Source organism: Poecilia reticulata, chromosome 5 (genome assembly GCF_904066995.2).
Source record: "Poecilia reticulata chromosome 5, P_reticulata-male-v2, whole genome shotgun sequence".
Classification (NCBI taxonomy): domain Eukaryota; kingdom Metazoa; phylum Chordata; class Actinopteri; order Cyprinodontiformes; family Poeciliidae; genus Poecilia; species Poecilia reticulata.
This window is the reverse complement of record NC_088834.1, coordinates 26,020,667-26,155,505: the sequence shown is the minus strand read 5'-3', so window position 1 is coordinate 26,155,505 and position 134,839 is coordinate 26,020,667. Positions and strand designations below refer to the sequence as shown.

At 40.1% G+C, this 134,839-nt stretch overlaps 4 protein-coding genes, 1 long non-coding RNA gene and 4 other non-coding genes across 21 annotated transcripts; 2 read left to right on the top strand and 7 right to left on the bottom strand.

Annotated features, from left to right (window-relative positions):
* Nucleotides 1-50,547: 50,547 nt before the first annotated feature.
* Nucleotides 50,548-55,667, bottom strand: LOC108166274 (uncharacterized). Its single transcript, XR_001776581.2, has 5 exons — nt 55,131-55,667; nt 52,327-52,356; nt 52,179-52,223; nt 51,111-51,487; nt 50,548-51,015 (listed from the first exon to the last, which is right to left on the bottom strand). It is a non-coding gene; the product is annotated as an uncharacterized LOC108166274 (long non-coding RNA).
* A 1,103-nt stretch (nt 55,668-56,770) lies between these two features.
* Nucleotides 56,771-70,314, bottom strand: itih3a.1 (inter-alpha-trypsin inhibitor heavy chain 3a, tandem duplicate 1). 5 transcript variants are annotated; one of them, XM_081607370.1, is made up of 23 exons: nt 70,020-70,314; nt 67,061-67,341; nt 66,807-66,836; nt 66,469-66,492; nt 64,704-64,858; nt 64,149-64,253; nt 63,851-64,013; nt 63,649-63,759; nt 63,416-63,544; nt 63,207-63,323; nt 62,442-62,610; nt 62,219-62,344; nt 61,171-61,352; nt 60,876-61,061; nt 60,646-60,785; nt 59,889-60,049; nt 59,681-59,716; nt 59,506-59,574; nt 58,844-58,957; nt 58,557-58,758; nt 57,984-58,156; nt 57,561-57,672; nt 56,771-57,485 (listed from the first exon to the last, which is right to left on the bottom strand). In XM_081607370.1, exons 2-23 carry the CDS (start codon nt 67,169-67,171, stop codon nt 57,347-57,349), a joined length of 2,754 nt encoding a protein of 917 aa, XP_081463496.1. In that variant the 5' UTR covers nt 67,172-67,341; nt 70,020-70,314; the 3' UTR covers nt 56,771-57,346. The 5 variants fall into 5 exon arrangements, with proteins under 5 accessions (XP_081463496.1, XP_081463495.1, XP_008407818.2 ...); XM_081607369.1 differs by having other exon boundaries at nt 67,061-67,312; XM_008409596.3 differs by having other exon boundaries at nt 67,061-67,210.
* Nucleotides 70,315-71,009: 695 nt separating this feature from the next.
* stimate (STIM activating enhance) lies at nt 71,010-83,241 on the bottom strand. 5 transcript variants are annotated; one of them, XM_017305025.2, is made up of 11 exons: nt 83,037-83,190; nt 82,308-82,704; nt 80,756-80,804; nt 80,587-80,682; nt 80,356-80,477; nt 80,001-80,113; nt 79,553-79,630; nt 79,322-79,465; nt 75,632-75,739; nt 71,897-72,020; nt 71,010-71,323 (listed from the first exon to the last, which is right to left on the bottom strand). In XM_017305025.2, exons 2-11 carry the CDS (start codon nt 82,492-82,494, stop codon nt 71,208-71,210), a joined length of 1,137 nt encoding a protein of 378 aa, XP_017160514.2. In that variant the 5' UTR covers nt 82,495-82,704; nt 83,037-83,190; the 3' UTR covers nt 71,010-71,207. The 5 variants fall into 5 exon arrangements, with proteins under 5 accessions (XP_017160514.2, XP_017160515.1, XP_008407815.1 ...); XM_008409593.3 differs by lacking the exons at nt 71,010-71,323; nt 71,897-72,020 and having other exon boundaries at nt 73,821-75,739; nt 82,308-82,700; nt 83,037-83,241; XM_008409592.2 differs by lacking the exons at nt 71,010-71,323; nt 71,897-72,020; nt 83,037-83,190 and adding an exon at nt 82,864-83,030 and having other exon boundaries at nt 73,821-75,739.
* trnae-cuc (transfer RNA glutamic acid (anticodon CUC)) lies at nt 71,473-71,544 on the top strand. Its single transcript has one exon. It is a non-coding gene; the product is annotated as a tRNA-Glu (tRNA).
* trnar-acg (transfer RNA arginine (anticodon ACG)) lies at nt 78,370-78,442 on the bottom strand. The gene has a single exon. It is a non-coding gene; the product is annotated as a tRNA-Arg (tRNA).
* trnar-acg (transfer RNA arginine (anticodon ACG)) lies at nt 78,786-78,858 on the bottom strand. The gene has a single exon. It is a non-coding gene; the product is annotated as a tRNA-Arg (tRNA).
* Nucleotides 83,242-84,361: 1,120 nt separating the features above from the next.
* On the bottom strand, nt 84,362-110,183 carry sfmbt1 (Scm like with four mbt domains 1). 5 transcript variants are annotated; one of them, XM_008409590.3, is made up of 21 exons: nt 109,819-110,183; nt 102,485-102,615; nt 102,282-102,376; nt 101,354-101,597; nt 100,068-100,156; nt 98,771-99,023; nt 95,968-96,065; nt 95,730-95,831; nt 95,129-95,288; nt 94,944-95,026; nt 91,530-91,656; nt 90,553-90,666; nt 90,385-90,424; nt 90,240-90,307; nt 90,001-90,140; nt 89,010-89,119; nt 88,459-88,634; nt 87,006-87,184; nt 86,698-86,922; nt 85,977-86,105; nt 84,362-85,836 (listed from the first exon to the last, which is right to left on the bottom strand). In XM_008409590.3, exons 1-21 carry the CDS (start codon nt 109,962-109,964, stop codon nt 85,696-85,698), a joined length of 2,850 nt encoding a protein of 949 aa, XP_008407812.1. In that variant the 5' UTR covers nt 109,965-110,183; the 3' UTR covers nt 84,362-85,695. The 5 variants fall into 5 exon arrangements, with proteins under 5 accessions (XP_008407812.1, XP_008407810.1, XP_008407809.1 ...); XM_008409588.3 differs by having other exon boundaries at nt 90,385-90,427; nt 109,819-110,182; XM_008409587.3 differs by having other exon boundaries at nt 90,240-90,310; nt 109,819-110,182.
* A 3,254-nt stretch (nt 110,184-113,437) lies between these two features.
* Nucleotides 113,438-133,219, bottom strand: prkcdb (protein kinase C, delta b). The gene is made up of 17 exons (XM_008409585.3): nt 132,988-133,219; nt 121,676-121,806; nt 121,315-121,587; nt 119,482-119,644; nt 118,758-118,789; nt 118,555-118,640; nt 118,207-118,336; nt 118,019-118,119; nt 117,846-117,921; nt 117,546-117,691; nt 117,278-117,451; nt 116,453-116,544; nt 116,302-116,364; nt 116,068-116,206; nt 115,753-115,941; nt 115,533-115,661; nt 113,438-114,904 (listed from the first exon to the last, which is right to left on the bottom strand). Exons 2-17 carry the CDS (start codon nt 121,782-121,784, stop codon nt 114,746-114,748), a joined length of 2,061 nt encoding a protein of 686 aa, XP_008407807.1. The 5' UTR covers nt 121,785-121,806; nt 132,988-133,219; the 3' UTR covers nt 113,438-114,745.
* Nucleotides 121,007-121,078, top strand: trnae-cuc (transfer RNA glutamic acid (anticodon CUC)). The gene has a single exon. It is a non-coding gene; the product is annotated as a tRNA-Glu (tRNA).
* Nucleotides 133,220-134,839: the final 1,620 nt, after the last annotated feature.

Sequence of the window (134,839 nt, the reverse complement as noted above, 5' to 3'; positions counted from 1 at the left end):
TGTAATTAAACTTTGTTTAATGGAATCTAGCTTTTGTACCCTAAAAATGATCCAGAGTAATGTACCTGAGGCCTCAGACATTTTACCACAGACACAAGCAGAAGGCCAAGTAATTTCAACACCAAAGAGCAAAAATTACCTGATTTTGTTTTGAACTTTGTAATTCTTCTATGAAGTTTTGGGAAATGTTTTTGTCCTTTTTACCCACAGAAGTAGAATCCTCTGCCTCAATTCACTAAATGCTAAGCTACTTAATGCTTAGCCTGACATATTCAATGATCTGGTTTGTCTGTTTAACTTATTAGCTTGTAAAATTCTCAGGGAGATAAAATAATAAACTATGCTTTTTTACTGTTTCTCTAATTGCCTAAGTTGTAAAAGGCAGCACAACTTAAAACAGACCTTTAAAATAAAAGTGTTAAGGGAAATATAACCTATTTTAAAGCTGATAATTACGAGTTGATGTAAATAGCTAAATAGCTTACAGAATCGTCTCCAAACTTAAAAACACAGCAGTCTGAATATTAAGTGCTCAGTCTTTAGTTAATAAAAAGCAGATATTAACTCTGGTAATCAAGACTTGTAAAAACATTAAAAACGGTTTTAGTGCAATGGGGGATGCTTGGCAGAAACATTAGTTTCACATTAACATTTTATTATGCATCATTTGTTCAATTAAGTCTCTCCAACAATTAAGACATAATTTGTGCAAACCCTTTCTTATGGGGGCCCCAGGATTATTTAAACTGAATTACATTTAAAAAATACTAGTTTTCCTAATCTATAAGTTATATTGTTGATTTATTTTTAATTTTCCATTTAATTATACAGGTAATTACTGAATACAGGGTCTGTATCTCAAGACAAAAGAAATTTGTATTTAAAAATAAGACAGTTTGTGCGTGATGGTTCAATATCTGCAAACATTAATATTATAATCACCACAACTACTGCTAGTAATAACTCCTGCTTTCAAGAGTAATTGTACAAGATGCTAAGATGCTAATAAAAATTTATTGTTAAGCTTGTATTAAGACTAAAGCATATATTTTAAACATATTTTAACAAAATATTCACAGTGGTTCCAGTGATGAATCTGCAAGCAAACACTCATATAATCCAGATAGGAAGATGTTTATATCGTTGCATCCTTAAAGGACTCAGGAACTTTCTCACTGTAAAAATGTTAAGAAAAAGCCACTAAAGCAACAAGTTTTTCAAAGAAATGAGCAAGAAGAGGAAAGAGCAGGATGAACATTTGTTCTCAAAATGATTTATAAAAAGGGAAAGTCCTTCCTGAGCTGAGGTGTTTCTCTCTACACTGTGATTTACCCGCACGACCGCGATGGATGATAACTGCAGCGGCAAATGGAGCGTGAAGCTGTGAACCTGAAAGAACAATATGGGCCCTGAGAATGGTCCTATCTGATGGAGCAACGCGGCTTGTTTTCACTTCACATTTCCAATAATTTGTTTACATTTTACTCCACAGAAACGCGTCAAGCTCAGATGTGGCGCCGGAGCACCTGACACGTTTTCTTTCAGGGATCTGACAGAAACGAGTCGTGCGGACCATTTGAGTCATTTAGATCCAGTCATTTTAGGCTCTGGGAATATTTTCTGCTTTTCTCTGTGTACCAATGAGACAGCACCATCAATCATTTCAATACAGTCATTGTAAAAACAAAGTGCAGCCCCATTTAAATTCTCAGAAATTTCAGAACTAATGGTTTTAGAGAAAAATGTGTTTAAACTGTATTGTAACTGTACACAAAATATCATTGTGGCATGGACAGCATAGTCACCCGTTTTCTCCATGAGCGCATTATTTTATTTAATGTTTTGTTTTGGTCACATAGTGAGGAACAGAATGACACACTCTGATATTACATAAAAACTCTCCTGGTTTTTGCAAGAGATGTGATCATATCATTGACATTAAAACAATCATTTGCCTGAGGAGTTTATAAAACATTATTAATATCTTATTTATTATTAATTAGCTGAGACTTACAATTATGACCCAGAAACATCTGCCTCCACCCGCCTACAGTCTGCTTAACACTTGGAAATCTTACAAGTAAATCTTTCTGTGTCTTATGTTTATCAGTTTGTAACTAAAGAGAGGAATTACAGTATTTACATTTAAGCACAACTGCTTATTGTTAAAAACAGAAAATTAAACACTTTTTTCTTTAAAGCAGAAGAAAATACAACACACAGGCGTTTGAAAAAAGCCTCATTGCTTCCTGCCACGTTTTCGAGTTAGACTCAGTTATGTTCCCAATTTGATCAGAAATGCGGAAACCCTCTTATGAAGGTAAATCATAAATTATTTCCTACATCTGCTGGATCGTTAGAAGCAGTCAAGTGATTTCTTCTTGTTGCCTCATTAACTTTTGAATGAACACCAAACAATATATCAAAATAAAAATTTCCTTCACATAATTAATGAGTGCTACATTGCAATCACAAGGACAGTTAGGCAGTAATATTTCAAAGGCATTAAATATTTAGCTGCTTGGAGGGATTTTCATTATCCGTTATCACCAAAACTGATTTTGGCAAACAAAGTCAGAAAGATTTGTGATGATAGACGTACATATGTGTTAGTTATAAATAATATTGTCTTAAAATAAAACAGTAATATCTGTTTTTCCTTACAATGTGCAGCCCTGTCTTATATGTAGAGTTAAACTAAGATTTAATTAACCACAAAAATTTAGTATCAGCAAAAAGAAATAATTCAAATGACCACAATATTTTTTTGTCTTTGGCTATTTTATCTTCCAAGTCTGTGTTGAGTTCAATACAATTTGTTTCAACTTACAAGAATTATTTTGTTTTGTAACACAAATCCTCTTTTTTAATTTTAAATCAGTAAAATTAAAAACAGGCTGATGGTTTTGGCAATGCCAAGAGATTGCCATGGTTTCAGTTATTTTGTGTCACATCAATGACTGCCTAAGGATAGTTAGAAAATAAAATATGATACTTAAAAAATAAATGTTTTCAAACTTCAATCGCACAGAAATACACTTTAGCTTTGAATATTTTAAAGTATAAGAATGTTAAAGTGTTAAAATTCACTTTCAACTTATTTTTTTGAGGATTAACATATTTTTTTAAATAATACTGTAATATTTTTCAAAAATAAAACTTTATGGCTCATTTTAAGTTCAAAAATCACAAAGGCATTGCTTAAAAACAGGCTCCAGCATGGAACCGAGCACACTTGATGTTCTGCCAGGCTTAGCACAGAAAGGTTTCATCCCACATCCTCTCACGCTGCTGATAAACAAAACAAAAAAAAACACATCCAGATGGTGTTTGATTGTAGCAACCTGGAAACTGATTAGCAAGGTGTCAAAACCTCCCATATTTAGAGGGAAATCCCATATCATGTAACAAAGCATCTAAAGCTAGAAGCAAATTGCAGATGTTTCTAAGCAACAACCGTACAAAGGTCTACATAATTGGTTCATCCAGCTTATATTCAAGAGTTCAGTGGCATTCAATGCTATCTATAGCAAAAGTGGTAATGTCAACATAATGTCTGATGCTAGCTTGTAGTCATGCTGGCACATAAGATGCTATTAGCCTAAAGGCTAGCTGCTTTCACTTCACACATTTCAGCTTATTTTAACACCATTCCACACTAACTTTTGCTACTTGATACTAGAGGATGTGGTCGAGTATTTCTTCAAAACGCTTTGCTTTTCTAATATTTTTGTTAATTACTTTCTTCTTGTTTACATTACAGTTCGGCTTCTTCAGCAGATCAGCTAAATAACTCATCCAACAGGACACACTTTTTTTTTTCAGAGAAATTTTATCCAGTTTTTTCTTGGTAATTCTAATTTTTGTCAAATCGGTAAGAACTTGAGAATACTTGATAATTCAACCCTCTCCCTGAACTTCATGTTCCTTTATGTGATTTATTATGTCGAACAACAGAACGAAGAGACTGTGTGGAGGTATGCAGGGTGTGGCTGTTTTCTTGTCATCTCTGGTCAGGAAAAAGGGTTATATATTGTTTTCGCTTAAATCTCTAAATCCTTGATATATTTTATTCACAAAGAATATTAAAACCCTACAACAGTACGTAGAGGGCAAAATGAAAATAAGTGCAGGGAAAGCAAATGGTGAAAACGCAGTTCTATCGTTGACGCTAAAGGGTGAATATGTGGAGACATGGATACCGTATACACATCCCTCCACACGTATATTAACACCGCCTAATTCTTTCTCAGGGGTGGGACTGTGGGAACCATGCTGTCACTTCCTGTGCCCGCAGGCCTCAGCCAATCCCCATCAGATAAGAACCACAACTCTGCCAATGAGAGCTGGTCTTCGGCTTCACATGATGGGACCGAGGCAGCGATAAGGACATAACTTGCCAGGGAAAATGTCTTGATCTCAATCGTACTCCCTCTTCCCCACAATCCCCCCTTCCCACCAAAATAGTTGTTTGGAGACAAGGTTTCTTTTTGTCTTTTGCCCATAATTACGCTCCCTTTCATCTGCCCCCCTGTTCCCCTTGACCCCTACTCTGGGGTCAGTGGCCAGGATATCCCACTCTCTTCGGTCCAATAATGTGCCTTTTAGGGTGGATGAAGAGGGGCATTCATGCCAGGGCAGACAGGAGAGCAGCAAGGAGAGTAATCACTCCATCACACTCTGCCCCCGTCTGTCCCAGCTCCTGCCCAAACACCCAAACAGCTTGCCTCACTCCTCACATCAAAGACCTGGAGCTGGACTGCAGCCTCAGCTTCAGCCCCACTCGGCACAGAGGGGGACTGTGTCACCACCGGGCATGGATGAGCACCGACTCGCACACACAGATCACCAAGGAAAACCCCCTAAAAGATTTCCCAGTGATGATACAGTGAGGCAGATTACTCAGAACTGAACCTTCACAATAGATGTCATGGATGCACACCACGGTATGCACACAGAAAGACTTACCTGGAGATCAGCACGGGTCATGAAAACAGAAACAGGATGCTCGAACCTGAACCCCAGTCTGTGGCAGCTGCAGCTCAGCAGAAAGAGCGGGTAATGGCTAATGTGAACACAAGTGGCTGAGGGTGCATTCACACCAGCCCTGTTTGGTCCACTTTAATTGAACTCTAGTTCGTTTGCCTAGAAAGTCTGGCTTGTTCGGAGAGTTGTGAACGCACAATAGAACGGACCAACACAGTGAACTCTGGCCCACCTAAAGACCAGTGGTGGGAAGTAAGTACTTAAGTACAATTTTCGTGTATCTGTACTTTACTTAAGTAGATTTAATAATGGATACTTTCTACTTTTACTCCACTACATTTTACAGTACTTTCTACTTCACTACATTTCTACAAAAGTGTCGTGTTACTCGTTACATCCAAGTCGCGTTGCTCTTTTTTTCCGTTAAAATGTGAAGCTCAGGGACTTAAGATGGTGCTGTAAAATCTGAGCAATAACGTGACTTAGTGTCTGTTGTTACCCATTGCCTCCCCCTTTACTCGCACGCGAAGCTCCAAGACATGCGCAGTGGTTTCCTCTGAGTGGGAGAAGATGTCTGTCTAATCGTCATTAATATAATAGCGCTACATAAATTGATATGGGGACATGTAAAATCAGCAGCGCTACGCTTTCACAGACGGTGGGGACTTCGTCCAACTTTTAGCGTCACTTGGAAGGAAAGCTTAGAGAAAGGTAAGCTCCGTGTTAGCTAGCTGTACAGAGACACATGTAGCATCTGCGATGAAAAAAGTTGTCACTCATGCGCTGAATTATTGTGTGGAGGTGTTGACTGAGGTGTCGCATATATGGGACAACGCTGCAATATAGTGACATTCAGGAACGATCCGATTCTTCTGGACGGATCTTTACTGATTAAATTCATTTAAGCTGTAAGGATTTAATATCTAGTTTTTTTTAATGTGAATGTGTATCTTTCAGATCAATTTGAGAAGCAATTTTGATAAGTAAAAGTAAATGTTTTTTGTGTCATGTAGCGCGGGGTGCTTGTCTTGACTTGGTCTTGGGGGTGACTTGACTACAACTCTGCTACTGGCTCCTTGGTTGCCTGTCCTCCCCCACCCACCATCTTTCCATCCCCTTTCTGTTGGATTTCTTTAAAAATAAATGTCACTAGTGGCAAAAAAAGTGAAGTTCATGTTATGTTAGGACAGGAGACCAGATGTTTCCATCCCTGAAATTATGATGCATAGAATCACATATCCAAGTCTAAACTATGTTACAGAGAATAAACACAATAAAAACATGCTTTATCTGTGGCATTGTTCATTAAAATGACACATTTCTAATGTATTAAAAATTAAATACGATTGGTAGACTTAATGATATTAGCGATTAGGTAGCAAGTATTTTTACTTTTAATACTTAAGTATTTTTAAAAGCCAGTACTTTTTTACTTTTACTTAAGTACAAATGTTAATGTGGTAGTTTTACTTTTACTTGAGTACATTTTTGGCTGTGTATTTGTACTTTTACTTAAGTACATTTTTTTGAGGTACTTTCTCCACCACTGCTAAAGAGGTATCGGTTTGGTTGAAGTGATCTCTGCTGCAGTTTGAATGCAAGCAGACCTGAGATCGCTCCAAAAGCAGGAAGTGGACTATGGCACAGGGCTTTGTGGGTAAAACAAACGCATTAATCTAGCGCTACCGGCAGAAAAAGCGTGTGGTGTTTAGCCGTAGACCAAAAAGAAATCCTACAACCACTAAACTCTGATGCTACTCATATTTATTTATATTTTGTGAAGGGAGGTGTGTTGGTCTTCTTCTGAGGATTTCGTTTTGTTTCTTTTGGTGTTTCTTGGTGCAGCACCACCACGAGTTGAACAGGTTTTTCAAAATGGTTTGAATGCATTGACAAGGTACAGTGTAAATGTGAACCTTGTAAGCTTAAAATGCCACAAATGCTGCAATCTTGGTCCCCAATCAAACCGAGTCTACCGGACTATAAGGCGTGAAAACACCCAAAGTCTCTGGTTTCTCAAAAGACTTTTTGATAAGTGACAAACACACAATTTATTTTAATTTGTTCACATTTTCACAAGAAAATTAAAGTATTGTATGCTTTTGTTTTCAAACCCCTTTACTTTGATATCCTAAATGCATTCAGAACTCAGCCAATTTGTAAGTAGAGTCCAGCTGTGTGTAATTTAATCTCAGCTGATCTATGAAGGCCACAGAGGCGTTTCTGAGAATATTAATGAGCAAATAGCATCACCAAGAAGCAGAACAGAAAAGGAAGAGGAAAAGTTCAAATTTGCAAGAGAAGATGATAGAAACAGTGAAGCAGTGCGAGGATTGGTAGCAGCGTAGAAATGCTGTGAGCTGTCTTCCAGACCACAGCCGTATAAATGCAGGCTACCTGGGGGATTGTTTCATGCGCTAAAACTTCAGCAGCACAGATGTAACATATCACTGTCACAGAAGGTGGTCCGGTTTCTGGGTTGGTCCCTTGATGCTTTCGAAGCTGCACAAACTAGCCGGGGTGTGTAAACAGTGTGAATATATTTTAACACAGAGTGGGCCAAAAGAGTATTGGAAAATCTGCCTGGTTTTAGATCATCAGAAAATGTTGGAGGGTCTTTATTACCCTGCATGAAAAGAACAATAAGCAGTTTGGGTCAGGATCTTAAAAAAGGCTCATAAAGCGTTGAAGAATGACTGGAATCCTGCCAGAATAGTCCAGTCTGCTGAAAGCATTTCTAATACGGAGAGCAATAAGATCAAGCAAGTACTTTGTTTTGCTCAGCTTTACAGACCATATTAATTTGGGGAATCTTGCAGTGACTTGTATGAGTATTCAGACCATTTGAACTTTTACACATTTGTAAACTTTTATACCAGCTTTGCACAAAGAGAGATGGAACATTTTGGCCATTCTGCCACAAATTCAGTCATACTGGACTGGGACTGTTGTATTTATTAATAAGAATCTAATATTACGAGTCCTCTCAAACACTTACTTAATGAAATAACGTATGTCTCTTTTTGACGGCTGTTTCGTCCAATAAGGAGATTTATCATCATCAATCAGTCGATTAAAACATTGTCGCTTCATTATAAAGAGCATAGATATTGAGATATTATTGAGAGCTTTAAACTTCTCCTCCGTCACCCTGACTTGTCTGCTGTGTTCTTTGGTCTTCATGATGCTGATGCTCTCTAACAAACTTCACAGAACAGCTGTATTAAATCATAATGAGATTAAATCGCACACCTACAATAATCTGGCAAAGACAAATTAGTGTCTGTGTAAAGGGGGTTGAATACAAATCGGAACGACATTTTTAAAATTTTTATATATAAAAATTATTGAAAACAATCCATCATTTTCTTACACTTACTAATACATATACAATCCTTTAAAAAATACATTATTTTATCATAAACTTTCGACAATAAAGTTTATGATAAAAAAACTATTTACTGCTTATTTTTCATGTAACTGTATGGCTGCATGGCACAGAATTCATAGCACCACAAACACAAATATTATTTCCATTTGAAACGGGCTTCCTCAGGATGACACTTACTTAAAAAAGTGTGATTTATTTCAGTAAACTGCACACATTAACATTATTTTCAGATTTACTAATATTTATCAATGCTCTCGTGGAAAACACAGTGGAAAAAATATTAATAAAATTAACAATCATACTGTTAGTTTTTTTTATTTACTATCAATAACTTAAATCCATCACGACACCAATAAATCAAAAATTTTCACAATAATTGATAAGCGATAAATGTATTTCATAGAGATTTTTAATTCCGGTGTATCCTGACAAAATGTGAAAAAGTTTATATGAATACTTTTGTGAGGATCTGTGTGTGTAATTTGAGTGAGAGCAGATGTCTAAGAGAACTAACTACACTACGTTACGTTACAGGTGAGGCACGGCGCTCATCAGCAGTGCGACCTCGTACGCCCACCGGACTAAACAGTCCTCAACCCGCCCGCCTGCAGCCTTCCAGCCTTTAAAGTTTTACTGTGATCAATAGCAGGATTAATTGCTGAAAGGACAAGGGGAGGAGGAGGAGGAGGTGGAGAGAAGGAGGAGGTCTTCGGAGCCCCAGGCGAGGGAGGGTTTTCAGAAGGTGGGGGGGTTAAGATGCCGCTGACAGCTAGGGAAAGCTGAAGGGATTTAAAAGGCGAGTGGAGGGGAGCTGGACTTGGAGCTGCAAAGGCTCAAGAGGGGGAACTTCTACCTCCCCTCCCATCCATCCTACCCCACCCCAGGTCACCTGGCGGCGCGCGGGGTGGCGGGCCATCAGATTAGGATCTGAGAGGAGGAGATAACGAGTTTATTGCCCCCTGGACGGGACTGCTGGAGCCAGGGAAGGAGGAGGGCAGGCCAAGCAGGCCTGGCTGGGAGGCTGAATGGTGCTGGGCGTTTTGTGTTTGTTTTAACCTGGGGAGATAGATGCAGTCAGGCAGGGTCTTCATGAAAGATCACCCCGGCAGGGCAGTAAAAGAGGCAGGCAGCATGGTTAGAATACCAGTAAAATCGCCCCACCAGCAACTGCAGCAGCCCATCCGTCACAGTGACAATGGATATTTGCATATACTTGTTTGCTCACAGGCAAACAGGCTCAGACAGTCCAATAAACACAGTGAAAGCATTCTTTTTCCTTCTTCTTTTGCTCAGTGGATTAAAAAAAAAATAGCTGAAATTTCATGATTGCAACATAAGTGATGCTGCTAATTACACCAGTTCAGCCACCGGTCCAATTCAAGCGTTGAGTAACATCTAAGGCCCTGAATAGAACTCCATCCCTCCATTGATCCACAGCATTTACTTTCATGTCATCTCCTGAGTTATTGGAAATGGGATAAGGCCAATCCTATTACAAGCAAACACAGAGTAACGTATGAAATCTATACGTATTTCACAGCGCCGTAATCTTCGGTCACTGGATTCTGCACACGTATTGGGAGCCCGTATTAGCTTTGCGTGTCTGGCCCCAACACTGGAGGAGAGATAAGGCGAGCGGATATGAGAAATATGAAAAATAGCTCTGTGATAGGATGATCAGTGAGAATGAGCAATACGGGGGCGGCGGTGACAAATGGGACAGGGCGTCACGGAGGAGAGCAATGCAAAAACGGCATTAGAGCCAAGGACACAGTGATTTTCCAGGAGGAGTGGAGGTACTTTGTTAGAACGAACAGGTCAATAAGAAATTCATAATATCAGTCATTTAGTTATTTTCTTTCCTTTCACATAATTCAGTTTGAAGGTATTTGGGGAAATCCTATTAACAACAAAGAAGAGGCAGACATGCTGCAATTTCACTTCCAGAGAATGAGAAATTTAGTGCTTTTCATGCTACAAACACAACCTTCAAAGCATTTTCTAGGAGTTTTTATGGGGGAGACCAACACAAGGTACTGCATAATTGTAAGATAGAAGGGAAATGGTACCTTTTCAAACATTCTTGAAGGGAAAAAAATCCTTTGCAACCAATTGATACTAGAAGTCACACAATTTGTAGAAACCAGTCTTGAGTGTAAGTGTGTGTAATTTAATCCCAGTACAAATCCAGCAGCTCTGAAGGCCTCAGAGGTTTGCTGAGGCGTTTTCACACCTACATGAAATTGTAACGTTTGTTACATTTTCAGCTGCTATGGTTTGCTTTCACACTGTACTGAGTTAGATGATCCAAACCCTTTGAAACCTGTCCTCCCCCTTCCTCACCTGTGGTGGTGCTGCACCAGGAATCACTGAAGAACATGACACGAAAACCAATGAAGAAGATATGAGCACAACTTCCTTCTTCACGAAATGTAATATCAGGTATTAGAGGTTGGTCTGTACCAAAACACCACAACACATTCCTAACTCTAGCGTTAGACTTTTGCGTTTGTTTTGGTTGTTTTTACCCAGAATGCACTGTGCTATAGATCGCTTTCTGCTCTGGTCTACTTGCATCCAAAGATGCACCAGAATTTACTTCAACTGAACTGAAATCAAGGATTTTAGGAGGACCAGAGTTCACCTTTTTTCCACATCAGTTTGACTGCGCATTCATACCAAACCAAACGATCTGGACTTTCTAGGCAAAAGAGTTCGATTAAAGTGGACTAGACAGGGCTGGTGTGAATGAACATTAGTGAACAACCATCATCATAAAGACTGACGAACCCAGTACACAGGTCAGGATGAGGCGTGTCTTTTCTCCACCAGGGACAACATTACCAAATGCAGTTAAATACACAAAAAGAAAACCTTAACGTGGCAAAAAGCTTGCAAACTGGGAGGGAGATTCACTTTCCAGGAAGAGAATGACCCCAAACATGCGACCAGGACTGGAATGTGTTAAAGCCTTATTAAAAATCCAGGCCTAAAGCAAAGTTCTACCAAAACCTTTAAATTGTTGTTGACAGAAACTCTCCTTAAAATCTAACGGAACCTGAGCAATCTAGTAGAGGAACGGCAGAACTTCCTGTCTGTGGATGTGCGCAGCAGGCACAGACCAAGACTTGCAGCTCGGGTTGCAACAAAGGTGACTGGCTCTACAAATTGTTGTCTCACTGAGGCTGAATGCAAATGTAGGCCGCATTTTTAAAATTTGTATTAGAAAAAAAAGCAAACCATTTTTCCACTTCCTTTTGTTTCACAAGTATGCATCACTGGGTTGGTGCATCTTCTAAGACCTTCAATAACACTGAGGTTTGTGGCTTTAACGTGACAAAATGTGAAAATGTTCAGTGGGTACGAATGCTTTTGCAAGACTCTGTGTACCTCCATTAGCACAATGAACTGATAAAAGGTGATAAAAACATGCCACACAATGGAGTGATCTGGAAAAACAATCCAACAGGACAATTGAAAACGGACAGACATCGGCCGCGTTGAGAAACAGGATGAATGGCAACAGCTATCCTCAACCCTCACACACTCGTTCGCACACTCGGAGGGATTTTGGGGGCCCTGCCGAGCGGCACGTGAGCAGCCCTCTGTCAGCTGTGTTTGCGTTGGGGCAAGCGAGGGGCGCCCCGCACCTTGGAAAGAAAGTAGCGACCCAGTGGCAAAGGGAGAGAGGAGGGGTTGCTCCATGGAAAGGCCAAGGCCCGAAGAAGAGAGAAAAGAGCAGCCACAAAACAGCTTTCCTCCAAAAAGAGAGAGACACACACACACGCCCACACACACACAGAGAGAGAGAGAGAGGGAAAGGATGAGGAGGGGGCTGCTGGAACAATGCCCCTTCGTCTGCAGGTGCAATGGCTATAAGGCGGCGTGTGAGTGTGTGCGTAGACACCACTTTCTTTTTTGTGTTAATTGAGCTGATCTGTTGTCTTTTCTCTGCTGCAAGTTCAACTCACAGCTGATTAACATGTGGCCTTTCGGAGCTCCTGTGTGTGCAGAGAGTGTGTGCAGACACACAGAACGAGCCCCGGGTAAACGACACAGGCGCGGGGTGTGTAGACAGAGAGCGCTAACTCGATTTGCACTTGTATGGAGCGCGGCGCAATGGTTAACACATCTGAATACAGGCTTTATGCGCCGCATGTCATACAATTGGAAGTGCACAGAGGCGTCACCCAGCCACTAGATTAAATAGCATACTCAGAGGATTAGAGGATTTTTACCTAAGAAAAGCGATGCGGCGCATAAAGCCCGCATTCAGCTCACCTACAGTAATTACTGCCACAGTGTTATGTTCCTATTATGAAACTCTATCGGCTCTCCTCATGCACTTCAAAAGCCAGAACAGGAGACGCTACTGTGATCGCGCCAGGTTAAACAAAAAGAGAACTTTAATATTGTTGAGTTTGACATGAAAACATTTTGGGCGACTGAGCCTAAATCAGGCCCGGCGAGTTGACGCCGCGACAGCCGCCCCCATGGTGGGCCATCGTGATATTCAGACCCCACCAGACTCGGAGAGCCTGTTTGGACAACTGGTTCCTATCCTAAAACTCACACAGAGTATCGCAGCCCGAGGCCAGGCCGGGGCCTCGGCAGAGAGGTGCCATCGCGCCGCCCGCCAGCTTCAGACACCGTCTTCGCTTGTGCAGAGCGGACACGAAACACGTTGCGAGAGAAACCCTCGGGCCATCGACGGAGGAATGAGGCACAGAAACATGTGTAAGGCCTCAGAGAAGACACTAAACTTCACAGAGGAGCGTGTCCTCCCCCCCTACCACCATCATCATCCTACACCTTGGCCCGTCCCTTTCATAGGAGATTACAGGGAGAGCGAGGAGCAGAGGGTAAAGATGGGGAACTGCGATACGGAAAGTGAGCGAGCGAGGACGTCGAAGGCAGAAACAAGGAGATTTTGCTCTCCACTCCTCTCTGCAGATATTACTGCTTAATTAAAAGGGCAGCATGTGCTAAGTATTATTCCAGCTGAGATCTCTATCTCGGGCCTATGTAATAAGATCTTCGGCGGGCTTACAGCTAAATTTTCGAGCAAATTTCCTTCCTATTCTTTACCCTTATTTTGCCTTTTTGCTCTGTTTTCTGCTGTCACTGCAATCCTTTTTTTCTTGCTTGCAGGGGCGCAGGCGCGATTGCATGTGCAGAGCGTGACTGTTTTGCATGTTAATTAATGTAATATTTTGTACACCTCTCGGGAGCTTGTAAGTGTTCTCTTGAATGTGTTCCAATTAAGAAACATCCCCTCGGGCGCAAATGTCTTTGGACACACTGAAATTGTTCCCCGTATTTTTTTTTTTGTTCGCGTTTTTTCGGGAGACCGTGACGTTCGTGAAGAAAATGCAAAGTTTCATGTAGAAGATGTGGGTAAATGTGCTCGTTGTTGTGTGCAGCCTCGCCCGCTGAGCCGCCTCGTTCTCCTTAACTGTCAGTCTCAAAGCCGTTCCCGCTCGTCTCCATCTGCTCGCCGCGGATCCCGATGATGATTCATGTCTGCCGCTAATGCTGCAAATCCAGAGATGGCGCCTGGCTCGGGTGTCAGGCTGTCGTCTTTTAAAAGCAGCAATCTCCAAGCCCTTAACAGTGAGACTGCATCTTAAAAGCAATTTGAAAAAAATATATATAAATGTGCAGAATTAGATGAAATATACATCTGGAATTCACTCGGAAGTCGTGTGTAATTTCTCAGGAGTAACTTGCTCCAGGTTTATGTACGTCCACCAGGATCTGAGCGTGACTGCCAAGTCATTCATGTATCATGGCTACTGGAGACTGCGGAGGGGGGTGACCATCGGTCCCTTTTTGCATTTTTTCCAAAAGAGTGGCTTTGGACTCACATTCAATCATCTGGTAAATTAGTTTAATCCTGCAGCAAATCTGTCGCTCTCCTGGGACGTTTCCAGAGGTGTCAACCAGAGATAAGGACTATGTGACAATAAAGCCACTAAAACCCACCAGGAGCGGGGGGAGACGCGGAGAAGGGGGGCGGGCACAGGTTTTAACTCCTCCATATATTTGATGCTATTTGATTTATGAGAGCAGGAAGAAGCACTGCAGCCTACTGCAGTTCATAGGAAGCAAAATGATGATGAGCGACGATGTGAAGAGTGCTAGACGAGGAGAGAAGAGCCATCTGTGGCAAAACTATATGAAGTGGAATAAGTGTTATGTGCTAGGGAGAAGCGCACCGTGAATCAGGCGCGATGTTTTTCAAGAAAAATATAAAGTTACTCTTATTTAAAAAAGAAAAGAACCTACAGCTCATACTGCTCTAAATGTTATGTAGCATACAGACTATCAGTTGTAGTAATGTCATCAATTGTGAAACAAAAATCCAAATCTGACGTTTTAAAACGCTACCGCTAAAGCGAAGCCACTGACGAGTGGCACTGACCAAAAATTTGTCCAAACAACCTAATTTGTCGTTCTCGAATGCGAGGGAATAGTGTAACAGTCTCATTTCAGCCAGCTGACCGGTAGTGTGCAGCAACAGGTGGGGGAGGAGTAGTTCTGCGTCACTTTGAAGCTTCGTAAAGTCAGAAAAAAACGACTCTAATCTGGGAGAACGACAAGAAAAAAAAGTTCTGAAAGTGAAACTTTTAAAAATCTTGGTACGACCTGAAACTCTAAAACACGCCAGTGTCTCTAATTCAAACATTTTCTAGCAGTCAATTTCTGCTAAAATATCCATTTTGAAAAATTACACCATAAACAATAACTCTAAAGTAATGTGAAGTAACAGAACTCATCATGGTCCATTTATCATGTTTATTGCTCTTTTTCCTCCACTGGACATCTTTTTTTTTTTCTTCATCTCAACGATACTCCACAAGGGTCTATTAAAACCCGACCACCCGGAGCAGCTGGATCAGTGTTATCCAGAGGTTTGTTAAAGGCATAAACAAGCAAACAGGAATAGAGACGGGCAGATGAGCACAAAATGGCCCAATGACAGGAATCGCCACACAACAGCAGACTGTATGTCTCTGTTTACTCTCACACACAAGCCGATGTGGATCACTTCTGCCCTCTATTGACTATGAAGAGGACTGCGGCTGACGGGGCGTGGAGTTGCTCGTTGCACTTAACTGAGATGCTAGAATAAAATTTCACTGGTTGCATGTGCAGAAAGTACAACAATGCGGAGCAGGAAAAGGAAAAGGTTGTCAGATTGATTTATGGCATTAACACATATTACTGGAACTCATTTTACTTTTATGTAAGTCACAGTCTTACCCCAAAATGAGAGCAAATCTTCTACTCCTGATACGAGATCTTGATACAAGAAAGATATATTAGAACATCTACAAAAATTTCAATAAATATAATTTTGAATAATACATAAAATGTGCAGAAAATCCAAACAAGCAGCATTATTTCATTTTTTAGAAGAACGAAAATCTAATCCCATCAAGTATTTTTGACAAATCTGTTCATAAGTAAGGAAACCATGAATGGCACCGACTGAAGTGTTTTTAGACCAATAAAAGTTCCCAGATGTGAGTTAACTCTCTGGACGTCCAGAAGTTTCTGAAAGCAAAAAGAAACAATGGGAAAAGTGAGCTGAAAGTTAATGCGCCGCAGAGTGGCAGTACAGCAAGTGGGAGACAGAGGAAACAAAATGTGCAAAAGAGGAAAGAAAACTTCAAAAATTCTCTTTGAGGAAAAATAAGATCACAGGCCGCAATTATATAATTCTCGTCAAGCGATGGTGACGATAGGCGAGCAGGAATGTGAACATGCACACACACAAATGTAACCCAGTGGGAGAATAGCCTTTCTGCCTGCATTTCTAAATGTTGAAAACTTATGGGGGTCACACGAGGGTCAGGTACAGGATGAGCGTGTGTGTGTGTGAGGAGTGGGCCCCTGATAAAAGCACTTCTTCTAATTTCCTCCCTTTTCTTCCTTTGTGTCCATTTGGTACCACTCTTTCTAGTTATGATGAAAGTCAAAAAGTCAAACGTTTCCAAGTGCCCTGATGCCAAGAGCAGATTGGAGAGGGGAGCAGGACTTGTGAAGTGTGTTGTTGCGTCCAGCGCTGTGCTCGCATGCTTTTTTTTTTTTTGCATGATTGTGGCAGTGTGCTACGCTCTCTCAGGGCTTTGAGAACAATCAGCAGCAATGTGGTGCGCTGCTTCCAGATGAGCAGAGAAAACAAACAGGGCGTTTATGCTGTGGATTGGTGCAGCACATCCCCAACTAACTTCCTCTGTTTGCGAAAAAACGTTCACAATGAAGTGAAAGAAACAAGTCGAAGGCCTTGTTACGCGTCCCCCCCCCCCACACGCTAGCATGCATATACTGTAATCACACAGAGCCACACACGCGCACACACACGCACACGCAAACATACACACGCAGACTGGTCGTGGGGCCAAGGGGTCTGTTGCGAGGTTCCCAGAGAGCCTCAGCGGTCTGATGGAGGCACTTTGTCTGAAGCCGGTGCAGACTGCAGCAGACTCCAGAAGAGATGCTATCAGCTGCTAGCTATGCTACGGCCGGGAGGAGAGTGGGAGGGAGAGAATCAGTGAAAATGAGGGCGCACAATAACAGAAGGCAAAAAATTCAGCTTTTGAAATCAGGTTATAAAAATAGGTAATTTAAACACAGAAAAACAGAGACTCTGATTGGCCACACCAGCCTGAGTTGTGTTAGCCACATTGCCATGGCTGCTCAAAAGGGTTGTTTGGATTTATTATTTTTTTTGTCTCTACTGAGTTTCTTTGGAATTATAGTTTCCTGTCACTGAGTTTACTGCAAAGTGAAGAAAGTACTCAGGAAAGCTAACAGGTAGTTACACAAGTTTTTAGCTTGCTAGTTTAGCTAACATTAGCTGATTTTTGCAGCTTAAAACACATCAAACTCAAAAAGTTGAAATCCATGGAATACAAAGCAAAACAAACAAATCAGAGCCTGAAATTTAATGTAAAAAATCTTTTTAATTGTCTCTTTGTACCTTCCTAGTTGTTATTTTAGGGGCTCTCTCTTGTCTCTTTAGCCGTTTGGCTTCTTTATGTCTTCCACTTAATAGCACGATGTTAATGGAAGAAAACATTTGTAACCATGGAAAACTATTCAGGAAGAAATGGTACTACATGTGAAATTTTGGTTTAATTACTGTTCTTTTTAATGTTCTCCCATATTTGTTACCATAGTAGCTCTCTCTCGTCTTTTGCTTTCCACTTCCTGTTCTGTTCCTTCTCAGCTACATTTCTCTCCATAGTAACAACTTTGTTGAAATAAATTGCTCACATGACCTCTATGCTGGGCTGGCATAAGAGATAATCTAAACTATTTACATTGCTATAATTCGTTCCCTCTTTCTCCAACTCTTTGGGTTGCATCAGTAATCCTCTTGGTGCCTCCTTCTTCTCTCTTGCCTCCACCTCTTCTTTCCTCTGTTTCCTGAATATATTTTTAGCATTAAATGTTTCTGCAGTAAATTAGCCAGCTTTTAGAAGCGTTTTTGTTTCCTATTCATGCTGCGTCTGTGTGTCTTCAGTGGCTTTTAATATCTTGCTGAATCTACCTCAAGTTTTCCTTTCACTGCTGCTGTTTGAGAAACATCATCCAAGTTTTGGCACAAGGTTGAAAGTTTGCAGCATCGACTTGTAAAAGCCGAAGCAAATGGAGCAGATAACTTCATCATTGTTGTTTAAGTCACATATATATTCTGAAACAGATCAGATTTCACTAGCTCATCAGCTGAGCCTTCACATCTGTCCAATTAAAGCGGACTATCCAAGGCACCGAACTTTGCTCCATTTAAGAAGGAACAAGCAAATCTGGAGTGAAAGTGCAATAAATGTCTACACTTTCACAAGAGACAGTTTGTAGGTTTGTTCCTACAAGCAACATGTTACTGTACTTAAGTTACTTTGGCTAATGCTACTAGATGTATCAATTTTCCTCTCCCGCCGTTTCCCAGTGCAAACTAGAAACAACCAATCAGAGCCAGGAGGCGGGTCTTAGTGCTGTCAATCACCCATCTGCAGCTGGCAGTAGGAGCAGTGGGAGGAGCTCAAACTTCTCACAGATTATCTGTCTCATATTGTAGCAACATAGTGAGAGTTTCAACAAACATGTAAAAGTTTTTGACATACTGCAGCTTTAAGCACGGAAGAACAATTAGCAAAGTCACAAAAGTCTGTGTGGTCGTCCAATCTAGTTCAACAAATGGCTCAAGATCAAGAACCCAACATCTTTTCCCAGTGACAAATCTGTGCACATTACACACAAAAAGCTGCAGAAAGCAGTGAGAGTGAACGCCTGGGGCAAGTGTTGGCAGGCAGAGTGATGTATAGTGAAGCTGTGGAGGGGTCAGGCCCGACACAGACAAAAGTTCAACAAGGAGCAAGACCTCTCCAGGTGTGGCCTCCTTCCTCAGCTACAAAGCAGTAGGCTCCTGTAATCACTTTCTCCTGCTTTCTTTTTTTTTAATCTTACAATATTCCCCTATGGCAGGTCTTAAAATTATAAGGAATTTACAGAGAAAGATGCTGAGCAATGACGTGAGCCACAAAAAGTGGATGCCAAGATGAATGTTTTTCATTTTTTCTGTTTTTTTTTCTTCTTTAATCTCTGATTACAAAGGCAATGTGGCGTTATGGATTGGCTGGGGCGAGCTGACGTAGCAGTAGACAGATCTAATGTGTGCTGTCTGCTGCATGGCGACTCCTTCGTTAGAGCGTGAGGGTGAAGGGGAGGATGACAAGGGGTAGGCATGAGGGACTCGCACCGTGACCCAAGGATTTCCATGGCCTCTGTCAGCGGAAAATTAGATTACAACAGCCCGACCAGGGGGGCGACCGAGGAGGGGGCGTCAAGAAGTCTAAATATGGAGGGCCCAGTATGTCTATAATCACTTTATACAAGTTAAATGAACTAAGAGACTTATCTCCTCCTCGCTGTCCAGATTGCCCATGTTGTGTCAAGCAAATGCGTGGTGCTTGGCTCTCTGTGGCGTAACCGTGCAAAGGACAGAGAATAGTGAAGCATAAATATTAGCGATATGTCCAGACGGACGGCTTTGACGCGGGATCAGACTATATGGACCAATTTAGCTGGTGCCATTCAAAATGAAGCGTCGTAGGAAACAAGCATAATACGATAAGCAGCATGTCTGCTTGGATTATACCATTCAGCATAATGAAATTAATAACCCAAGGTGGAAAATTGATTTTGTGTTTTATTTTTTTCTTTTTGGAAATCTCAAGAAAAGAAGCACAAAATGTCTTTTTTGTTTTTTTTCCCCCACCAGTCAAACGATTGAATCCAACTAGCTTCAGGGCTGGTTACAAAAAGATAGATTATCAACAACATTTTAATGAAGAGCTGATCATTTCAGAAAGAACATTTAAGGCGACAAAAGTAAAACGAGAAGGACAAAGTCTGGAGGACAGAGGACAGCAGCTGAGGATGAACGGCGACGCAGGGAAAAAAAAAACAAAAAACAAAAGGCGAGACGGGGTGACGGACAGAGACAAAGCAGAAAACAAAAGTACGTGTAACATGACACAAATGGACAAAAAGTATTTAGCTAATGATTTATTATTAAGCAGTGCAGGCTGCCTTCCCCTGCCCAATCCTTGAGCCCAGCCCCAGTCCCATTGTAGGGAGATGGAGAGCCAGATAAGCGAGGCTGTAATGGTAGTCAGATGGCAGGTGGGCTGGCTGAATCCGGGGTTAATCACTGCTAAGTGCTGTGGAGAGGGGAGGACAGGGAGATGACTGAAACACTGTATCCTACGGGTGGTGGAGGTGGTGGCGGCGGCGTGTTTGGCCGTAGGTAAGTCAGCCCAGGTAACTCAGCCCAACAGCTCACGGAGACAGCTGGACCCTCTGTGCCGGGTGGATAATGGTGTTAACTCAGAAGAGTCGCCACAATGATGCGTTACATCAACACAGTCCCCTCCTTCTCGCTGCCCGGCCTGCACTTTCAAACCACGTTAGGCTCTTTTGTATGAGCTCCATCCTGCCTTATTGCTTGGAGCATTTCCGAGTAACACAAGTGATTTAATCTGTCTGAGAGGAAGAGGAGAGCGCTGCATAATGCGACAGGGAGGCCCAGGGACCCCAACGTGGCACTCTTCTGGAATCAAATACAGCTACTACAGATGCGCTGATCAAAAAGTTTGGGACTGGTTTCCAACTGTCTTCTCACCAGCTGACTGCAGTTCAACATCAAGAACTATCGAAAAGTGAAGTTTTAATAAGATGTTCAAAATAATAGGAAAAGACCTAAATTAGAGTTTCTTTTCTCTCTGCATCACTGTGACTTTATTGCAACAAGTCATTGCAATAGTTTGCCAAATGAAATGATCACATCTTCTAGTTATAAAATGTTAGCATATTTTCCAAAAATACGGTTGCTAAATAAGCAGATTGTACTCATCATTGATGAAGTCAAACATATTGTTTCATGAATCGTCCATCGGTTTGCACTATGATTGGTTTGCTCGGTTTTAGTGAGAATGAAACCAATGAATTATCAGACATGCGTGCAGTTAACTATTATTCTGGCTTTTCACCAAATTATTATCTGTTAAATCAAACATGATTACATCAAATTGTCCAGGTGCTGCAAACTGGAAATTGATTTTTATTTTTGTTACAACCTGGTCCATGAACCTCTCCCACTAAAAGAATAATGAAATGTACGCTGTATCAGTGTAAATAACAAACTGTATGAATATAGTAAAAATCCTTCATATTTTAATAAAATGGACATTGAGACAATGTAGGGCTCACCAATCATTTTTTTGAGTTGCTCAAAATATAGAAGTGGATCATATTACAATATTTGACTTTTTTTCTTTTCAAGGCGCTGATTTACTGCAATGTGGTAGATTGTTAAATTCTTTATTTATTTATTATAACTTTATGAGAACATCAAAAATCCTCTCTGTTATCAATAATTTGTCTTTTATATTGGTAAAAGCGTCTGGTTTTACACAGCTCTGCAGATACATGACTGTGAACTAAATGATTATAGAGTTGACATTTTAAATCATCTTCCACACATTGTTCCACTTCCTCAGACTCAATTTATTTTTACAAACACCTCAATGATTAAAAAAATAACTAAGTGGTCTTCTCTCAGTAATAACTTTGGCACAGAAGAGTGTTATTGTAGGTGTGACCTGGCAGGGCTTCTTTCCTGTGATGGGAAAATGATTGGATTTCTTAATTAGTCAACATTCGAGCTTAACCTCTATTAATTCTAAGCACTAAATGGTTTCTTCTTCCTCTGGACCCAGACGTCCAGAGGAAACTTACACTTATCCAGAAATCCAGAAAAACTACCTTAGCAACTACGCTTTAGACTCCTGTTCTTCCAACCCAGAAAAGGAATTAGACCAGAGGATACTTACTTATACTTACCTACCAACTCTGAATAGGAGTATATAGTTTATCTAGTTTATATACTTTGGATCAATATTATTAGACTACTAAATTACCTTTACCTTTTTACCTTTGATGCATTTGTGGTACTGACTTTGTAGGATCAGCTATAAGAGTAAATTTAGATCCCATAAAATCAGCTGATTCACCGGCCAGACTCAAAAAGCAACTTTCAAATGGTTTAATATTTACTTTTAACCACTCTCGATCAACAAGGCTAAATGTAGTTACTTTATAGCCAATTTGCAGTAAGGACTTTAACTTAAATTGGTGATGGTCTTTATACTGACGTCTGACTTCAAACAGGCTGTCTTGACGCACCGTGAAATGCAACCCAAAGTGCATCTGAGCAGCAGATGACATAGTCATAATACAAAGTAATCTGATCAATTACGAATTCCACTGTGTACTTTCTGTTCTTTCGTCCTTCCCAGCATCAGATCCCTCTCGTTCCCAAATGTCAGGCAAATCAAAACAAAACACCAGGAAGAAAACACAAGCGTACTGAGCAGCGACTGCTGATGGGCTGTTTCTGCCGGAGCCTGCCGTCTGCGCAGAGGTGGGCTTTCCTCGGCCTTTAACATGAAACAGGTTGAAACTCGGACTCGCTACGGAGAGCTGGAGTCGTTCACGGTTTCAGGGCATGAGCACTGTTCATTTTTGGGATGTTTGAGATAGATTATATGACTATAGATTATATGAAAATCATATAATTATATGATTATATGGATTCTATGACTTCAAGAGGAAGGAACATTAAATTAGTATATTAATATAATTATTTAAAATAAAGTATAAAAGCTTGGTGTGCATTTGTAAACAGTCTCCAATAAACGAGTAATGCTGAGTCCAGGGCCAGCAACTAACTTACTGACATAGTAAAAATATTATGTGTGACTGACTTAACCTTTTCTCACCATGGGTGAACAAACAGCGTCATAAAAACCGAGGGACACAAACGACATCCAGACAAGTTTAAAGCAGACTTAGGTTATCAAACAATATCTCAAGCTTCTCACACACTGCAGTTCAATCTAGCAGCTGAAAATGAAAAGAGTATGATACAAATGCAGACATACGACAGGATGTGAGAGGAGAGCGTTCATCAGAGAACCACCCAAGAGGTCAAAGGTCACCCTGGAGAAGTGGGAGACACTCGCTGCTCAGGAGGGAGAATCTGATGACACTCCATGGAAACTGAGAGGACGAGTAGAAAAGTAAAGAAGTAAGAAGGAAGCCGTTGTTAAATGGAGGTCATACAAATTCCTGTTTGCAGTTTTCGCAAAGCAAAGATGTGGAAAAAGATGCTCTTGTCAGAGGAAACAGATACCAAGCTTTTTATTTATTTATTTATTTTTTTACCTACATGCAAAATGTTACGTGTGGGGAAAACTAACACTGCTGTCTCTGCTGTAAAAGAAGGTGGTCAAAACATCATGTTGTTGTTTTTTCTTTTGCAGACACAGGTGTGAAGTTGGATGGAGCTCAACACAAGGTAGCCCTGGAAGAAAACCTGTTAAAAGATGCAAATGGATTTCAGACTGGAGTAGAGGTTCATCTATACGCAGAGCAACGTTGCAAAAACACACAAAAATATTATTATATTATATATTATATTTTTTGTGTGTTTTCTATTGCAAATATTTCTAGTGCAAATATGTTACTACATGTGAAGTAAGACATAACTAACTTACAAGTAACTTTTCAGGAAGAGATAGGAGATTGTTTTCATTCATTTCATTCAGACCCTTTCATGCATAGTGGTCACTATAGTGACCACTATGCATGAAGCCATTTTTTGTGCTTCTTGTGGATTTTTATGTTATAAATGCACACAGACAACTGACGTGGAAACTAATGCATCATAAAATACACTATCAACTACTGCCCATCAGCTGCAAATGCAAAAAATAATTTTTGTTAAATCCAATATGGCCGACAGACAAAAAAGCATGCTAACCAATTCTGTCCCTCCTTCTACTGTAGATGACTCTTGCAGGTAAAAAATATATATTGGGACATCAGATAACCCCTAAAGAACAATACTACTGATGTATTTTTCAAATAACAACTTTGTAATTGGAGAAAATTACAATTGATCACCTAAAAAAATTAAATAAAAAAGCTTTTTAAAAAAACTTTTTCCCCTTTTTTTATGCCTCAAGAAAATCCCCCCAAAAATTGGAAAAAAAATCCTGACACAAAGGACCATAATTTATGCATGAAAGGGTTAATATTGATATGAAAAATATAAGTTTCAATGGCAGAAATAACAAGAAATACTCTGCCAGATTAACTTGTGCTTTTTTAAGCAATATTAATTAATTATTTAATTAAATACTTGTGAAAAGTCACTTGAAAGTTAGTTTTGTGCTAAGATATTTGCAGTAGAAACTAGACCAAAAACATTTATTAAGATTTCACATTTTTGCAGCGAATGACACATAAGATACAGCCAAAGCTTTTGCTCATAGCATATTTATGTGTTACAGTTGAGTCAAAATCCGGACCTCAGTCTAATTGAAAATCTGACATGAAAAATTATGCTTAAAGACACTCTCTGTCCATTCTGGTTGAACTTGAGCAATAAAAAAACATTTTGCCTCTAGATGTGGAAAGTTGGTAAAAGAACTAAAAACATAATTGCATCATAAGATGGTTCTACAAACTGCTGACTCAAGAGGACTGAACATAAATGCACGCCCCACTTTCCACTTTTCTCTTCCCAATTGTGCACATAAAACATCAACAGAGTTCTGCTGTGTTGTTCTTACACTGCCATGTAAAAACAACACAAAAATCTGCACTAACTTTATCATTTCAACTCCTAAAAGCAATTTTGTGTTTTTAACAGTAAAGTTGATTCCTCCGCGTCCTCGTACAAAATGGAGTTGTTGTAAACAACGGATGAAGTTGTCCCGTTTCAGAAGAAGAAGAAAAGAGGTCAAGTTGAACAGAGCGTCTTAGTTAAATCATCTGCTCGCAGTAAACAGTTGAGAGGAACATCTATCAGCCGGGCACGTGCCGCTGACAGTATAATAATAAGGTAGCCAGAGCCGGAGCGTGCGCTGCAAACAGATAAAGAGGGCCCTCCAGAAAAAGAGCGAGAGCAGCAAGGGAGGGAAGAGAGCCGACAGAGAAAAAGCAGCTCATCGCCTTTTCCATCAGCAGCAGCAATGGACGGAGCTGGTGTGAGCGCGCGCTCGGCTCATAATCACAAGGTTACTGTTCATTGTTCAGCACGACCCGCTGGACATGAGTGACAAGGTGGGCAGCAGAGGTCCGTGCTACTGTGCCGATAATTACCTCATGACGACAAAGCTGACTTTGATGTCCACTCTCCCCACTGTAATGCCTTAATGACCTTAGAGCTGGTATTCCTGCAAGTCGGGAGGGGATATATTTGCTCAAAGAAGAAGAAGAAAAAAACGAATGATGCCTACACACACATAACAAGCGTACACACTGGTTCCTGAACAGGAGCACACACTCATTCTCCTTGCACACACATGCATACATGCACATACACACACAGCTCCAGCCGCCAGTGGGCTTGATGTCAATCAAGAGGGTGTCTAATTAAAAGTAACAGGAGGAAGCTGCTGGGGACAGCAATCGCTATCGGACTCCCATTTTCATATGAATGGCCTTTTTTAATTAAACTCAACAGCTAATAAGCCTCAGCATCCAGAACATGTAGCAGTTTAACAGACAAAGAGCCACAAAGAAACACACACACATGTACACGCACACACACACACAGACAGAGAGGAGCAAGAGGAAGGAGAGGTAAAGACAGTAGGATGAATAATGAAGAGTCAGAAGCAGAGTGATGCATTGCCTTTGAACCTGATGGCTCCGCTTTGTTGGTGGAGGCGCTTTGCCAGAAGCTATTGTTGTCAACAAAGTTTATTTAGCACTGATGGTATTAAAGAACACAGTCAAACAGAATTTGCCTTTGCCATTAGACAGAAAGAAATGAAAGAGGGGGTGAAAAAGAAAGAGCGTATCTCTTCCTTAGATGAAACGGCGAGCCTACAAACAATTTGGACACGTGCATGTTAGTTATTCTGTCCCACAGCTGAAGGCTAATTAGAAAATATATTTGAGCTCCGGTGAATGGATCAAACATGAAACAACATTGAGAGTAAAGCAGCTGTCTTTATTAAAGGCAACAAAGACAAGAAAAAAACAAATGACAATACTTTACCAACTGAGTTATGTGTTATCATAAAATTAAATGGAATAATACAACATTAAAGCAGATTAAGCTGTGAACACATCTGATTTATCCACTAATTCATTCATTCCTTTTTGTAATTTGTGGATGTTGGGCATTTCTCCTAGTCACACTTTAATACTTTTGCAGTTTTAATCATTTTGTAGGTGAATCTGTCAGGTGAAAAAATAAATAAAACAAAGACAGAATGGGGACGCTTTGTTCCTACTTTGACAACCAACACTTTAAAATATATTTTTGTGCAGTTTGTGTAATGTAGGGAAACGTGATTTAGTGACCTCTCTTCTCTAATCAGGTTCCCTTATCTTTCACATTTTAAAGGAGTCAACCAGCAGCGGAGGAACCAGAACCAAAATTCATAAAAATAGTTTGTAATTCAAGCTTTTAATATCTTTTTAAGACTTAATATACAACTACATTTAAAAGTAATGTGAGAGTTGAAGATATAATTCTCCACATAATTAAGAATAAATATTTGATTGATTGACAAGAGATAAGTAAAGGTGGGGTGAAATTATATGCAAGAAAAGGAAAAAAATGGCAGAACATGTAGCACCCAGACAGCTGGATACTCTATCAGCTTCTTTCTTTTCCTCTAAGTGTAGCGACAGTCATCAAAGCAAAACATTTAAAACTTAGTTTGGTCAGACGAGTCTCCAAAAGTCTTTGTCACCAATTTGTGAACTCTAATCTCTCTGTAGTGTTGGTTTTGGATTGATGGCCTTTCTGTCCACGTCGCTGTATGAGCCGTTTCACTGCGGACAGAGACACTTTCTTCCATCTTCAAACATAAGTACTGTGATGATTGAGGATCAGCTTCCTTGCCATTTTTAATATAGTAACAAAGCTCAAATATTATGTTTTATATTTCACAGCAACACATGATAACTCTGGGAAACAGAAAACGTCTTCTTCCTGCATAGGATGCAATATTCTGGAACTTATTATTATGATTATGATGATGATGATTATTATTATTATTATTATTACGTTATATTAATTGTCTCGTTGATGCAGGAAAAGGTAAAAGGGTTTAAGTAAAAGAAAGACAACAGATTTCATTTTCAGTCACCTTTGTTGCTTATAATTTTACTTGGTTTTAATATATTTAAAAAGGACTTTTAAAATTATTTTTATTTTTTGTTATTATTTTATACATGTTTATTTTTGTCTTTGAGTAAAAACTATCTATGGTCCCCATATAATATTGCATATTACACTGCAATATGTTTATTACAATGTACATGTTTTTAAAAACCAAACCACAGCTTAACTGGATCAAAACCATTAGAACATCTTTATCCAGTGACCCAAATGTAAAGCAGTGTGGTTACACGAGGTCCAGCTCTTTACTGCCGAGTTTGAACAATTACCATCTTAATAGTTTGTTCATAAACAGTACCCAATTATCAGCTCTATAATTACATGGAGTGAGCAACCCCAAGTATATAAAAAAAGAAAATAAATCTGCATATCAACACATAAAATTACATAGGAAGTGAGAGTTGGCGCAACAGATGAAATAAACACAACATATGATTCCCATAGTGTTGAGATTTGTCTGTGGAAGAGATTAGGGTTTCATTCTTACAAACAAGACAAATCTCCATTTTTTCCAACCTTTTATGGCAGATAAAGAGCCTTGGATCCCTTTTCCATACTAAATCCCGCATCAGCGTCTGGTTGGCTATAGAAACCACCCAGCAGGTTGTTTCTAAATGACTTAAAAGAGAGCAGATAGATAGCCGGCTCTGGCAATCTCAAAGCGGAGCTCGCCGTGCTGGCCGTGACGAGCGCTCGACTCACTAATTCTCTCGCTTTTTTGCTTCCTCAGAAACTTTTAACATCGTGACCCCGAGAAACATTTGCAAACTATAACAATAAAATTAACATGTAATGAGCAAAATAATTGCACATCAAACGCTGCTCGATGGTGGAGCTCGAGCTGGGAAGAAAGGGACCAATTTACAGATTACATGGCTCACGACTACCGAAGTTCAAAACACGGAGAAATTGGTTTAGGAGTGAAGGGGGGAGGCGGTGGGAGAAAGGACCCTTCCAAAACGACTCAGAAGCATTCTTTAAACTTGTGTAATGGATACGCTGCGGGCAACTCCGCGAATTTACCATGCAAAGAATCTCCATTCTGCACGCAGCACTTCAAAGAGCGAAAGTAACTGAGTTTCAGGAAGCCAGTGGGCAAAGGGAGAGGAAACTCAGAGATGCACATTTGTCTCCCGGAGTGACAGAAATTCGAGGAGGGTAGGGGGGTTAAAATGAAAGATTTATCTGATGCAAGGCAGAGTATTAGTCAACATCACAGTGCTCCCTCAATTTTTGAAAACAGAGGAAAATCGGCAATCAGAGGAGAAATGCTAAGAAAGTCAAAAAAGATCAAACTGGGGCATTTTTTATACTCTCAGCTGTTGGGAAGGGAAAACCCGGGACAGAGGAGCAGGAGAAAGAGATAGCTGGGGTGACAACAGGCCACGTTCCTGTGCTGTATTTCTCTCTGTTGGGCAGCAGTCTTTTATGTTGTCTTGGTACAGCAGCTAAATGAAAGCAGAAGATTACATTACATGGAAGTGATAAAGTGCTCCCCTTTGCTATCAGATACACACAGTTTCAGAGATTACAGTGAGAAAACACCTAAAAACTGCAGATACACTCTGGACTCCAGCGGACAGCTGATATCACATCAACCATCCAACAAGTAGGAATATGAGGGTCACAACACGCGGCCTCTTCTTCAGACCTAAAGCAGCTTCAAGGAGCAGGTGAATGTGCCGTGCTTTGCAAAAGTATTCAATCACTTTTAACCTTTTGAACATTTAGCCACATTATCATTAAAAGCTTTCAATGGCTATTTCATTAGGATCTTTAATCAAGATTTCCCCAAAAAAACATGCTAAGCCCAGTGTTTGGGTGCTGGGGCAGTCATTCATCCAGGGGCCTGTCGTGTTTCTCAGTTAAAAAATGTTTAAAGTTGACAGGAAATTTGAAAATGTCACTTGATAATTGTGTCCTATTGAAAGATTAAGCAATGCTTAGCCTGGTGGAAGCACAAACAAAGCCTGGTGGCCCGCCAGGCTTATAAAACACTGGGGGAAACCCTGTTGATTATAGAGGATGAGCTGTCCATAATTGCAAAGTGAAAGCAAAATTATATATCATTTTTTCAGCATAAATGAGTTTATTCCCACTATAAATACATTTGCCCTGTGATAGCTTCAGAGGTTTGAGAAAATGAGTGCACAGCGTGACTAAGGAGCACAGCAGACAGATCAGGGATAACATTAAGAAAAGCCAGATTAGCCTTAAAAAAAAAACACATTCCAAACTGCAAATATCTCAAAGTGATCTTTTCAACGCACCACCATGTTGGCAGTGTTATATCGTGTGGATGCCTTTCTTCAAGCTAGTACAGGGAAGTTGATTAGTTTGATGGGAAGATGGATGGAGCCAATAAAACAGGGCAATTTCCTCCAGTGTATTATAAGCCTGGCGGGCCACCAGGCTTTACTTGCGCCCCTGCCAGGCTGACCATCCTTTGTTTATTTATTAAAAGATTTTTTTTTACACCAGTAATGGTGATAACTGTGGGCGAAAGAGTCTTTTTGGTTAAATGGCTGGAAGTACAATGGCAACAATGTGAACACACAGGAAGTCGGAGGTCAGGGGTCATTTTTCATTCACCGGGACTCCGTAACTACAGTCTGTCTTTAGAGAATAAAGTGACAAAACAAAAATGAGGACACTTTAATTAGGATGACACAAATCAAGTGCAAAACAGTTCATATTTATCTTAATTGTTTTTTTATGTTTGCCTTTTTTAAGACTTCATAGTTGGTATTTATGTATTGTTAATCATGTCTTCCAATAATACATAATTACCTACTCATATTTACAAATTTCCTGTCAACTTTAAAAAATTTAACCCCCATCTTTCTGGGCTTCTGGGTAAAACCCTGACACAGGGCGATTCTGGAAGATAGAAACCATAATACAAGTTGAAAAAGACTTGAGATCGGGTCAGATATTCACCTTCCAGCAGAGTAGCTATTATACAGCCTGAGCTACCACAGAACAGCTGAGGACAAAGCATATTTACCAATTAGATTGGTCCAGTTAAACTCCCACTTAAATCAAATTCAGTCTTAATTTAAATTAGCTAAATACTTCTGAACTATAAGTTCACAAAAAGTGCGGAATCATAACAGCTGAATACAAATACATCCCACACTTTTCAGATCTTATCCATAAACTTTAGAAAATGTTGCATACTTTCTTTCTTCTTCACAGTTAAGTACTGTTTTGTGCTGGGTTTATCATATGGAAGCACTGTAAAGTATACAGAATAGATTCGAAGCTTACGGACACCTTTGAAAGACACTGCAGAGGGAATAATGAATGTCAGGATGACCCCACTCTAAAAAAACGTAGCTCACATTGAACAGAAACGTTGGGCTCAAATGGCACAAAAGATCGACTTACAATGGTTTAAATACAGTATTCCTGTTGAAAGTTGCCCTTAGTAAAAAGAATGTCTCTCTCCACTTTTTGAGCTCCTTTCTCACATGGCCTCCTCTCTTAGCCCTCACTCATTCCGCTTTTGCTGCAACCCCCACTCTCTTCTCCTCCTCACAAGGCAGTCAACCTTCTCCTGTTCTGGAGTCTTATCTGATGGGCGCGCTGCCACTGTTTGCATAAAACACTGTTTATAAGGGGTTGCATATGTTAAAACATTAAAACCCACAGTACTGCATGCACACACACTAATGTTGCAAAAAGTGCACACACTGACAAGTTGAGCTCCTCTGACCTTGCTGGAAAGCCGCGCAACTGACATGTAGCGGATTTGTTTAAATAGGGCTTCTCCTTGCGTATTATCAAGGTAACAAAAATGGTTCACTAAACGCACTCAGACGGCCAAAGTGGCCAAACAGCGTGATTTATTTTAATTTCACTGTAATATTTTAATTTCAATCATATTTTTTGAAGATTATTTTTAAATGTAAACTGTTTTGATCTTTCTTAAAAAAGAGAGTAAGTACAGAATCTAACCATGATATTGTATTAAGTCATTAGAAAATAAAAATAAAAAATTTTCGCAGAAATGTAGGATAAACGCTTTAAGTTGAATTTTAACGCTTTAAGTTAAAAAGCTAGTTAAGAAAACTAGCTTTTCTGTGCTTTTCTTAAAAAGCTGAACTGAAACAAACACTTGCTAATAAAGAAAGTTCCAGAGATATTAGGATAGAAAATAATCTTTAGCGAAAGACAGGAAGACCCTACTGAATGGAGGACGGCTGCAACTACTGAAAACAAAAAACTGCAGACCAGCCGTCTTTGCCTGACTGTTCAATAAGTTCCCAATTTTGAGATTAATAAAGCAAATCTCATCGTAAATCAGTTTTAGACCTGAAGCATCAACAGACAAGCAAGACACAATAAGAAAAGAAAAAAAACTGAAAGCCTTCCAGTTTAAATTAATTGGAAAAGAGCAACACATGCATAACATATGTACATTTGTCCAAAACATATATAGTAACCTTTATATCAACTTTGCCATCAGCCTGTGCTATAACTAGCTAAAATGCTTTATTAGCTACTAGCATATTGCTAACGTTTTAGCCTTAGTGAAAAGATCACTACTAATAGCACAATAACAAAAGGTAGCTAACAGTATTTTCTATGCTACCAATTTGCTATCATTAACTAAGGTGCAAATTTAGCTCATAGGATGTTAACTTAAAAAAGCAACCATTATTTGCTAGGCTAAAGTTAGCTATAACTTGATGAACATGATTTATCAATAATTATTAGTTTGGAAATTTTTTCTTTAAGCATTCTGCATGCTAATTACCATTCTTTTGGAAAAAATGGGATCACTGTCAGATTATGAACACTGAGACAGTAATTTGTACCATTATAACCTCCTTGCTGCTGTGTACCTCTTTTTGAATATTAAATCATATATTCAAATGTTTCGTTGTATTTGCCCTCCCAGCTTAAGAAAGCAAAGTCAGCTGATAATCGTTGTGGCAGCCGTCCACACAACATTAGTCTTTCCATTGGTCTTGCTTTATTTCCCCCATTCTGTCCCGTGAGCTGACCGTTATTGCACTCAATTAAAATTCCACCATTTGTTTTCTTTGAAAATTAGGTTACTTTTTCAAATGTTCACTAATTTACTTAACATGTGAAAACCTGAGACTTCAGCGACTCAAAGGTCTAGTTGTTTGTTTAACACACAACTTGAACTTTTCTTCTTTTTATTCACGTAAGCCCTTCTTTCACCCATCTATATGTCCTTTTCTTATATATGTTTCAGTATCAATACTCCATGCAGACTTTGGTGGAATACAGATGTCAACCTGAAGTGGTCATTGTGGTAAATCAGTGATGATATGTGTATCACACCTACTTGGGAAAGAAAGCCTTTCTCCTTCTTATTTCCCCATAAAATGAAAACATGCTATATCCAACAGCCAATAGTTTGAATAAAGCTTTTCTTTGCTTTGTCCTGTCGCGCCAACCTGACTGTCGCAGGGTGAAGGAAGTGAACAGCCAGGGAGTAAGGTTCCCAGGAAGTTGAGGAGTAAGACTTGTGTATAGATTGGAAAGAGTGCTGTCAACAGAGCGGAGCCTTTTGCCCTGACACATGACCCGACTACTTCCGGGTCATGTTGCGATAGCTTTCTTTAAGGTTATTCAGAGTGCCAGCAGTGTTTCACATGACCTCCAGCACATAACATTCCTTGGCACAAATATCATAAAAAGCTTTTCCCCTTGCTATTTTTCTTCCAAAGAAACACTCAACACACTCGCACACATGCCACACTTGTTCACACACAGTCTACTCGAGTCAAATCTGATCATGTCAATCCCACCACACAAAATGAGTAAGTCCTTCATGGCCGTTTGATGTGCGAACATTAAACTGGGATGGGGTTAGAGAGAGCAGTTAAGTCATAGGGGTTAATGGAGGCAATGGCAAGTGCAAGGATCTCAACTTCAAAACGTTCTTTCTTTGGGCACGCGTGACTCAAGATCATCATCATTAAAGATCAGGGTATGCGGCCATGAGCTCATTACAGACCCATGATGGTGCTCATTTGTCATGTCCCCAAGTAGGAATATTTAGTTCCCCGAGAAAGATGTTGACTGGAAATTTCTTCTGTTTAAATTATTTTTATTAGACTGAAGAAAAGACGAAAAAAAACAAAACAGTCTTGTTATGCCTTAAATAACTACTCCGTGTACTCTCACCACAAACCTCAGTAGATTTGTTTAATTGCTTCACACAAACATAGGATCAGACATTCACATGGCAGCAACTCAATGCGTGGAGTAGCTGAAGTTCAGGCCGAGGTTTTAGGACGGGGAAGTCAGGAAATATAACTAACTTAATGTGACGTGGTTGTTTGTGCCAGACAGGCTGATCTGACTGTTTTAGAAACTACTGATCTGCAATGATTTCTTACAAATCACAATTAATGTTATTCCAAAGGTAATATGAAGTCACTATATAGTTTTTCCCCTGGTTCTTAAAGAAACCCACCTCCCCACAGCTACAGCAGGATGTAAAGTTTAAAGTCAGACTAATGGAGAATTATCATAGTTTCTGCCTCTCTCTTTCTCTCCCTCTCATTTGTACATCTAGTGTGAGAACATGGCATTTGAAACCCCCCCCTCTGGCAGACAAAGACAGTGATATCTGCACTTTGTTCATTATGCTGCACAAGTGATTGTCCATTTTCCTATTTCTTGTCTTTTATTCATTTTAATTCATCCTCCATTTGATCCATTTCCCCGGAGTCAGTGCTCTGCCTGGGCTCCAGGTCTCCTCTCTATCTCTTAATTCCCCTCTGACTGGTGGAACTGAATGGCATCAAAGACATTTCAACTTAATCGGCCAAGTTTCAGGGTCTCCTGTGTGTTTGAAGTAAGAAAGTGCAATTCATCATGCGTCTGTGTGTTTAAAATTCCCAACATGTGAAGAGGCGAATCCAAACACACAACTTTTCCTTTCTCTATTGTTTTCCTTCCCCGGTTAGATAACCCGGTATTATTTGTTATAGTTGTTGACAGTATTCTGTCTTCCTGTCTCGGCACCTGTCGAGTCGGACTAAAATGGCCACTGATGGTTAGAAGAAAGGATGAGGCAAAGGTAATATGGCTTCAATTGTTAAAGTCTGCTTGAGAGACAGCCAAAAGAGACAGAGCCACCAAACTGGGCCAAGAGAGAGCTTCATGAATGCTCTGTGTGTGTGTGTGTGTGTGTGTGTGTGTGTGTGTGTGTGTGTGTGTGTGTGTGTGTGTGTGTGTGTGTGTGTGTGTGTTTAGGGGGTAGCATGGATGGAAGATGTCAACATTCTTTCTTCATGGTACCCATCTCCATTTGCATAATTTCCATTCCTCACAAGCAACAAAGAAAAGAAGGAGATGCTCATACAAAAACCAAAATTGACGAGGGAACAATGGTGGTCTGAAGGGTCATTTCGCGAGGGCTCGGTTTTTCAAATTTGTGGCTAAATACTTTGTCAGGCTAGTTTTGGAAAGTGTGGTTTTTGCCAAAGCTCAGTCAAACTCTGGCTTTGTCTGATTTGACGAGCAGTGTGAGCTGAACTCAAATCGTCCTCAAATATTCAAATACGAAATAAAAAGCAAACAATGCCCTTCATTTCACCTGTCAGCAAGACGATGATGAACAGCAAGAGATACAGGTGCAGTGGATGGTGGACTGGTCAGTGATTAATGTTCATGCCTTTCAAACTTGAGTTTAAGATGCATAAATCACTGAGGACAACAACCTCCAAATCACATCAAGAATATAGACGGGAAGCCCTCAGTTCATGCTGCAGCTTTAAACCTCAGCTGCATTTCGAACACAGAAAGTTACAAAATTATTTATATACCTTGTCACTTTATAACCAGAAACTACAATGTATTTTTATGGAATTTGGAAAGCTGGAAAAGTGAGGCACACATTAATTTGTGCTAAATATCTCACAGTCAGAGTGGACAGAGAGCATCTAAACTTTCTATTTTTGTGCCTTGTATGTTTGTCAAAATAAATTGCTCGCTCATCTCACCTTTTCCCATTTCGTTGATGAGTTTCCTACATGACTGGTGACAAATCTGAATCAGGATTTTCTTCTGACTACTCTTCCAAATAAAGTCAGATTTGTGAAGTGTTTGAGTAACACTTGAGAGAGCAGCGATTATCTGCGGCTTCTTCAGACTTCCCAGGAGTTTCTAAACTTATTTTCTAATTAATGCTCCCCATGACCAGCATGTCCATTAGGCGGACAATGATGATGCTGTGCTAAAACCTGATCCAGTTTTAAATGTCTCTACACCTTCATCCCTAAGCATTACTTGGTTTACTGATGTTCTCTAAAAAGTTCACATCCAGATGGACCTCTGAAACCAATTGGTTTTACCAAATTTTATTTAGGGGTATAGAATTAAAAATGTACTTTTTTGAGATTTGCAAAGAAAAATAAAAAATAAAAAAATAAATTGAAAATTTTTCAAATTCATAATGCAAAATTTATTTTTGATTTGTCCCAATGAACTTTAAAGTTTGTGGTTCTAATATAACAAAACAGATAGTGGAAAATAAAATAGTCGTTTTATATTTTTGAAAGTTTAGTAAATGATCCAGTGGGAGAAAAAGCAGGTGTACAGAGTGAAAGTGGCAGACGTGAGGGCGAACAAGAGGGCGGGTAGGCAGGCAAAGATAGATGATGGATGGTGTTGATAGAGGAGGAAGCAGCCTCGCTTTATCTAGGTAGCACAAGCCAGACCTGCCGGGGTGATGGGTGGGCTGTCAGCCTTTTGTTTATGGACCATCTCCCATCTCCTATATGTCCCAAAGCCCAAGATCACTCAAAACCAGCCAGCACCTTCCTATTTTTTGTCTCCATCATCTCTGGATGCATTTTTTCCCCCTTCTAAAATAGATTACAGTCTACGCTTTAGTTTAGATATACAGTAAAAAAGACTACTCTGTAATATATGCTATTTAGTAGTTGGCAAAAACTGAAAGAGAAATCTTAAATATACTGGGATCCTTTCTAAAACGAGACAAGCACATTAAAGTCAATCCTTGAGTGAAGAGAGCTGGAGAAAAAGCAGCTCGGAGAAAAGGGGAAGAATTAAATCTAATCCAACCATATCCCCACGAGTTGCACGCTTCCAATTAACGACTGGTTGGTTTATCAGTTTCCAACGGGTGATTGCTGTTTTTAATCATTTTCTTTTTTTTCCACTCTATCAGTTCTTCCCACTCTTATCATCTAACCCCCCTCCTCTTGCAGTCTCACTTCCCACCCCATCTCTGTTCAGCACTTCCTCCGTTTCACCGTGAATCTCATGGAGCCGTTCTCTCACGCTGCGACCCGCGCTGAAGGCCGCTCTGTCTATTAAAGGCGTCTTTGATGTGTCGGTTTAAGTGTGCCTGTGGTTGTTCTTCCGCCACTGACACAGCAACCACTGATCAGCTACGCACGCATGGATATCAAACAAATTCAACACATTTTCAAATAAACCACCAGGAATCAGCTGGCAACCAAAGCCAAGATAAAAATCTGAACTTTACCCATCCACTGAAGGCACCATCATTGTGCTGACGACAACACTCTGTGGTATGGAAGTCGTTGCTAAGCAATAGAGGCTCAACCCTAAGCCCTGTTAGCTTCAATAAGGTGTTTAAAAATGAAGTCAGGGAAGCACCAAATGATCGAGGAAGTGGTTTGTATGAAGATATCAGATCAAAATAAACAGTGGTTTACTTAGGCCGCAGCAAAAAAGAGCAAGACTTTCAACAGACAACAGGAAGGCTGAGCAGAGTATGGCCAAGTTGCTTTACTTAATACATTTGAGCTTCCAATCTGCCTGTTATTAAATATACTGCATTTGAAATACTGGCACCTTTTGAAAATATTAGTGTCTCAGTCTAAGGAATACATTTAGAGATGGCTAAATTTCTAACAATAACTACAAATGTAAAATTCTAAACTCTAAAACATATCTATTTTCTTTTCAAATATGTTGTTTCACAATATTTGGACACATACACCTCTGCTTCTAATACAATCTTTAATAGAGTTTTTTTTTTTTTTTACCATTTGAAGCCTTGTGGTTGAAATATGCAGTCCAAATAAACTTAAGCCGACTTGAATATTAATGGCCGTCTCCTAAGTTATTGATCAGTCAAAATGGGTAGGAAAACAAATCTTATAGTCCTTGAAGAGGAATCAGAATTGGTTTATTTACCAGGAAGCGGCAGGTCAAGTTCTTCACTTTCTTAAAGCAAATAGCATTTATCAGATAATTTATCAGATACTAAGAGTATTGAGAGTTTGAGTTCCTTGCTGAGGTAACAAGACTTTCTTCAGGCATTTTCTCATGACTCATTCAAAAACCCAACTATGCGGACCTTTACAAATTCCTCTCCTTTCACCTGCGTTTGTCCATGTGATTGATTTGAAGACCTGCAACGTCTCTGTCGCGCTGATCGATCGGCCGGCTACGCCTGCCGGCACAGTAATAAATGAGGCATGATGGACGGGTGATGGAGCTGCAGTTATGGCTTTAATTTACCTGACGCCTCACACTGACAGAGACTCATAACGAGCTGACAAGGGTCTGTAATGGTTATGCTCAGTCACCTCTTGTCGGGCAGACCGGGTGGGCGGAGGGGTATGATGTGAGTGCAGTTTGTGAGTGTAGTGCAGAGCCTGTTTGGTTCGTGTGCGTGTGGATTTGTGTGTACCAAGAAGCTCAATGAATCAGTGCTGCTGCTTCTCCTCCCTCTGGTCAAGGTGTTATTGAGAGCGGGGCTGTTATCTCTGTCGATGAGGTCGCCCGCCGCCTCACTAACAGGGGAGTACGCCACCCATTCCAATCCCAGCATGCTGAGCAGCGTGTCCGCGCGGGTTGTTGCTAGCCACATCCTCTTGGGTGGGCTATAACTCATCCTAAGATGGGGATAGGGCCTTATCTCAGTACCCCCTCCGCAGGCCTGCCCCTTGCCTGCTCTGTCTTTGGGAAAAGATTTCCTGGTGCCCTGGTGTGTGAGTTATAGTTGGAGTTAAGGTGACTGAATAGACCTGTCTGTTTGGGCTGTCTCGGAGAAATTATGTCTGTGTCGCTGGAGGGATGTGAAGCTCTGTGCATGACTGTTGGTATAGTGTGCATTTCCTGGTTACACTGATATTCATTGATCAGTTGCGGGCGCTCGTCTTAGTACATCCTGTTCCATAAGTTACAACGTAACGGTCATAAGTTATTTAATCATGTGAAGGGCATTGTTACAGTTGTATAAGGACTGCACCCCTCCTCTAGCTGCATGCACACACACCCAGGCTCCCCCCTGCACCCATTCACACCGCCTTTCTCTGTCATCTTGGCCTATCAATCAAAAATGTATTAAGTCCAGAGTCGGGGCCGATCAAAGGCAGAATTCCTGGGAGGAGAGCAGATAAGGCCTATCTCATTAATAAGTGCTTTACCATCGTAGGGGCCTGTGCGCCTCGCCACACCCAGCCTGCTTTCCTTTGATATCTAATTATCCATCCGTTTCATTCTGTCAGAGAGGGAGGAGAGGGACGACTCACAGTTGTCAAATACTGTTGCCCCTGTATGTGTGTGCGTGTGAGTGAGTGAGAGTGCATATGTATCAGGATATGGGCAAGGGGCACCAAAACACTGTGACATGCAGAAAATCCAAACGTGCAGAAAGTGGCACATGTAAACAAATGCAAATAAGATGTTTTCGCAATGGAACGGGAGCCTTGAAAAGCTGTCATGCATGCAGGGTGAAGTCTGAGATGGAGACAGGGATCTGTTTTACAGGCTGCTAAGATTCAGATGGGACTTGCATGTCTTCCATTGTTCAGAATCTGGCAGCAAAAGGGCCTCAAAACGTGCTTGGAAGAATTGAAGAGGGATGAGGTAGTAAAAGGCGAGGAGAGGAACAAGATCAAGATGCACGAAGAAACTGGCTGATGACCACAGTTAGATGATTTAACACTGGATTGGCCTGAAACAGGGACACTGAAAACATGATCGGAGAAGGCAACACACCTTATACCTACCAAAAGATTTAATTTAAAGACCTCACTTATAGTAGCAGACTTGAAGTCTTTTCTCAGTAAGAACTTCCTCACTGAAGACGGATGAGGTTAGCACAACTTTGCAGCTCTGGGGCAGCTACTAGAATGGAAACTGAATGTTTTTTCAAGGAGCTTCGCCGTTCCTTCATGCTTCTACTTTTCAAACTGATTTAAGGCTTTAGATTTTGTTAGACTTCCAACATTCTGTCACTTTTAACTTTTGTTTTATGAAATCAATCTTAATATTCTTGTTGTTGAGAAAGAATGATCAACTGATGCATAAAGTTGAAGCAAAGCCAGGTCAGTCAGAGCTTTCAAATATTCATAATCAGAAATTGGCTCCAAAATCCTTGATCCCGCTGGAAAGAGATATTAAAACATCAAAGGAAGATACCCCAAAGAGGGGGCAATTGAAGGAGTTCAAGAGTTAAGAGGATTTTTTAAGAAATACAGAGTGAGGAACATGGACAAAAGGAGAAGAAGAAATCAAGCAGGAAGGGAAAGGACAGGAGAGATGAGGAGGAGAACAGGGTATGGGAGGGAGAGAAAGAGTAGGGCATTCTTTAGCCTTCTCTCCTTGGTTTTCTGTAAGAGTAGCTCTGGCAGATAAGGCTAAAAGGTCCGTCAGTCTGTTGTGGAACAATCCATTCTGTGTCTCTCCCCTTCTTCTCTCCCTCACGATACTGCCTTTCTCTCTGTCTAATGGCACAACTCGGATTTCTAGCGATGCCTCTCGTGATATGGCTCATCTCTGGTGGCAGGGTTTACCGGCATCACTCGCCCAATTCAATAAACTCCCGAGTTGTGAGGAATCAAGCAGCCTCAAAATCTAAAGTGACAGAAAAACTCTGCTGCATCTCTTTAAAAGAGCGAACCTTAAAACGAGGCTGGTGTTCAAACCAGCGTTGCTTGTTGATATAAAGGAGGACTATTCAAAGCTGCAATAAAGAGCTGAAATTATGTCTTCATTCACCCGAGCTGTTCAAACCTTCATCCCTAATCGCTCAAAGCAGAGCTCGAAGAGACAAACACAAACCAAGGAGGATTTAGGAGAACAAAACCGACACAAACACAGGCCCATGTGTCTAACAAAGACTCCAAAGTCTGCCTCGCCATCCGCATGTCCTCTCTGAAAAAGGAACCTTCATCTCTGAGCGCTCGTGTTATGAAGAGACTTTCTTCAAGAAAAGAAGAGAGGCGTGTCAAAGACATGGGTCACAATGTTTACAAAGGCAACTTTTAATCCAATCACAGCATCCCCGTGGCTTTTATTTCCTGTTTCATGGGATTAAAAATTAAATGAAATATATTAAACAAATTAATTTACAGCTGAAAACACTTTTTTTTTCTGTTTTAAAGGGACGGATTGAAACGCTAAAGAAATCTACAAAGGTAATTACTGGTCAAAGAAGCAAATTAGTTCCTGAGGCTTAATATTACGATTTATATTTCAGAAGACAGAGCGATGTGAGTCAAACAAACAAAGATACTTCACAAAGTCTCACTTCTTCTTAATAAAAAAAAAAGTCCATCATCCCCCATCTGACGCTGAGACACATGTTAACCAGTAAATAATCAGCTGCTCCCTCTTCCTCTCACTACCTCTCTGTGTTTCTGCCTCTGACCTGTTGCAAAGCTTGCCTGAGGGTTTGAATAACTGTCTGGTGCCAGGCTGCCTCCCCCCAGGCCTTGCGGGAAATGAAGAGGAGGTCAGCAGAGGTGTGTGCGTAAATGTTTCCGAGAGTAGGCGCAGGCTCGTGTGCATGGAACGGTGTGTGCCTTTGGCTGATGTTCTTTATCGAGTGAAGAGAGGCAGATAGATGGAATGATGGAAAAATGAGAAAACTGTGGCCATGAAAAGAATATTTGGAAAAATGCATGTGGAGTTTCATATGGAGTATCAGAAAAATATTTTAGATTTACTTTTGGATATGGTTGTCACAGTTAGTGATGTTTCAAAACAATCCATACAGAAAAATGTTATTATTTAAAATTACTGTTTCATCAAAGTTGATACAAAAGGCACACAGCTTTACAGAGCAGTGCTGCTGAAACACAGACTGTCCTCTGGCTTGGCTAATCCCAAGGCTAAGGGCTAATCAAAACAGTGAGCTGCTGCTGGAAATATGACACTCTGTTAACATGGCAAAGACCCTTTATGACCGTCTTCAGTTTTGTAAGCAAAGCCAAAACCAAAAGTGTTGTTCATCAGTTTCTATGAAACAGATCGGAAAAGCTGAAGGAAGCTAGCAACTGGAGTTAAGCCCAGATGCTAGCTGCTAGCACTACAACCAATGCTCTGTTCCCCACTGTGAAGTCTGCTTGGTGCAACTACTGAAGTACAAATTAACCAAGACACATAAAACTATGAGATAAATAAGGATGCCATCCCTCTCCCCTCCTCTAGTTAGTCATCTGTTTAATTGTAAAGGAATTAGCAGCAAATATGGCTAATAATGTAAGGAGTAATCATCAACAAAAGGTGGAAGCTGACTGTAGGAGCAGAAACTACAGTCAGAAACGGTAGCAAAATACTCTAGTTGGTCCAAGAAATAAGATGAAAAATTACCAGGAACAGAAACTGAACTGCTGCATTTTCAGTGTATTAGCAGCATGGTGACAGGCAAACGAAGGCACACAGATAAATACAGCAATACAATGTAGTTCCTGCACAATTTAAGCAAAGGTATATTGTTCCAAAAAAAGATATTAACATTTCTACTAAGTGCTATGTTGTCTACTATGTTACAATATGGGGATGTTAGAGTTTGAAACAATGTATTGTGATAACCTAACTTGGACTTCTACTAAAATAATTTTAGAGTCACCCACAGAAACTGGCTGGAGATCTGGATCAGGTGATTTTAATTGGAGTTTTTTAAGTTGGAAACTAAAACAAATCCAATCTCTCTCTGACAAATGTATGCTTCATGGTGAAAACCACAACACTGCTCAGTGTGGAGAATCCTACTGAGTGAAGAACTTTATCAAAAGAAACTAAACATTTGTCATATTAATTTGTACTTGCCTGGAGGACGTTTCATCAAACTGGCAAAGGAACAAATTGACCTGCAGATGACTTCAGCAGATATTAGGAAGACTGGATGAGTTAGTGAATTTGCTCTGCTTGCACATTCACACTCTTCAGTGTGGAAGTTTCTCCTGAGTGAAAAAGACAAATGTTAGGTGTTTTTTAAGGATGCAAAGAGGTCAAGACACGTATGGTGTTCAATTGGGCAGCAAGAGAGAGCAAGACTTTGAGCAAATAACAGGAAGGCTGAATGCACTGAATGTGAATTCAGCATACATAAGTGCCACTATGTCACACTGACTTACTACATTTTAAACCTTGATTGTTTGAAATCTGTCTGAATTGAGACTTAAAGTCAGCCATGTTTTTACATTTAACTTAATATTTACTTTATTATTAACATTCCATATTTATATCATGTTCAAAAATGTTAAAGAAAACTTATAAAGTGAAGTTGAAATGCTTTGTCTTTAGTTTAAGATAACAATGAAATCCTCTCTTATCACACTCCCTGCTGCAATATAAACAAGTAATGACTGTTAACGGCAGAAAAGCTAGAAATATATATTTTATCGGTATATAGCTCCAAACAAGTCAAAATGTCAGTTCATGAAGCTACGACAAAACTGACCAGTGCATCTCTACGTTAACTGTACCTCACCACAAATAAAGTTTTGATACTAAGTTTCTCCAACACCATTTTTTGAGTTGCCATGGCATCAGTTACATAACATAGACAAGGTGCAGTAGCTGCCTGAAGCCAGTCTTTCTCTGGAGAACACCTCAGACACACAGGCAGATGAAAGAGAGGTCAGCACCGGGATGAACCTCTTACAAGCCCGGTCAGGGCTGGAGGGGGGCCAGCATGCCTGGGTGGCAATGCCTGCACCCCCAGAAAGAGCCGGTCTGGTTGTGATTTGATCCAGCAGACTAAAGACACAGCAGAGTCTTCCTTCATTTACTTTTTCTGCTCTGAGCATGCCTTGGCTAACATGGGTCAGGAAGGGGTAACGGGGAGGTCATAGGGGGCTCCAGTTGACTGTGCCCTAAGGGGGGATCCTGGGGAGGCATAGCAGTGTGATAGTGGGTGTGTGAATGTGTGCGGATGTGTGTGTGTGGAGGGTATCCCTAAGGAGTGTAACCCCTCCCAAATCAAAACAAACAAACAGAGCAGTCCTCTGATCTAATCTGACTCTAAAGCCTTGCAAACAGGCTGCCTGGAGCAGCTACCGCTCCAAACTGCGGCTTCTATTGTCTTTTCATCCAGAGCGACCGAAGCAATGCACTTATTTCATTTTTTACACCTTATGAGTTATCGATGAAAACGGACCGAGACCCATTCACATTACTGCGGTGACGAATCGAAGCGCGAGTTCAGACACAGACGCTCCCCTTGTGTACAGAGGCTATAACAACAAGAATTTACTGATAGGGGATCATGTTTGTGCACATTAGCAGGGATCAGTGAAAGTATGAGAATTATTTCACAGTTTACAGCCCCGATCGAGTCGTGGCGTTTGCCCCGTTGGATCCTGACCCCAAACATTCCCTTCCTTGCCTCTGTGTTTTGAAGCTTTTGCTGTGGTTCAGACAGTAGACTAAACTTCTCACCGTCTAACTGCAACATCAACACAACGCCAAACAAACCCTCCTCCGCGAGCCGGGTCCGCCGCCAATCACCGCCTGGTGCTCCGTCAGCTGACTGGTGAGAAAAGATAAGGGGGGAGATTAGACCAATCAGGGGGTCAGGCTGAGGTTATCACAACCACTCTAAAACTAAAACAGATTGGGGAGACGAGAGGTGGGGGCCAGTCCAGCATCTACTGTCAAGTCTCATATCTGGAGGCCGCGTATTGCCCTGCTCTGCTGAACCGGGAGGATGTCAGACTTAGTTTGGGTTAGCAGTTTCTGGGTCAGGCTGATGTTAGCAAAACATAGCGTGGATAAGCTGGTCCCAGGTGCACAATACGACAAATGATAAGATTTCTACGTCTCACACAGTGGCTAACACGCTGTCCCATAAGCATACGTACATTACTGAAGTGTTCAAATTGTTTTTGTGTTTCTGCCATGGATGCCTCCGTCAAAGCGGTCCGTCTTTTCACTTATTAACAGAGCTAGGAAACTACAACGTCCTAATTCCTTTTGCTTTGTGCTGGTGATGCAAAACTGTTGAATAATTACATCTGATAAATCAAAACTTGCATTCAAAATCACTCCTGTCGTCTGTCAGTCTGGTCGTGCTTTTCTTCCCCCCTCGCTCTGTCTATTTCTGCATAATTGTTTGCTTATTTTTTTCCATTATCTCAACATCTGGAATCCAACTCCCCGCAGTGATAAACATTAGGCCCCTCTCAGTCTCTTTCTCCGCCCTTCTCCCTCTCCAGCTCCTTGCACCTAGATGCGATGGAACGGTGATTAACGGCAGCGTGACAGGAGGACACAAGGCTTTTCGTCACAACGGAAAAACAAACAAACAGAACCGGTGGGATGAAATGGTGGAAATATGTACAGCATCTTATCACAGATGCTAATTGTTTCCGTGTGCGAGGGGAGGAGGGGAGGCGGCGGAGGAGAGAAGCGGAGCACGTGAGGGAGGGAAAGAGGAACTTGAGAATATCCTCCCTGTGCCTTTGGCCTGCGCCTGACTTCAGAGCTAAGCCTCTCTCAGGAGAAGGTCAACACTGGGTTCAACTTTTCACCTCTGCAGTTGGAGAGATGCGCCGAATACCGAGGATTACACCAAAGCGCGCTGCAATGTCACCTCGTCCTGTGGTGCTTTGCAGACCAGCAAAACCACAGCATGAAATAATACCGTTTCTATAGAAAAACGCACATTGCTACATTTAAATTACATTTCCTTCCAAAAGTATTCATACTTCTTGAATATTTGTGCATCTAAAAATCCTAAAGCCCTAAATAAGATCCAAAGACTTGCATTAAAAGGCACCTAACTAGTAAATAGAGTCTACCTGCGAGTTAGTTCATCTAATTAGAAACAGTGTTGTGTTTGCTGTTCTGTGGAGGCCTCAGAGGTTTGTTAGAAAACATTAAAGAACAAGAATCACGAAGAAAACCAAGGAACAAACCAAACAGGTGAGAGATGATGCTTAAGTCAGTCAGTCAGGTTCTAAGATAATACCCCAATCTTCAAATGTCTCATGAAGCATTTCTTGCCATCTGAAATGCTTGATAGGTTTGCCACAACTGCAAACCTATCAAGACGTGGCCATCCGAAGCCGACAGGCCAAGCAAAGAGAGCCTCAACCAGGGGATCAGATAAGTCCAAAATTCACATTTTTTTTAAACCCCTGTCCCCACAGTGAAACATGGTGGTAGCAGCATCATGGTGTGGCAAAGCTTTTGATTAGAGGGGGCCAGGGAGGATGATCAGCATTGACAGGAAGGTGGATGGAGCTAAAGACGGGGCAATCCTGGAAGAAAATCTATTAAAGGCTGCAAAAGATTTGAGATTTGTGTGGAGGTTAATCTCACAGGAAGACAACAATGCAAATCATACAGCCTGAGCTGCGATGTGGTCTGTAACATAAGAGCATGTTCCTGTCAACAATAAACGTCCAGACCTAAATCCAATTCAAAAATTTGGCAAGGCTTGAAAATTGCTGCTCTGAGTTGCTCTCCACCTAGTGTGACTGAGCTTGAGCTATTGTCCACAGAAGAATGGGCAAAGCTGGTAGATACATACCCCAGAAGACGTGCAGCTGTTATTGTTTTGACTAAAGGAGGCTGCACACAACCCTTTTTAGTTTTTTTTTTTGTTTTTTATCCTGAAAAGCATGTTTAATTTTTCTTCCCACTTCACATTTATGTGCCATTTTGTGTGCCTCTACCAATCAACATCCAAATGAAACACATTAAATTTTTGTTTAATGTGCTTTTAAATAAAGTGTGAAACATTATAAAGTGTGTTATTGTTGTTGCCAGGTCCTTATAACTTTAACATATTCAGAAAAAAATGACAATAGTAAATTTCAAATTCTAACTTTCAGCTATCCATTTGTGTCATTTACGTGTTTGTAGTTTTTTGGGGGGGTTTTTTTTTACAAACAAAATCTAAATTTCATTTTAAAAATATTTCAGTAGTATTGCACCTATGTAGTAAAGGCAACATAGCAGATCTGTGTCACCCTCGAGTGACAAATGTGAACAGAGAACTTTGTCCACGAAGGAAAAACATGCAGCCTGGTCTTCGATGTCTGCGTGTGGGTGCAACAATGTAATCAACGGTCAGGTGTCACTGAGCTGATGGACAAACGGACAGACCAACAGGCGGCCGGCTGGCGTCAGCAGCCACACGCCTGTCACGACACACTGCACGGCAAGAGGCTGCATACCGCAGCACCCACACTGCGTTTACACAATGAGCGCTCAGTGCCCCGCATCACGCACCAGCAGCAGCAGCAATGTGAAATATTCATACGGGGACAAAAGGTAGCGAGACGTGCGGGTTGAGAGGCAAAAACTCACAGACAGGAAGCTGGAGGAGAAAGTTTTAAAACTGTCAAACTGTAACTTAGAAAAGAAGAACTGACATGAAGTAATATAATGTAAAAACAGTGATATTTTAAGAAAAACTTCCCTGCAGGAGGAGGGCCAATTCTGGCTTATTTATGGCTTTTGGTTCATTCTTAAAAAAATGAAAAAGAAAAAAAAAAGAAAAAGAAAAGAAAGCATGGGGTAGGCGGAATTAGAGCAAATATGAAGGTGCAAATATGTATTTATTTTATAACTAATAAGGTAACAATTTTCAGTAATTAGCCAGACAGGGACAATTTCAACAAGGAAATATCAGTGATGGTAACGGCATAACTTTGAAATAACACTTCGTTGTTACATTGACAATATCAAATTGAGGTTATCCTTCAGTCTTCATGAGGCTGTTATAGGTTTAAGAGTAGACAGCCAAAAACAGCTTGACAAATATTAAATATGACCAACATGTGATGTTTAATCAAGCCAGTTTCTGAAAACTGTTTTACAATGAACTCACATGTTTGTCTAAAATGTAATTTCCAAGGTTAGTTAATACAGTAAAGTAACTAAATTTAATGAAAAAAAATATTTTTTTTGTAATTTGAGTAAAATTAGCCAATGCAGTCAATCCAGTCGGCAGGACCTTCACGATTCCAGCGGCACTGGCAGAAATTGGTTTAACAGCTCTCTCATGCCCTCTGCTGGACAAGCAAGAGACTTACATGTACGTCCTCCCATAAAACAATCATCCACGCCTCCTTTAAGTTCAGACTGACTTTTTTTTCCTGGTTTCCAATATTGCTGGGGTTAAGAGTGTGTTCAGCAAACAATAATATCACTCATGTGTGAAGAGGCTGCCATTTTCTACAACAGAGCCCAAACTTATTACAGTGGGGGGGCCCTCTGAAGTTGGCCCCCTGACACCCCGTAGCCTGTCCACATCTGCTGTTAATCAGCAAGGCTTGCAAAAACACCAGCATACAAGGAGACAGATGCACACAGTCAAACACTTCTGCACAGAGCCACCCGCCCCTCACCACCACCACAAAATCCCTCTCAACTCCTGAACTTCCGACATGACTGAGGTTAACACACTTGCCCTGTGTCTACTACAGCTCACACATAGCTATGAAATAGGAGAGAGGAGTACAAGGAGTTTCCTCATACATGCACACACATAATAGATTTTAGGTTCCCTGCTCAGACCCAACCTGACATGTAAACATGCATTCAGTAAAGTGTCAAGAATTCAATATACAGACACAGAAACGTCATTTAATGGCTTCGACCTGCTGTCCAATCAAGTACAATTGTACCACGGCCTTCAAACCAGGTATTAGTAAATCTTTTTTACGGAAAGTTATCAAATCCCGCTGGAAAACAAAATCAGCATCTCCATAAAGCTTGAAAGCAGAGGTAAGTATTCCCGGTGGATGGCTGTGCTGACATGGCTCCTCAAAATCGTCATTGACTGTGGAGGCTTCCTGTTTGACATCAACCAACTTGGATTTGGTTCTTCATCTTTTTTTTTCCTCCAGTCTGGCACATTGGTTTCAAAATTAACTTTACTTTCCTCTAAGAGACTGAGAAACTTAAGATTTCAAGCATTAAACAGCAGTTCAGCACTTTTTCTCCTTAGCCACGGAAAGATGCTTCTGAAGTTTATCTTTGGTTTGGGAGTGGCTCAACACAAGGAATGCAACATGTAAAGTTATGGATACCCGTTTGTGGTTTGGGTCAAGAAGCAATGACTTCAGTACGAGAGGGACAAATGTCTGGTGAGGTGAAGACTCCAGAAACCAGTGAAAAACTGAGGAAGCAACTTTATTAACAGGTTGATAACTTTTAGCTTGTGGCCGTCATACGGACTAAAGGCTCAATTCAAAATGGGGTTTTTGTTAATAAAGTTGGTGAAGTACTTCAAGTGTCGTCTGAGCTTTGGTGAGATTGAAATAAATATTGGTATTTAATATCAGTTTTATTTATTTGACCGATACGATGTATTAAAAAATGACTGATATCAGCAGATACCGATGTTAGTGCCGCTATATCATGCACCCCTTACTTTCCAGTTATGGTTTGGTACATTTTCGATTCACTTCAATCAAAAGGAACAAATGAAAAGTTGCCACAATAAAACTGATTAGAGATATTTTTCGTTTCAAATTAATAGTTTACGTGGCTATAGCAAATGATTGAATTCAAGTTGTAGCCTACAACAATGCTAGATTTGGACTTTAAATGAATTTTCTCCATTATCAGGTATGTCTACAGTCAGATTCCTGTTTCTGGTGAGTTCTTCAGTTAAGGGCAGAGTGAGCTATTGCAGACACTGACAAAGTTTTGCTTGTTTTTTCTACTGCAGACAAATGAAAATCCTTAATATTCCCAATTTAGTGACAACTGGGAGGTCCCGTCACCTTTTAAGGTTGTACCACAAAATGTTGAATTGGGCACATATTGGGCAAGTATAAAACGGCGCTGTTCAGTATATGTGCGAACCAAATTGATACGGCTCTAGAAAATATTTTTCGTTCAAATTTACCATTACACCCGTACATGTCCTTAATGTCTGATTCATGTTCTCAGTGTCTGAAAAAAGTTCTCAGAAGATGGGGGGGAACATGTGTGGTCAAAAGGAATAAGTTAGAAAATTATTGGTTAATCACAATTTATATATTTATCACAATTCTCAGCAACAGTGTCATAAATTCTTGATATTGAGAACCCCTAAATGTAGACAGATATACAGGACAATAAACAATATTTAAGAATATGTTAAAACCTATTACAATTTTCTAAGAAACTGAATTTTGTGTCAATAACTGTAAGCCATAACCTAAATGAATTAAGAGGCTTAAAACATATCACACTGTGTATTGAATGTAACTTTAGGTTACTTTTTGAATTATTTAAATAAGATAATTCAAGCTCGTCTCTAAATATTGTTCATATTAATAATCTTGTATTTTACCTCCTTGAAAGGTACATTGCTCCTTGTAGCGACGTATTTATTAAACCACTGAAAAAAACATAACACATACCTCACTGTTCTTCCTGTTCAATTAGCAGCGGGTGTGTCAGAAAATGGCTACCTGTTAAACAAATCACTTTCCTCGCATTACGATTTAATAAAAGGTTACAAACAGAAATATCCTAATAATAATACAATACGAATATTTTGAGTGACATTAACTTACTTTTCCGCAGAAGTGTCTTTAAGAAACGGTTCGGTCTTCAATACTATAAGGTTGCAAAAGAGTTAGCGCTTACAAAAGCTAGTTTAACATTTAGTCCAACTTTAATTTAAGGACTTTGCTAAAATATTTAGATATAGCACTCGGGTTTCGTCGGTTTTTTCTTATTAAAACAAAAACAAGCTTATAAACGTCATACACTCAACATCCGCAGTTGTCTTTAAATAAATGTGGCCATGTGTTAGTTTTGCCTCACTTCTGCCCCTAGTGGAACATATACGCAACTCACTTTCGGCTTTGATTGTCAAATGGTTGAGACAACAGCAGCACTGTATGGAGACACAATATTTAAGTATTTGTTAATTTAAGTTAAAAAAATACAGTAGAAATGGCAAAAATGGGTTTATAAACCATTATTCATTTAAGTAGATAAGAAATAGTTTTAGTAAAGAAGCTTGCCTTCATGTATATATTCCCCACAAGTTCACTCTATTGGTTAACAATTGATTTCTGAAAGCAGTTGCACACAAAAAATCTATTTTGAAGAATCATTGTAAAATAGATTAAATCCAAATTAATTCCACACTTTGAAGACTTTTATCTGTTTATAGAAAGGGAATAATAACGACAGAGTCCCTGTGAACTATATGAAGCTTATGGTTTTACCAAAGAGGTAGAAAACACTGCACAAAGCCAATAGTTAGTTTCTTTCTAAAGATGACTACCACTGAATGTCTCATGAGCAAAAAGTTTAAATCAGGCACAAAACACTTCTAAACAAAAAAATCAGTAAACATTAGCATTAGACAATAGTGCATGACTTATGTTGCAGCGATCTGCAGCACCTTCCTTCAGCACAGCTTACAAAGGAGTTTTAATTGCATAATGATTTACAACTGAAAATTCAAAATCCACAGTATTTTACCACCTTAGACCAATGATGTTACATGTTGCAGATATGGTGAGTTTCTAAGATTTAAAAAGTGAAAAGGTGAGGCACAGTGTAGTCTGACGCTGATCCGTCGATGAGGCCCTGTCCATTATCGTTCACGAACCAGCAGAGGACGTTCTTTCCCGTTTTCACATCCCTGCTGAAATCTTTCTCCCAGTGCCTTCAGATTATTGAAAATTAAGAAAAATAAAAAAAAGAATTCTTTAGTCCATTTTTTTTTTCAAAGTCCCGTTTTACAAAAAGAAAAACATTTACCTGGTCACATTGATGGTTTGGCCTTTTATGTACCTTATCGCATTTGACTTTCCCTCCACTTCTCCTGGATGCAAATCTGTCACCTCAAACTGGTATCTATGGTAGAACTGATTTGTCGAGTGTGATTAAAGGCTTATTGAAAGATTCAACAAGTACAGTATTACTGCACCACAATATAAAGTCTTAATGTAGTTAGTTAACCAAGAAGTCCATGAACTGAGGAGGATAAGTGGTGACTGTCCAGGGTTTATAAACCCAGATAGTCTTGTTGGTCGTGGTATTTCTTCCAAATCTTTGTGTGTCTGATGATCCTAAATTTAACTGTGTGCCGCAGCGATACAGTCAGACTGCAGCTGTTAGTCAGTCTAATGTCCAAACTGGAAGAGAAAGAAAAAAACATGTGGTTTAGAAGAATGCACAGTGCCGACCTGATTTCTGGTCTCTGACTAGATTGTAAACGGTTCCCGGACTGTCGTTTATGTTAAAGCACAGAGTGTCCTCTCTGTCTGGCAGCTCAATTATGAAATAAGGATCTCCGTCCACTGCAGAAACAGCACTAATGTGTTAAAGACCATATATATAATGTATACTTTTTTTTTTAATTATTTCCTTAGTTAGAATTAACAAAATAATTTCTAGAATCGTCCTATGGTGTTGTGGTTTTGTCCTGGGGGTTAATTTGATATTCCTGAAAACCAGAACCCGTCTCTGAACAGCACGTTGCTGCATGTGTTTGAGCCGAAAAATACATTCATGCGCCTCCATTTATTTCAAATGTCGTAAATTCACCAATAAAAATACAAAACGTTTGTTTTGATTGAATGTCACACAGAAAAAAAAGTAGGTAATGTGAATTTTTATTCAGCATAAACATCCGGTTTTAACTGTATAAGAAGGGATAAATATCCCCATTTACTAGCGTATCTAATACAATATTGCACTAGTAGCTTCATAGGAAAATAGCTTTCAGGTCATTTTTAGATTATCTGAAAAACAAAATAAGTAAATCAGATTGCAAAAATATTAAACTTGAGCACACACATTAAGCAGTACCACAATAAAGCTTACCGTCCCCCACACCTCGAGCTCTGGCACGACTGGCAGCAGTAGGGCCTGAGACGTAGGTTAAAGCGCACGTCATTTTACATAAAAATAAGTATTACAAAATGAACATTTCATACCATTACATCCGTCAAAATGTGAACGGGAAGTTTACCTCGACTTCTTTCCGCCTGTTGACGCTGGTCTGAAACACAAGGAAACATTCAGAAAACATCCAATTATTTTGGCATCATAAAAAAAGTACAAAAAAAAAAAAACTTTTACACTATGAAGACGTAATGTTCAATTAACATGTACTTGCCATCAGTGTTTATTATTCAGTTTACAGAAATCCATGTTTGTAACATTTAATTAATACACTGTGTTAGAAATAATATTTTTTTCTCTTAAAACCTTTTCTTAGATGAGAAATATTAACGGAAATGAACCGATAATGTTACAAAAATCTCATCAATTTTGTCAGATCGGATTTCTCTAAATCAAATTGAGATCTGATTGAGAAAAAAACAGGAGGAGCACTGCCAGAGCCCTGCAAAATGACCTCCAGCAGGCCACAAATGTGCATGTGTCTGCACAAACGGTTAGAAACCGACTCCATGAGGATGGTATGAGGGCCCGACGTCCACAGATGGGGGTTGTGCTCACAGCCCAACACCGTGCAGGACGCTTGGCATTTGCCAGAGAACACCAGGATTGGCAAATTCGCCACTGGCGCCTTGTGCTCTTCACAGATGAAAGCAGGTTCAGTCTGGAGACGCCGTGGAGAGCGGTCTGCTGCCTGCAACATCCTTCAGCATGACCGGTTTGGCAGTGGGTCAGTAATGGTAAAACACGGTGAACCAAAAATGTCCCACTGTTTGGCATTAAACATGAACATTTCCCAGATATTTACAGCAGGTGGCGCAGCAAGTTTTCAGACTCTCTACAATGGAATCGGTAGCTGAAAGTGATTGGGGATATCCAGATGATACCAGATCAAACCTTTTTTTAAACGATTGTGCGAATTCTTTTTGGTGATGAGTCAAATTATCCCCTACTCCAACATCTCTCTGCTCGGCTTGCTAACCATCCAGACAGAGATTTAAAGAGAATCTGCAAAAGCAAATAAGGTCGATTAGCAGTGCTTGCCAACAGCAGACGATGTCATACAGGATGGACATGTTGCTGTGGAATGTTTTCTCTGCTGTCCGGAAATCAAATCGTTAGAAATGGATATTACTCCGACAACCAATCAGAGGCAGAAGGAAGGTCTTAGAGCTCTCAATCAGGCTTACGTATGTGTAACTAAATGTGCTAATGGTGGAAAAACAACTTACTGCTTAGCGGGTGGCAGTGCCAACTAGCCTGAGCATTTGTATTAAGCTCCACTGTGGCGAACCAGTTGTAGCGTCGCAGAGAGAAAGGAGCTGACTGTGAGAAGTGGACCTGATAGAATATGCAACCTAATTTGTTAAGCTTTGAACAAGTTTTCTGTTGTGCTGTTGATGAGTAGTCGGCACCCCTAGTTTGCTGCTGACACACGACGAGGCGTTTCCTGTTTTTATGTTTCTTGTGCAGTGAGCAACTCCAGCGTAGAGAGGATACTGCACATGTGCGTGTCTATGAGCCTATGTTTGGTTCCAGGATCAGACAAAGAGCTTAGTATAGAAGACGCACAAGAATGCTGTTTGCAAAAGTCAAACTTGCATGAAAGGACAGTCCACATTATAGACTGGCTGTGATCGTAGACGGGGTTTTTTTCTTCCAAATCTGAGATGGTGACTCAGACTCTGGGCACTGAGGAAGTTAAAAGAAAGAGAGGGATTTTAGAAGAGGTGCTTGAGGTGAGAACATTGAAAGGAGTAAACAAGGACTCAGATGGGAAAAGGCCTGTATAAACACATAGCATGTAATCAATGCTAGTAAAATGAGGCGGGGAGTTTCAAACACAATCGACATCAATTACATGCCCACTGTACGTGTAGACTCCATTCTTTGGGTACTAAAAAACTTTTTTTTCTTCTTAAATGCTCTTTCATATTATTGATGAACTACAGAAAATTTTCACCATGCTAGTGTGCATATTTTCCCAAAGGAATTCACACATTTCGTTACACTCTATAATCACGATTTTACAGCTCTGGCAAGAAAAGAAAGCGAATGCAAGTTAGTAATTGGGTTAAAGTGAATTGCTTGGTTTGGTTTGAAAGTGAGCATTCTTTAGGTTGGTAGAACAATGTGAATCTGCAGAGGTGCAACACATGCAGTGCCAACGCGATTACCACCTTAACAGAAGGCGGCAATATAAACTGTCCTCAAGCAGCACAGTTCAGTTCATATCAGTGCCTGCATGCCCAAAAATGAGATTTTCATATATATATATACATATATATATATAGAAGAAGCTTTACTTCTAAAGCGAATAAAACCAAATACAAATTGCTTCATAAGTTCATCCATCAATCCATCCATTTTCTTCCGCTTATCCGGGGTCGGGTCGCGGGGGCAGCAGCTTCAGAAGGGAGGCCCAGACTTCCCTCTCCCCAGCCACTTCTTCCAGCTCCTCCGGTGGAATCCAAAGGCGTTCCCAGGCCAGCCGAGAGACGTAATCCCTCCAGCGTGTCCTGGGTCTTCCCCGAGGCCTCCTCCCGGTGGGACGTGCCCGGAACACCTCACCAGGGAGGCGTCCAGGAGGCATCCTTACCAGATGCCCGAGCCACCTCAACTGGCTCCTCTCGACGTGGAGGAGCAGCGGCTCTACTCTGAGTCCCTCCCGGATGACCGAGCTTCTCACCCTATCTCTAAGGGAGAGCCCAGCCACCCTGCGGAGGAAACCCATTTCGGCCGCTTGTACCCGTGATCTCGTTCTTTCGGTCATGACCCAAAGCTCATGACCATAGATGAGGGTGGGAACGTAGATCGACCGGTAAATCGAGAGCTTCGCTTTTGGCTCAGCTCTAAGTTGTTCAGAGTAAATACCCGTTTCAGGCCATCTCTCCTGGAAACAATCAGACCTCCCTGGACCTGAACCGGAGGACCGATACAGACGCAAATCCACATCAGCAGCAGCAGCTTCCTGGAAAGAAGCTGGAGGCAAGAGGGCCTCCACAGCAGCCCAGCTGAAAACAAATGTGCAGGGAATTCGAAGCATGTGGGATCAAGTCTTCCTGTAAAAATCACTCCGCCCACTTTGTGCATTAAAAAAAAAGAAGGAAAAGAGAGGGAGCCTCCACCTGTTGAACAAAGAGTGTGTGTGTGTGTTTTCATGAACATGGTATGTCTGCAGGGATTAGGGATGAATACTGGGGACGCTCATCCTGTCCAAACAAGAAGGTTCGTGTTCAAGTCATGTTTTTGCTCCGTGAATGAAGACTATTCATGCTGCAGTTTGAATGAAGACAGCAGTTTTTCAATGTAACTTTTTTTTGGCATTGTGGTTGCAGTTTGCCCTGCAGTAGAGTGTTACAAACATTCTGCTGCAGGACAATACCATCCATCCATTTTATTTACACCCTTGTCCTTTAGTGGGGTCAGGAGGGTCGCTGGTGCCCATCTCCAGCTAATGTTCCGGGCGAGAGGCGGGGTCACCCTGGACAGGTCGCCAGTCTGTCGCAGGGCAACACAGAGACGGACAGGACACACAACCATGCACACACACACACTCACATCTAGGGACAATTTAGAAAGTCCAATCAATGTTTTTGGACTGTGGGAGGAAACCGGAGTACCCGGAGAAAACCCACGCATGCACAGCACAGGGAGAACAAGCAAACTCCATGCAGAAAGACCGGGGCCGGGAATCGAACCCAGAACCTACCAACTGCGCCACTGTGCAGCCCCGCAGGACAATACGAGTATTAAAATATCAGGCCGTGATCTTTTAATATGATCTAATTATGAGCTGGTGTTGTATTGTGTCGCATAATGAGCAACGCCAGTTCATTATGCTGGGTATTGGACCTCTGGCAGGTTTTGATCCGTTTATAAAAGCTGAAACAAACACGAGAAATGACTGAAACAGGATTTTCTTCTAAATCAAAGAGCAACAATATATTGATCCAGCTTGAGAGCATTTGTAAGAACTTTGACCCCTACATTAAAACAGAGAATTTCCCCCAATGTCGATAATCACTTCTCACACACAAACACACACACAAAAAGAGCAACAAGAAGTTTTGTGCTTTTGGAACAGGAGTTGAAAATCAAAAATTATGACACGTTTTGTTAGATTACTGACATGTAATCCAAGGACACTTCTCGTTTCTTGGTACCATTCTGTACTTTTGCCGTTTAGGTTGTTTCATACTCAGTGTTGCCAACTTTTCATCAAGCTAAATAAATCTTGGCTGTCGTAAATATCACCAACACCTACCTTGCTATGGCAGACAAGAATAACATAGCAAAGGTGACAGCCTAAAAATATTTACAACTACAAATAAGATTTTAATTTTATTTATTCATCTTCATACATAAAGTCTGGTTTTGTTTCTAACCTACACAGTTCAATTAGGAACCTAGAAGAAGTCTCCATAAAACAAATCTTTCTCACCATTTTTTTTTTTTTGTCGTGGAGCATGCAATCCGCATTACTTGTCTAAATGAACCAAATAACAACAAAACAATAAGAATGTGTTTTATTGTAGTGAAATGATTTATTTTAAACAGAACATGTCATCCTTTCATCCCGCCCTCGTCATAATGCGATCAGTTATTTTGGTTTAATCGAGGGTCATAATCTTTCATTAAACGCCAGATGTGAGGATCAAACCACAGAAAATGGAAATGTGGTGTAGTTGTATAAATTCTCTAGAAAATGTAAAACGACACAATTAAATTATATGTGAGATCTGAGAATCTGTGTGATTATTTGTCTCCGCAAGTCATCAGGAAAGCCAGAAACAAACCAATACGCCACGATTAAAGACACGGGTGTGACATGCTTTGTTTCCGTTTGTAGGCGATGATGATATGGCAACATGTAGACGTAAAATGGGGTTAATAGAGGAAAACTGGTTCATTTTTAACCAAGCAGTGTTTTTTAAAAAAAGTTCTTAATCCTGGAAATTTGCCACAATATAAAAAAAAAAAAAAGACAGTTCTGTTTTCTGCAAGAGTGTCAAGCCGAATTTCCTCATTGTTTTAATAAACTTGATTTTGATCGCATTTAGTAGCGCACATGAACACGCTGCTCGTTTTCAGACGGCAGTGAAAAGGCTCGACACAACGTAGTCTGCCGCCGCTCCGTCGATGAGGCCCGATCCGTTGTTGTGGATGAACCAGCAGGGAACATTCTTGCCGTTCTTCACGTCTCTTCTGAAGTCTCTCTGCCAGCCTCTGTGTGGATCCAAAAAGACAGGCTGGCATCGCATTCAGACGTTTACGACAACCAGCTCTGCTCTCTTCACTTACCTGGTCACGTTGAGCTGGTGTCCTTTTGCAAACATGGTGGCGTCTGGTTTCTCTGGGGATTCCCCGGGACGTAAATCTGTCACCTCGTACTCAATCCCGTGGTAAAACTGACCTGAAAAACGGGTTAAAGCAAAGCAAGCATATTTATTTTTCAAACAACACAAGGTAAGTAAATTTAAATCTGGTCGATATTTCCAGGTTCTAATCTTGTCAGAATCTTTTTTGTTATTTTGACCATTTCATTTTCTGCAAATAAACACTAAACTTTTGCTTGAAATTTCAGAAACATGTCAGTAGTTCATAGAATAAAAGAACGATGTTCATTTTACTCAAAAATATACCTATAAAAAATTAAATTGGAGAAACTGATCAGTTTAAGTGGTCTCTTAATTTTTTTCCAGAGCTGTATCCATCATGCCGTACCTAGCAAGCCATGAACAGAAGGGGACAGAAGGTGGGTGTCCAGGGTGTAGAAACCCAGGTAGTCCCGGTGGTAGGGGTGCTTCTTCCACACTTTGTGGAGCAGGATCACAAACTTAACGGAGCCCTTTAGTGTTACAGTCAGGCTGCCGTCTTTAGTGACCACAACATCCACGCTGAAAAACAACATAACAAAGACGGTCACAATTGACATAATCTGAAGAACGCTTTCAAAGTTTTCCTTTAGCACAACGGTTTTCCTTTTGATGGGAAACAAAAAAAAACAAATGTTTGGGTTTTTTTTACAGCAGAAACAGGTTGAAAAAGATTTGACATGCCCGTTTTTGCTTGGATTAACCCAACTGGACCTACTTCAACGCTAGTCTCATGGGAGGAAACAGACATGGGTGACGAAAAACAGGATTTGGTGGAGCTGATCAAACTAACGTCAAACTATAGTTTTTTTTTTTTAAACATGGAACTAAACCAGGCACAAGTTGCTATAAAGTCAGCAGTTCAAGGAGCTCAGCGTACTCCGAGTTCCTGGCGCTAAAACAGTAAACTGCTTCAACTCACTTGGGTCCTTTGAGAGAGGCTGTATCCGTCCACAGCAGCTTGGCGTCTTGACCGTCCTGCGAAACTGAGATGTACTGAGTGGTCACCTGCAGGCTGACGCCCAAAGTCAGGTGGACGATGCCGAAACGCCAAAAATAAGTGTTAATTTTCCCATCTGGAGGAATCTTCTTGTCTCCTATGATCTGACCGTTGACAAAAACACCTGAGGAGAGATTATGGGAATCAGTGCAGAAAGGATGGAAAGGTCAAACTTTGGAGGGCGGGCTGTTTGAAACTGGTTTGCAGACCTGCTTCTGGATCCCGGACCAGATTGAAAATGGTTCCCGGTACGTTGTTGATGTTGAAGCACAGAGAGTCGTTTCTCCCAGGAAGCTCTATAATAAAGTGGGGATCTCCATCCACTGCAGCACAGACAGTGGCAGGATCAATTAAAATAGAGAAAAGGAGTGAGCTTGGGATTTTTTTAAGCTTGGTTCTGTCGTTAATATCTCCAATTATTACAAAACCGAATTAGCTTATCCTAGCAGCTAAAGCTAACAGACGATAGGAGAAAAGACCAAGATCAAAACAAACATCTGCTACTTTTAATGAAAGTTTGCATTAAAAAATGTCGCTTAGTATTAAGTTACATTAAAAGTCAATTAAAAGAGTAAAATTTGCATTGAATGTGTCATTATTTACCAAATGGTATTTCATGACAACAGTCATAAGGATTCATACAGACTCCTTCATGTTCATAACATGTATTATGTCATGTTTATGACAGTGTCATGTCAGTTTTATGCTCCTTCAAATAAAGTGTTGCCTGAATTTCTCTGTGGGTAAGAAAACAAATATATCAAACATGAAATCTAAGAAATTGCTACAAATCAACATTTGGACAAACCTTCTTAAGCAATACAACCGTCTTCATCCTTCTTTAACGTCTTCAGGGATGAAATGTACTTACCTAAATACACTGGAGAAGGTAGATACTGTGCTGGGACAGGGATGAAATGCGATGCAACTCCTGAGTATGCTTTACGTTGAAATACAAGTAAAATAAAATTTAAAAATTAATAAATTACCAAAACTCAGTATTTTTTTTATTTTTTATCTTTTATCTTAGAAAAGGATCTTCTCACCCATGGGTCTCAGTCTTTCTGCTTGCTGTCTTTGCTCTGTGAAAAAAGACCAACAACAGGCAACTTGACACATTTTGTACCAAAATAATCCGGTTAAAGATGTTAATGATGTGTATTATTATCAACATCCTTTCAAATACGTATGCTTCGTTCTACGCCAAAAGCTTGACCGGATAAATTGGAGGGAAGGAAAACTTTTTTTTTTTACCCTCAGTCAGTTTGTCCGCGATGAGAGGGCTGTCTGTGCCGTCTTCTGTTTCAGGTTTGGTCACCACCATGGAGGTGAGAGGAGTGACAAAGCTGTACTGCAGAGACATTTCCAGGGCCTTGGCTGTGGCGTTGGCCTTTTCATCCGCTGCACCAATCTTACTGTGATGAGAAGAGAAAAAAAACTACATTCATCTCTGGGGACACAGAACCCATCTCCTTCCTCGATGGAGTGCCGGCTGAGGATTTGCATTTACACTTGTGGGAATTTTTAGCCGAGATTGAACCAGATTCTCTTCTCTTCCTGATTTCTTTTGACTTGAAACACCTCAAACACCCCCAGTTCTTGGTGGTGTGGCATCATGTCACTCAAATGTTGTGAAAAAACTGATCAAAAGCCAGACATCATCATCTGGGCATTCCTCCCTTGTTGGAAGGTAATTTTAGTCATCTCAATGTTTTGGAGAAAGTTATAATGAATCCTCCTTACTCTGCTGCTTTAGAAATTGAAGTAGCATTGATAAAAAAATGACTTGGATGGTGTGGAAAAAAAGCTCTTTTTAACCAGCACATGAAAATGTCTGGTTTCCCTCGTAATGCGCTCAATTTAATTGGAAGAGTTTCCTTGTGAATCTGGACTCGTTGGGGTTGCTACTAACATTCGGAGCAGATTTTACACCAATCGGGCTCAAATTGATGCGTTCGGTACTTCATTTCCTTGTTTCCAATCGCATTTTATACCAGAGGTTGCAACAGACCTTTTCTCCAGGAGCTGTTGGATGGTGAGGTAAGCCCACAGACGCTCGGTGAAATCTCCAAAGATGTAAGTCTCATCCGGGTACATCACGTTCCAGTCAACAACACTGGCCTGACCTTGCACTTTGTAGTCATCTTCAAACTACAGAGGAAAGAAAAGTTACTCTAAATGGGACAGACGAAGACCCGTCGAAACCCTTTGACATTTTGTTTTGTAGTCTTTATTTCTTACGCCCTGGCCAAGGACTTCCACCAGAAAGTTGTCCAGGTCGTTGTCTGTCAACCGACCCGCCACCACAATCTCCGAGCCGTTGAACAACTGAGGGAAGTGAGAGGTGGTCACGTAGTCGACTGCATTGTCTGGATATACCAGGTCCACCTCCAACAGCAGCGGGCTGGCCACTTCTTCATAGAAATCCTGCAAAAGATTTCAGGAGAGATTGTAGTTGATTCCATTTTTGCATCGCACCCCAAAAACGTCAGATTCGTTTCAGCCACGCAGAACTCAAAGCGCTCAAACGCTTCACCTGGAGCTGCAGAGTTGCGTCCGAAGCTTCAAAGACCCTGCGAGCCAGTCCTTTGTTCTCTTTGCTCATCACATCAAGGAAGTTGTAGTCCACGTCGTTTCCGAATCCAAGACAGAACAGAGACATGTTTCCCCCGATGGCAGAACGCACGTTCTCCTGGATCTTTGGGATGTCAGACACGCCTTCGGATGCACACGCAAAAAATTTTATGATAAATACAAAGTACCATCTCACAATATGATGCCTAGTAAAAGTGTTTGAAGCCCTTTAAGACGTATTACAACCACAAGCTTCTTTGTGGTTTACTGGGATTTTATGTGTTAGAGCAACTCAACGACTTACAATAGGCAACCTAGATTACTTCACACACAATTAAAACACTCCAGATATAAAGATGTATATTCAATGTAAAACATTAAAAGAAGATAGATAAAATATATAAACAGGAGCTACAAAGCAGGTAGAGTGAAGTTGGTCAACATTGATGCTGATTTAGACGGAGTTAAATTAAAAGAGTTATAATCAAGTGGTTTAAAACAAAGCACATTTGTGTGTTGAAACGGCCCAGTCAAAGTAGGTGTAGCATGACTTGAAAACTGCCACACATTGACAGTCCACAACTGTTCCGACTGGGTTGTTGATATTTTACAAGGAATTGAGAACGTTTTAGTTTCTAGATATGTGAAGGTTATCGAAACGCATCCAAAAAGACTTCCAGCTCTGCTGGGACACAGGCGACCAAAAGAGGGGGCCGAGAGGGGCCCGGGGCTCCCCTGGAAAAAATTACCCACCTCTAGAGAATCATGCTCAGCTCATACAAAGGCACACAGTGTCATGTTCTCCTCGACTCTGTGTAAAATCAATATATGTTTGTATTTATTTGTAAAGATACATTAAAAAAAAAAACTGTTATTTCCTTTTATTTTATGCATAAAATCTCAGTCTATCGCTTAAAATTTCAAGCCAAATCAGGTTATACAATGCAAATTTGTGAAAAAGGTTTAAGAGATATGAACACTTTTGGAAGCCGCTGTATGAAAACACTTACCAGAGTTTGGCATTCCATCAGTCAGTAAGATGATCATGTCGATGCTTCTCTCAGGGAGCCGGTTCTCCTGTCTGTCTCTGTTCAGCATTTTTACTCCATCCAGCACTGCCTGGTTTATATCAGTAGCTTGGCAAAATAAAACAAAATAGGCAAACTGTCAATTGTTTTAACTCTGTAATTAAATGCAGGAAGTGTGACACATTAAACTTTTTGTTGTCTTGACCTCCATTGTCTCGGATTGACCTGGCGTAGTTCTTTGCTTCAGCCACGTTTTCTTTGGTCGCTTTGGTGAGAGACTCCTTCCAAGACAGAATGGCGGAGTCAAACTGGATGAGCGCGAAGTGGTCCTCTTCATGGAGGTCCTCCAAAATGGCCACCAGTGCATCTCGGGTCTGCAAAAGTTCTGGGATCAAAACGTACCCCTGCCAGCACTGACGCAACAGCTTTCACGATCACAGTCATGGTCATAAATTTACATAGCCTGACAGAAGTTTTTTTTTTTTTTTTTTTTTTACTTGGACATTTTTCAGAGAAGATGTATGATTAAAAAAAACCACAAACATTCTTTCTCATGTGGTCAGTAGTTTGGTGAAGCGACCGCGTTTAGTCTTTTCAAATCAATAATGACACCAGAAACTATCCAAATGACTCTGATCAAAAATTTACATACCCCTTGTGATTTATGACCTTCAAAAGGGAAATCAAAAGATTTCTTAAACATGCATGAAAGAATCAAAGTAGCACTCCAGGTATGTGGTTTATATATATATAATGATACAATACAATGTAAAGCTTAAAAAAAAGTCAACTTAAAAATAAGTTGACTTCATATAACACTGCCCCTTTAAACGGAGCGATACGCGGCATCAACAGCTGATGTATGTGAGCTTTAAATCAGGTCATTTAGGTAGTTTCTGTTGTCGTTATTAGAGGCACACAGCTGTTTGACAAATAAAATGGCTGCACCAAGAGTCTGAAGAGTTTTCACCTGCACCATCTTTGTGCCGCTCATCGACCCGCTCCTGTCGATAACAAACACCACATTCTTTGGCACCCTGGGCAGGTTAGGGGGCGCAAAGAAGTGCACAAAGTAGCCGTTCACAATCTAGACGGAAACAGTCACAACTTGCATTAAATGGCCGAATATACGCAAGCCAAACAAACGACAAGACTCTGTGATTTGAGTTCATAGCGCACCTGAATGTCCCCGACGCTCTCCTGTCTGTTTACGTCATACTTGATGATGAAATCGCCATCTATCAGCGTCCCGTCGCAGCCTGGACACTTCCTCTGCTGCTCCACGGTTGGAGAGAAGGAGATGTGAGCCTGACGAGAAAAAAGACAAGTGAGACATCTGTGTTGAATGTTAAACAATAAGGAAAAGCGAAAGTCATTCAAAGAGTCAAAACGACAAGTGAAGAGTGAGGCACCTTCTTATCTAGGACTGTTTTCTCCACTAGGGGGAGCAGCTCGTTGGAGAGGAAAGTGGCGTGGGCATCAACGTGAGACAGGCCCTGAGGCTCATAGATGTTGGTCGAAATCTGTTTCCGATACAGAGACGCCGCTGGTGACCACGTTCATCGAATCATAAGGAGGCAGCAGGAAATGAAAATGAATCATCTGGCGACTCACCTGGAACTGCTCGACCAGACTTTTGGGTTTGACCCGGATCAGAATCTCATACTGGCCCAGTTTTCTCTGAAGGAGCTCCTCGTAGGTCAAGATGAAAGTCACGTTGCTTTCAGCTGCAATGTTGACCGACACAGAAAACTTCTCCATCTTCCTCCCAGAAGCCCTGCAATAAAAAAAAAACAAAAAACGCACACACACACGCACAGGTATCTCTTTCTGCTCCCCAAGGTAGATCAGCAGGCGGCTTGTAAAGAACGTAAGTTTTACAAGAAACTGGTTTGTGTCTCGGTTGACTTACTTGACCAGTCCCGCCGTCTGTCCGGATGAAACGGCCTTCTCATATTGTTTCTTAGCTTTCTCCTTCTCCTTCACATCTCCGACGTACACCTTCCCTTCAATCTCCCTGAGTAGCACAAACACAAAAGACAACACAAGAAATATGTGTTGCTTTGCTTCACTGCAAAAATACAAAACCTTACCAAGTAATTTTCATCATCTTTCTAGTCTAAATATCTTACTGCACTTGAAATATGACAAATTAACTTACAAGTAACTTTACAGCAATTTGTTAATTTGGAGCTCGTTTTAAGTCTATAATTCCTTAATGGTGATGGAAAAAGTCCTTGTACTACTGACAGATTATTTCATTCATAACATGACATTTTCTCCATGTTATAAGTGAAATAATCTTTCAATGGAACAAGAAATTTTTCTTGACTATTAAGGAATTAAAACAAGCTCCTACGGCTTGCCAAGAAATTGCTCGCAAGTTAGTGTTGCTGAGATATTTAGACTAGAAACCAGACCAGAAAAACTTGGTCTGAGATAAAATAGAAACCGAAATCTAGCTTACATGCTGAAATTTGTGATGAAGGCAGACTTCGGGAGCTCCACGTCAAAAAAGATTTCCTTTGACGTGTTGGCTTTGTTCAGGGCCACCGAGGTCATGACGGTGTGGGCGAAGCGGTTCGTCACGGTGCAGTCCACCGTCACGCTGAGCACTTCCCCCTGTGGACGGGAATCAATGAGCAAGGGAGACATGTTATCCAAAAATTAAATATAAGCATTCATATTGTTGACATTGGAATGATAAATTATCTTTTGTTTGTTCGCCTGAGAAACTATGTGCAAGAGAGTCTGTGAACTCTTTTGTCACACGTTTCAGATTTTTATGAGTAAAAATAACTGAAAAATCACGTATTCTTTCTGTTTCTCTTCTCTATTGTTGTGTGTTGGTCTGTCAGAGAAATCCCAATAAATCACATGGAAGTCTGGGGGGAACGGTGAAAGAGTGAGGAAAGATTCAGGTAAATGAATGAATACTTGTACAATGTACTTTGGTATTGACTAAAATGAAGAGTTCCAGTTAGAGCTCTTGTGTGCAGACAAAACTTGGCAAACGGTTTCGCTAATCTTAAGTTGACAAACACAGTAAACACAAAAAAAAAAAAACTAATTTCAAACGACAGTCGCAGTTTTTATCCTCTGTGCGGATTAAGGACAAGAACAAGAACCAGGTAAGTACAACATGAAGTGCAGCTTTCGGAAGCAGGACTAATCATTACTAACTTGAACCAAACTCTTACGTCCAGATGCCGTTTTTACACAAAGTGACGACAAACCGGCACCTTTCTGACACGCTCTGTTCTTCATGAGCTCATCTTTTAACGTGGTTATTTTGGACAGAAGGTTGCTGCAAAATTTCATACAATTTCCACGATGCAGATGCCAAACACATCGCAGCTAGGAAACGGTGTTTAGGAGACATTACGTCACCTCTTACACCCTGGGAGTGTTGTTATGAGTCTGCATCTTCTCACCGAGAATAATGACGACGACCAACTCACTGGGTTTTTTCCAAAAAATACAATTATTTGCATTAGTTTTTGCTTTATCTTACATAAATATCTACATTTGCTTAAAGTAGATATTTAAAAGGGACCAAGGCTTTTAGAGAAAACTGTCTTTCATACTAAATGTAAAAAATAAATACATTTAGTATTTATTTTTTACTAAATGTATTTATTTAGTAAAAATAAATACATTTTTACTAAATAAATAGTAAATAAATAGTCATGTAAAAAGAGCCAGTATTTTTTCAATGTGGAAAGTATTGAAAAAGTACTGGCTCTTTATAAAATATTAATTTCCTTTTAATTTTTTCCACATTTTTTATTTAACAGCGTAAAACATTTAAGGGATTTCAGGCTATAAGAAAGAAGCACAGAATTGTGCAGTGAAGCTAAAGTGATGTAGGTTGTTGATATCTTTTGGTATACATCATGAAATCTGAATAGTGTGGCATGCATTTGTGCTGAGCCCAGGTCAGTCACTCCCTCATTTTGGTCCGAAAACAGCTTCAAATCTTGTATTTCTTCACTTTTTTTCTTTTCCTTTTTTTTTTTTAATGCATCTAAAACACGTTCTCCCTGTTCCTCTTCGCAGAACAGCTCAAGTAAATTTTGCTTTTGGTCTGGACTTTGACTGGGCCATCCCCACACATGAACATCCCTTGATATTTCAAGGCTGGCACACATTAAAGTTTGAGGTTGCAACTTGAATAAATGCAGAAAAGTTAAAGGGTCTCCTGTCGTTGACAGAACACGTAATGAGCTTACCATTGCCTCGTTTGTACTTCTTTTCTGCAACAAAGAGATCAAACAGAGAAACGAGACAGAACATTTAGATTTAAACATTGCAAAATTGTAACAATTACCTTTCAGCTGAAATTCTTGTATTAATTAGTGCAATAAATTACAACTTATTTCCCCTCCAGACGAACTAAGTTCTGCATGCGTAGGTATGATTCAGTCATAGCAATGTTGATTCAATTACTGAAACTTAATATTATTATATCCACCAACGTAAATGAAATTCTGCATGCTTAAGTACGATTTGGTCAAATGAATACATTATATTCACCAACATAAAAAAAAAAACTGTTTCAGCCAAGCACCTGAAGCATTTTGGTAGCTCCTGTCATTTCCTGTAACACAAATGTGTTGCCAAAAAAATCAGAGGAGAAAAGAATGTGGGTGATTCATACGCTACTTCAGCTTGTAAGATAAAAAAAAAAAAAAATATATATATATATATATATATATATATATAGAGAGAGAGAGATTTATATTCCGCATAATAGATAACGCAGACGTTGAAACTAATTCATATAACGTCACCAATCAACTACACCTGAAAGTATCGAGTTACCTCCGGAGCCTCATCGTCCTCGAAGATGACCAGCGCTCCAGATGTTGGGCTGGCAAGCCAGAGGCAGCCGCAGACCCACAGCAGCAGCCGGACACCCAACAGACCAGACATGACGACCAAACTCCCAACAAACACTGACTCGCTTCAGAGCTGAGGGGAGGGAAAAGAAAGTCATCTCTGCTCCGGTAGGAGGGACAGAGGGGCGGGTGAGCTGCCCTTTACTGTTGACCAGGAAGATCTGTTCTCAGAGACCTGGAGGTACAAACGCGGTACTTATAAAGCTGAAAGAAGAAGGAGAAGAAAAAAAAGGTGTGCATATCTGAATGCTTCCACTCAAACCCAACCTGTGCCTAAACTGACATTTGGCAAAAAAATAAAAAAATAAATCCATGAAACTAGCTAGTAAGCTGTAGCTGAAAAATAAAACATGCACTAACAATTGACTTTTAGTGTGAGATAAGTGTGTGATGTAATTAACACATCCATGCCGTGCCACAGTGAGGCGTCTGTGCTGCAGCTCGGTTATGCCTGCAAAAACAAGGTGAGTGAGTGCTATGTTGAAATACTGTGTACTTTGTCCCACCCCCATGTTTTATGTCTGCCAATTTCCGGCACTGGAAATAAACATCAAACAATTTAAGTCGAAAATATAATCATCACTCTGTGCAAATTACCGCTTAAGACTTTGAGTATCGGTGTGCTTTTTGCACACCTTAAAACATAACCAAACTGTTTTCTCGCCACAGGTCCAAAGCAAGCTCTGTGTGACTTTCGAGCTGGAACTCTGATTTTCTGAGAGCTGTATCTGTATTTGAACTGGCAAAGTGCTCTGTTTTTCATCTGGTGAGTCAGTTTCATGGCACGGTGTGTCTCTGTTGACACTAGTTTCCCAAATTCATTAAGCGGTAAATTTGGGGAAACTCATCCAAATAACACGGCAGAAATAACAGCTGCCGTGTTATTTTACAATTTTTATGGGTTTTACGATTGAAGCAAAAATGAAACTAAAAAGAAAAAAATAAATAAATGAATAAATACACTTCTGTGTTCCCCTTCGTCACCGGGAATCTCGTCACTGCTGTACGTTCAAGTGCTAAGGCTAATTGTGAGGTTGCTGTCAGGAAAATGTTTCCTCCGTATTGGCAGTGTGTTGCGTGGCACACACTGAAACAAAAAGGGCCTTTCTGCTCCGGAGCAGGCTCAGTTCACCATTCACCCAACACTCCCACTTACAGCAACATTACCTCAGATAGGCCCACTCGAAGCAACAAACAGACATTATCAACTCTTTTGGCTAATGCTACGGAGTCAAAGTGTGTCTGGCACACTGGTTTGCTATCTAAATCCGAAAGTGCTTGACGAGTTGCTAAGTAGCGTGTTTTTTCTGCGATTCAAACGCCTGTAATGTACATTTTTAGAATGTTACCCCTCTTCTGCTTGAGGATATCTGCGTAGTCTTATCACGAGGTTGGTCAGTCTGCTCTAGCACAGACCTCTACGGTGTCGCATAAACACCAGAGGAGACTATCAAGGTGCTTCTTCCTCACCCCACAACTTATCAAATCTGCCCTCTTTGGCATTCAAGAACAACTGCCTTTAATAGACAGATGGCTCCACAGAATCCTTGGTGCATAACAACCAAAGATTCACATCTGTAGTCCAAACAAGCCTTTCTTTTCTGACCAGAACCTATGAAAGGAAGCCAGAATCCACTATTAGTCAGAGCAGACTTGACAGGTTTGGTCTTCATGCTTAGGCGATAAGATACTTTAAACCAGGGGTCCCCAAACTTTTCCCTGTGAGGGCCACATAACTTTTCCTTTCTCTGGTGGGGGGGGTGGAGTCAGTTTGTAACAGAAAAAGTGTGACGATTGCAGGAGTACCTAAATGTAAAAAGGTATTGTTTTCCAGAAAGCACAATCAAATAACCCTCTCTGGGTTCTTCACAGAAAAAATCCAGGAAGGATTATAGTCTGTATTTTCCCAACTATGAGCCGCACGGGACTATAAACCACAACTCCAAAGTTTTTTGTTTTTTTTAAACCAGTAAACATACACATATAAGCCGCAGATATCTCTGCCGCTCCAGGTTTTCCACAGCGATGCAGCAGCAGCAGAGGGGGGCGGACAGTCAAAATTGGAGTCATAACAGGTCAATTGAATATCACATTTATTACAAAATAAAAGTTGCCAAGTTTAGATTTAACTGAACTGATTACGGTAGTTTCCGAACAGTAACTGTAACAGTAAAAGTGCTGATCCTTCGTGTCCTAGCATGTGCTAAATGAAAACGGGCACTTTCTTCTTCTTTAGATTTCAACAGCAGCTTGCATCCATTATTGCTGCACTACTGCCATCTACTGGATCCTAATATCTATTCCTCAAATTCTCATAATGATCCCAGTATTATTTAAAAAACGGTTAAATAGCATTTCCCCTCAATGCTATTTAACTGATCAACAACATTCTCAAATTTCAATTCCCTATTAAAACCTAATTCCGTTTTAATAGGCGCTTTCTTCTTTTATTTCCAATTTTGACTTCCAATGATTCACTTTGTAATGGTCTCGCTATGGTGTCTTGTACCAAAACTAACCATCAGCCAAACTCCTTTCACACGAGTCTGGATTAATTAGTTCTTCCTTTATTTCCATATAGAATGGAGTGAAACTGTCAAAACACAAATAACTCAGGATGAGCTCAGAGCAGCTTACAGACTAAGTGTTTTACATTCAGATGCATACATTAGAAGTACAACTGATACAACGGCTACCTCAGAATGCTATGAGCTGCAATGCTACATAACGACCTAAGAAATCTTAGCAGCCTGCTAGTTAGCAATAACGTAGCACATAATCAAATCGCCCACAGGTATTTCCAAAACTAATTCAATAAACAAGTTACTTTTTTATCATATGTTAACATAAAGGGTCGTTTTGAAGTATAAGATACTACTTACAGGCATTGCTTCGAAGAACTCGACCTGGAATGCAGCGTTAATAACAGACACGTGTGTTCATCTGCTCTACAGCTAGCCAACAACCATACTGATTAAATAACATAAAAGTCAAGCAGTTCCCTAAAAGTCCAACAGATGGCAGCAATACTCCATGCAAGACAAAACACGCAGTTTACAGGACACACTTCCTGCTAAAGAGCCCCCTGGTGGTTGAAGAAAAATCCACATATAAACCGGAAAATTACGGAGCCCCTAAGGGGACATGGAGAAAAAAAAGAAGAAGAAAGAAATCCGGACTTATTATCTCAAGATCATGACTTATTATCTTAAGAGACTTATTATCTTAAGATCCCTACATCTCGAGATAATAAGTCGGGATCTCGAGATCTCGACTTAGTTTCTCGGGATCTCGAGAAAAAAAGTCGGGATCTCGAGATAATAAGTTGGGATCTCGAGATAATAAGTTGGGATCTCGAGATAATAAGTTGGGATCTCGACTTAGTTTCTCGGGATCTCGAGATAATAAGTCGGGATTTCTTTCCCTTTTTTTTCTCCATGTCCCCTTAGGGGCTCCCTAGAAAATACAATATATAAAAAAAAATCTGGATGGATAAACGTAAAAACCAGGGTCCGACCCCCTGGTATTGTTCAGGGGGCCGGACCAAATGTGGAGGAGGGACGGATTCGGCCCGCGGGCCGTAGTTTGGGAACCCCTGCTTTAAACCTTTATTTGCTCCACTGTGCAGAGAATATAAAGCTTCTGACAGCACAGTCTGGCAGCTAAAAGGACACCTACATGCAAAAGAAAAGAAGTATTGGTTTTATCCATTTTTTGCATTTATATTGGTTTAAAAACACAAACTGTATCTTTTAATCAAAACTGTTCAGTTGTGTTGTTCAAGTAACAGTTATTAAAATTTTTGAGGAAATTTTTTGAAAAAGCACATAACAGTCACAAATATTTTTGGAAATTCGAACGTTTTCAATACGTTTAAACACAGGAAAGAATATTTATTTGAACAGATGGGCAAATACAAAAAAGTACAGCGTAACAAACATCCACATCAAAATACAATGTCAGAGCAAAACTAGCTTATTCGCCCCCCTTAAGCTTCAAAAATATACACTTTACATTTATCACCGTCCAGTTAATGACTGTGAAAGCGACATTTTTTTTTACTTCGGTGACTATTTGCCGAACACACTGGCTGAAGAATCCTTCGGAGCAGCAGGCTGAGTAAGAACTGTCTCTGTGCCCGTCCTCACGCCGCTGAACACAGATGGAGCCACCTTCCCCATACGCTCTGAACACAGGAAAACAGACATTATTAAAAAACTAGTACCTATACCAAGCGACTGCCCGCCGCAATTAAACACTATGACGACTATAGAAAATAAAACGAAAGTGCTACTGTTTCACTCATATTTGATGTAGTTATTCTATTGCCACATCTCCCTGGTGGTCTAGTGGTTAGGATTCGGCGCTCTCACCGCCGCGGCCCGGGTTCGATTCCCGGTCAGGGAACTAGTTTTTTTTCTTTTTCATTTTGTTAGTTTTACTCTGACAAATGTATGTGGATATTCTCAGTTTAACGACAGTCAGGCATACACGAATAATTAATCTATCTAAAGTATCTTATTTCCAGTTTTCCACTTTCACAAGTTAATGTTTCATACTGCTCATTTCTCACTGCCTTGTCTTGATCTTTAAGCTCTACAGGCAAACTTTGTATAAAACAAACATCGTACACTTTTTGGACCAAGCCCTTGTCTAAGAGAGGAATAGTTTTTTTTTGAAGTTTTTTTTAAAAGACTGCACAAATTTCTTGATGTTTCAGTGTCAGAATGAAACTACTTTATTGAAAGACGGTACTTACCACACTCCACCATGACCTCATAGGTCTTACTTTTGACCTCGCCCTTCAGGCCCAGTTTATTGCGAGCTCCTTTCAAGTCCTCCTCCTTCATCGGTGGCCGCTTCTTCTTTTTCACCTCGCCTGACTAAATAGCACAACAACAAGAACGTAATGTTGAATTCTGTAGGGAAGCAAGAGCCTGCAAAAAAAAAATCAAAACATCTGACATAACCTACCTGTGACATGGTTATTACTGCTTCAAGAGTTTGTTCTGATGGGCTGATTGTTGTTTTGCTGTGTGTGTGCCTTCTCTGCTAGCAAGCCTGACATTATATATAGTCCTGGTCCTCACCCCGTGAGTCAGGCAGACCCTCCAAACATTGTTGTCAGTGTGTATTATTAGGAGTGACGTGACGGATGGTACAGCTGGAACGGGTCTCCCAAAAGGCTCACAGGCCGACAGCTGATTATTCGAGATGGGACTGGAACGGAAAAGAAAAAAACGAAGAGGATTCACCGCCGCCCAGGATCACTTCCTTGCTTCAGAGGGATTCCCACAACTTGATCCATGATTAATTCCATTTTGGGTGTGGGAGTTTGTGAAAAACACGCCCAGATGGTTGACACAGGAACCAACAAAATGGGGGCTTAACTATTGAATAGTTTTAAGGAAAAATTTCCCAGCTTTCAGATTACATTTACAGGCGGCGAGGATATAGTTTTCCTAACGTTATTTGTACGTATGAAACAGGTTTTAATGATTGTGTAAATCAAAGCTAAAACAGGAAAATGTCTGAGCAAACAGTTCAAATAATATTAGTCATTACTCTAGTCAGTATTTTATGGTATAAAGGTGTCGCCCATTTGATGGTGGGCAAACTGACTCACTGCTTTTTTTAAGTTACACTCTTGATGCGGCAATGTGACACAGAACAGAAAATGAGCACATTCACATCGTCACCTTCCGAAAATAATGGCTTAAGTCATTTTTTGCCAAAGGTGATTTTTTTGTTTTCATTCATGCAATCATTTTTCGGCAATAGAAAGGGGGTGATATCTTTTTCATTTTGTTAACAAAAATTACTTTTAGCAAAAAATGACAGGCCTTCTTTTTTGTTGTTAGAAAGGTGGCGACATGTCACACAGTAGGTCTGGATTAAATAAAGAGTTAAATTTTTTTCTCAACTAATTTTTTAAAATCATTACTTATATTTATATCCATTTCGTTTATTTATGTAGTACCTAAAAGGTGAGGCTTCTCCTTCATTGGGCTTTTGCTTGGATAAACATGTAAAAATAAGTAAATAAATAATAAACATCAGCAGATCATACATGATGCTACATCTCTCAACATGTACGCTGACTCACATCTTTACATCTTATATTATTAGATAACTTGCATCCATACTGGGGAGAGAAAATCGCAAATGGTACAAATCTCAGTGAAAACCTGAGAGATTAAATATTAAAGTAGTGAAATCCAATATGGAAGCACCAGATATATTTAGTGTTATAGTTAGTAGAGACTCCCAGCCCCTATCAACACTCTATAGTTAGCTGTAATGCATCCTTTTTATTCCCATTTAGTCTCTTTAAGTTACAAATAACCATGTTTATCTCAGCTGTATATTTAATATTTGGAAAAGGCTGGGGAGATGCAAGTAATAACTTCATCACATTTTACAACGTCAGGAATAGATATCAAAGTGCTTTTTGGTTATTAAACATAAAAACCTTATGGCAATAATATAAAATAAAAAAGACCAATATCTTAAAGTAGAGGAATAACTAAATTCACTGCCTTTATTTTCTTTATGATAAATCACTTGTTCTTTAATTGTCTAATGATTTAAGCATTGAAAATATCATGGGAGTTCTTTGTCCTTCAAATTAGTCTCTTCATGCCATCGTGCCAAAGTAAATTAATGAAAACATGACAAGCAAAGAAGTCTTCACAGTTTATGTAACTTAGTTTACCGTTAATGAGAACCAGAGGTCATTTCATCGCACGCTTGAAGTTGCAGGTATATTTGAATATATACACCACCGTCCACACACACACATGCGCACGCAAGCAAGCACACACACACACACCTTTCTCTCAGCTGTCTGGGCCACACATCATTTACAGTTTAGAGGTCAGAGTAAGTCACATTCTGAACATCAGAGCTCGCCAGGTGTTGCTTCTTGCTTGAAGATCTGAAGCTCCGTTTGCAGGCAAAAAAAATACATAAAAAGTACTAACAGGTGCAGGTCACTTTGCCTCCTTCGTCATTTCGTACTTGTGCAGTTTTGTACCCCCCCCCCCAAAAAAGTTGCCATTAATTCGCACACGAAATACAAACGCTTTGTGTCTGCTTTTGCAACAGATGATTTTAAGTAATTTTCTGCTTTATATATTTAGTCCAATATGAGAAAGTATGGTTACACAACTTTGATACATATGTAACGCCAGGAGGTTGCTCTTAGTTCAAAGTTTCTACATGTTTTGCAAGAGAAAAACGCAGGCTCAAATTTGCCCGTCAATTTGCCCAAACAAAGATCAGAATAAACATCATCAAAAGAATAGAGGACCTCAAACCATCTTAACAAACTCCACATCTTTAAAAATACCTGACAACGACAAAACAAACACACACAAAAAAATCCTACTTGATGCACCAACCGCATAAGTACATGGGTGTAATAGGTTTTGGAAGGGACAAAGGGGCAAGGAGCGGGTCAGAAACCCGACTACGAATTGGTAAAGGAGGGAACTGACCTGCAGTCCATACAAACTCCACACAACAAAGGACAAAACAAAGACAAGGAAAAAGAAAAAAAGAAGTTATGAACATGTGCAAAAAAACCAGCTCCTCTATAAAGTCTCTCTGCAGGAATGAAAAACACTTTGGAGGCAAGCAGAGTCATCTTTTTGGCCCAAGAAAATACAAATTGAAAAATTAAACCAAAAGACAAACCAACAAACAAAAATTCATAAACACAAAGGAACAAAACTCACAACAAACCCAAACAAATGAGTGCTTCATGAAATGTCTGACAGACTGAGTCGACACTAGAAAGCTCTTCACAGTTGTTTGTTAGACTCCCGTGAATTAACAAACTCCCTTTGACAAAAGTAAGATCACACAGAAGGTGTACAGTGATTAAGTTTGTTACTGTGCTGGAAGGGAGAAAGAATGTCCACACCTTCCCTCACAAGTATGGTTTATACTCTGCAGACCATGATGGTACTAATACACGAAAGGCCGAAGCTGAAGTGAAGGTCGCATCAGAGCTTCAAATATGTAAGGAACACGTTAAGGAAGGAAATGTAAATGATATCACAGATTGGTTAGTTTGCATATCTGTTTCTCGAGGCCACCAACTGAAATGATCCGAGACGCACGAGTCCAGTCAGGAAATTAGTGTCATTTGTCTCCCATTACGCAAATATTAGCACTTTGTTCTGGAACGGTTTCTTTTTCTGATCCATCTACAAACAACAGTTCTCTCAAAGTGCAAAGTCGACATGCAGCAATTATCCAAAGGTACACCTGCGAGAAAAAAAAAAAAAAGTGTGTTTCGGCATCCCAAGTCAGAAACATTTATCTTTTTTGCGTACCAATCCTCTGGGAACGATCAGGGAAGGAAACTCTAAGTACAGTGTCGTCTTTGAAGAGAACCAAAAGCTGTTGTGGTTAGAGGAGGTACAGAAATGTAGGCGGACTTAAAGAGAACAGCTTTTAGACATAAAGGTGGCCGAGCTCATCAAACGGGAATCCCCATTCGAAGCTTTTTCTTTTTCACCGTCTTCAGACCGGTGAGTCGACGGACGTCGTCTTCATCCGACTCGTCCATCTCATCGTCTGCTGAGAACAGGATCTGTGGAACATCAAGAAAAGGTAGGTTAAAAAAGTTTTAAGACAATTCCAAATCTGAATATACCGGACTGGGTTTCTAGTGGTTTCTTGTGGCAACACCAAACACGAACTTAAACGCGTCAAAAACGACGCTTCAAGTCCGACGTGTGTGCACTTTGAATGCACACGCTGATGGCACGTTCACACCAAATGCATTTTGAGCATCAGTCGCGTCTGGTTTACATTCAAAGTATGTGGAGGTGTGTCAGAATCGCTCCAGCTGTTGTTTTCCGTTGCCGACCTATTTTCCAGCTCAAAATGCTCCAAACGGTTCGAATCGCAATGTGCCCTCGATGCGCCTCCACATAGACTTTGAATGTAAACCAGTTGCACCTGATTCTCAAAACGCGTTTGGTGTGAACGCACCATTAGAAAGTTAAAGATTTAACCAGTCAACCAGTGCAGATGAGATTCTAAGCAGTTTTTCACAAAGCTAACAAGAATCATTGCAACCTGTGGCTCTGGAGCTGCATTCAGTTCCTTAGAATGTGGCTTTTAATAATTTTGTCCAAAGATTTTAAAGAATCAAGTAATACTTAAAAATGTGAAGGTAAATAATGATAATAATAATAATTAAAAAAAGACTAGCTTCGGCAGTTTTTCTAGGTATTTCCATGCAATATATAAGTAACAGTTTCACAAGTAATGATGCTAGTGGTGTTTTGTTTTTGTTAATGGGTTGCAAACTACATACTTTTTTGGTATGGTTTGTGCAAAAAATATGCATTAAACCTAAAAAACAAAGCTTTACTGTATAATTAGGATTTTTAAAATAAAGAACAAAAATGTTATTTTCGCTCATTTTGACTTATGAAGGTTTTAAAGCTATAAAAACATTTTGTTTGTCTGGATTCAAGGCAAAAAATGTCTCATAGGGATAGAGAGGTTGCTGACCCCAGGTCTAGCCTTTGGACATGACATGCATAGGTCAAAAGTTCACTGGTCATAAATTTCAGCAAGCTGAGAGGGGCTGACATCCAATTTTAAATCACAAAAAAAGAACACAGAAAAACTAAGAACAAAAGCAGCAAAGATAAAAAATAAATAACACTGCTGCTAGCTAGTTGTTTTTATTATCTGGTTTCAATATATATATATATGTGAGAGAGACAAAGAGGGACAGAGAGAGAGAGACAGAGAAAGAGAGACAGAGAACAAATTCATCATATCTGATAAATTTGTTCCAACAACAGAAACAAGATATGTGTAAAAGAGTTGGATTTTATTTCTTCAGACAGCCCCCAAGTGGCAGAGTCTGTAAAAGGCATTCAGAAAGAACATGATACAACCTCACCCAAACACATTTGCTAGAGGCTAAATAACCGTAGTTTACTATCAGAATAGAAAAAACTACCAATGTCTTCAACGTCTTCTACACAAGGGACAGTGTAGGCTGTACTTCTTGAGGAAGTCTGTTGTTGAGATCGTCATCTCTTCTGCAGTCGTCTGTTGGGGCAGCAGCATCAGAACCAGGGATCTAAAAAGGCTCGACAACCTGATACAGAAGTGCTGGTTCTGTTCTGGAGATGGCTCTGGTGATTAAAATCACTTTTTTTGATTTTATGAAAAAAATCTAGAAAATTATGAACAATCCTGAGCATCCTATTCTTGAGACGGTCATAGAAAAACAGTGTCTTCACTCAGGGGCCTCTTCAAATTCGCTGTAATACAGACTGATACAGGAGATCCTTCCTGCCTATAACCATCACTGTCTACAACAACTCTTAAGAGCCTTGAATAATATGAGTAATAAGAGCATTTAATTTCCCTTTGACATTATTAAAGTGTGTACATTTTTTGACATAAAACAGTGGTGATGCCAAAAATGTAAAAAACTGATTTGAGTTCAGAGATCCCACATCAAACCTCAGTGCTGACTTCCATTACACTCACTGTCCCTGGTAATCCACAGGTTTGGATTTTGAGCCCTCATCCCCGAGTTTAATTATTAATCAAGGAAATGTCATTATGTTTTCATCTCATAAGCCTTATAACAAATAAAAAATATGCACAACCCAATAACATTCCTAATACTGACTAATCCCGTAATACTCGACTACTAAATCTTTTTTTTTTTCAAATGCCTAAATATACATTTAGTAAATTTTTTAGAATGATCCGACTCAGTTGCACAGTCCTTCGGCTGCATACAGCTGACCAAACATGCTGGAGCTCTGCTTTGGTTGCCAGGTAACGGGGTTAGGGTTTCTATGTGAGGGGAAAGGCTTGCCTGGGGTTGCTAGGTAACAGCGCAGGCCCCACAAATGTGACTAAAACAATCAGGAGATTTTTGAAACTACTCATTTTTCCAGACACCAAAAACCATTAACTTATTGCCAAGAAACAGCTGGGTGTTTTATTTTAAACACTTGGGCAGCTTTTAGAAGTAGTTAACACCCAAATGAAAGCCACTGCTGCTGAATTTCCCCACATTTGGAAAACATAGAACATTTCTATTCCTTATCATACTATAAAGAGTTACTTGAACACAGTACAATATTAAAGAGCCATCTTTTTCTTTTAGATGTTCATATTCAGAAGCACATGGTGCTACAATTCACCTGAATAACATGGTGGAAAAAGGAAAAGAATCGAGCCAGCCAGGAGTCGAACCTAGAATCTTCTGATCCGTAGTCAGACGCGTTATCCATTGCGCCACTGGCCCATTGAGAACAACTGAACCCCCACCCAATCTAAAACAAAACACTAGTTAAGAATGGCTTTCTGAAGGTGAGTAATAGATCCCTAAATCAATCACTGAGTGTAGAGCATCTCGCTCTTTCTATTAGCACAATTGAGGGCTGTATGTAGTTCACTGCATACAGAAACAAAGGAAATTTCAAATATTCAAGTATTTGAAATTTCTGTTCAAATACCACAGCACAATGATAAAAAATAATTTGGCCTTACAATCTCTATATTTTAATACAAAGTTTATAAGGCAAAGATATTTTACATATGTACAGATTAAGGCTCAAATTACTAAAAATAGCAACAAGGAAAAGAGTCGAGCCAGCCAGGAGTCGAACCTAGAATCTTCTGATCCGTAGTCAGACGCGTTATCCATTGCGCCACTGGCCCTCACAACACAGACAGAGCAAAGCTTCCTTCACAGCTCATCTGTGCCAGCACAGCCCATGACCCACCCCCCACATTTGCACTCAAAGTCTTGCTCCGAGGGCAGCAGCAGCACAGAGGCAAGGAAGTGAAAACCCCCCACAAAGCTGGCTTTTGTTTGTGCTGCTTCAGGCAAGTGCTACTTTGTAAACTGAAACTGTTTTATAATAAAGTGAAAAAGGAGAGGAATTACTCTTTTTAAGAAAACAAATCACACATAAAATCTGAAGTTCTTACAAGGCATGATCCAAACTCCAGACATTATAGCACAGTTAGCCATAAAGACTTTTCTATAATCTGCAGGGACTGAACAAAAATAGTCAGGAAACCCTAAAACCTGAATGGTTTAAAGGGTTCTTGTAAGTTGGAAAAGGAGAGGTACTTTTGTTTTTAAGAGGTTGGTTATAACTTCCCATTTCAGTCTTACCTCTGATTCTGAGTCATCGTGAGAAAGCGCTCGTCTGTAGCGAACTTTGCTGTTCCCACGCAAGTCCTCTTCCCTCTCCTCTAGCTTTGCTTTTGTCCTGTGCTTCTTCATTAGGAAATTATCAACCACCCAAAACATGAGGGCCTAAACCAAACAATGCACCCAACAACAAAGTGTTACCTGCATGAACCGACTGAGGTTGTGTGACTTTACAAGCGTCATTGGACTTACATTGACGAAGAATGGAACGATGAGCATGACAATGGCCAGCTCCAGGTCAGGATTCTTTATGGGATTAAGGAGAGCCAGCTGGGACAAAAGCACAGTAAAACACACGGTCATAATGCTGCATAGAACCACCTCGCTGCATCTCCATTATGGTTTATGTCAAACTGTTAACAGGGTTATCTTTCCCTTTAAACAGGCCAAATATGCCAGAAATAAAATACTATTAAGTGATTTCTGAAGACAATTGTTTGCAACTATTTAGAGGAATCAAACTCAAAAGAATGTTGAACCCCTTACATCATTTTCTTATTAATACACAATAATCCACTGCCTTGTGTTGGTTTATCACAAAAATCACAATGAAAAAATTAAGTTTGTTGTTCTCTTGTAAAAACATTACCCTAACATGTAGGAATAGGTGTGGAAAAAATAAAAAGGTAATTTTTTTTACCTTCTTCCACTGGGGAATAAGTAGGAACAACATCATGAGAATTTTCTCGACCATCACGATGAGAATGTAGAGGATGCATTGGCCCAACCATGCGGTGCACTGCACTGGCTCTCCTACACAGACAGGAATGCAAACCATAACAAAATTAAAAGATTTTAAAAAAGGAATTTTATTCATATTTAGTAAAAAAAAATAACGTGCAGCAAGCCAGTGTTTACTTTCTGATGCATAAACTCTTTGGAAAGTTAAATTTAGTTTGAGAACGCAAGCGCCTACTGCCCTCTAGTGGACGTAAGAGGCATAGAACAAGCCTTCTACTCTTAACAGACTGATAAAACACACACATTGGCCTCACCATATTCACCAAAACGCAGAGAATCCCACTGCCTCCATTCAACAACAGCACTGACAGCCTTCACGCCTGCATATATGAGCAACATGCCCAGAGAGGCATCCAACAAGAAGTTAATGAGGTATCTGGAAAAGAAGACAAAGGGAAAACATATTAAAAACCTTGCAGAGTTAGAGGAGTAAAAATTATAAATCTTAAAATTCTTTGGAGATGCATTGCCAGAAAAATACCCACAGCGAGCAGGGATCCTCCTCCGTAAGGTCTGACAAATACACGTTAGCAAAGTGGATGAAGAGCATCCCAATTGCTTGCTTTGAGGTGTCCAGGAACCTGAATAAAGATGGCCGAGTTAGTTCCAGGGTTCGCAAAAAAACATTAGCGTTAATCAGCTCACTTGACTTACCAAATCTTCCAGGGTCTCCTTTCATGTTTGGGCTCCCTGAAGCGTTTTACTGTAAAGAACAGAGCGCCACACAGATAGTGGTTATTTTTAAGGATTTTTTTTTTTTAATCAACTATTTTCAGCTTTTATGCTTTGTGAACTGAAAGGGAGAAATATGTGTCTATCAGGTCAAAAAAAAAAGGGAACAGACTGGTTCCTGAAATCTTTAAAAAAGCATAAGCAAACCAAAAACACTTGTATAAATCCCTATGATAGTCTATAGTAGAATAAACAGCAGCTGATTATGGAGAGACAAAACAAGATTATAATGTTTTAAAGCAAATGAGGAGGGGAGTTGTGCAAACAGGCTTGCTACCAATACCAACGAGACATCCAACACAAGTCAAGCTCCTCCCTCTCTTCACAATAGCCACTTGTTTTGCAGAACTGTTTTGTTTGTCTCTGAGGACAAATAGTAAAAAAAAAGAAAAAGAAAAAAAAAAGTTGTAAATCCCAAACTGAATACAAAGTAGCAATCTCACAAAAGGTTTTGAAAATCTATAACCAGGGCTTAATGGTGTATTTTTAGTGTGAAGAAACTGCAAAGATGACCTCGATTTGTGATGCCAACAGTGACTTCAGACCAAACACACCCTGCAATGTGCAGCCGGATGTGTTGTGAACGCAAGCAGAAGTCTAGACTTCTCCTTCTGCCCAAATCACCTGCCTCATGCACAAAACTGAAAAAAAAACAACAACAAAAAACAGCTCAGTTCTTTTTTTTTTTTTACTTAACAGATTGTATTTCTTCCAGTGTCAAGTTTAAGAATTTATGCTAACTCATCAGAATACAAAGAGTTGAAAACAGCATCTGTGTTCTCCAGATGTAACGTCTCTTCATTTCACAAAGAGAGTTTTTAGTGATGAGTTTCTGAAATAACCAATAATATATTTCAGAACAAATCTGGTACAAAAAAAGCTAGCAGAGGAACTGTAATGTATATTGTGGCTAGTATCGCACTGTTAAGTTATTGTAATTCCAGTTGATATAACTTTATCTTAATGTGGCATTTTCCTTCTACTTTACAATTATGCACTACTTATAGTTGGTGAACCACATAACATCCTAGTGAAATGCATAAAAATTCAAGGTCAAGTGACAAAATCTAGGAGGGGGGAAGGTGCATATATCTTGTAAGTCACTATTTAATCAAGACAAATAACTCCTTTCCTCAAGTCATGTAACAAGAATTGTCTGGAGCAAAGTGCCGAGATTTAGCCAGCTTCAACTTTTCTTGGCTCGCTCAGCATATTTGTAGTAAAATATGCCTCGATAAATGAAGAAAATTGGCGTCTACACAGAAACCATGAGCGAGGTGAGGTGTTACAGTGAAGTGGGGATGCTTTGATTTCGTTTGAGACTCTCCTTTGGGGAGCCCGTGTTCATACTGCCTGCCAGCTGAGATCAATACAGCATTGGGTTAATCCAGTGGTGCGATTGGATAAAGGCGGCTTCCTCCAGCAGCCCGGTGTCGGATATCCGACACGCAGCAGCCTCTTGGATGATACTCACACATGAGCGTGCTGAAAGCCATCACGGCCAGGAGGCCCTGCAGGAAGATCCCGAAGGAGTCCATCAGGTCGCCGTTCTCGCAGTGCCGAGTTTTCTCCCCCGGGGCCGGGCTGGAGGACGCGTTGGCCGCAGAGACCGCGCCTCCCGGACCCGCTGCCAGCGTGTTTCCTCCGCTCACAGCAGCCATTGCAGCAGAGTTATCCGGTCCGCTCTACTCAATGAATTGACTCTCCCTACCGGGAGCCAGGTCTCTGCCCGGTAACTGTCAGCTGGCGGGTATGTCAAGCTGGGCAGTCCTCGCTGAAAGACGGTCGCATCCTCTTCGAAGCCTTGCACTCATTCTCCTGCTCCGTACCGCCCGGCCATAGCTGCTCGGTCATTCGAGAGGTGAAGCTGTCTGAACAAGAAGTTGCAACATTAGAAAGCCATAACAGATGCTTCGGGAGGACTGTGCAGGACACAACATGTTTGTTTCCTCAACCTGCGTCGAAACGGACACTGGTGGCTAAATGTGTGCCATGTAGCTAATAAAACCCGGAGTTATAGCCCCTCTAACCTGAGTCACGTCGTAGGTCAGACAGCACTAAGTGGGGGAAAAAAAGAAAAAATTCCCGTTCGGAGTCAAAGGCGGTCCCGCTACTGCTATTAGCACTTACACCGTTAGCGTCTATCCACACTATCATTTAAATTGAGCTAATGCTAAGCTAGCGAAGTTGAACTTTCTCTTACGTCAAACGCGGAACTTGTCATGGCGCTCAGAGAAGTCCGTGAAAAAGAGACTTTTATAAATGGAAAATAATGGCTCGGACACATCCAGCTGCTTCCCTGCCCAGCAGCGTCCGCTCCTGTTGACAGGCGGTGTCACGTGACCTGAGCCACACGAGCTGCATGCTGGGAAATGTGCCACAGAGTATGGCTGTGGGTCATTTGTGTTGGCAACTGCAGTAGAGCTTGAAGTGAGATGGCCACAGTCCAGTAAATAGTGAAATAAATAATTGTACATGTGAGATGACTAAAATAGACACGAACTTCTTGGACGACCAAATAAATAAAAGTTCATTAAAAAAAAAAAACTTTATATATATATATATATTCTCATTTTTGATGCGCACAACAGTAAAGATGCAACAGTAAAGATGCTTCAAATAATCAAAACATACACATGATATACATACATCATATTATAAATGCTTTTAACGTGTATGAAATATTAATTTCCACTTTTCATTAATTATAGATTTTGCATATATATATATATATATATATATATATATATATATATATATATATATATATATATATATATGCAAAATCTATACACGTTAAAAGCATTTATAATATGATGTATGTATATCATGTGTATGTTTTGATTACTTGAAGCATCTTTACTGTTGTGCGCATCAAAAATGAGAACAGAAGTGATTATTTTTATTTTATAGAAATCAAATAATCATATTGTATTAGCAGTATTTTGTGGGGAGAGGTTTTAGTAAAAGGTCAAAATGAGATATGCTGAAATGTAGTTAATTTGTTTTTGTAAATAAAATTGACTGTAGGAGGCGCTGTTGCTTCTCTTGTTGTACCAGATATTTTCCTCTCCCGTCACATAAACATGGAAGAATAAGAAAATAAACGCCAATTTTGATAGGTTTTGATTACTTTTTTTTAATTGTTGTGTTTTTAAAAACGTTTTTTTTTTTGCTACCAAAGTGATGTCATACATTTCCAAAAATAATGGCTACAAATACATGTGCATATTGTTTATTTATTCCTCTAAATTCTATATATTTATACTTTGTCTAATTCTGTTGCTAGCGCACACAGATTTGATCAATAAAGCTGATTCTGACATGTTGGAGAAGCACCTCACAGCTGAGTGGAGGTGTGGGGAGCGTCAGAATGTGAGAAAAATATGCCAATTTTTTCTGTCTCTTCACAGCTGAGTTTTGGCATTTATTATTTTAAATAATGTTTTATTACTTAACTGCTTCAAAAAAAAAGTCTTGCCAAAACCACAAAAACCCAAACGGCAAAGAAGTGAAATGACCACAGACTACCCGGGCTCATCGATCTTTATTGCAGTATTTCATTTCTGTTTACACATCACGCACGTTTGTTCTGCTTTTCTGAGAACAGAGGAACCTACAAGCAAATTAAAGAATGGAGGGCATAAAATGAAGCGTATAGAAATTCAAACTACTTGAAACGGCGAATTACAGAAGCATTTTCTGGTGATCGTCGTATTGTAGAGCTGCCAATTGTTTGCTAAAAATTACTCCGATATGACAAACTGCATCTGCTTCCGAAACAAAATCATACTCCCCTCTTGTGAAGGTTGGAGGCCTGTTCTGTGCAAATATTCTGTATGCTTTTGGACATCTACATGTTGCTTACGCAGAATTCTTTTGTCCAAATCACCCTGTTTTACTAAAAGATTTGATTATGTACACTATGTACAAACATGCACTGGGGCTACATCGCCATTCAGTGCCTTGTTTCGCTTGTGCTTGCATTGCAGAACCCTCGGCGCGAACCGGTCTTCCGACTGCGTGGGAAGAACAAATTTGGTTTTTGCAGGAACAAAACCACCGACATTTGAACAATTTCATTATAAAAAAATAACTCATTATTTTTCTTCTTGAATGCCGCGTTTGGCTGTTAATTGGAACAGCATCGGGCCTCATTTCTGAAAAAGCTAAGGCCGCACTTTGAAAGTGTTGCATCTTTTACTTACACCACAGGGATTTCAATGCATTTTAGTTTCCTTTACAGCACCACCTGTAATCTCTCCATTTAAAGATGTTTTAAGAAAGAACTTTCTCTTTTTGTTTGTTTTTTTTATGGCTAACACTTAAGCCTGCTGTATGCACAAAGAATATTGAAAAAAAAATTTTATCAAAGAAGTCTCTGTAAGCAGAAGCAATTTCACTATGAAAAAAAAAATACAGGTTGGAACCAAAACACTCAGAAGGCAGAAGGTCAATATGAAAAAATGCAAAATGGCTGCTTGGAGCTTGACAGCAGGTCCTTGACAATTAATTGTCTAACTCTAATGTCACCCGATTTGATGGATTTTACGCTCCTCCGACTTAGAGGCTCTTTGTGTCTTTAATGTGTCTCTCATTCTCTTCTTGAATGCTTGAAATGTTTTGTTTTCCTCTTCGCTCTTTATGTCGGGAAAATATCACTTTCTCACTTCGTAAGATCCAAGCTCATCTGAAAGAATGAGATTTATGCAAAAATGCCAAAAAAAAGTCCAGTGTAAAAAAAAAAAAACTTGACAAAATGAAAAAAAAAAAATCCATTTTAAATAAAACTTCTTCCACATTTTTACAGGATTAATTCGTAGATCAGGAAGCAGTGATGTCCCATTAACTTTCCCCATGGACTACGTGGCGAACTGCTGATAAAACGCCAGCTTGACCCTCTCGATGTGGTGGCACAGCTTTATGGCCGGTCCCAGTTTCAGGTCCATGCACTCCTGCACCGTCGGGAGGTTCAGCAGCAGAAGGGCCTGACCGTCGATCTCCTGCAAACACACATTTTCCACGCGAGATAAAACTTCTGCGTCGTTTCTGATATCGCCCCTCTGAAGCTAAAACCAATGTGAAACTAGTCGAAACCTGTGGGGAGCCGTGTATCCCCGCTATTTTTTTGTATTTTTTATACCTGATCCAAGAAAATCCTCGCGAGAGGTGCGCAGTCAGTGGTCCGGATGAAGCGCACCACATCAGAGACGCTCCACTCCAGCGGGCTCGTGTCCAGACACAGCTTCTGAGGAGGCTCGACCTTTGATGTCTGGAGAAACACAGACACGGCGAGTCAGGCCGAGATCTCACACGGCTGGAAAAAAAATGGCACCGGACATACACACTTTCGACATGAAATAACGCTTTAGTCACACTAGTTGTATGGAAAACTTTTGAGAATGTGCCTTTCAAGTGGTAACTAAAGGTTGTTTTGTTTTGCTAACTTGAAAGTATGTGGGATACTGAAATAATGTTAATTTTCTGAAAAAAGAATGTACAAACGACTCCACATCATCCTCAATACGCCGTCCTTGTTGTGAAACAGGGTGGTGGCTGCATCATGCTGTGGGAATGCTCCAATTCAGCACAGACGGGTCCATAAACTCCACACTTTTCAGATTTTAATTTGTAAAAAAAAACAAAAAACAAAAACAAAAACAAAAGAAGCATGAAATGTATTTATTATTGTGTTCCCACTTCAGAATTATTCTCTGTGTCGTTTAGTTCTATCTCCTGAAATCCCAGCAAAGACACAGAAATGTGTTGTTTGTAACTTGGTGAGATCGGCACCCGGGTTTTAAATTTTTCAGATAACCGAATACTGAAAGTAGACACATTTTTTGTATTTTTATTCTCATCACCTTGGGTGAAGGAGGGTGGTTTTCGTCATCGGAGAAGGAAGGAGAGCGGGGTTTCCGCCGTCTCCGTGAGGGCCTGGGTGTCGGCGGCGGGGAGGGTGACGGCGTGGCGGGCTGAGATTTCTCGACAGACTGCTCAGAGTCATCTTGGAGGTCGTCCTGCAGCTCAGAGCCGGTGTCTTCGCTCAGGGAGTCATCTTCATCCAAGTCTTCCTCTTCTCCACTACCCTGTGGGTCAAGATGAGCACAAGTGTGTCGGGACAAGCGTGCGATCATTTCCAGAGCTGATGGAAAATGCTTGTTTCCTTTACCTGTGGGGAGCCGGCAGGCGTGTTGTCCACCGACGCCGAGGAGCGCCTCTTCTTGTGGACGAAGAGCTGCTTCCTCCTCTTCCTCCTGCGACCCCTCCTCTTCACTCCACCCTCCAGGTTGGTGTGACCCCCAGGTGGGCGGCCGACACGTTTGCTCTTCTTTTTCCCGCAGTAATATGCTGGTGAGAAGACAACATGGCAGCTCTGAAACGTTGCATTCTACATTGAGCGTGAAATTAATATATTACTGGGAGGGACGCAAACAAACATCATTTTGTGACTTCTATTATTCCCCAAGGGAACCAACAAACATTTGGGAAATCTGAAAAATATGCAAATTTATTGCATCAGCTTGTTCTCACCAAATCTGTGAGGCAGCTGCAGTTTATTTCGAGACATGTGACTGAAAACAAAGCTGTTCTGTACAAGCAGTGCAGCATGTTACTGAAAAAAATCTTTCAATTGTGAATACAAGGGTAAAATGTGCATGCTTGTCATTTTTCAAGATGGCCGCATTTTTTTTTATCCTTTCAAACCAACTGTTGTCATAAAATGCTAAATGTTTTCATGACTCAGATGAAGTCTCACATAAATGGACAACTTGAAGGAGATGAAGATGTGCAACAGACGAGGTCATCTTCACAGTCATCTTCATGTTTAGCTTTCATAAATTTTTTAAATATGTTTAGCCATTTAGCATTAGCTCAGCTAAGATCCTTGTTTAGCAAACTGGTGGTTAGAGAAGCTAGCTTTTTGGTTAGATGTGCGCTAACGACTGCTAATATATATATTATATATTCTCCAAAGAATCTAATGTCAGCCATTTTAAAAAATGTCCACCTGAAAAAGAAAACACAAGTTCAAGAGAACAAATCTGATTTCTATGGATTAAAAATAAAAAATAGAATCAGTAAATATGATTTCTACGGGTCCAGTTGAGTCTGATTTGACACCGAAAGACTCCATCCATCCATCCATCCATCCATCCATCCATCCATCCATCCATCCATCTTCTGTACACCCTTGTCCCTTAATGGGGTCGGGAGGGTTGCTGGTGCCTATCTCCAGCTAACGTTCTGGGTGAGAGGCGGGGTTCACCCAGGACAGGTCACCAGTCTGTCGCAGGACCGAAAGACTCATTTGTGATAAATATTGGCAAATTTTCTTTGACAGCCTTGGTGGCGGCCATCTTGAATTTTTTAGTGGCTAATAAAAAAAAAATTAAAAAAAGGCAGCTTGTGGAAACATCTGTGCCGAGTTAGGTCCCTGTATCCACATATGAAAGATTTTGCTGAATTATTCAACTACCTGCTGCACTAAATGTGAACGAAACTAATTCAGACATTTCTGCCTAATTTTTGTCCAACTTTTCAAATGAGCATCTCTAAAGCTCTGTAAAAGTGTTAAAATGTAAACATTATGGGATAAACCCTTTATGGTCATAAACACCTACTGTATTTGGTCTTGGTGAGGACAGAGCAGTTCTCTGAACAGTGCTCCAGTACCATGCGAGGTCCAAACAGGTTGGGGCAACACTCCAACTTGACGCAGGTCTTCCTGCAGAAGTCTGCCACACGATCGGCTGTGCGGACGATTTCCACGGTGGCCCGGTAGCTCTTCCCTTTGTACCTTATTCGTAAAGAAAGATACTCGTAAAGAGACAAACCAGTGGTGTTTCTTCCACAAATACAAAGATTGCATCGCTAAGGGAGACGAGACTTCATACTAAACAACAAACAAAGTGTGTCAGACCCTTTTTCAGACTCCTGCTTCGATTGAACCTGATCAAAGTAAGCTACCTAAACCGGCGAGGTCACGCTTAAGTCCCCTAGGAGCGATCGGCACCATAACAGCTTCACAGGAGGAGCCTGAGCAGCAGCTCTATTGTGCTGAAAACACTTGTGCTTAATTCACACAGGCCAGCTGCGAACCCTCGTGCAATTTTAGGAAGTTTTCCGAGGAGCCGAGTACGTCGAGCCGAGATTAAAGAGCGTTTCTTCTCACTTGGCTTTGAGTGTCTCTCCGTGGCCTTGCCAGCGGCTCTCCTGATCCAGCTGCAACTCCCTCAGCACACGGCTCGGCTTGTACGCGGAGTTTATCAGCAGGGTCAGCACCTAGATACAAAAGGAAATGGTTGCAACACTTCAGATTCGCAGTATCTCTGAAGACCAATGTGTCGAGTCACGATTGTTATCAAGAAGTCTTGTTTGTGTGCCAGCGACAGGCGCTCGACATTTTATAACAGGAATATTCCTTGACTTTAACCAAAACAGTTGTACAAGACGAATGCTAGCTGAAGCATCCCAAATAAAAAGGACAGAACTGGCCTTCTGCTTTGTAGCATTTGCAGTGTTAAGCATTTCTGCAAAGCATGCTTAACATCTACTAATCCGTCTCCCACACAGACATCATTAGCTGTATCAGGAAACATTTTAGCAGGCGTCGGACGGGTGCTCGGCTCTCGCATGTTGAGAAGGCGGTTGTGTTTCCCTTTTTCCTCTCAAAAAGCGCTACAAAAACAGCAACTTAAGCAGCCAAGAAGTTCATTTCAGAGCACTTCCTTTGTCAAAAGCTGTGTCAAGTGGTGAGCGGCAACAGCATTTTTTTGTTTTCCCCCTGAACAAAGATAAAATCTAATTTTGGAAAAGCAGGTTGTTTTGAAGTGGGGTGAACTCTTGGTAGCAACTTTAATTTAATTAGAAATTCTAAATAATACGCTTAGTGCCATGTGATATGAAGATACCACTGTAACATGAAGTACGGGCCAAACACTTGGCTGAACTGACCACATCGGTCAATGTTGATGGACGCCAACACAAAGCAGAGTCGTAAAGTGGGATTTAAAAAAATGCCACATAAAACATTAATAAAAATATGCTGAACTTTGTAGGTTTCAGGTATCAAATTGTGAGAGAGGCTACGGACGCTTTTGCAGCTTTTGTGAGGCACTTTGTCTTCTACTTTGTGTGTTAGTATTGTGTGTTACTTTACTCACTTCTTTAAGAACGAGGACGCAGTTCCCCGGACCGATAAACTGAGGCAGCTCTGAGATGCGGCCTTTGTTGAGGTACGGCCCAGAGAAGCAGCGATGGTTGAAATAGATCTTCGGACAGCAGTATTTACCGTTGCCCTGTCCTGTTCGCCGAGATCGCAGGTTAGTGACAAAACAGCCACAGGCCACAGCCGACCAGTCACTAAACCGCAACATAGTTGGAAATCCTAAGATGTACTCACCCCCCGCCTCAGACTGATTGGCGATCTGCTGCTTGACGGCGTCGGGAGATGAAGACTTAGGGGGAGTCCTGCTGTAAAGAAGCAGAAACTCAGCAAGAAGTTGACAGGCCAATCAATGATACACCTACACTTGACTGATACTCACTGCTTCTCTGGCTGCACCACGGCAATTTTTCTTTCTTTCTCTACTAAAAAGAAAATCCAGTAAAAACAAACAGCGGTCAGGATGAGCCACAGTGGGCAGTAAGTCGGTGTTTTAACGTCAGTTACATAGCGATCAGGAGGATCAGCTGTGTCGGCCGACGTCGTTTACCTGAGGGCTTGATGGGGTAGACCAGCGGGTAGCCGTTGGTCTCACACCAGCTGACTGGGAAAATGTCGAGCGAATCCACGTGAACTATCAGCTCCGGCATTGGCTGCTTCAGACCTACAAACCACAAGCAGCGATGTGAGCGCGTCACTTCCTGTGACAAGTCAGGTCTTAAAATCCTAAAAAGTCGTCCTTCACCAGGATCAGTCGGAAGTGATTTATTACACCGAAAACGTTGTTACGTCGGGATGCTTTTTAAAGTTTAGGTTGTGTCATCAAATATAGCTTGTTGGGAACTAAAACAAGAGTTTGAACATCAATAAAAGATTTTGCCATTGATTATAAAATCATTTTATAAAAAATGTATAAAAAATTGTCATTGGTACAAAATATTCTTGAGATGCTATTTTTAATAAAAATGTAAATATGACATGTGAAATGGGTTTTTGTCGGTTTGCAACTGTATGAATTCTTCTTCGGGGCATTTTTTGCTTGAAATATGTCAGAAACAATAAACCGTTTGAGTTTACTCAGCGTAGGAAGAGAAATCTGTTTAATCTGGCTGCTATCCAACCGTAATGCAGAAATCCATGGACCATTTTCAGTAAAAATAAAATGAAATAAAATGTTCATTTTATTTTATTTTTTTAGTTCCACATTTGTGGAACTAACAAGGATTTTCAATATTTAATTAATCAGATATTCAGTTTTAACTTTTATAGTGTTTATTAACTTTAACCGGTTGGCTTTTAGTCAAAAAAATTATGTTACATCGAAGTAAAAAAATTGCTTTTTTTTCTTTTATGCTGAGTTATTTCAGGAGAATTAAGTTATTAAAAACATTAAAATTCAAATTTAATTCATTGTTTAGTTTTCTAGTCTAACATACAGTATTGTTTACTGCAGAGAAAAAAACAAACCCCAAAGACTTTATTTATCTTCCTTAAACAAACTGAACAGTTTTCCTCCCCCCGTCTCACCTTCCAGGCTGAGCCAGAGGTATTGCCCTTTGACCCTGGTGACAGTCGCCACGTGAATGTTCTCGGGTGACAGTGGGTTGACGGCCTCTAGTTTCATGGCCTCTTTGAAGCCGTGTTCGCCCTGCTCCTGTGAAGACCAGAGTAACAGAACAATTTTAGTTTAACAGCTGACGCTGCAAAAGCAAAGCGGCGCCGACGAAAATCTGATTTTTATCGCCGCCATTTCTTTACGCTGCCGGTCGCATGGATACAATCTCGTTATCTCCGTTTCGTCCTTTCTGAACGTTTGTGAGGGAAGACAAAAGTTTGGGCTGGACAGCAAAAAAAATTTTTTTACAGCAGTGGTCAGATTTGTAAGCAGCCCAGATAAAAATGTGAAAAAAAACCAAAGCTTTAAATCAATTCATATTTACTGCAGCAACGTCACTGGTGACAAAATGATTGGTACGCCCAATCGTTTTGGCTTTATTAGACGTCTTAATAAACAAAGCTGAATGCAACAGAGGCTGCCTGTTTCAATATAATGTGCGAAAGAGGAAAATTTCTTCTCACCAAGTCTCCATAACAACAATTAGATGCCATTTACATAACAAGCAGTTGTTATGTAGCACATCACAAACGTAGAGTTTGGCAACAAACTTTGTCGAAGTGAAATAAAACAGAAAAGCTCCTGTTCACACCGTTAAATATGGCGGCTGACCTGTCACGCTGCAGGAAGGTTTCTCTTCCAAAAGCTCCTGGAGCCTTGTGAAATTATTGAAAAACATTTTAAATACAAATACGGTTCATGTTGCCAAACTAATAATTTATCGTCGTTGGTCGGTTAACAGGAAAATGGTCTGAAACATTTGGGCCGAATAAACACTCAAACGGTTCCCTGAACTAATGTATTTTCTGAAAAGAACCATTTTACAACATAATGTATTCAAAATTTCCAATACGGCTGAGCGATATTATGGCTTCAAAATAAAATCTCCAGATCTGACTTTAAATGATTTCCTTCTCCCTTGTCTTCTTTTCTAAAAAGTGGTTGTTGTTTTTTTATTTCAATAATCCCTTTTGTGAATTGTGTGACAGAGTATTAGGGCCAGTCTATGATAATTTGTGTTTAATTGGGAGAATATATTGATGAGATTAGCAGAATAAATATACAATTTCACCAGAAGAGCGTCTTAAAATTGGAAGAAAAAAAGTTACTTTGTCGACAAAGAAGATTAGACAAATTAATACTTTGCTGTTTTTTGTGTAGGAGTTCTCCTAAAATTAGATTAGGACACCAATGTCCTAATCTTGGTAATATTACGACTTTATTCTCATATTATTACCACCGTCTTTCTTCTAACATTGACTTCACTTTCATTAAAAATAAAAAATATTTCCCTGATTCCTATATATTGTCAGAGTTGACCTGAATTCAAATAAATAGACGCTGTAAAACAAGATGGCCGCCATGGGCATGCTGACTCTCTTCACTACGGAAACCCAAGGAGCGCGTTAATGAAAAAAAAATCTAAAAATTTAATTTTCAAAAAATGTGATTAATCGCTAAACGTTTCCAATAGAACAAGTCTAGACCTTCTTGTTGTTTTTGATTAAAGAAGCCATAAAGTCTTGAGCTATCAATCTAATAAACCGTTTACAACTCTCCTCCGTTCTCTTTGTCAAACATTAGGAACATTTTTTGTAATATGTAAACAGCTTGTTTTCATTTGAATCTCAATGTTGCATCTCCATATTTCTCTTTTTACGAAAAGCTTTTCTTGTTTTTAACGCTGATTAACAGAAGGAGTGAAAGTAAATGTCTGAATGAAGCTAAGACTTGATTTTTGTTAGTTTCTACTGTAAAAAAGATTCTACTTAGGGAAAAGCCCAGTTAATTTCATGGCTTTTTAATCATCTGTACCAGGTTTCTTCCCACGTCTGCAGTAGATAAACCAAACTCCGACAGCATGTGGAATGGTGTTTAATCTGTAATAACCAACAGGCAGCAATAGACTCAAACCCATTCATATGGAAAGGTATTGACACCTCGACTAGTGAAACTGCAGCTGCAAACCTCAAAAAGGCATGCTGTTGTTTTTTTTTTAATCTGTATCCAGTTCATATATTTACTTAAATTCAAATACAATAATCTTTCTGCCTCATTTGGTCATAATGATGAACAGCACTCAGCTCCAGCTGGGTCTAAAGCAGTGTTTTTCAACCACTGTGCCGCGGCACACTAGTGTACCGTGAGTGATCGTCAGGTGTGCCGTGGAAATGATCCAATTTCACCTACCATATTTTCCGGACTTTAAGCTTTGAACATGCGGCTTTTCTGTGGACTTTTCTTCAACCACCAGGGGGCTCTTTAGCAGGAAGTGAATCATTGGAAGTCAAAATTGGAAATCAAAGAAGAACGCGCTAATTTTCATTTAGAACAAACACATGCTAGCAGCAGGCACGACGGAGAAATGTTTTCAAACTCATTTGATGCAGCTTCTAAGTTGAGGAGTATCGATCTGGCAGTACAGGAGGGAAATAGAGCCGCTGCACGTAAACTCAGCGTGAACAAAACCGGATTTGGAGACGGAGAACTGCGTCCTTAATATATCCAGCAGTTATTAGGACGCAGCCCTCTGCTGGGTCCTTATGGGAAACCAAGAGCGGCAGAGATACCAGCGGCCTGTAGCCCGGTGTGGCTGATATATGTAAGTTTCCAGGGGAGATTTCAAAAAGTTTGAAGGTACGGTTTATAGTATGGTGCGCTCATAGTCCGGAAAATACGGTAATTGGTCTTAAAAGATTTTTTTGAAAACAAATTAATTATCTGCCAATAATGCCATCTTTGAGTGTCTTTGCTGTAGTCGTGGCTAGCAGCGTAATCATGTAATTTTCTTACCACTAGATGGCAGTAGGTACAGAGCATTTTACATTAAAATAAGAGAATTAGTGATGCATGACTGTTACTATAGTCATGAATCACACAACAGTGTTGTGGCACTGTTCAGGTGTATTTTTGAAGTGGACATGTTAAGTGCAATTTGCAATAATAAATGTAAAATATGATAAAAATAAATTTTTGTGTTTATTTGATTCCTGTTCAAGACACTTTGATAAGAATGATTATATATGTAATATAGGCGGCTACGGAGTATCTTTGTTTACATTTTTGGTTGGTGGTGTGCCTCATGATGTTTTCAATTAAAACAATGTACCTTGGCTCAAAAAAGGTTGAAAAACACTGGTCTAAAGGACTTAATTAGCACATGCCCACTTCATTTTTTTAGGCCACATTTAGCACAGCCTTAACAGGACAGAAATAAACCCTTCATATAAAAAAATCATAGGTCATCACTACACTCAATCGCCATTTCCAGCTCAGTGAGAAGCACAGTTTTTACACGACGGGTCGCCAGACGGAAAACAACTCACAATGGGGAAGCAATGCTGAGGAGCGGCCTCGGCCTCGCACTGCTTCAGGTAGTCGGCCCAGTCAAAGTCAGAGCCCTGGAAACCTGTTTGCGGTGAAGGAGAGACAAAAAGACAAGGAGGCGGGTGAGTTGAGCTGAGAGAGGAAGGGAGGGAGAATCTAGAGTGAGACGGTGAAGAGAGCAGACCTGGTGGGGGGCTGAGGGGCAGCCCGTTCTTCAGACTCCACTGCGCTGGGAATATCCCCGGACTGTCTCTGTGACAGAGAAAGGATCGTCCCGCGGCCTCCGACTCCTCTATTCCACAGAGGTCGTCCATCGTCACCAGGAAGTATTTCTCATCAAACACCTGGTAAACAAAGAAGGAGATGAAAAATGTGTAAACGTATGAAACTTCCACGTTTACACACTGCCGGTGTGTGTCTGCGTTAACGTTTGGTTAAAACGAGCTTGTTCTTCATTCGGTGAGGTTACTCTCAGTGGGTAGAGTGCCCAGAAATTTTACTCAGGTGAGAGTAGCGACACTTCACAATAAAGTTACTCAGGTAAAAGTAAAAAGTGCAGTGTAGTTAAAAATACTCCTAAAAGTAGATTTTTCCAAAAGGTTACTCAAGTAAATGTAACAGAGTAAATGTAACTAGTTACTACTTGCCTCTGGTGCCAACTAACGAGCATTAAGTGGACGACTGGAGTTATGAATATAAATACATGTAGGTAATAATAAAGGCAATAATAAACACAAACATCAGCGAGGACCTTGCTGCACAGGGGAAACGAGAGCCGCCGTTACCTTGGTGACAGTCGCAGGCCTGATGGAAATCGGTGCCGCCGGGTCAACTGCTTCTAGTTTCATCCCGTCTTTAAAACAATGATCTGCGACAGCGGGCTGATCCTGAGCGAGACACCCAGAACACACACTCTGTGTGAGTCCGTTTCAGAAGCACGCACTCAAAAACGTGATCAAATTATCACCGCCGGATAAACAGACACATTTCGGTAAAAAGCACAAAAAGCGGCGCTGGCGTTACCTTAGCGAGCTCTGCCGTCAAAGCGTCGTCCTCGGGAAGGTCGCTAATCCGCTGCCTCACCTCCTCCCACTCCTCCTCGGTTCGCAGCGCCAGCAGCTCTGGAGTAAATAAATCCACAACAATCAGCTGCTGGAGTATAAAGAACAGCTATTGTTGCTTAATTATATATATAAAAAAAGTGTATTGTTTTATTGTAGTAATTAAACTTCCAATGCTGTTTTGGGGAAGAAAAAAAAACAGTTTAAAAATACCAGTTAGAGGACAGTAAAAGTGTCATGTTTCTTTTTATAGTTTGCTGCAAAATGTAAAAATGACAAAGTGAAATGCAGATCTGTTTGGTTTTGGCTCACGACAAGAATACAGACATGAAAATGCAGCATTGTTTCTGTGAGAGAGTGCTGCTTTTCCACTGATAATGCAGTGAATTATGAATATTTATCAGATTATGAATGCGACTCGAATGCTTTGGTTCAGGCAAAATTGACCAGGTGAGGTATGTTTTCCATAAGACTGGTGGAGAAGAAATCCTGGGAATTTTCAGCTAGAAACTTTTTTATTTTTTTTACGAGAACTAATAGGAAATGTAAGAGAACTAACTGGAACTAAATAAAAAAAACTGGACATGTTGTTGACATTATCTTGCACCAGATTAAATGTACTAAATAAAGTGAAGTAAGTTTTGACAAGACTTGGTAAAGACATCGTGATGTTATTGCTGATATTCTTTACCGTAAAAATGTCACATGGATGTTCGCTTATGACAAAGCAAAAGTGTTTGGATATGACACAACTCGCTTCAATTCCCAACCATTTCTAATTAATTGAATAAATTCCTGAACATTTCCAGAATTTGCCAGCTAAATTTCCCCACATAAAGTTTCTAAAAATGCTTGCTGGCTCTTTGCAGCCCTAATCTGTGGTCAGGATTTCAGCAGTTATCTGTGTAGCTACCATTTACAGCGGCTAAAACTGATGTCACTGTGAGTGAGCAGCGTATGTTGTTTATGGTAGCAACAACATGTGCGTACTGTTTGTTGGCTCATCTAGAGAGATGAAAGGAGAACAACTTCTACTATTTTTAGAAAGGTGACACAAACGCTCTAGGTGAAGCATAGGGATGTTTTACACCAACATGTATTGTTGTAATGGACAAGGGGTGTACACCAGGGAAGTCATGATTTTTATTTTATTTTATTTGTTTACCAATGCAAGCTGTTTGAGAATGGTAATATGCCACTGCCAGGACCCAGTGTGATACTTTGTTGCAATTGAAAACATAGAACTAGTTCAAACTCACTCACTAATGACATTTCTGACGTTGAAGTATCAGTTTGTATGGAGAACCACAGCACTCCCGTCAACAAAGTTTTAATCCACAGCAGTTTCTTTAAATGCTAGACTAATGTTAGCATGTTTTCTCTCTGTTTTGATTGTTACATTCTTAAATACAGTTTTGTGCAGACACAACTTAGAAAAAAAGTTTGTTCTTTGCCTTCATAAACATAGCACTTTGCATTCTAGATCATAACATTTAGTGCCTAAGCTCCCTTTTATACTGATTTTCCCCCCCACAGTAATAGCCAAGCAGCTAATCTGACACAACCTGGAGGCCACAGCAGTCAATACTGTTTTTGTTTGCTGTGATTGTAGTAATGATTGATTTTGGTTGGGAAACCGACGTTGGGTAGAAAAAGCTAAACTTTGTTAAGTCAGCCGAGTCATGTGCCTGGCCATGAATGGACTTCTTTCTGCAAGCCAGAAAACTAAGAAGAAAATAGAAGGGCAAGATGATCACATGGATGATCACATGGTCACAATCTGAGCTGAGCATCAACAAAAGGTGTTAAAAATTCTTTACACTGTAGTTTAATATAAAGGAAACTCATTTTAGATCACATTTTCCAGTCATTTACTAGCAAACAGTTATTCTTATTTCTTTTTTTACCAAAATAAGAAAAATTCACAATGCTTCAGTTTGTCACAATGACATAACTAATGCCAACTTGCATTAGTTGGCATTACTATAAAGCTTTATACTATATAGCTTTATAGGTATAAAGCTATACTTTTAGCTTTATACCTGGATAATGACATGTTTTAAAGTCAGTAAATTACAGATTGCCTGTTACTAATGTGTGATATTTCTGGAGTGAACCACAAACAGATCCCAGCAATATTCTGTATGCATCATCCCACCTCTATTTCTTAATACCTAGAACACTCTCCTTTTTGTTTTGTAAACTGCAAACTTTGTTTGGCTACACAAAGTTTAGCTAAAACCTCATTTTGTTATTTATATATACGAGTCTGCTTTTAGAGTTGCCCATTTAACACTGACATTCTTTCGATGAGTTTCACTTCTCCCTACTTTCTGCTTCTTGCTTCTGTAAGCAGTGTCCAAATGTATTAAAAAAAAAAACTACATTAGCAAAAAAAAAAAAAAAAAAAGGGGCCTGGCATTAAGAATCAATAAGCCTTTAGCTGTAGTGGCAGTAGAAGAGAAACCAGCTGTGTCATCACGTACAGTGCACAGCCATTAGGGCTTTTTTATATTTTGCATACAAACAAGATCGTATTTACAGGCTGCAGTCCTGAAAATTGCTCTAATCATGAATGGAAAACTAATTTCAAGCTCTACTGGGTCACTGTCCCTTTATTTTCTTGTCAGTGCTGAAGAACAAACACGCTGAATGCAGTTAGTGATCAAACGATTTCTGTTACATTATGTTGTTTATATTTTCATAAACATCCATTAGATTCATGCCTTTTTCCCTCGTAACTACAGAACTCGAGAGCCGCTGACCTGAAGGAGGCCTCAGGGTGCAGCCCTGCTCTTTAGCCCAGCCGGGTGGGTGCAGGCGTGGGTGGAGGTAGAAGAGCCAGAGGGTCGCAGGTGTGTCCGGGAGGCCCTCGGTGCCCAGCAGGCGCAGCTTCAGCCTCCCGCCGACGTTTTCCTCCACCTCGGCGGCCCAGGCCGACCGCGGGTCCACGCCGTCCTGGAGCTCCACGTAGCATCCGGCGGTCAGGAGCTCCACCGGGTCTCTGCCACGCTGGGGCTAAGGAGCGAGAGAGAGCGTGAATGCGGACGCGCGCCTCGGCACGGAAAGGGAGAACGCGGTTCGTGTGACTCAGTGGCAGGACCGAAGCTTGGCCGCTGGAAGCTGACTAACAGCGGTGAAGAATTTCACAGGTTGCTCATACTGCGAAAGTGCTTTCAGCGTCTCGGCCTTAGTGGTGTAAACAAACGCTCAGTTTGGCCTGCGTTTTACCAACTGCATGCCGGACTTTACTGTAGACGCAAAACCTCATTTAGCTCAGGCTGGAGCTTTTCACACACTGCAAAAAACACAAAATATTACAGAGTATTTTTGGCCCAGTTTCTAGTGCAAATGTCTTGGTGCACGGGAAATAAGACAACACTGACTTACAGGTAACTTTTCAGCAAGATATAGGAGCTTTAAGTCAATAACTCCTTAATATTAATGAAAAAGTACAAGATCTAAGTTAAACAGTCTGCCGGTGGAGCAAGACTTTTTAACTTATAATATGAGAAAAATGTCTTGTTGCACTGAAAAATTATTTCACTTGTAACTAGTAGTTTTCCGTCAATTTTAAGGAGTTATTGACTTGACAAAAGCTCCCATTTCTCACTGAAAAGTTACTTGTAAGTTAGTACACTCGAAATAGGACAAAAACTAAGATATTTGCACTGGGATCTCTACCAAAAACACTTGGTAAGATTTTGTGTTTTTGCAGAGACAGGCACACTCGGCGTGAAAGTTACATCAACTATGAGTTTTCATACTGAAAGTAAAACAGAAAGTAAAACATCACAGTTTTACTTTGAATCAGTTGCTCTGATCACCTCAGGCTATAAACTGTCAGTTTTTCTTTTTTTTTCTCTGTCTAAGTCAGTCAGTTATAAATACTGACGTCAGAGTAACAGCTTTCGTCTGACTTTATTGTGGGAACCTTCATATGCTAATTTAAACCTTACTGGCTGCTAGTATGTTGTTTAAAGGCAACAAACGTTAGAGATATTAAAGCTGGGCTCCTTTAGGAGTTTAAAGCTGAGCAGATGTTGTGAACCACTGCCTTACCATTTCCAGCAGACTGGCAGGCGCGCTGCACTCCTCAGCCAACGCCTTCTCCAACACGGCCTCCCATTCTGGATGTTTCTCACGCACACCTACAGCAAAAGGTTCACAGACCACAGAGTTCAGGTCAGCCACCACAGGACCAGGAGGTCTTTAACAACACACACACTCTTTTCCAGCTTTCATTTTTCACTCATCTAATTCTTAGCTAAGACAATCAAAGCAAATAACTTATTACAATATTTACTGATTTAGGTCTTGGCCTTTTTTATTTTTCTTCTTTCAAATAAAAATGCTAAAAAAAAAAAAGTTGAAGATAAACCATGTTTTACAGCTTCTTGAAATAAAAATGAACACAGTGCTTCACACCCTTTGGACTTTGCCACATTTTGTGTAATTACAAAGAAAATGAGACAAAATGTCTCATAATGTCCAGCATCTTTTTGGGATTTAATACAACATGAAGTAGCATGTAATTGTGAAGTGGGAGGAAAATGCTACATGGTTTTAAAGGGACAGAACTAAAAGTACAGCAAAGATAGAAATTCTGCTCCTTTTACTCTGATTTCCCTAAATAAAATCTGCACTCAAAAAGCGGGTAAGTTATCGCCCAGGTGTTACGGCTGGAACGATCAATCAGATTCATCGTGAAGAACCCATTACTGTAATAATCGGCAACTAACTTAGCAATCGATTAATCGTTAACTGAAGTATACACTCTAAAAAAGGCCACTTGCTGAAAGAGCAACACAGTCAGAGCAGCAATTAAGACTAAAATGTAAAAAAAAAATAGCATTTTGCATTTAAGAATAAAATAACCTTCTTTGAATGTTAATATAATAAGTGGTGTAGTTAAAATTCTGTAAAAGAAATATCATATTGAGCACCTTTTGGTGGTTATTAATCGGTTAATCCAAAAATATGATCAGCAGATCAGATTTTTATTTGCAATAAAAAATGTATCACTTATTGTCCTTTTTCTTATTAATTATGCTCTACGATCTGTAGGTCTCACTTATAAATTCCAAACAAAGTACATTGAGCTTGTGGCTCCAATACGTCACAAAGGAGAGGAATATTTCTTAAGGCAACTTTATGCTCTGAAAACAATAATATTAAAGAAGGATTTTTTTTTCATGCACCCTGATCAGAAGAAACAGATATAGCTAAAGACATCATAGTATTATGATGACATTAATCTCATCTCTAACCACAGATATCGGTGTCTGATGCACCCAAACAGTTTTTAGAACTTTTCCAGTCCGACTGAGTCAGAAGCAACAGCTCACCCTCGGGGGGTCTCATGGTCTTGCCGTGCTGCCGGCTCCAGCCCAGCGGGTGGAGGTCCGCCGTCATGATGTCGCACCAGAAGTCAGCGCGGCGGTCGTCCTGGTAGCCCTCGTAGCGCAGCAGCAGCAGCTGGCCGCACGTGGTGATGATGGCAGCCACCCAGTAGGGGGCGTCGGCCTCTGAGCGGACACACACCTCCAGCTTCATGCCCGGGGTCAGACCCGTCTGGAGTCCCTGGTCCACCTGAGGCATGACGAGGAACACCAGGTTAGGATCGTTTGAAATCAGCTGCAATCTACCGGAGTTCATGCAAATAAAGTCAATAAAGTGATGTGAGAAGAACTCCAATGTAGGCCTGCAAATAATGAGCATTTTAGTAACTGATTATTCTGACGATTAATCGATTAATCACATTTTAAAAAATGGGCACATTCTGCAGATTTTTTATTTAACCACTTAAGCCTGTTTTTATACAATATTAGAAATACAAGCAAAAAAAGGCAAATAAGCAATGAAAATATTTTTTTAAAATAAGAAAATACAGATTTTCTTACATAAACTGCAATAAAGTAGCGTTCGTTTGGTGAATTTGAACCGGGTGAAGCTAAAACTATAAAGAGTTTTGGGTCAATTTTTTTTACAGAAAAAAAGGGTTTTCATTTCATGCTTAATTAAAACTCTAAATGTGTTGTTTCTTCAGCAAATAGCCTTTTTATCTGAGTCTGTAGACTCCAATTACTCCGATTTCATTCACAGATTCATTGCGATTAATCCGATTAATCGTTTCAGCGCAGCTTCAAGAAAACATCTCGTGAATTTTGTGCTCATATCTGGGAGGCTGACTCCAACTTTTCATTTGAATGATATTTTCATATTGCAACATAGTTTAACTAAGCTAAAAAAAAAAAAAAAAAACTTTCCACCTACATGTTTGAAGGCGTGATGGGGCACTGCCACGGCTTCCGTGTCCTCCAGGTAGTCGTCCCAGCTGAAGTCAGCCACATCCTGAGCACAGTCACCATCTGAAACGAACACACACACAAACACGAACACACCCACACACACACATTTATATTCATGCGCTCCTTTCCGGCAACTCGCTTTAAACAGCCGCTCGTAGAAGTTTCTACCAGAGTCGGGCGTCTCCTGGCTCATAGTGGTGGCCCCCTGGAGGCTGAGGCTCGGAGCGCTGAGAGGGAGCAGATGAGAAGGATTGTTCTCCAGCGAGAGCAAGCGAATCAGACAAAACCGCTCCAAAGACCTAGCAAGAAAGGAGAATGGTAGATTTTCAGCCAGTACGGTGTTCTCTTTTGTGCACTGTCCCTCTGCTTTTGCTGAACCAAATGATGACTGACATTATTTTCGACAATAAGATACGCGAGGTGCCATTTCTGCTTCATAACAATAGACATGCCAGACCATAAGGCACAGGGGTTAAGCACAAGCCACAGGACAAGGCCTTAGTCCTCAACGGGCTGTCGCAGGTTCGATTCCCGGCCTGGTGATTCGCTCTCTCTCTTTACCCACTTTCCTGTCTCAGCACTTTCAAATAAAGGCCACTAGAGCAAAAAAAAAAAAAAAAAACTGCAATGATGCATGCAATAATAAATCAATAAAAATAAATATCGCGATAGAAATGTGATTGATGTCAATAGATAAAACATCTGATAGATTCAATATTCACTGAACTCTGATCCAAAACTGCACAGCATTCTGGGGGATGTAGGCAGAGGAAGAGCTTAAGCTGCTAAAAGATGCAGGTCTCATTTCATATCAGAAACAAACTTCTGGATTGGATTAAAATAATATCGGATATAGATACCGAATGTTTTCCAATAAACCTCCGAGGCCTTCACAGAACAACTGCTTCTAAACAGATTCACTTAAACACAAGCAGACTCTCATTCTATAAGAATATATAATAATAATGTGACTTCTGAAGCCTGTTTGTGGAACTGAATGTTATCGGAGTATTGAAAGTACATGCACGCCACACTTTTCAGGTTTACTTCCACTTTATAAGCCAGCAAAATAGAACAAAATACGCTATAGTTTGTGGTTTTAACATGACAAAATGTGAGAAAAAGTGGTATAAATACTATATAAAATAAATATAAGTACTTCACGGTGCCTGACTTCTCCAAAATGGATTCGTACCGACAGTCAGCCAGAGCAACGTTTGCGGCTGGTGGAATTTCAGGCTCAAAACAAAGAGAATTTCTGCTGCCTTAATTTGCAGCTTGTTTCAGAAAGTACAAAACGAAGGAGTGCTGACTTTTGCTGAACATTGCTGCAAAATCTTAAGTCAGAACATTAATATTCCAAAAGCTTCTCTTCTGGCCCTGCACTTAGCACCTAAGTAGCACCCCAGATGGCTGAAAAATTTAATCTCGCAAAGGAATCGCTTCCACTGGCGAATCTTATTTCTTTTCTTTTTTTTTTTTTTTTTAATCTTAATTGGGAGCGTCTTTTTAGACGATTCAAACGGCGGCTCGACGTGAATGTGGATAGTTTTGACACACGGAGCTGACCCCCGGCCTGGCTGTGAAAAGCAGATGAAATAAGTTAAAGCAACAAGAGGCGGCGGCGGTGGTGGCGTGAATGCGAAAGGAGGGACAGGGTGAGCGCTGGTTTCGGCCTCGGCTCCATTCAGCCGCGCTGTCAGCCTCGTCTTTGTCACATCTGACATCTCTATTAAAACAGGGGCCGCCGCCGAGGGCCGACCCCCTCCCCGACCGCCGGACTGCCACGGCGACCCCGGTGCTCCGCTGGGACCAGCGCCGCCTTTCACCCGCGACCCCGCACCAGACTTTCTCTGTCTCTTTCCCCCCCACCACCTCCCAATTCTGACAAAAGACACACAAACCAGAGGTCCTCATTGTACTGGGAGGGGAGGGGAGTTTAGGGGGGCTTAGAAGAAGAGGGAAAAAAAGAGCAGTTGAGAAAAAAGTATAATTACTTGCTTTATGTTTAAAAAAAAAAAGTCAAAATAAAAAAAAATTTAAAAAAACACATTTCTGACTCTACCCTGGGTCATTTTAACTTTCCTATACAAACAGGCCCCTCTGCTAAAGCAAAAAAGTTATTAAGTATTTTTGGTCTAATTTCTATATCTTACAGTTTTCTACATCTTAGTATAATTGAAATAACACAAAACAAACTTAAAAGAGACATTTCAGGAAGAATTAGGAGCTTACTTTAAGTCAATAATTCCTTAATATTGATGAAAAAGTACTAGTTATAATATGTCATATTATTGGAAAAAGATATTTCTTGTTTCATTTGCAAATAATTTAAGTTACAACTTGCACTTTTCCATCAATTATTGACTTAAAAACAAACTGCAAAAATACAAACTCTTACCAAGTATCTTTCGTCTAGTTTCTAGAGAAAAATATCTTAGTACACTTAAATTAAAATAAAACTGACTTACAAATAACTTTTCAGCAACACATAGGAGCTAGTTCTCAGTCAATAATCCCTTATTATTGATGGAAAAAGTACCACTCGTTTATAACAAGACATTTTTCACATGTTATAAGTGAAATAACAATGAATAAATGGATAAAGCACTTTTTTAAACTGCATTAAGGAACCACTGACTTAAATCAAGCTCCTACAAAGTTACTTGTAAGTTAGCACACGTGAACTAAGATAAAGCTAAGATATTCACACAAGAGACTAAACCAAAAACAGTCCGTAAGGTTTTGTTTCTTTGCAGCGTCGTTAAGCAGCACGAGCCGTGGCTTTCTGCAGAGGTTCGGCTGGTACAGGCAGACAGGAAGAAAAGCAACTTCCCCGTTTTGCACGCAGCAGAGAGTGGTCTGCGTGGACCACAGCGAGCAAAGGTCCGCCTCGATCTCGCACCAACCGACACTCTGACTGAACCCGAAAGACGAGAGCTTCCAAATGTGTACACACACACTCACACACCCACACCAGGCACGAGGAGGCACTCAGAGGCAACGGGAGGTCCACGCTGCACATCCCCTTTAACTTACTGAATCATATCCTCATCAGCACTTAACAGTTCTAAAATAAATAAATAAAAACGCCTTTTTGAGCCTCCGACGTCCCCGGGTGGGGAAGAGCAATCCGATAATATGAACGTGCTAAAACACAGACGGACGTCTCCCCGAACTCCGCTTGGTGGCATCTGTAGCTCACCGGCGCTTGCTTTCCAACGCAAGTGGCGATCAGGCAGGGAGAAACAAAAACAAAGGGATTTTCTCCTAGAATTGGTGAAGCTGAAAAGTATTTATTCAGCCTGGGTCTGTGTGAGATTCTCACAGTATGGAAACGGTCACAGAATTTATTGCTAAAAACAAAATCAACTGTATCAGTAAGATGATCTGATTGCATTTATTTAAAGAAAACTACCAATTGTTCCAACCTTTGCCAAGATGATATGTTGATTATTGAATGTAAAAGTTAATTATAACTGATTTATTAGTTGTTTTAAATTCACAAACTTGAGCCAAAAAAAAGGTAGATTTTCTGGTTGTTTTTTTAAAATAACCATAAAGTTTACATAATGGATATTAGCTGGTTAATTAGTCTCAAATGGAGCCAGCAGTTGTAAGTACTTAGCATGTTGCGAATAGCATCTTCATCTTAACATGAGCTAAAAGTGGCAGCCTTTAGTTTACAGCTTCCTTGTTTTCCCTTAAAAATGGCAGGGAAACTATAGCTTACTTCTAAACAGCAGTGCGCAGCAACAGGTGTGGGAGGGGGCTCAATAACTGGTAACTTTAAGATAAAAAAACAGGAATAAAATCGGGTCCTTTTTGGATTTGGTGCGGCGAAAGCATCTTTTTAGGGAAACTGTACGTTTTACTCATCGTTTATACGAGACTCTGACTGCATGCGAAGTTTAAAAAGACTGCCGTAAACTTCAAATGTGTTTCTTATCACGATATGCAGGGGAAAAAAAACCGCTAAAGAGTTATAGGTATTTAGCTTCAGGTCTGCTCGTCTCCTACTCCTTCGTGAAACGTACTTTCACAAATATTAACTTTTAAAAGTGAGCTCATCGACATATTTGCTTCTGCTATCGGACAGAACGTGACGCTGACTGAGACCCAACCTGTTCTGTGGAGATTAGACAAGATGCTAAAAATGGGGAGGGAAGATCATTCAGATGGAGGGATTTTGAGGCTGCTCTGTAACCGACAGCCTCAAAATCGCCGCTGATACTTTAGTTCCAGAGCTCTTTATAATAACTTAAAATACTCACCCAGATAAATCACTTCTCTCTTTTTTCTTTTTTTAAACGAACTGCTCTCTGCACTGCGGTTGACTGAAATGTAACGCAGCCTCGGACTGAGCGGGAGGGAAGACGGTAAGGTGTTGACAAAATGAAGGCGAGTCCCTGCACCGCCTGAGATGTTTTGGCATCAGTCCGCTACAGGACGAAGGTATGATTCAGCCAAAAAAGGATAAAAGCAGGTTTCATCAACAGTGAGGATACGAAGAACGCAAGTCTGCTTCACCTGAAGTTTCTACGTTTTTTCCCCCCAAAATAATTTAGAAAGCATCACGTTCGCCAGAAATCAAAATGTTAAATGGAAAAATGTAAGCTACTAACAGTGAATCTGGGTTCCAGAGGGAAAGATGTTCCAAAAGGAAAAGGAAAAAAAAAAACAGAGAAAAGGTCTCGTCCGCGAAGGCTTGTAATTACCGCCGCAAAATGATCCTGCAGCGCCAATTTCTTTAATCACTCAGAGACCTTCCTGTGACACGACAAAAAAAGAGAGAAGAAAAGAAAAGAAAGTTTGACTGGAACTAAAAAGCAAAGTATTGGACACAAAGGAGCAGAAGTGAATGAACCAGATTAGAAAAATCCCTTCAGCAGAGAGTCACAGCCCTCATCTGCTTTTGTGTTTGTTGCATAGAAACAAGCCGCACGCTGCTATGATTTCAGAAAGGATGGGGCTCCAAGATAAAAAAAAAAAAAAAACATCCTCAGAATAAAAGGAAAATTATCACCTTCGAGAAATATTTCTTTTTCAAAAAAACCCAAACAAAAACGTTATCTTAAATCATCCTAATATTACTGTTATCACTGCAGTTGTTGATGTTGCGCAACATATTACAAACAATACATTATTACAACTATCATTTCTAAAATCCAGCGGATGTGTTCACTTATAAATCTTTTTTTTTTGTCTTTGATATCATTTCATTCCGCTGTGGACATGCAGTTATTGTGACAACAGATCAAACTAAATAAAAGTAAACTGATACTTGGTGTATTTGCTGTGTTCGCTGTAAGTATTAATGTCTTAAAAATCTCACCATTTCAATGTTTTCATCAAACCATTCCTGGAAATACCAGAGTTGTGTGTTTTTTTTCTTCTGGTTATACAGACCATAGCACCTGTTGCTGAGCACTGCCAGTCAGCTGGCCTATAAAAAAACTTTGCTTAAAAGAAAGATAAATGTCATTGTCTGAAAAAACAAAAACAGAATATACGTGCGCTACATTTATGTATGTGCCAACTCCACATAAAAGAGTCAAAACAGCAAATACTGTTGCATTATTTTGGACTAGTAATGTTATATTATTTTTAGCAGAACAATGAATGATTGTTGTTTCTCTTTTTTAATAGAAGAACATTATGCTACAATAGAAAAAAAGTCTATTTGTCATGGTGATGATATTGTACTTTTATACTGAAGATTATCATATCGTGAGAATATAATAGATACCTGTAGCTACTAGTTCACAGCAAGGAAATGTTTTATATTCCAATGAACGTAAATAATGTGATACTGAATAGCATTTCTGGGAAGATGAGCTTCAAGTTTTAATTTGAGAAACCCTGATCAGGCTTCTTCTTCTTCTTTTTTTTTTTTTTTGACCAATCTGGGTTTCACTTTTCTTCCAGCTGTGACATGCAGAGTCCATGTTTTCCCCCCACTAACCCACTAGAAAAGATAAAAGAGAAAGGAATATGCAGCGGGTTCTTTGATGTCAGGTAGTAATTTGGAAACCCAACATAAAATGAAGGAACTACAAGATTATGTCTACTTATGCATCAAAGCACTTCTTTTCTAACAATTATATGACTTTTTATGAAGCTAAACAAAGCAGGGTAGCCATGTAAACAACGTTGGTTGATGTGCTCCTATAGGCTAAAATAGTGCGAGCTTTGATCCGTTTATTCGATATGACAAAGGAAAAAAAATCGGATATTTTTTCACCGATCATGTCCGATATTGATATCTGGCTAAATCGATTGGTGTTTTTACTAATTGGAATGCGTTTGGCTTACTTTTTCTACAATATTTCTTTTTCCAAAATCTAACTACTCTAAACTTTAAAATAAAATAAAATAAAAAAAACTGATAAATTATGGCTGACAAATTATGTAGTTTTTGGGATATGAACAGCCAGGAGGCGACCGGCATATGGAGCTCACACTTCATACAGAAATTTTAATAACTTCAACTTCCCCAACTGCATTAACATGGACAACATGTAGTGTAGTCTCTAAAAGTCACGAGCTGGCCTGCTTACACCCACCATATATATTCATCCTGCTGCAACTTCAAGACCAAAAAAAACAAAACAAAACACGATGGAGATAAATAAATAAAAATAAAATAACATTTTTTGCCATCTGTTCAATAACAGATCTCGTGCACTTGCAGAGAAGCTGCTGCGGCACGTCAGTCCGAGCAGCGCGCTGCCAGCGGATCACTCAAGTTGCACAATAGGGAAGTTAAGAGGCCACATGAATAATCGGTTGCTTTGAGTCAACGTGGAAAACGTCAACAGTTTAGTTCGTGCAACGCATCCTCGCGTTCCCCAGCTTCTCAAACCCGCGTTTAGTTTTATTTTGGCGATCGCCTCAGAGAAACGGATCGGATGAGGTCGTGCAACCTTCATTATGTAAGGCTTCGACGTTAGAAATATACGGAGTTCTTCAAGGCCAAATAAGTGGAAATTTCCACAGAATCTTTTAAGTGCTTTTAGCCTGGAGATTGCAACGCTTGTTCGGACTAACCGCTGCATTTAGAAACACACAGAGAGAGAGAGAGAGCGAGAGGGAGAGAGAGAGAGAGAGATGGGGCCAAGAATGGCTTTTGCAGAGAGAGACTAACACTGCGCTGACGGTCCAACTTTCACACTGAGCAAAACATGACACGTACCGGATTAAAATGCGAACCCGGTGAATTAGAAACCCCGACCCGAAGCGTGTCAGGGCCGTGCGGGACTCTTTGGACACATGGTGGGACCGACTGTGTCCGAGTCAAGTTACTGAACGTCACGGCTGGGGAGCAATATAGGAGCAAGCTTGGTGAGCAATAAGGGCGCTTACACTCGAACGAAGCCGACTCATCTTTTTGAGAGACGGGAAAAAAGGCGAACGCGCGCCCACTGCACCAAACACCGTTGGGAAAACGTGAAAAACAACACAGAGTACGTGAATATTTAGTCGCCAAATTCCCCGCTTACCGATAAGTAGTTTTTCCAAGTCGGTTTTTTAGATGCCGTTCCTCTCCGCCTGCTCGCTCTCGCAGCAATGTTAATCCAGCGTGAGTGAAAAAGCCGGAGTACCGGGGGAACCTTTCAAAATAAGACGGACGGGTCGCCACCGCCATAGACGTACAGCCGTAGGCGCAGGTTTGGCTTCGTTGCTCCGTGGAAACGATAAGTCAGCGAGGCGCCATGTTGTGAGTGGCATGTCGCCTTGGAAACCAGCGCCAAGGCATGGCATACCGCTTGAAAGAAGCACAAAAGTTGACTATCAGCAAATAATGATGAAATATCCGGCCAATAATAATGCATTTTAGAACTAATAATGGCGACATTTTAGACAAATCAATGCTTTAGGCCTACAAGTCAACGTATATAATGCTCACTAATTTTAATTTACCTCCAAAAACACAACAAAATAAATAAAATAATAATAATAATAATAATAATAATAATAATGTTTTTATTATATTCAGCATCGATGAACCATGTCATCGATCCCAATGACATTTTCCTATTGAATTTTCCTCTGGGATGAAAATGATTAATATTATGTAATTAAATTCCCAGAGTTATTTAAGGTGTTGGGTACAAAAACACATTTGTGTGTTGTTATTATTCCTATTGTTGTTGTTCATCTACTACAACTATTCCCTCCTTTTTATTAGCGTCATCACTAACACCAGTGTCTTTATGCTATCTCACACTTTTCAGAGTGTAAGAACATGAGACCTTAGGATTTTATAGGTCTCAAACTACAGGTCAGAGTGACTCAAATTCAAATGCATTAGAACTTATTTTCCAAACTACAGCTACTTCTAGATTAAAATATTCTTGTAGATTAAATTATTCATAATGGCTGTGACAGACTTGCAATATGAATGTAATGTTTTATTTAACAGATGTGGTGTTTTATTTAGTAATGATGATTTTTAAAGAGTTATCAGTAACTCTGAGGTTTCAGCAAAACGTTTCCCCTTTCTAGTTGGCCACATTAACAACTGAAACACAAAAGACAACCAATGTAGCGTGTAAAATGATATAGTTTACATCACAATTTGCATTATGCGTGTCCAAAGAAAATGCCTGTCTTCGATATGGCGGCGACGTTGACGCTCACGCGGCTTCTACTCGTCAATATCTGTGGCGCCAACAGTCGCCCAGGCAACAAGCGGGGCCTTTAGTGTGGAGGGTCGGGTCGCCGTACTTCCGTTAGCTTGACGCACTTTTCCTTCACGACCTCATTCCAATATGGCACAAGTGTCCACTGCGCATGTTCAGCCGCCTATATGCCTCTGAGCCTGGCTTCATCATCATCCCGACTTCCATCTTCACACACACACACACACACACACACACACACACACACACACACACACACACACACACGCACACACACTCACACAATAAAACATCTGACAAGCAGAGCGAAGGAAAATTATAACAAGCATACAAAATGAAAGAAAGACCCCGACATTTCCCGCTGACAATTCATTTACAGTAACAGAAATGGTCGTCAGGGTTTTTTTTTTTTTTTTTCTTTAAATCCCCAGCGGAATCTGGACTTATAGTTGATGGTTCAGCTGAAATTAACTGCTCACATACAGGCTAATCAGCCCACTTTCGATAAGTGTCTTATTGTTCTCATCAAAAGCAACACACTTCGAGATAAAGAAGTCGACGGAATGTTGTTAAAGATGAACGAGTTGCTTTGTTTTCCTTCCTTGTTCGATTTTCTAATTGGGAGTGGGGGGGGGGAGGGAGGGAGGGAAGCATGTGATATAAAGATGAGGGTGAGTTAGTACTTTTAATTAAATCACATCACAGCATTGTGATACCGAACAACACGCTGCACATGGATGCATGTCGTTTTTTTTTTTTCTGGTTTTTTTTTTTCGGAATAGAGGGCGGGAGAAACTGCTGGAAATATGCGTTGACAGTGTGAGTGCAACGCTCAAAGTCCGTCCATTTATCATTACAAACGCGCTTCCTCAGCCAAATGAGTGCATTTTCTGCTCTCTGAAACCAGCTCCTGTAGAACCGCGGAGCTGAAACACATTTTGTAGCTCACTCGAACGGTTAGAAAAAAGGCTTCTGCTGAAAAATAATCCTCCACAATAGACCAACCCTTCATGTGTTATGACAAAAGGAGGAGAGGAAAAAAGCCGATATGAATACACTCGGGTGGAATCAACCATAAAAATAAAACAAAAGTGTCTCGCTTTAACTGCGAAGACAGTGGAAGAGCAATAAATTCATCAAAGGGGAAGGAATTTTTTTCGTAATTTATTTATTTATTCAACAAAAGTAAAGGTGCTGCTGCTGTTGCGAAGCATTTTTGGGCAAAAAGGCGACACCAAATGAGAAGCTGCGTTTTTTGAGAGTAAACACATCGTGCATCTCTTGTTTTTGACCGTGCCATTTCCTAACAAGGATTATCCATCACAATTGTACTTCAACTTTAACGCCAAGGAAGGTTTAAACCATATGTTTGCGGGGAGAATTCTCTTTTAAAAATGAACACTGTGGTTTATGTATGCGCATACTTCTGGTTTTGTTGGACATCCCGCGGAAAACGGTGAGACACCGCCGGGTCCAGACTGGGAGGATGAGGACAGGTCACACACGAGGCGTGCGCGACGCGAGCACGTTTCTTCCTCGTCTCCTCAGAGACCAGGGAGCTGCAGGTCAGTTTGTTACCGCTAGATGGCAGTCGCGTTTTTTTTTTGTGTGATCTTGAGTTGTGCTCGCAGGTCCCAAATCATTAGAATTAGTTTAGCGCTGTGGAGAACATTTGAGCTGTTTGTCGAACTGCTTTTTTGAAGGAGAACAAAGAACTGAATCAGAATGAGATTGAACAGAGTGAGAAATTACAGAGAATTGTTCTTTTTTTAATTAAATTTTATCACACTGTAAAAGGTTAAACGTGATCACGTTCGTTTTATAGCATTTTCTTTAGAACTACCTTTCAGAATGTAGAAACACTAGATGTTTGTCACATATTTCTAAACCTCAACAAGGGGTGAGTCCCATTTAATTTCTCTATGTAAAAATAACAATACTAAATACAATGGCTATCAAAGGTTTACAAGATAAATCATGCGTTTATTCTTCATGTAATATGACATGTACCATGTACAATTCAGTTGAAAAACAAACAAAACTGCTTCTAAAACAAGTAAATATGCAATAACCTGTTTGTATAAGTTTTCTCCCCATCAAACAATAATTTCCATCATCAGGTGAGTCCACAGATTAATTCCAAGACATTCCAAAGCTAATTTCTTTTCATAAAGTTGTGGATTTGGATGACAGTTTGGACTTTCAGGGATTATGGATGACAAAATCCCTTTTCATCTTCAACTTTTTAGCAAACGATACACTGTTTTGAGTCAAAACTGATTGGTGTGTGGACCTCAGTTCATAGGAAAGCTGAATTTTACAAACTGGCTCCTCAAATACAAAATGTTTTCAGTTAAACAAAAGTAAATCTCACAAGGGCAGATTTACTTTAGGCTCAGATTTCAATGTCTTGTTTAACACACCTCAAATCCAAAGCTAATCAAAGTGCAATGTGGACAGTAGACAAGAATGAATGTTCAGTTTACAAGTACATTTATTCAGAATCATTTGTAAAAGATGGACATTTCAAAAGGACTCCATTAAAATCAAGCAGTTAACAGCTAAACACATGATTTGTTTATACAGAGTTGCATCATTTCCCTGTTAAATCCCGGTATTTAAATATTGTAACATACAGATAACATATCAAAGATCTGTTCTCACACAGAAATGCCACTTCTCTTATAAAACAAAATTTTTCATTGCATACAGACATACAGGTGTAATATGAAACGCACGCCGCCCGTACTTCCACCTAGTTCCACGAGAACCCGGAGAACTTCCCTTGTACTCTCCTTTATTTTGATAAGCAGCGTGATCTTTTATTTTATGCTCGTTTTACATAAAGACAGAATAAAATATTAAAAACAGAACAAAACAGGGGGTGCTGTGGTGGCGCACGGGTAAAGCACAACCCATGTATTGAGGCCCTAGTCCTCATGCCGGTGGTCACAGGCTCGATTCCCGGCCTGGTGACATTTGCTGCATGCTTTTCCCCTCTCTCATAACCCTCTTTCCTGTCAAACTACTTTCAAATAAAAGCCACTAGAGAAAACAAAACAAAGGAATAACAGTAAAGTAATGACAGTTCATGGCATAAACGCTTCAGTTTAGATCAAATTTAAACCGTCGACACGGTTACAGTACATTTCGTCCCAAATGGGCTAAACCAGCTGCATCAACAAAACGGTAGTGGCAACCTACAGCACCATTTTGCATCTAAAAAAAAAAGCATCTCCATACAAAAGTCCATATAATCTCTATCTGGGTGCAAAAAGTGCTGCAATGAATATGCTCTCCGCGTACATTCAACTCCCGTAGTTTACACGTGCAATGTCAGGTTTATACAATGTTACTGTTTCATAAAATCAAAGTGTGAATCTTGTGCCTGCGAATTAAAGAGTTGTGATACGGTACACGGTGAATAAAGAAAACTCGACTTAACAAATGAAGACTAAACTCGTAATTGATTTGTACCCCTTAGTATAAACAAAACGTGACACTGGTCCACAAATCCAACTCGCATTCCTGAAGATTTGTGCTCTGTTGGAAACCTGCGCCGTCTGACGGAGGAGGAGATGAGATAAATGCACTCTTCCAGCAAACATCGCTTTATCTCCTGATGTATCAGAGGGACCATAAAGCTTACAACCAGGCTCAAAAGTCACTTGACCCCTACACCACATGAAGATAAACAGAGTAACATGAGAGCCTACTTCCGTGTCCTGAGCTAAAACTTTAGTTTCTGTGAGTTTCTGTGAGTTTTTGCTTCCTTTTTTTCCGTCTATTTTCTCATCAGTTGCTCCATTTTGGGGTTGACGAAAGAAAAGCCTCTAAAAGCGGACTGGTCCATGGTTGCAAGTAGCTTTTTGTCGCAGTTAGTGAGGCGGGGTTTCTCGCTGAGGAACTCCCGATCAAAGTTGCTGTAGTCGTTGGGAGATTTCTGTGGGCACAAAGGAACAAAAAAAAAAAAAAAGAGCTCCATGAGTTTCACAACAGCCGGTAATCGGGACAGATGCAGACGCAGCTGCAACACAATTAATGAAGTTCAGTAATTCAATTCAATAAGTAAAACCATTTATGTAGCTCCACTCCTAAGTGGTATGTTTCAATTAATTTTCTCAAAAAACTAAAGTAACTTGAGACATTTTTAAAAAAAAGATACAAGTTATTTCAATTCCAGAAATGTCTTGGTCAGTGTTCCTTAGCAATTGGCCTGTGGTGTCCAGGAAGCCTACGCTGCTTTAATGAACCCATGAACAATTTAGACTTTTCCATTTTTTTTTGTTTTGTCTGCATACAATGTTTTCCTTCCACTCAACTTTTCATTAACATGCTTGCAGAATTATAGACTTCTTTAGTCATGGCCTTTTGTGGCCTACCTTTCTTTTGGAGAGTGCCAGTGACTCTCTGCTGGACAACAGTGAGAATGAACAATCTTTCCAATATTTTGTAACCCATACCGCAACTATTTTGTATTGAAAATACTTCTTACAATATTCCAATTTCTAAGGAACAAATTTTTTTCCCTATCTCCTGCTTTACTGTGCACTTCTAATATACTCCCATACCACTTTGGGCTTGTAAGGTGGCTCCACTTGTCTCTTCTCCAGTGCAGACCAGTTGATTAATTGAAAGAAGCTGTGGGCTCTGATGTCACCGACCACACCCAACCTGCGACTTGGCTCTCGCACAAACAACTGAAAGAGAGACAGGAGGAAATACAACTGAATCACAAACGATAGGAATGTGGTGTGTGCGATCCTGCTCTCGACACTACTGATTATTCACCAGCTCAAGCAGGTTCCTTGATTCTTTGGTCATTTCCTTGGGGTAGTTGGGGGTATCGATCCGGATGGATTCAAACAGCTCGTCCTCACTGTCACCATGGAACGGCGACTGACCAATCAGCATCTCGTAGACGAGCACACCAAATGACCACCAGTCTACTGAGAAGGTGTACTTTTGTCCAACCAGGATCTATGAAAGAAGAGACAAGTGGAGTTGGCGTTGCGCATTTATACATGTAATAATACAAATAAAAGAACAATTAAGGTTTGACATTTAAATGAAGTAACAGAAGATATTGAGGAGACTCGGACTGACCTCGGGTGCGATGTAGTCCGGCGTTCCACAGAACGTTCCAGTTTTGTTCTCTGCGGAGATGTTCTCTTTGCACATGCCAAAATCTGCTATTTTGATGTGTCCATAACTGTCCAGCATAACATTATCCAGCTTCAAATCTCTGTAGACAAAAAGAGACACATGCACATCCAGTGAAACAGTTTTTCAATCTGCCACGCTGCAGGTTGATGGGAACACACTGGAGCAGAGTCCTACCTGTAGATGATTCCTTGTGCGTGAAGGAACTGAAGCCCTATGACGATCTCAGCAGCGTAGAACCTATGGGGGAAAATTCAAACCGTTTCACGTCGATCGAGACGGCATTGCATCTGCGAACCTCTGCGTCACAAGTTGGGTGCGTACTCACGTGGCTCTGGTGAGATCGAAGCGGCCTTTCTCCTGAATGTGAAACATCAAGTCGCCTCCGTTGAGGAACTCCATTACGAAGAAGAGGTGCTCCTGTGAAAACAAGATATAACTGTCAACTCACAAATGGGACGTGAAGAGCACAAGTGGAGGGCGTGAGGGCGGACGTTCAGATAACACAGGCTGGGTTTGTGTGGCGTTATCTAACAGGGAGCTGGGAATTGTCATTCTCGGCACCAAAACTTTGGGTTGGGCTTGGTTTTCTCAAGCAGAGAAAACCAAACGAGAGCGGATGATATGAAGTTGTGTTAATCTACTTAGTACCACATAAATAGAGGAGTAGATAGCTTAACCTGTTGAGGAAATAAAGTAAGTAGGACTGCAACAAGTGGAGAGCGGTGCGTATGCATGTGGAAAGGATCTTTTCAATCGCACATCCCAGATGATTTGCATTTGACTCACCCTGGCATAACAACAAGCGCCAAGACGGAGCGGGAAGATGCTAAGCATAAGCTAAAAGAAATGGGAAAAGTTGCACTGCTTGCTCAGCTGGTGGTCTAAAAACGAAAGCAGTAAATTCTTAACTAAAATAATATGCTGCCTCTGGCTTTAATTAAAGTACATTTTTAGGCCCCATCCAAACTCTAATTTATTCCTCATTAGCGTTTACCGTGATGCAAGTAAAGAAACCTGTTTTACCAACAGAGATGTGCAATGTTCTGCAACAGTATCAGCCTACAAGCACAAACTTTAGAGAATTGTGTGTGTTAGACCAGAATAAAGGAGTGCAAAATTGTGAAGTGGGAGGCAGCAAAGGTGTTCTTACTTTGGTCTGGAACGTGGAGTAGAGATGAGTGAGGAAAGGATTGTTCCACGCAAGGCTCAGGACTCTTTTCTCCACCATGGTGCACTCGATGTCGTCATCCATGAGCACCACATCCTTCTTCAGGGCTTTCACGGCAAAGTAGAGACCCGTCCCCTTCAGCTCTGCCAGCATCACCTGGAGGTGCGGGACATTCGTAGGTTTAATAAACACCGGGCCGTCATGTTATCCCAGGATGAAGTTGTTTAAGGACGGACACAGCAGGGCATACCTTGCCAAAGCTGCCTTTCCCCAGAACCTTATGGAGTATAAAGTTGTCCAATTTGAGATGGAGGAGCTGGGAGGTCGGGGCTGGGGTTGGGTCTTGGGCCGGGGTCGTGGCAGGCGCCGGCCTCACGCTCTTGGGTTTTTCGCCAGCTAAAAATACACATTTGGGCACTTTGAGTACATGACTATGTATGTATGTAGATACCCACGCAAATTCTGATCAAAGCATTGCAATTCAAGAATATATTTCAAAGAATAAAACAAACGACACAAGGAAGATGAAAGTCGGTGTTTAACTCTTTACCTTTAGGATCTGTAATTGAACTCCTGTCATCATAAATCCCAATTTCTGGATCATCTTCTTCCTGGGTGTCGTTTTTCTGCAGTGAACATTTTTTTTTATTTTTATTTTGGGTGAGCATCAGCACGTATTTTAAAAAACAAACAATCGAGTACAAAGCTCAACTCTCCACCCACCGTGGCAAACTGGGACAGAACTTCTGCAAACAATTTCTGGTCGACTCCACACAGATTGGCCACTTTCACCTGGCAGTAACTGTGGACGTTCATGCTGCATGCTAGATGGAGGACGAAGCGTGAGGTAGAAGTGAGGATGTTAATTGGAAGACAGATATATACAAATGAAAACAAGGAATGGTATTCACCGTCGCATTTCAGGCCCTGTTTCACGAGACCCCACAGGAGACTGCCGCAGTGGTCACAGAACGTGGGGCTCTTGTAGTTGTAGAACTTGAAGCGATGCGGCATGTTAACGTTGAAACGTTCCCTCTGGAACTGCATGAACAGAGATCAGAACGCGTCAGATGGCTGTAGGTAAAAGGTCAAAGTTAAATGCTTGTATTTTTATTGATGTGACGAATAGTGCAGATGAAGAATTTTCAAATCATTGCTGAAACCACAACATGAAAAAAAGGGAAAATATTGATAAGAGTCTCGCTGATGTTGCCAGGTCTGATGTTGACGTTTTGCTGCAAAACATTAACTCTGCTCACCAAGGTCTCAACACTATTTGCTGCTGTTCCAGTGCAGTTGTAGATGATTTTCTCAAAGCACTTCTTGTGGATGGCTGCATTGCATTCTGGGACAAACGACATGTAATGTTAAAGTTAGGATGTGAAGAAAAAAGTCTGGGTTACAAATGTCCAGAGGGTTAAAAATGTGCAAACATGAGGACATCAGCTTAGAAGCCGCTTACGTTTGCACTTGTACCCCTGTTTGTTGAGACCCCTGTATGAAAGAGAAAAAATATATTATATAAAAAATTTTAATATTTGTGGACTGAAGTGCCTGAAATGACTGTTGCACTAGGATTTGTTTGACATATTGAAAAGTGTCTGTATGGAACGGTCTCCAAATGCGACAGACCCAATAATGTGTGTGCTCGGTGGTTTTACAGGCAAAACTGAAGATAAGGGATAATAAAACTGAAAGTAGGTAAATCTAAATCCCTGTTAAAACACAGGCTGGAAAAGAACAACAGATTTCCTGTTGCTCTTTTCTAAACAGATAAAAAATGTGTGTAGATTAGACAGATGGAGGAGGAGCTTGACTCACAGATTGGTGAAGGTCCATAAATGGAGGTTTAAAGCAGGGTTAAATAAAAAAAAAAATATATAAATACATATCCCAATCTCTGGTAATGAACCTGGTCTCAAGCTGTGCAGAGTTAATAGAGGAAAAAAAACCCCTGCATGCTACAGTTTTTCATAAATCTTTTCCCAAAAATATCAGGAAAGCATTTAGAACTTTCCCTCCACTTCATAGTTATGTGCGACTTTGTGCTGGTCCATCAATCCCAATAAACTACACTGAGGTTTGTGGGCATGATTTGATGAAATAAATGCATGAAGGTCAAACAATCACAGTCAGATGTTGTTGAAGTTACAACTGTCTGCAACAGAGACTGGAAATGGTCTCACCAGAGGAACTCTCTGCATACGGAGCAGAAGGTGGGCTGGCGGAAGAACGTGGCAATAAACTCATGGTTTTTGATGCCGTGAATCTTTTGTTGCTTAACGGCTCCTCTCCTTCTGTTGAGAGTCATAACGCCTTCTGGAGGAGGAGCCTTAATCGACGGCTTGCCTGCCACAGAGAGGGAAACATCAATTTATACATTAAATCCCAAGATTAACGCGTTCATTTTGTCAACCAGAACTGCTATGAATCCTTCCTTGCCCAACGTATAGAGCAGTGGTCAAGTTATTTCACCTTTCTTTAAGCTTTTACTGCCTCACAGTTGTTGCATTTTTCTAATGTGGGCATGACCTTGTAAATACTGAGCTGGGTTTGGAGGCTCAACACAGACAAAAACTCCTCTAAATGAGCTGCTCAGAGTCAGTACAGCGGGGGTCTTTCAGAGGAGAGGGCGCAGAAGGTGTGGGAGAAGTAAACAAAGCAGACAAAAGCTGTAGAAGAGAAGAAGGGAAGGTGGGAGGATGGGAGGAGGGCAGGGGCTGACATAGGAACAATCTGAAAGAGAAGCAGCCTTACAAATGTCCTCTGGAAGAACAGAGTGACAAACAGAGATATAATCTAACTTTCTCTCAGTTTGAAGAGAGAGTTAGACTGAAAAAGCAGAAAGAAAAAACCCACTGAGCTGTTTAAGCATACATAAACAAACACCGGACTGATTTTTGGGGCACCCAGTGGAGTGGGTGGGTGGACAATGATGGAGTGTGGGGCTTGTTCCTAAAACAGGTCCAAACACTTAAATTCTACTCCCACAATACAAAACCAATTTAAAGACATCTATTTCTCCCCATTTTGCATTTTTAATGTCCTACATTTTTTTTATTTTGGCACCGTCATCCTTTCAACTTGATGATTTAGATTTCTATGGGAAGTTTATACGCCACTGATCTACAGCATCAAAAGCTTTTAGTTAAACTGTAAAATAAAGGTAAAGGTTACGGAGGGAGATATGATGTAGGAATGGAAGTAAACTTATATTTTTAAATTTGATGTTCTATTTAAAACTGATCAAAGAACCGCAACCTATTTTTTCCCTCTTATGTGTTATTATGCGTAGAATGACAAAAGAATTTTAATAATTTGCATGGGAACACAGGTGATTAAAGGTAATGTAGCATAGAAAAAATATGCATCATCCACTAACTTTAAAAGGATTAATATCAGAATGTGGAAAATCAAGAGTAATTTGATTTTTATTTAAGCCAGCAAGAATCTAACTCATTAAAAAAAATCTGTTTTTTGGACATATAGCTTTACATAGCCAAATGTAAATCTTACACAGATAATGGATTTAAGTCCCATATATCCCTGAATGCCACGTGTTTTTAAAAAGGGGAAATAAGACAGCCTATTTGCTAGCACTTTCTCCAGTAGAGGTCAACATACAACACTATACAACTCTAGACACTAGTGGATCCATGGCCACAGCATCTATGGGTAGGTGCAAGGTTACTGCAGCCCTCACACAGTCAGTCCCTGGTGGTCTAGTGGTTAGGATTCGGCGCTCTCACTGCCGCGGCCCGGGTTCGATTCCCGGTCAGGGAACTACTTTTTTGTTGTTTTTAAACCCTGTAGCCTAAAATAAATGTCACTCCAAATTCTCTTGTATACTCTCCTGTTTAAAATGTATTGTGACAAACTAAGAAACTTGTATGATCTGAGTGTCTTGGGACTTTGTAAGAAATCCATGAACACAAGCATGCAGAACACAGGAAATTTTATAGACAAATCAAAAGTTACTACAAAGGTCAAATCAGGCCAATGCAGAGTTTTATTTTTACCTATATCTGAGTCCTCCAGGAAATGCTGCAAGGAGATCTGAACTCTCCCCGAAGGATGAAGGTCCACCCAGAATTCAGTTTGGCTTTTGTTTTTCAAAGCCTTGCTGCGCTCCATCAGAGCAGACAGTCCTAAAGTGACCTTAGCCAGAGGCTCCTCAGAGCTCTTCAAGAGGATCACTTCGATGACGCGACCCTCATAGATATGAGCGTCAAAAGTGGACTTCCACTGAAGATACATGGTGGGCTTCTTTTGAACCAAGGTCTTTCCTCGCTCTGTGGAAAAACAGGAAAATCATAGGAAAGTCACGCATGAGTACAAATACTCAAAACTACAATTGCATGCACGTACATTTGGACATACCTGTACTGACGGATTCTTTAATCCTGACGGCACAAGTCGGCGTGCCATCCATGGGGGGGAGAGCGCCCATGTCATAACCAAGCAGGGTAAATCGTAGAAAGGGTGCCATGGTGACCTCTCACCCCGGACTCCTGGAGAAACAACAAACCGTCAATCAGAGCACGTCTTTATCTAACAGTTAAGCTCAAAATCATTCATACTCCAGGCAGATTTAACATCACAGTGGACCCTCAGTAAGTAGCTTAAAACAGTAATAGTGCCCTATTTTAATAGTTCAAACACCAAGCACACCTTAATATGCTTTAGTACACAAACTGGAAACCGTCTTGGCATTTTCGAGAAGCTAACATCCATGGTATTCCTCATTTCTGCCAATAAGTGGCAAGAAAAATGAGTGGCCACTTCATAAACACCAGCCAACGGCATGTCAAGTGGCTTTCCGCCTAGGCAGCTTCTCAAGCTGCATTTTCTTTCATTTAAATGGGGTCTTAAAAAAAAAAAAAGTCATAAAAAATATATATTTCTTGGGCGTTCCAAAACACAGGGCCCTGGGCTGAGTCCTGAAAACTCCTTCTGAAGTCTGGCCATCAAAATTTGATGAAAGCTTACAAAAAGGTCAAAGCTCGCAGGTTTCATCTGAGAAAAAATATATTAAATCAACGTTGTAGAACCAGTTATAGTATGAGACATGAGAAATATACTGAGACAGTCTGTCTGTTAGGTTGCATTATTCTTTCTAATTAAGCCACCATTCATCCTTCATAGGATGATAATGTTCCCTTGTTTTCATGCTACATTTATCACCAATCGACTGAACCAGTACATTCTGTCATGAACGTACACGCCTCCCTCTTAGACTAAAAGTAATCCAGGTGCTATTTTAAGCCCTCGGCTGGACAGAGATCTTGTTTTGCTCCACTGAGGTGAACAAAGTATTTAGTTGAACATTTTCTTTACTGCTTTTAAAAAGCTTTGAGAGGTGACGGAAATTCCCACTTTGACAGGTTCTACTGCTAACCACAATCGTCAGTAAAAAGAAAAACTCAAATCCAGCCACAATGTACACATCTCAAGCAGCAGTGTGTCTTTTTTATAATGTGTGTTGAATGAATAATAGTAATAACAACAAAGACTTTGTAAAATCTAGGGCAGATTTCTTACAGAAGCTGGCTAATGATCTGTAAGTTCAGTGAAACAACCATTACGTGTCAACAGCGGTCTCCAAGCTGTTCATTAAGTCTTAACCTCCTCAAAAGAAAAAAAGGTCCAGCATTACTCAGCAGCCAAACTATGCAGTACTGCTGCATCCAGGTTTTAAGCACGTGAAATATTCAGTTTATTGTTAGACAAGTAAGATGCTAATATAAAGTGGTTAAGAACTTGTTTGTCATGTCTCTTTTAGTAGGCTAGAAAATTACTTGAATACTTTCCAATTCTCCACAAACAGAAATATGCTTTAGTAGCAATTAGTGCCTTTGACACAAAATATGTGTCGTCAAAAATCATCCCCAGCCTCAGACCACTTACATCTGCAAATGCGCCTTTTTAGGCAGAGGGAGTGGAAAAACTGAGCAAATGTAATTGCAAAAAGGAGTGGGTAGAGGAAAGGCCAAACGAGAAGCAAAAAAAAAAAAAAAAAAAAAAAAAATCACTGGAGGGTAGATTAGGGCACATAAAAAGGTCCGTTAAGCCAGCAAAAAAGACACACTGAAAATATGCAGCGATACTTCATAAAATTAGGTCACATGCTCTTGGAAAAATAAAACACCTGATATCATAGGTCGACAGAAAATGCTGGTAAGGGTGTTGAGATTAAACAGAAATCTTGTCACATGAGCTTTTGAGAAGTTTCCTCAAAATAATTTGCTGCGAGTAAAAGTTGTCAAAGTGAAAACAGTGGTTTTAGGCTAACAAAGAATGCTAATTGGCCTTGTTAATAAAGTATCCACATTTTCCAGATTGTTCATCTGGCAACATTTTTGTTGCCCTACAGAAAAAAAAACGCTGTCAGAGAGAAGACACAGATGTTTTTGTCCCCGGTGGGAATATCGGGATGAGCTAACCATTAGCTGCCACCAACTACAAGCTACTTCACTGTTTTACAGGCAATCTGAAACCTTTTACTGTAAATCTACTATATACTTTGATCAAACCTGAACCTGATAAGGCAGAAAGATTCCTTAAAACCGCGTTAATTTATGATACCTTCATTTCATACGTGAAGACATTTTGTAAACGTTTTACAAACACCTTAAAAAAACAATTCCTATATGGACTCATTGAAGCTGTTCTAAATTATACTACACCAATTACAAATTACAGATTTATGAAAGGTTTACCAAACAATCTTGTTAAAACCTCAACAATGTTTATCATCTTTGTTAGCTTGATGTGTCATTATAAACCTCTGGAAGAAAATAGAATAACTATAAAAATATTACAGAATAATTCATATATACATTTCAAGAACTGACATTGTTTTAGCATTACTTCTTTTAAATGGGCAAAACTCAGAATGTTGTTCTTATTGGCACAGAAATCAATTAGAAACAAGGCTGTACTTTTCCATGACAGGGACCGCATTAAAGACAACGCAACTGTGGAGCCAGAAGTACGTAACTGTGTACAATAGGTAGATTAAAATCAAAGTCATGCACAGAGGATGCATCATTAACAAGTCCCGTAATTCACAGGGCTTGAGTTGTTGAAAAATGGCCCGCAGGAGGAAGAAGAGATCAAGCAGGTCTAACAGGCTCGGGAGATCCCGGTGAGCTAGCACAGCATCAGCAGAGGTTATCTTCGTTTTAGAAATCAAAATAAACAGGCTGCTAAATGACCACTAGACGTGCTGACGTTTGTAAGATGAACAGTTTAGTTACACTGCGTCAATCTGGCAGAATAGAAAAATTTTCCCCAGGCTGTTACATAATTGACCACTGGTATGAAAATATCTTCCAGGTACACGCTGTGAGTCAGACAATTGCTGTCTAATCATGCTGTCATCGCTCGGCTACTGGAACATTACAATTTTTTTTTATATATATTTGAAGTGTGAGCTGCACCTTTAATGTTTTGACAGGATGCTCACAGGTTTCAGTGAGTCAGCGTGAATCTTGTCAGGTCAGTGAAACTGTCCCACTTCAACACAGTCATTCGTAATATTGTCAATATTACCTGAACTTTTTCCTCCAACTCCAACTACATATGGAAAAACAAGATCGTTACTGCAGTTATTGAAGCCTGTTGACTCAACACAGAGGTATCTGAGCACCAAAGGAAAAAAACAATCTCCATCTTGCCTGCCTTCCTTTCAGAGGTCTGACATCATTATTGTGATGGATTAATGAGCAACTAAACTGCAACAGAGGGTTGATAAACACAAATGTCGAATCATACGTGTGAAAACTTGCTGTGGTTGAAGGCATGCGTTACAGTTCGTATTTGATTAGTTGATTTATTTTTACTCCTTTTAGGTTAAAGGTGGGGGCCACACTACGCTTTGGGGGAAAATCTGCAGCAGTTGGGGCCCAAAAATGTGTCGGTGTGAGAGGAAGTGAAGAGGGGAACTGACCCGACACAAGTCACAGTCAGACAAACATGTTTGAATCTTTTTTAGGCAAAGCTGGACCCAGTTGGGTAATGTGAACTAAACTACAAATGTGCAACGCTGACAGCCAATGAAAAGGAGAGGCTGAAATATGCCTCAGGGTCCAGCTAACTTTTTTATTATTATTATTATTTGTAACCATAAGTGCACGATAGCAGTGGATATAAAACCAACAGAAGGAGCAGAAATTCTCAGATGTTCAAGATAAAACCAGTAAAAAATTAAACGGCACTATTGAAATAAATCAAACAGTTCACACATTGAATGTAAAGATAACGGGACTTAAAATAACAAATTTATATTTCTAATTTAAATATTTGCCATACAGGATATTTATCATAAATCCACTATGTTTTGAGTGACCCACCCAAAACATGACGTCATTGCTTGTTCACTGGCTTTCCCACACCAGTGTATTACAGGCCTGGTGGGCCACCAGGCTTTACTTGCCTCCCCACCAGGCTGAGCGTTGTTTGTTTATTTTGAACAGGGTTTTTTGAATTGGATTAAGCTAGGTTTATAGATGACGCATTTAACTGGGCATGCACCAATTGGACTGTCCTCTACGCCTGCATGTTGGCCTCACACAGAAATATTTCCAAATTATGATGCCTCCTCGTGTACCTCCAAATTATTGTTAAATAAAATTTATTTGATAGTGAATTGACAGAAAGGTGGGTAATGAGAGAAGGGGAAAGACATGCGGCAAAGGTCAACAGACCGGGAATCGAACCTGCGACGGCTGCGTCAAGGACTAAGGCCTCCTTATGCGGGCTGTGCTTAACCCCCACACCGCCACAGCAACCCGAATGTTTGTAACTTTTTTAACACAAAAACACAGTGGGCTGCTAGGGGACTGCCCTAGCGTTGCTACCACTTAGCAGGTCTTCTGGGGCAAAACCCTGGAACATTAAAGTCCAAACTCAAGGAACCTCGTACCCATCAATAAATGCTCTGAACTTTCACATTGTTTATTAAATGCATTATATTTTATTCTCCATCTCTTTCACTTTATAGGGGAGTGGAACAAGAAAAACACGTTCGAAGTCTAAGAATACCTTCTGTTATTGCCAAGCAGTGGTTCGTTTGTTCCTGTAAACTCTCACCCTCTTGAGATGAGCGTAGTTTTAAGTGTGCAATCCCAAGTACTTTAGTTGTGAAGCAGAAACCAGCCTGTTAGTGTGAACACCTAGCTAAATCTGTGATGACTACATGTAAAACTGTTGACTTTTTAAATTCTGATTCAGATAGATTGTTAAAGAAGTTTAATTTCTCGATAACTTCAACATGACATTTATTTCCATGCCATAAATATACCTAAATCTCACTTTGTTTAAAAAAAATTTATTAAAACCCCACTACATTTAAATATATATATATATATATATATATATAATTGCTCACTCCTGCTGCAACCAGACAGCAGCCACTACTTCACCCTAACTGTTTTTTCTGCAGGACAGCTGTGAAATGCAACTCTGCTGTATTAAGAAAACTACAAGAATATCCAAACAGCACAAACCCTAAAATGAACATCGCTTCATCAGTTGTTGCCAAAACTATATCCGACAACACGTACAGCCAGAATCTTCAATAAACTGACATTTTGCTCAAGTGATGAGCTAATTATTGCTTTGTTTTATACCAACTTGTTTCATTCAACTTGCTGTATATTCCAGGTAATTGTATTTTGACAAAAAAAAAAGTTCTTGTGTGAATTTTCCTTTGTCTGTTTTTCCTATTAAAACGTGTTTTGATATGAACATATTGAAAATGTAATGAGAAGTGTCTCAGCTGTGTTGTGTTCATCCTTCTTCCCAACACCAAGAGGTGTTCACCAAGGCAAAGCAGGTCACATGACCAACCTGAAGCAACCCACACCGTCTCTTTCACTTTCCATAGTGAAAATGTTTTCAAACCGTGAAACACGGCTATTATTGTGAGAGAAAACACCGTTTCATTAGATTTTTAAAATGTGCATATAGAGTTTTACAAGCCTTGAATACCAAAATAGGCTGTGATTCTTAAAAATTCACTCACTGATGCATGTCCGACAAAAATCCCAGTCGACAGCCAATATCAGGACTGGAGTTTTGCCAGGGACACAGATCAGATTAAAATGTCTTGATTGGGACATCGCTTTAACTTTAACATCTGCCACATTTCCTGGACAAACAACTTTGCTTTTCTCCTTGTCTAACAAAGGATAAAATACGTGAGGATGTTGCAAAGATTGGATAACATTGAAAAATAAAAACTGCACAAAAAAAACCTTTGAAGGCAATAAAAGTGGCCAAGGTTATAAAGCATAAGATGTACTTTAAATAAAAATTGCAATACATCAAATGTTTTTTTTGTTTTTTTTTAATAGTACTCGAAACTCACTGAAAGAGGACAGCTGTAACTGTAATTGAAAACATTTTTTTATTTCTTTTATCACATGTTTCGGATGTTGAAGATGCCAGTAAGGTTCAGCAAGTTCCCACACGTATAGTAAGTCACAGCAGGAAATATCTGAGATACGGTCAAATGAAACGCTTTCTCGGATTGTACCTTCCCGGACAAGCAAACCCGTCTTTCCACATTGTGTTCCTTCTTCAGGGCCTTTAACAAGGCAGAAAAAAATTAATTAAAGACAGAGTGTTAAACAGGGTTCACGACAGAAGAAGACCAGCCTGTTTGGTCTGTTTGGAGAGAACCGCAGCTGAACGCATTAACCCAACGCCTCACCTGAGTCAGCACAAACACTGATTATTTAGCGTCTCCACTAGTGGCTGTTATCTGTTACTATATCACTCAAATGAACAAGTTTTTATGCCGTGTATTGGTTTTATTTCCAGACAAGCTTTAAACAGGGCTATGCCATTCATGCAGACGGAAAGCGGGAAGAGATTCTAAAAATTTTACTTGTTAAATTATTTTCTGACTTTTTGGTGCGTAGTAGTTACTGGTATTACTTGCAGAAAACATCAAGAGTTTTTACAATTAAATGACTTTATATGTACAAATGACGCGTTAAGTTGAACACGTCACAAACAAACTGGAGCAAGATGTTTGGAGCGGAATAAAAAGTGGCATAATTAGGTTGACTGCTAAGGTTTATATTTATGTGCCAATTTCTTTAACTAAGAACAAATTGGAAAGAGTCCAAATGTTTTTCCAAAAGTCACAAACTTGTTAATCTATTTTTTTTTTTTTAAGATGTCATTGCTGGGGATAAAAGAAAATGATTTAATATTGTAATATTTTCTGAGCCTGCCAGATCTGCAACTAGAGGTAAATACTGAAAGTGTAATTTATTGTCCTTAAGCTAAAACAGATTTTTTTTTGTAGAGGTGGCCAAGAGTTCAGTACAACTGGACATATTGTGGACGCATGGACAGAGGCTGGACAGCAGAGATATTAGCCAAGCAGAGCTTAGCATAAAAGAAAAAAAAAAAGTACTTTCGCTTACAGCTGGAAGAACACAAGCGCCTGCTTTGTTTTTGTTTTGTTGTTGACCGTCGCCTTGGCAACGTGCCCAAGTTTACCTGGACATACTTGCAATGCAAGCAGGTAACATTCTTCCGTTTATGAAACAAACCCACGGGTCAGCTGTGAAACCTGAAGGCCAATCTTCTGACGAATGTCTGAGCACAAACTTCATGCTTTCATGAACGTATTGGAGATCACCGCCAACCGCCAGGGAAAGATTACGTTCCCATGACGCACTGGCAGGTGGACATTCAGCTGAATTCATTTTCACACTAATAAATAAATATCTAAAGATGCAAATAAGACCAATGGCAATGAAAATAAGAGGATTTCTTGACCAAAAGCTTAACCAGGCCAAACTCATAGAGAATGTGGTCACAATCTGCCAAATTAATACATCTGGTCTTTATGAATAGAAACAAGGTGCATTTTTTTGTAATTTTTTTTAAATTCAAGGATTTTGAAGTGAGGATCAATTAAAAAGTTAACATCCTACATCCTAGTCACTAAGTTAGATGAATTGTTCAGTCTGGGTGGTTAGCTACACAGAGCCAGACACTTATTTAAAGACGCAGTACCAGCAGAGGGTGAGTATATTTTTTAAGTAATTTAAACCACTGTGCTATTTTTGATTTACTCAACTTTCAAATCAAGCAGCAACTATTTACATGTTTTGTTCTCGGAATTTGTTTAACACAGGAAGACCGTTGTAGGGCTACGGCCTCCTACTCCATTTCCAATCATCAGCTTCTGTCTAAATGACCAACAATAGCAAACATGACTGTTATGAGACAATGTTCACATAAACCACAACGTCTACAAGATCAGAGTTGGTTTTGTTTTAGTCATGCGTCTCCTCTCAGAGTTGCCATTAGCATGAGGATTCATAATAAATGAAGATGCTAAGCTAGGTTTATACTATGAATCCTAACCATTTAACAGAAACTCACTTCAAAAATTCAGAACAGTCTCTGGGAGAGGGGGGTTTCTATGCTTTTCCAGTGTCATGATTTTTCTTTTTTTCATTCCTGGTCATGTAAGTAAAGTCTTTTTACAAACATTTACTTCATTCTCAAATCTTTCTGAGATATTGTGTCGTATTAATGTCTTTCTTAAAAGTATACCAGCCTATTTATGTGCATAAACAGGAACTAAACAAAAAAGTTTTTTAGTTCAATTTAGTAGTGACTGGCATGAAGGCTATAGTTTTTCCCCTAACAAAAGGTTAATATCAAAACTGCACCAGACCACACACAGATAAACAGTGATCAGGTTATATTGGGATGCAAAACGTTAGAGATGAGGAGATGCGTCTCTTGACAAACGGGGTCAAGAGGTTGCATCTCCTCCCCGTTGCTCTCCTGCTTCTCCCACCGACTTCTGAAATCATGTCAGACCCGCTGCACAAACGAGGAAAGGATCCTGCCTCCATGTGAGATTCTGAACATCCGCATTTGCTCCGCGTGCATTAAACGGGGGGTATCCATTTCTGCCTCGCTCACAGTTCACAAAGGCTTAGTTAAGCCTGACAAAACAGCCTCTCTGAGCCAGAGGAGTCAAACAGGATGCCAGGCTGTGAGGAGGAGCGGCTGCTTGGGACAAAGAGACGAGCAGTGACAAAAGCACAAAGGCATGTGATGAGCAAAGCCATCAGCGCCCAGAACTGATTCTGCAAATAATTGAAACACAAGTACGTGTTTGCCTTTGCGTGCAATTAAGAGCAGATGTCTTATTAACAAAGTTTAATAGAATATCGCGGCATTGCTTAGTTCTTGTATTGTCGTTAGGCTTTGAAATGCTGAATATGATTTTTCTCAGGTATTAGGGAAGTGCTAGCCTTAAATCCAAAAGTAAATGAGTGTTACACCATTATCTTTGTTTAGCCATCAAAACATGCCTCTAAGCTTTATTAGCAACACTTAAAGTTTGTGCTTTTAAAGAAATATGATTCTTTTTATTTTCCATGTATTTAATGAATGGGAGGGGGGCATCTGATTTTTGACAATTTGTGATGATTACCGATCAGATTTGATAACTAGAGAAATCCAAGTAATTCCAGAATAATTTTTTAAAAAAAATGTGACCTCTATAAATGAACATGTTTTCTGTTGCGGTTCTTTGAAAAGAACAAAAAAAAATGGAAAGAAATCAGAGAAAGCCTCATTTGTGCATCTCTACTTTAACAAAACTAACAGCTAGATATGATGTCATTTCTCTCAAATGTAGCAGAACATGACAGGGGAAAAAAAAGATCATTTGTAACAGTAACAAGCAACAGAAGCAGGAGTAACACAAGTAACACCAGTTATAGTTGAGGAGCTTGATCCCGTCCTGCATGTTGAAATGACCTTAGGCAAGATACTAAACCCCAATCTGCCTCTAAGGCATTCAGAGGCTCTGCACCTGTTCTCACTGCCCATCATCAGAACAGCCTGTAAGAATAGGTCTGTGCAGGTGTAATGCAGTCCCATCTCTAATTGAGGTGATTTCATTGTATTTGTACAAATACAAAATTCAGCTTTATTTTTTCCAAGACGTGACTACGTTCAGTGGTTCTTGTTAAATAGTTCAACATCCATGCGACCACAGCCTCTCCTGTTTGCATGCGCCACCATTATGTGGTCGGTACAGAAAAAAGCACCTCCTGTCTGAGCAGATGTCTCTGCTGTACCCTCCAAGCAGACCACAATGCCCCCAAGCCCATATTGACACAGCAGTTACTGTGGGCAGATAATGTTACCTGTGCTCCAAAGCTGCGCCGCCTCAACAAAAAAAAAAAACAAAAAAAACACAACTGCAGACTGGGTGACTCAAGACTTTTGCAACCAGTGGAGGGAACATTTCAAAACATGGTCATGTGCTCAGAGTCAGCGTGGGTCCAGTGAATCGGAAGATGCTGAGGTTTCAGAAGGTCAAACGAAGACGGTTCCTTTAAAGCCTCGCATTTTCACTTTACAGACGACTAAACGCTGCTTTTATTGATAGGATGTGTGTGCCTTCAAGGCAGGCACCTTTGATATCTCATAATTATAGACTTTAGTCTCAGCTGTGCACAACATAAACAGACCCATTGCCAGGTTGAAGCCACGGTAACCAGAGGTGACCGATTGATGTTTTTCAGGTCTAGGATAAGGTAGGATGAAAATCAACAGGATCGGGAGAAGGAAAAAAAACATAATAGTAATAGACATAATAGTCCTTGAGATGAGGCTTTCTATCCAAACTTAACCAAATTATTTTGAAACGGTCCTCTTGCGCTTCATTTTAAAAATAAAGAGTTGAAATTTTAAAAGTTATTGAACAAGACAAGGGCTGACTATTGGAGTCAAGTTTGAATTTTTAGGCTTTAAAAACATTTAAGTGAGAAAGTATTAGGTTGAGGCACAAGCAATAACTCTCACCCACCTGTTCCTGCACACTGCCCATCAGCTGACTGAAAAAAAAGACTGCTACTCATTTCACTCCCTTGCAAGCAGAAAATAAATAAATTAAATTATTTAGAATAATTTCCTGCTGGGGTGAAAAATAAAATACATCTTGAGCATCCTGGTTAAATAAAAAATATTATTATTAAGAAATGCTGCACTTATTTTTATAGAGAAGAAAATGCATATCTGGTTTTATGTGTCATAATAATAATACAGCACAGCAATATGTATGTAATAATATGATTTTAGTAGTGGTGGTAATGCTACTGTTCTGTTTTGCATAAAGTCCTTACTCCATGTTGTTTGTTTTGTGTACATTCTGATTATTTTTACCCAAATGAAAGAGGTCGAGGGTATAAACTGCTAAATCTAAAGAGTTTTTTTTTTTTTTTTTTTTACCAAAATACAGTCATTTTTTAAGGGGAGTTTCTATGTTTCAGCTCGAGTTTTTCATGTGAAATAGACAAATAGACAGCGCTACCAGGACAAACGACATCTCACCACAGAAATGTTTGACTTTGTGTCGATGTCACGTGATTTATTACAGTCTAAACACGAAAAGTTAACGAACCAGCACAGCGAGAAGAACTGAGAGAGAAATAGTGCTCTACTTGCCACGTTTTGTTTCGCTATGAAGCAGAGAAAGAACAATCTCTGAACAAAAAACTGTCCCACATAAACACAGGAAAGTTGAAACCCGCTTTACAACAAGGAAGCAAGCACAGGTGGATACTGTTGTCCCGATAATCAAAACACCGACTTTTAAGTTCTACTAAAGACGGGGGAAATGTTCAGTAACTCACCTCTCTCTTCTCGAACTGTAGACCGACTTTCTTAGTCTTGAACTTCTACCAAATTTAGACTTTTAATGAACGCTCTTCCCGAAATTCCCCGTCTTATTTAGCCTGCCTATGAGGAAGTGCCTCAAATCGCTGCTGTTCTTTCAGGATCCTTAGAGGTTCTGACTGCCAGCTCGTGCCGCCGCGGCTCCTTAGGAAGGAGCGCGCGGCGTGTGACGTCAGCCAGGTGAATTCCCGAGACTCGAGACGCGCTGGCGAGCACACTCAATGCATGGAAGGTCAGAGGCGGCGAAACAAGTTCCCAGTTCGCTTGTCTTTGACATGTGCTGGTCGTTTTCTGTCACACCTTGGTGGGTTTGAGGTACTGTATGGAGTCACCTGCCACAAGATGTTTAATACCATCCCTGTACAACATTTTGATAACCAATAAGTTATTAATAATCTTATTCACATTCTCAAGTAAGCAAATTTCATTTCATTTTTATTTATTTATTTCGAACAGACATTAAAAACAGTCAAAAAAGAACAAGAAAACAAAATAGAATGAGACAAACTTAAGAAATAAAATGTAAAACAAATTATTTTGCCCATGTGACATGCAATTTTATATTTTCTGTTCGAAAAGGAGCAGGTAGAAGATACATCTTATAATATCCTGCCCCTTTCATACTTGTCAATGTATTATCAATTAACTTTCAGAACATCAACAAGAGACAACTTGTTTCCATTTTTCATTGTTTAACTATGTACAATTATTTTAAGTAGGCTACTATTTATATAATCATTTACATTATAAACTATTAAACATGTTATATAGCATATTTTGAAATGAGTTCTGCTTTAATCAATTTTTTAAATTGGTTTACATTTGTAATTTTTTTAATCTCATCATTCAATCCATTCCAAACATTTAAGTTATACAACGGAAATAAATTCTATTTACCTTGATGAATTTCATATTATTTGGGTCTGATCTGTGGTAGCCAATTCAACTGGCTCAAGTCATGGTGAGATAGATCCACAGGAAGTCACAATAGGGTATTTAAATATACTATCTCCAAAATTAAAGCACAGTGGACCATTCCTGTACAACAAAAATTCATTATACAGCATATCACTTATTTGCTTATTTTCTTCATCGAGCAACTCAGTAATAAAAAGCAAAACGAACGCTTTGAAAGCTGAAATACATACGGTAAGCACAATATGACGTGACACACCATGACCTGGTTACATTACAAACCAGCCACCAGGGGGTAATAAAGAAGACTGTAGTGCATATTAATGCATATTATGTTACATTTATAAGGTTTTTAGAAGGGTTCTCGTGTATTTCCTGATTTTGTCTACTTGCGGATGGTTGTGGTTCCTGACTCCCACAAACACCAGGGGTCCACTGTTAACCTTCTAATCAAAACAATCCACTAGATAGTGCTTCAGATAAGTGGGTCCAAAATAAGTTATTTGCGAGAGCAAAATGTATTTATGAGTGGACAATTGTAGCAGTTAAAACCTTGCTCATTTTTCATATAAGTCATGCAAAAACATCATGTATGCAAAGCGACACATTCTTTGTGTGTTAACACTGTGACAAATCAAAAATTATTATGGAGAAGCAAACCTATTTGTCATATCTTGTCTATTGAGGCCATCCTGCAACATGTAGATTCATCTCTCCTCCAACACACCTGGATGCAGAAAGTATGTGACATGTTGTTTACATACTGTAAAAGTACATGCAAACGTTTAACATGCAGAATGCAAACACTGTGTTGTTGACATGCAAAAAATAATAAAAAAAGGTAAAAAAAAAAAAAAAGATCTGTTTACCCCCTCTGTACAAATCCATACAAAT

Excerpts from the sequence above, each read along its gene's own strand:
- stimate (XM_017305025.2), bottom strand. The coding sequence starts at position 82,494 with ATGGCTGCTGTGAGCGGAGGAAACACGCTGGCAGCGGGTCCGGGAGGC. Across the intron at positions 80,683-80,755 it reads AGGAGACCCTGGAAGATTTG|GTTCCTGGACACCTCAAAGC; the intron begins GTAAGTCAAGTG and ends ATCTTTATTCAG. Across the intron at positions 71,324-71,896 it reads TGAGGTCATGGTGGAGTGTG|AGCGTATGGGGAAGGTGGCT; the intron begins GTAAGTACCGTC and ends TCCTGTGTTCAG.
- prkcdb (XM_008409585.3), bottom strand. The coding sequence starts at position 121,784 with ATGGCACCCTTTCTACGATTTACCCTGCTTGGTTATGACATGGGCGCT. Across the intron at positions 118,120-118,206 it reads ACAGGGCCTGAAATGCGACG|CATGCAGCATGAACGTCCAC; the intron begins GTGAATACCATT and ends TCCTCCATCTAG. Across the intron at positions 117,692-117,845 it reads TTCAATTACAGATCCTAAAG|CTGGCGAAAAACCCAAGAGC; the intron begins GTAAAGAGTTAA and ends GTGTATTTTTAG.
- sfmbt1 (XM_008409586.3), bottom strand. The coding sequence starts at position 109,964 with ATGGCGGTGGCGACCCGTCCGTCTTATTTTGAAAGGTTCCCCCGGTAC. Across the intron at positions 91,657-94,943 it reads CTCAGCATTGCTTCCCCATT|GAGCAGGGCGAACACGGCTT; the intron begins GTGAGTTGTTTT and ends TGGTCTTCACAG. Across the intron at positions 87,185-88,458 it reads CCTCACCAAGACCAAATACA|CATATTACTGCGGGAAAAAG; the intron begins GTAGGTGTTTAT and ends TCTTCTCACCAG.
- itih3a.1 (XM_081607370.1), bottom strand. The coding sequence starts at position 67,171 with ATGTCTGGTCTGTTGGGTGTCCGGCTGCTGCTGTGGGTCTGCGGCTGC. Across the intron at positions 64,859-66,468 it reads GAAGTACAAACGAGGCAATG|GGGGAAGTGCTCAGCGTGAC; the intron begins GTAAGCTCATTA and ends TCCCGTCCACAG. Across the intron at positions 59,717-59,888 it reads CGCGGACAAACTGACTGAGG|AGCAAAGACAGCAAGCAGAA; the intron begins GTAAAAAAAAAA and ends CTTTTTTCACAG.